Raw genomic sequence first — 138,399 nt, 5'->3', positions numbered from 1 at the left:
AGATTTGATTGTCACATAAACAGAATAGGAACCTTAGAACTGGATCACTTGTCCCTTTCTCTTTTTAACTCCTCCCAGTTCAAAATGCTTGCATCGCTTAATAGCCAGCAAAGAAGATCTCTTAGATCTTCTTTGTAAGTTTAGCCTTTTTACAGAAAGTTGGGTTATTCTGCCCACCCCAGCTACTCTGCCTCCTGTCCTAACTCGGCTTTCCCTGCACGTACCGGGACTCCTCGCCTTTCCTGAACTGCTGTTTGTGGGGCTGACGCTTGCCACACTTCTTACAGAACGCTGGCAGCTTCCAAGGGCACTAGCTGCACAGAAAGGAAGCGCCGTCCTGATTTTTAATTGCCACGTGAGGGTGTGGTACCTGCCCGCGCCCATCCGCCCTCCTACCAGTCTCCATGTGACTTTACATCTTTAGTTGTAGGAATTCTGTTCCGCTAGTCCTCAGGTGCCTCTCAATGGTGGTTGATCTAGAGTTGTAATTTTGATGTGGTTATGGGAGGAGGTGAGCACAGTATTTTTTTTCTTTATTGATTAAGGTATTACAAACGTGTCCATATCCCCCCCTACCCTAGTCCCAACCCCCGCTCATGCCCTCACCCCCTGGTGTCTGTGTCCATTGGTTAGGCTTATATGCATGCATACAAGTCCTTTGGTTGATCTCTCCCCCTTACCCCCACCCTCCCCTACCTTCCCTCTGAGGTTTGAAGGTCTGATTGATGCTTCTCTGTCTTTGGATCTGTTTTTGTTCATCAGTTTATGTTGTTCATTATATTCCACAAATGAGATAGATCATGTGATATTTATCTTTCTCTGACTGACTTATTTCACTTAGCATAATGCTCTCCAGCCCCATCCATGCTGTGGCAAATGGTAAGAGTTCCTTCTTTTTTATAGCAGCGTATTCCACTGTGTAGATGTACCACAGTTTTCTAATCTACTCATCTGCTGATGGGCACCTAGGCTGTTTCCAAATCTTAGCTATGGCAAATTGTGCCGCTATGAACATAGGGGTGCATATATCCTTTCTGATTGGTGTTTCTAGTTTCTTGGGATATATTCCTAGAAGTAGGATCACTGGGTCAGATGGGAGTTCCATTTTTAGTTTTTTGAGGAAATTCCATACTGTTCTCCACAGTGGCTGCACCAGTCTGCATTCCACCAGGAGTGCATGAGGGTTCCTTTTTCTCCGCATCCTCGCCAGCACTTGTCGTTTGTTGATTTGTTGATGATAGCCATTCTCACAGGTGTGAGGTGATACTGCATTGTCGTTTTGATTTGCATCTCTCAGATGATTAGTGACTTTGAGCATGTTTTCTTATGTCTCTTGGCCTTCCTTATGTCCTCTTTTGAAAAGTATCTATTTAGCTCCATTGCCCATTTTTTGATTGGGTTGTTTATCTTCCTTATGTTAAGTTGTATGAGTTCCCTGTAAATGTTGGAAATTAAACCCTTATCGGTGATAATATTGGCAAATATGTTCTCCCATGCAGTGGGCTTTCTTGTTGTTTTGTTGATTGTTTCTTTTGCTGTGCAAAAGCTTTTTATTTTGATGTAGTCCCATTTGTTTATTTTCTCTTTAGTTTTTATTGCCCTAGGAGCTGTATCTGTGAGAAATTGCTTTGGCATATGTCTGAGATTTTGCTGCCTGTGGATTCCTCTAGTATTTTTATGGTTTCCCGTCTTATGTTTAAGTCCTTTATCCATTTTGAGTTTATTTTTGTGTATGGTGTAAGTTGGTGGTCTAGTTTCATTTTTTTGCATGTATTTGTCCAATTTCCCTGCACCATTTATTGAAGAGACTGTCTTGACTCCATTGTATGTTCTTACCTCCTTTGTCAAATATTAATTGAGCATAGTGGTTTGGGTCGATTTCTGGGTTCTCTATTCTATTCCATTGATCTATATGTCTGTTCTTGTGCCAGTACCAGGCAGTTTTGAGACCAGTGGCTTTGTAATACAGCTTGATATCTGGTATTGAGATCCCTCCTATATTGTTGTTCTTTCTCAGGATTGCTGCAGCTATTCAGGGTCTTTTTTTTATTCCAGATGAATTTTTGGAGAGTTCTTTCTAGGTCTGTGAAATATGCCGTTGGTATTTTAATGGGCAGTGCATTGAATCTACAGATTGCTTTGGGTAGTATGGACATTTTAATGATGTTGATTCTACCAATCCATGAACATGGTATGTTCTTCCATCTGTTTATGTCTTCCTTTATCTCTTTTTACAGTGTTCTGTAGTTTCCTGAGTACAGGTCTTTTACCTCCTTAGTTAAGCTTATTCCTAGGTATCTTAATTTTCTTGGTGCAATGGTAAATGGGATTGGTTTTTTAGTCTCTCTTTCTGTAAGTTCACTATTGGTGCATAAAAATGCCATAGATTTCTTGGCATTAATTTTGTATCTTGCTACATTGCCGAATTCATTTATAAAGTCTAATAAATTTTTTTGGTGGAGTCTTTAGGGTTTTCTCTGTACAGTATCATATCATTTGTGAGTAATGACCGTTTTACGTCTTCTTTTCCAATTTGGACACCTTTTATTTCTTCTTCTTGTCTAATTGCTATGGCTAGCACTTCCAGAACTATGTTGAACGGGAGTGGTGAAAGTGGGCATCCCTGTCTCATTCCTATTCTTAGGTGAAATGGTTTTAGTTTTTGCCCATTGAGTATGATGTTGGCTGTAGGTTTGTCGTATAAGGTTATGTTGAGGTATGATTCCTCTATTCCCACGAGGGATTTTATAGAGAAAAAGTTTTGGATTTTGTCAAATGCTTTTTCTGCATCAATTGATATGACTATGTGATTTTTATCTCTCAATTTGTTTATGTGATGTATCACATTTATTGATTTGCAGATAGTGTACCAGCCTTGCATCCTTGGGATAAATCCTACTTGGTCATGGTGTATGATCTTTCTGATGTACTGCTGGATCTGATTTGCTAGAATTTTATTGAGGATTTTGGCATCTATGTTCATTAGGGATATTTGCAGGTAATTCTCTTTCATTGTGTTGTCTTTGACTGGTTTTGGTATTAGGGTGATGCTGGCTTCATAGAATGCGCTTGGAAGTGTTCCTTCCTCTTGAATTTTTTTGAAATCGTCTGAGGAGGATAGGTTTTAGTTCTTCCTTAAATGTTTGGTGAAACTCCCCTGTGAAGCTGGAACCTTTTTGATGACTGCTTTAATTTCTTCCATAGTTATCAGCCTATGGAGATTTTTAGATTCTTCCTGATTGAATTTTGGAAGGTATTTTTCTAGGAATATGTCCATTTCCTCCAGGTTGTCTAGTTTGTTGGAACAGAGTTATTCATAGTATTTTTTTAAAAAAACAATCCTTTGTATTTCTGTGGTGTCTGTTGTTATTTCGCCTCTATCATTTCTAATTTTGTTTATTTTGGTCCTCTCTCTTTGCTTCTTGGGGAGCCTGGCTAGAGATTCATCAATCTTGTTTATCCTTTCAGACAACCAGCTCTTGGCTTCATTGATCTTTTGTATTGTTTTTTTTTTTTTTTTTTTGGTCTCTGTGTCATTTATTTCTGCTCTGATTTTTATCTCCTTCCTTCTGCTCACTCTAGGCTTTTCTTGTTGCTCTCTTTCTAATTCTTTACATTGTAGAGTTAGATTATTTATTACAATTTTTACTTATTTTTTGAGGTAGGCATATAGAGCTATAAACTTCCTTCTCAGTACTGCTTTCACTGTGTCCCATAGATTTTGGATTGTTGTGTTTTCATTGTCATTCATTTCCAGGATGTTTTAAATTTCTTCTTTGATCTCTTTTGGTAATCCAGTCATTGTTTAATAGCATGCTATTCAGCTTCCAAGTGTTTGAATTTTTTGATTGTTTTTATTGTAGTTTATTTCTATTATTATGCCATTGTGATCTGAGAAGATGCTTGATATGATTTCAATCTTCTTGAATTTGGAGAGTCTTTGCCTGTGACCCAATATGTGGTCTATCTTTGAAAATATCCCATGTGCACTTGAGAAGAACGTATATTCCATGGCTTTGGGGTGAAATGTTCTGAAGATGTCAAGTGCATCTGATCTCGTGAGTCATTTAGGATTGCTGTTTCTTTGCTGATTTTTTTTAAATTAAATCTTTATTGTTCAGATTATTACATTTGTTCCTCTTTCCCCCCCCCATAACTCCCCTCCTCCCAGTTCCCGCCCCACCCTCCGCCCTCACTCCCCACCCACTGTCCTCATCCATAGGTGCACGATTTTTGTCCAGTCTCTTCCCGAATCTCCCACACCCCTTTCCCCCCCAAAAATAGTCCATTCCCTTTCTATGTCCCTGATTCTATTATGATCACCAGATTATTTGTTCACTTGATTCTTAGATTCACTTGTTGATAGATGCATGTTTGTTGTTCATAATTTGTATCTTTACCTTTTTCTTCTTCTTCCTCTTCTTAAAGGATACCTTTCAGCATTTCATATAATACTGGTTTGGTGGTGATGAACTCTTTTAGCTTTTCCTTATCTGTGAAGCTCTTTATCTGACCTTCAGTTCTGAATGATAGCTTTGCTGGATAAAGTAATCTTGGTTGTAGGTTCTTGGTATTCATCACTTTGAATATTTCTTTCCATTCCCTTCTGGCCTGCAAAGTTTCTGTTGAGAAATCAGCTGACAGTTGTATGGGTATTCCCTTGTAGGTAACTGGGTTTCTTTCTCTTGCTGCTTTTAAGATTCTCTGTCTTTTGCTCTTGGCATTTTAATTATGATGTGTCTTGGTGTGGTCCTCTTTGGGTTCCTTTTGTTTGGGGTTCTCTGCGCTTCCTGGACCTGTAAGTCTATTTCTTTCACCAGGTGGGGGAAGTTTTCTGTCATTATTTCTTCAAATAGGTTTTCAATATCTTGCTCTCTCTCATCTTCTGGCACCCCTATAATTCTGATGTTGGTACGCTTGAAGCTGTCCCAGAGGCTCCTTACACTATTTTCATATTCTTTTTCATTTTGCTTTTCCAGTTGGGTATTTTTTGCTTCTTCGCATTTCGAATCTTTGCCTTGATTCTTGCGCTCCTCTGGTCTGCTGTTGGGAGTCTGTATAATATTCTTTATTTCAGTCAGTGTATGCTTAATTTCTAGTTGGTTCTTTATCATAACATCAAGGGTCTCATTAGATTTATTGAGGGTCTCACTACATTTATCGGCAGTTTCTAGAAAATTATTGAAAGACCTTAAAATTGTGGTTTTTAGCTCTATATCCTCCATTTCTGTCATGTTTCTTTGTCTCCGCACTTTTTATGCTTTCTTGGTGCACCCCCTTGTGGTCTTTGTGCGCAGTCTTGTTGTAGTTAAGCCTTGATTGTTGTCGGCAATACTGGGGGTGATTTGACCTCCAGGCCAACTGGCTATGAGAGTCCGCTGTGTCTGCAGTGGGAGAACTTCTGTGCTGGATCTCTAGGGTGGTGCTAATCTAGCGTTTGCCTGAGGCTATCCGGCAAATGGCTCTGCGCAGGGCTTGGGCGGGGCGGGTCCCCGGGGATCTACAGGGCCGAGGAGCGAGCAGTTATGGCTGCTCTCAGTTCTGTCCCTAGGCGCTCTGCCTCACAGAGTCCCAGCAACCACTGCAAACCTCGGAAAGAAAGCTGCCTTCGAGTTCCGACCGAAGCCAGACAGTCCCGCGTCTCCCGTTTGAGTCTGGTCCCTAGAGACTCGCCCGGATCTGGAGCTCAGAGTCTGAAACTCCCTCCCGATTGAAAACAACAACCGCACCCTCCACCGCCAGCCCGCTCTGCGCGCACTCCGCACCTTAGTATTTCACTTCACCACTGCGCCTCCTCTGAGTCTGGGTATGATATTCTCTTTCCTCCTAGTTGTAGAATTTCCACTCAGCCAGCCTTCCTGTGGTTCTGGATGTCCGTTCCGTCTTTTAGTTATATTTTTGATTGGTTGTTCGAGGCAGCAATCTCCGGCGTTAACCTATGCCGCCATCTTGGTTTCTCCTCTTTGCTGATTTTTTTTTCTAGAGGATTTATCCAGTGATATTAGAGGGGTATTAAAGTCCCCTACTATGATTGTATTGTTGTCAATCTCTCCCAGGAAGTTTTTTTTATGTATTTGGGGGCTCCTGCATTGGGTGCATATATGTTTACCTGGGTTATATCCTCTTGTTGTATCAATCCCTTTAGTATTATGAAGTGGCCTTCCTTATCTCTTGTTATGGCCTTCACTTTGAGGTCCGTTTTGTCAGATGCAAGTATTGCTACCCCAGCTTTTTTTAAAATTTTCATTTGCCTGGAAGATATTTTTCCATCCCTTCACTTTCAGTCTGTGTGAGTCCCTTGTTCTGAGGTGGGTCTCTTATAGACAGCATATATATGGGTCATGTTTTCTTATTCATTCAGCCACTCGATGTCTTTTGATTGGAGCATTTAGTCTGTTTACATTTAAAGTTTTTATTGATAGATACTTGTTTGTAGCCATTTTTATTGCCTGTGTTCCTTCTTCCCTTTTTCTTTCTTCTTTTTACACCAGTCCCTTTAGCATTTCTTGCATTGCTGGCTTGGTGGTGATAAACTCCCTTAGCATTTTTTTTTTTTTTGGTCTGTGAAGTGAGCACAGCATTTACCTACTTTGCCATCTTGACTGGAAGTCATTTTCTAATTCCACTTTCAAATGACACTGTACTGTGCTTCCTGGGTAGTACAGATATCTTATAATAAAGGATTTCCAATTCTTTCCATCATTTCACTTATATATGTTATAATCACCAAATACATTGTGACTAGTATTTCAAAGACTTATCTATTAGATCAACTAAGAATAAAGAAAGTAAAAGGTTTTACTTTTACCTTGACTTATTCCTTTTCATAGTCTTCCTTTCTTTTTCTTTTTTAAAAAAATATATTTTATTGATTTTTCACAGAGAGAAAGGGAAAGAGATAGAGTTAGAAACATCGATGAGAGAGAAACATCAATCAGCTGCCTCCTGCACGCCCCCTACTGGGGATGTGCCTGCAACCAAGGTACATGCCCTTGACCAGAATCGAACCTGGAACCCGTCAGTCTGCAGGCCGACGCTCTATCCGCTGAGCCAAACCGGTTAGGGCTAGTCTTCCTTTCTTTATGTGGGTCTGAGTTTCTGACCTCTATCATTTTCCTCCTCTCTGATGAATTTCTTTTATCACTTCATGCCAGGCATGATAAATGCCTTCAGTTTTTAATCTGAGGAAGTCTCTTTCTTCTTCTTTTTTGAAACCTTATAGGTTGGTGGGCTCAATATTTCATTCCACTATTTTCTTCTTTTCATGTTTTGTGAAGAAAAGTCTGACACAGTTTTTATCTTTGTTCCATTATAGGTGTGTTTTTTCTCTGTCATCTTTCAAACTTTTTTGTCTCTGGTTTTCTGCAGTTTAAATATGATATGCCTGGGTGTCGTTTTGTTTGTTTGTTTGTTTGTTTTGTTTTTGTTTTTTGCTATTTATTCTTCTTGCTGTTCTGTGAACTTCCTGGATTAGTTAGTTTCTGTTAGTTTTACAGTATTTTCTCATTACTCTTTAAAATTCCTTTTTCTCCTTTCTCTCTCTTCTCCTTCTGATATTCCATTATGCATATGTCCTTGGATATTTTGTTTTTCAATCTTTTTCTCTCTGAATTTCAGTTTGGGGTTTCTATTGACAAATCTTCAAACTCACTGACTCAGGGTCAAGACTATTGGTGAGCCCATCAAAAACATTTTTCATTTCTGTTACAATGTTTTTTATTTTTAGCATTTCCTTTATATTCTTTCTTTTCTTTCTTCTTCTTTTTTTTAATCCTCACCCAAGGATATTTTTCCATTGATTTTTAGGGAGAGTGGAAGAGAGAGGGAAAGACATAGAGAAACATCAGATGTGAGAGAAATACATCAATTGGTTGCCTCCTGCATGAGCCTGGGCAACAAAGGTACGTGCCCTTGACCAGAATCAAACTCGGGACCCTTTGGTCCACAGGCTGGTGCTCTATCCACTGAGCCAATCAGGCTAGGGCTCCTTTTCATTCTTAGAGTTTCAATCTCTTGGTTTATATCACCCATATATTCATTTTTCTTTTTCTTTTTTTTCTTATCACCCATGTATTCTTGCATGTTGTTCATTTGTTCCATTAAAGCCTGTGGCACGTTAATCGTAGTTATTTTCAATTTTACAAAGTCTGCCATATGTAAGTCTGGTAGAGGTGCTTGCTTTGTCTCTGCAGATTGTCTTTTCCTGTCTTAGCTTGGTTTGTAATTTTGTTGTTGAAACCTAGACGTGATATATTGGGAAATTGTAACTGAGGTGGTAAATGGGCCTTTAATGTGAAATGTTATGTTTATCTGGCTATGAGTGAGGCTCTGCTTAATGTTTTCTGTATCTGTTAGATGTTGGGGCCTTCAGTTTCCTCTAGTTCTTGTTTTTTGACTCCACTCTTTGGGTTTGTCTAGAAACTCTTTTTAAAAAATATATATATATTTTATTGATTTTTTACAGAGAGGAAGGGAGAGGGATAGAGAGTGAGAAACATCGATGAGAAACATTGATCAGCTGCCTCCTGCACACCCCCTACTGGGGATGTGCCTGCAACTAGGTTCATGCCCTTGACCGGAATCGAACCTGAGACCTTTCAGTCCGCAGGCCGACGCTCTATCCACTGAGCCAGACCGGTCATGGCTGTCTAGAAACTCTTAACAAATTTATTGAGATACTAGCGCCCTGGTGCACAGATTCATGCACATTGAAAGGAAATTAATTAGAAGGTAGCTGGCGGGACGGGACTGGGCGAGATGGGCTGGACACACACCTGGGGTGGCGCCGCGGCTCGAAGGGCATCTGTGGAGTAGGGTCCTTCCAGCAGGTGGGGTCCCTCAGCCTGGCCTGCGGGGATTGGGCCGAAACCGGCTCTCCAACATCCTCTGAGGAGTCCTGGATTGCGACAGGGTGGTTCTTGGGTGATGCACCCTGGAATCGGGCTCCCTCCTCTCTGGTTCCAGGGTGCATCACCCGAGAACTGCCACTGCCAAGTCACCACAGCTAGGCAGCTCCTGAGCATCTGCCCCCTGGTGGTCAATGTGTGTCAAGTGACCCGTCGGATGGTCGCTTAGCCTTTTATATTTAGATAGATAATTCATATACCATACAATTCACCCATTTTAAGGGTACATACAAGTCATTCATTTTTAACATATTCAGAAATATATGCACCCATCACCAGTCAATTTCAGAACATTTTGATTACTTCACAAAGAAGTTTGTATCCTTTCCCTAAAGCAACCATGAATTTTCTGTCTCTATAGATTTCCCTATTCTGGATGTTTCATATGAATGGATTCATATACTATGTGGTCTTCTGTGACTGATTTCACTTAGCATAATATTTTCAAGGTCCATCATGTTGTAGCATGTTTCAGTACCTTATTCATTTTCATGGCCAAATATTATTCCACTGCATAGATATACAATCCTCATTTGTCCATGGGGATACATTCCACGACCTCCCATGGAAGCCTGAAACCATGGAGAGTATATATAGTATGTTTTTTTCTGTACAAACATACCTATGATAAAGTTTAATTTATAAATTAGGCATATTAATGAAGAGTAACAATAATAATAAAATAGGACAGTTACAAATCATATACTGTAACAAAAGTTATGTGAATGGCTTTGGGGCCATTATTAAGTAACATACGGGTTACTTGAACAGAAGCTCTGCAATAGCGACAGTCGATCTGATATCCAAGGCTGCCGTGAAGTGACTGATGGGTGGGTAGTGTATACAGCATGGATAGGATGGAAAAGGAATGATTCAGGTACCAGGTGGGACTGAGTGAGAGGGCGTGAGTGTTCATCACACCACCCAGAATGGTATACAACTTAAAACTGAGCAATTGTATTTCTAAAACTTTTCATTTAATATTTTTGGACTATGGGTCACTGAAACTGCAAGTTAGAGGTGACTATTGTGCCACATTTTGTTTAGCCATTTGTCAAGTAAATGGACATTTGAGTTGTTCGTATTCTTTGCCTATTATGAATAATGTTGCTGTAAACGTGTACAAATTTGTACGTGGACATGTTGGATTGGTAGATCATCTGGTAAGTTTATGTTTACCTTTATAGGAAAATGCCAAATTGTTTTCCAAAGTGGCTGTACCATTTTGAATTCCAAACAGCAGTGTATGAGAGTTCCAGTTGCTCTGCATCTCTGTCAGCAGTTTGTATTGTCAGTTTTTAAAATTTGGAGCCATTCTCGTGTGTAATGGTAGTGACACACCACTACACAACTACTAGAAAAGATGTTGAACATCTTTGCGTGTGCTCATTAGCCTTCTGTATATCCTCTTTAGTGATGTCTGTTTAAACCTTTAGCTTGTTTTTTAAATTGGGTTGTATACTGCGTTTTAGGAGTTCTTTATATGTTTAAGATAGAAGCCTTTTATCAGATTTGTGATTTGGAAATATTTTCTCTCACCTTTTGGCTCTTCATTCTTTCTAAAGTATCTTTCAAATAGTGAAAGCTCTTATTTTTTTTAAAATACAGTTTATCATTTTGTTAATGGATCATACATGCTTTTGGTATCATTATCTAAGAAATCTTTGCCCAACCCAATATCACAAAAATTTTCTCTGATGTTACTTATACAGGTTTAAGTTTACCATATATGTCTATGACTAATTTTGACTTAAACTTTGCATAAAGTATGAGGTAAGTTTGGAGGTTGTTTTTTTAAGCCTGTGGACACACCCATTTGAAAAGATTATCCTTTCTCCATTGAATCACCTTTGCATCTTTTGTAGGAAACCCATTGACTATGTAGGTGTCAGTACACTTGTAGGTAATCAGTTCTGTTCCATGGCCCTGTCTCTGTGCCAGTACTACACTCTCTCGATCACTGTATGCTTATAATGAGCTTTGAAACCTGGCAATGTAACTCTTCCAACTGCTCCTTTTTCATAGTTGATTTTTATTATTCCGGTTCCTTTGCCTTCCCACATAAATTTTAGAAAGTTTATTGATTTCTACAAAATATCCTTTTGGAATTTGATTGGAATTGCATCTTCAAATCTGTTTAGGGAAAACAAAAATCTTAATATTGAGTTTTCAATCCATGAACATGATGAATCTCTTCATTTTTAAAGGTCATTTTGGTTTCTTTCATAAGCATATTGTAGTTTTCAGCACACAGACCTTTTACATAACTTGTAAGATGTATACCTATGTATTTTCATAGGTTTTGTTGCTGTCATAAAAAGCATGTTTAAAAATTTTAATATCCATTTTTTTTATTGCTCTCATGGAGAGAAATACAGATTTTTAAAAAATATATTTTTATTGATTTCAGAGAGAAAGGGAGAGGGAGGGATAGAAACATTGATGAAAGAGAATCAATGATTGGCTGCCTCCTGCCCACCCCCTCCTGGGGACCAAGGCCACAACCTGGGCATGTGCCCTTGACCGGAATGGAACTCAGGACCCTTCATTCTGCAGGCTGATGCTCTATCTACTGAGCCAAACCATAGATACATAATAGGCGAAATACAATTTTTTTTTTTATATTGACCTTGTGTCCTGTGAAATTGCTCAATTCACTTCTAGTAAAAAAAATTTTTTAAAATATATTTCTTTATTGATTTCAGGGAGGAAGGGAAAAGGAGAGAGATAGAAACATCAAAAATGAGAATCATTGATCGGCGGCCTCCTGCACACCCCACACTGGAGATGGAGCCCGCAACCCAGGCATGTGCTCTTAGCCGGAATCGAACCTGGGACCCTTTAGTCTGGCGGCCAATGCTTTATCCACTGAGCCAAGCCAGCTAGGGCTAGTAGAGTTTTTTGTAGATTCTCTGGAATTTTCTACAATCATTATAAGTAAAAAGTTTTCTTATTTTCTATGCTATATGCTTTCCTATTGTTGCTTTATTGCACTGGAAGGACTGCACATACATTTTTTCTCTTTCTCTTGATGCCAACACTACATCTTGAATAGGAGTGGAGAACCAAGATATTATATATGTATTTTTAATTTATAAAATTTGCCAGGATTTGCATTATGGCTCAACATATGGTAAGTCTGGGTTAATGTTCCATGTAAGCCTCCAAAGACTGTATTCTGCAGTTGTTGGGTAGGTCTATATATACATGTCAATTATGTCTATATATACATGTCAATAACCAGACCAGAAAACACAACATGATGTATTAATTTTATTATTAAAATCACCTACATCATGTTGTGCTTTTTTTCTGGTCTGGTTATTCTAATGAAAAGAGGTGTGTTAAAATATCACTGTGATCTTGGACTTGTCCATGTTTTTGTAGTTTTGTCTGTTTTTGTTTTGAGGTCTATTTCAATTTGGAGTTGCTATACTTCCTGGTTAACTGAATTTCTTATAATTGAGATACCACTCTTTATTGCAAATAATGCTTTTTGTCTTGAAGGCTTTTCCCAAAATTAATGTAACTAAATCAGCTGTTGGCTTCAGTATCCTTCTCCCAGCTGGTTTATGAGCTTCTTTCATTGTGTCTGGCAGAGTAGGAAATGATCAATAAATGTTGTGCACATGACTGTCACTTAGTTTTCTACTTTCCAAATGTGAATAACCATGTATTTGTATATCCTTAAAGTGTTTTGGTTTTGTCTGTTTTTAATCTTTATAAATGGACACAAACTATACATTTTACTTTTTTGACTTACCCTTGTTTTTCAGATGTACCCATTTTTATTACTCACTTTTCACGGTTGTATAGTATTTTATTATATAAATAACCCCTCAGAAGATCTTATTCAGTCCCATACCTTCCAAATTTATATCCCTACTTGTGCCCTTTCATTTTGAGCTCTAGACTTCCACATCTACCTCTTTACTCAACATTTCTACTTTGATATGTAATAGGAATCTCAAATTTAATGGCCAAAATATATTCATTTTCTACCTTCCTCTCCCAAGTTTGCTCCCTCTTCAGGCTTTCGTATCTCCCCATGACACCATTCACCCAGCTATGCCAGAACCCAAATCAAGATGGAAACACATTTGGTTTTATGTTGAGGTATAAGCAGGAGAACAGACTGACTGAACTGGGGTAAATATGATGAGATATCACAAGAGAAAGTCACAGAAATGGACAGTGGCCAGAACGTGTAGGACTTGTAGACCATGGTAAAGAGTTCAGGGTCAGACTGAGCGTTACAGGAAGTCACTGAAGGATTTGGCAAGCAGGAGTTAAGATCGTGGTGGGAACTATAGCTATAGCAGTAGAGATGGAGAAAAGATCAGCTGGAGATGGCAGAACTTGCTGATAGATTAGATGCAGGAGTGTGCAAAAAAAAACAAACCCCACATTAACTCAAAGGTGTTATGTGATCTCTCTTCCCTTCTGGACCTATTAAGTGTATATGAGATGCTACCATTCCATCTCCCGTGATTTCTGCCTATTCTTTCCTATTTTCTATCAATACATCTCTGTATCTCATTGTAGGTTAATTTTGTAAAATTAATCTCCCAGTTCACAAATTCTCTTCAGCTGTGTCTAATCTGCATTGATAACTATCACATTTCCAATTCCAGTAATTTTTTCATTTTTAGATCTTTTCAAATTTGCCTAATTTTTTTTTTTAAATATATTTTATTGATTTTTTACAGAGAGGAAGGGAGAGAGATAGAGAGTTAGAAACATCGATGAGAGAGAAACATCGATCAGCTGCCTCCTGCACATCTCCTACTGGGGATATGCCCGCAACCCAGGTACATGCCCTTGACCGGAATCGAACCTGGGACCTTTCAGTCCGCAGGCCGACGCTCTATCCACTGAGCCAAACCGGTTTCGGCCAAATTTGCCTAATTTTTAATGTTGTATTTTTATATTGAATTATCTTAATCATTTTATGGTTTTTCAGATTATCCTAATTTGCAGTTAATGAACTAGCCCTCTTATTTGCATCTGCTGACTTTTCTTCCTCTAGGTAGTATGTATATGTACATTTAATCTTAGAACCTTTCCCCCTGTGGAATTCTACCAGAATCTATTATCTGTATTTACTTCTGCTAGAGTCCCAGAGTTGATTTTGTTGTTTTTTTGATTTGTGGTTTCACAGTATACACTCAGCCTAGACCCAGACCTTAAACTTAATGGTGCAGGCCTGGGATTCTAACTTCTCATGGAAAACTTTATTTCTGGGCTCCTGGATAGTTTTGCTAGTCGCGTTTGAATACATTAGCTCTTTGTGACTTTATGGAGGGGATTAAGTCATAGTTCCATTTTATCCTGTAAACCTGAAACCCAGTCTTTTGTCCCTACACAGATAATAGGATCTCAGCCCCTATATTCTTCAGTAGAACTTCATTGGCTTGAGGAAATTTACCAGACTAAGAACCTTTTTTTGAATTGGGGGCAGTTTCTGTCTCCTAAGCGATAATGACTGGTACTGATTTGTGTAAATAGTAAATAAACATTTTCTACTAATTGGCATAACTCAAGTTTTTGTTGTTGTTTTTTACACTGAGTGCTCTGGCACTTGATAATAGATTTTTCAGCAATCAGTTTCACTTTACAGCTCACTGACGCCAGCATAGATTCTGAAAAATTGAGGGTTTTTTTTTTAACGAGAAAGACGATTGTATTGGGATCTTTTGGAATGGATGTGGTAGAATGCTTACTACTTTTATATAATTTCCATTCTACTTCTAGAGGCAAAATTGGGGAAACTATTAAGTGGTCACATTCTCAAACAGCTTCACTGAAGTATTTATTTTTGAATAAGCTTATATAATCATCTAAAGGAATAAAATTATACTATTCTGGGGCAATCAGTCCAGCATCAGAGACTTTCACCCTTGTTACAATAAGCTCCTGTTGAAACACTAGAATCTTTTTTGACAAATATTTATGGATATGTTCATATAACAAAAATTATACACAGAACCCCAAATTTTAACATTTTTAGTTCTAAAAACTGCTTTTCCTATAGGAAACACATAACTGATAACCTCTGAATTATTTTTAACTGACATTTTCTATAATAAAAAAGGGGAGAGAAAAGTACAATGGATATCCATGAACCCAAACCCAGCTTAAAATACTAACATTCTTGCCCAGCTAGCATGGCTCAGTGGTTGAGCGTCAACCTATGAACCAAGAGGTTACGGTTCAACTCACAGTCAGGGAACATGCCCAAACTGCAGGCTTGACCACCAGTGTGGGGCGTGCAGGAGGCAGCCAATCAATGATTCTCTCTCATTACTGATGTTTCTATCTCTCTCTCTTTCTCCCTATCTCTAAAAATCAATAAAAATATATTTTTAAAAAAATTAACATTCTCCCATGCTTGTTTTGTTTCCCACATGAACACAGTTTAAGAAACATTACCATATCATTATCATAGCCACAAAATGAACAGCTGTAAATTTCTTTTACTATTATTCACTACTCAGTTCACTCGCTTCAATTCTCCTCCTGCAGCCATTATTCTTAGGCTGCACTACTGACTCCTAGTCGGTCAGTTAATTGAGAATACTTAATTCTTACCTGTATGTGTTTTTCTTTATTTAGAAAGCTGGAATGAGATTTAATTTTGTGTAACTCAAAAGGTTATTTAAAAATTTTGTTTAAAATATTTAATTGAGTTTAGAGAGAGGAAGTGAGATGGCGGGGGGGGGGGGGGGGGGGAGAGAGAGAAACTTAAATCAGCTGCCTCCCGCACAGGGTTCAAACCCACAACGTAGGTATGTGCCCTGACTGGAATAGAACCCGCCACTTTTTGGTATATATAGGACAATGCTCTAACCAACTGAGCCATACTGCCAGGGCAAGGGTATTATTATTTTTTAAAATATATTTTAATTTATTTCAGAGAGGAAGGGAGAGGGAGAGAGAGAGAAACATCAATGATGAGAATCATTGATTAGCTGCCTCTGCACGCCCCTTACTAGAGAATCAAGCCCGCAACCTGGGCATGTGCCCTTGACCATAATTGAACCCGGGACCCTTCAGTCTGCAGGCCAATGCTCTATCCACTGACCCAAATCAGCTAGGGTGGCTCTAATGTTGTAGTCACACTAAGTCTTCCTCTTACCTTTGACCCTTAGAGGCAATCACTATTATCATTATTCTGCCTGTGCTACTAGAAATATCCTACTCTTTTAAAATTTAAACTGCCTTGTCCAGCCGGAGTGGCTCAGTGGTAATGATCAACCTATGAACCAGGAGATTGCAGTTTGGTTCCCAGTTGGGGCACATGTCCGGGTTGCGGGCTTGATCCCCACTGTGGGGCGTGTCGGAGATTGCTGATTGCTGATTCTGTCATCAATGATGTTTTTATCTCCCTTCCTCTCTGAAATCAATAAAAAATAAATTTAAACTGCCTACACATCTGACTTCAGCTTTGCCCTTCCAATTTGGAAACAACTTCAACATTTATGTTGTGAATTCTCTTCCTATTTCTTTAATGATATATTACTTCTTACATAGTCTTAGAAAAATATCAATTACTCTGAGCTATGCTCTATAGTTGGCTTATGGAAATAGCATATAAATACTTAATTAAAAAAAATTCAACTCAGGTATATACTGGCTCAGTTACCCAGTGCTATGTAAAATGGGTGTCTTATATAGTTTCCTTTTGATTTTTTGCAATTTGAATGTAAATTCTAAACAATGAATCATTTAATTATTTGTATGTATGAACTAATTTTATTCTTTTGCTTTTTTTAAATAATCATTTTGTACAAATAATACACATAGTTGCATATATATTACAGTTTCAATCTTATTTATTACTCTTGTGGAATGCTAGGTTTAATGTTACAGTATGGTTGTCATAGCTACTGAAATGTGACAAATGTCCATGTGTAAAAGCTGCAGAACAATATAAGTAATGATTTTTAACAGAACGGTTATTTTACAGCTGAGGTCTGATGGTTTTTTAACCGATGCCTATGTGTATAACCAGCCACAAACCTTGGGGATGTTTATTACCTGTACATGTATATACAAATATGTCCCATACATATATATATATGCACATAGGCATTATTAATTTATGTGTGAAATTTATAAAATTATATACATACACATAAATGCACATCTATATACATATATCCACCCTCACCAGTGAGATCACTTTCCTAACACTAGTTAATCAACTTCAGGCCAGTTATTATTGCTGCCCAGTATAACTACATGATTTTAGTACCAATACCAAGCACCTTTTCAGATGCAGGACAGGTGTATGTCTGTGCATATAGGTATGTATGTATGTCTATGTATAGAAAGGAATTACTTCTTTTTATGCTTTAGTCATGCATTACTTCAATAAACAGTCTTATCACCATAGGTTTTAGAATTCTAAAGAGTGTAAAATTTACTTCTGGAAAACTGTATATGTTCATAGTTACAAAAAATATATTATATATATATATGATTGAAACCTATTGTGTACGTATGTTCTCTGAATTGGCTATATTCTAGCCATTAGATAAATTAAAAACAAACACCCTCTTAATAGGATGTTATTATGATAGCCTTAAATAGTTCATTACCTGTATTTAGAACAGTTGATATATTTTAAAAGGTGACAAAATGACGTTAAAGATTTGAAAAACACTATGCATTGGCATTAAATATACAAAGGTTTCACCAAGGGCATGGTTCAATTCATTGTCTAAGATTTTCATATTCTAAAAGTGACCAATAGCATAGTCATTATTTTTAAAATTATGGCTCATTGAGGCTTTTATGAAAAAAAAAGCCCTGTTTTTAAAAACAAGTTCTATTTAAACGAAAAAATGTACATGAACACTAAAGTACTTTTGGATATTTATTCTGTACAAAGTGTCTATGTAAAATAGGAGGCTCGTTCCCAGTAAGAACACCTCATGGTAGCACATGTAAACCTGGTTTGGTTCCTCTGCTCTGCAGCTATTCAGCATGTAAAATTTATACCATTTCACATTAACATTTAAATTTAATACAGTGCAAATATTTGAGAATAACTTGTTCCCCCCAGTGAAACAAGAGCCAGCATTATGCTGAATATTCTTCAGATCTATTTACACATGAGCTAAAAGTTCACCATAAACTTTGAAATTTGCTGAATATCAGCAGAAATGTAACCGAACTAGCAGCAATTGCATTAACAATATTTGATAGTTACTTGAGAGCATGCATAAAATTTTCCAGGCTGTACTCTGAGTCATATTGCTCTTGATCCCAAAGATCACTCAGGTTTTCGAGAATTGACTTCATACTTGCTTTTCCAGAAGTAGAGGTGTCAGCTTTTTCTGCTTTGCCATCCTTAAGAAAAATTGGCAGAAAGATCATTAATTCAAAAATTAGATTTTCCTTTAAAATACCATACTTGTTTCTAACATTGCTCTTATTCAACAGAGTTAAAAAATAGTTCAAGTGATGGTAAGTTCATCTCATTAGATAGCTTATTCTATTTTCCCACAGGCCTAATTTGTCATTTTAAGATTACAGAATTATAAGAACATTACACAGGACAGTTAATTGTGTCACAATGGCTTTGTCATTCTCTCTCCCAGACATATAGTTAAATAATCAGCTTTTTACCCAAACCATTCAAGAGGAAGTTGTAGATATTATGCCCCTTTATCCCTAGATAGAACAAGGACATACTCTTAACATAACTGAAATACAAAGATCAAATTAAGAAAATTTAATACAAAATGACTTAATATAGTCCTTCAAATCTTCCCAACTGTCCCAATAGGATCCTTTATAGCAATAGTTCTTGCTTCCCTGGAACATCCCCAAGTCCAGTTCTCCTTGCTAAAAGTCACACATAAAAGTTATTTGAAGGCAGCAATCCATATTTCTTTCAGCTTTCCTTTTTCTAGGTTACACATGTCTTGTTTTTAATTTTACCTTCTATGATATGATTAAAGAACCTTCTTCCATTCTGGTAATCTTTTGGGGACTTACTGTTTAAAATGCAGCACCCAGAACCAGACATAATATTTAAATATGGCTGAACCACACAGTACAGTGGAACTACTTTCTCTCAGATTTGGATATTACAATTCTGTTATTACAGCTAGCTTAATTACATTATCTAAGGCCAATTCTCACTATAATTTATACTGGTTGTACAGCTGACTTTCTAAACCTAGGCAGGACTATAACTCCAGCCATATTAGTTTTACATTAGATTGACCAGTATTTCCAGATGGTGCATCCTTTGATTATGGATATTAGTTCCATTACCCATAATAACAATAATGGCTACTATGTACTGAGAATCTATACTAGATACCCTTTCTAAGTGCTTACATATATTATCTTCATAACCATGTAATAATATAGGCATTGTTATTCTCCGAAGGGTGTGGAACCTCAAAGAAATTAACTTGCCTAAGATCACCAAGAGGCAGGGCAAGAAACACAGACCCAGGTTTAGCTGACTTCAGTGACAGATGTTCGTTAGCAGGAAAGGACTAAGGAAAGAAATCTTGGGGCAAGACACTGGAGACATTAATCAAAACTTCAAACATCCCCAAGAATCCTGGAGAGTTTTATCTGGACGTCAAAAATTTCCTCAAAAAATTGTCTAGTTGATACTATTGATACTAAAGTGAATGCCTTTTGCTAGTTCCTTCAATACTTTTACCAAGCAACCCTAGGAAGTCTGTGCATGCATTAAAGATAGGGGAAATTGGCCCTAACCGGTTTTCTCAGTGGTTAGAGCACTGGCTCGCGGACTAAAGGGTCACAGGTTCGATTCCAGTAAAGGGTAAGTATCTCGGTTGCAGACGGCAATCAATCAATGTGTCTCTCTCACATCGATGTTTCCCCCCCTCCTTTCCTCTCACTCTAAAAAAAAAAAAAAATCAATGGAAAAAATATCCTATTAACAACAACAAAAAGCAAATTGTGTTAAGTTCTTTACCTTATCAAGTGTGAATAGATCGAGAAGTTGATCTGTTCCCATACTCTGCAAACTAGAATTCTCTTGGCTAATAACTGTATTCGCTATGTTCATCTTGAATTTCTGCAAACCCATTATTTTCTCCTCCAATGTTCCTCTGGTTATCAATCGGTACACATTCACCACACGTTTCTGAGTAAGAAAAAGAAGTTAAGCACAAATAAACTGATTGGTTTGAGGTAAACCAAGTCAAGGGCTTGCATATTTAACTACTATCTAATTATGGTGGGGCTATCTGGCCCCAAGAGTTTAAAATGTTTGCACAGAATATTAGTGATGGATAGATAGAGTCCTTAGCCTAAGCTACCTCATTTAATGCATGAGGAAGTGGTGCCACAGAATTAAGCTACTTGCCTAAGGTCAAACATTTGTTAGTATCAGGTGTAGAAACTTAAACCAATTCCTGTCTTTTTTGAGAAGTGTTTTTCCCAGTTCACAAGTGAGTGATGACTCTTTACCTGCCCAATGCGATGGGCCCGGTCCATGGCTTGTAGATCGCGCATGGGATTCCAATCATGCTCCACAAATACCACTGTGTCAGCGCCTGTTAAGTTAAGCCCCAGGCCACCAACGTGAGTTGTAAGTAAGAGAACATCAATGGATGGATCATTGTTAAACCTAAAAGTATAGATATTTTAAAATAAAATTAGTACATTTCTAATGTACCCATATAACAATAATTAGACTATTTAATAAAAATTAAGAACACAAATGAGAACACTTCTTTGCAACTCCATAATATAGACACTTCTGTGACCACTTGAGATCAAACTATTCTCTTTTAGTATTTACGGTAGGGCAAAAGTAGGCTTACAGTTTGTATGAAAATAATACAAGAATAAATGGTTTCACATACTCTGACTATAAACCTACTTTTGCCCCACCCTGTACATAACATCTTTAGTAGTAGAAAGAATGGAAGTCAGAAACTTTACAAACAGAAATAAGTCCAACTGGATTATATTTTAGAGTATCAGATAAAGACTAAATTGAAAAAATGTAACTAAACACTAATTCTAATTAAGGCAAAACTCAACTATCAACCTTTAATGTAGAGAAACAGAAGATAATGGGGGAAAGGCTAGATCAGTCGGGGAAGGTAGAGGGTAAGGGTATTGAGGGTTGTTGCTATTGTACTGGTCCTAGAATCTATATATATAAAAGGCTAATATGCAAAGTGTCCCCTCAGGAGTTCAATCGCTTGCTATGATGTGTGCTGACCTCCAGGGGCGGCGCAGAACAAAGGAAGGCTCAGGTCGGCCCTGATTGCCCGCCAGGCCTAGGGACCCTATCCATGCACAAATTTCTTGCACTATTACTTCGAGGAAAAAGAAAAACTAACATTATTACCAAGCTCCCATTTATTAGATTTCACTACGATTCAAGCAATGGGGCTTGGTGCTTTATATGCATTATGTTACTTCAATGTTATTACAGCTCTATGAAGATATTATCATTTGTCCTTATTTTAGGGAAACTCAAGCTCTGTGGAAGATAATCATGCCCAAGAGAACACTGCCTAAATAGCAGCCAGGAGTCAAACCTGGGTCTGTCTCCAAAGCTTGATCATGGGTCTCTAACTGTATCATGCTTAACAATCTCTTGAGGGTGCTTGTTAAAAATGCTTACTCTTAAAGTTACAAGTCTGGGACAGAACCTAGGAATCTATGATTTCTAAAGCAGCGGGTGCAGGCCACACTTAGGAAACACTGCATTCATTGATTTTGCTTCCTAGCTCGGCCAGCGTCCAACTTGTTCTGAGCAGAGGCACAGAGATGAAGATACACATCTCAGCTAAGCCACATTTTTGCTTCTTCCCACCCCAACTCTCCCCAAAAAGGTGAGGTAAAATGTTATCTCTATTTTTTGTTGATGCCTTAATTTTCTTTCATACCCTTTAAAGTGCTATCCTAATAAAGCCACACTTTTTTAGCTAAACAAACTATTTATTCAATGGTATTTCTGTAGTTCTATTTTTTTGGTTTTTAGAAAAATATTTTTTTTCTCTAATTTGTTTTTTAGTTCTATACTTTTAAAGAAAATACTTCATGAGGCAAACTCCTATGTAAGAAATAATACACTGACTATGGCCACGATTTATAGGAGTTTTAGAAGCCACTTACCGTGAAACAATGGCATGCCTCTGACCAGGAGGTATGCTTCCATCTAATCTCAGGTAAGTGACAGAGGGTAAGTGAGGCTTGAGAAGATCATGTTCTACTATATCAAGCATGCTTTTCAGCTGACAGAAGATCAGGATCCTGTGCTGGGCCACAACAGACTCTGTGCCACTCTCTGAAGTGCTGCCATTTCCCAAACCGCAATCCAACAGCAACTAGAAAAATATCAGTTGTTACACAGGCATTCAATAAAAGTAGGCAACCAATAGTTTTTCAAGCTATACCTCATATAAAATGGTTCCTAGATTATTTATTACGGTTATAATAAATAATGGCCCCAAATTATAAATGATACTCAAAATTTGGTCTAACTGATATAAAATACAGTGAAACTATGATGCCCTCATTTTGGCCATTACACTGCTTTAACCACCAAGATCATATTAGCTTTATTTACTGGCAACTAATTCATACAGTAGGTTTGTAGTGAACTTACCATCAAATCAAATTCAACTTTGCCCTATGTTTGCCAAGTCTGACAGAATCTATATTTAAGTGTTTTTCTTTTAAAAATTGACTCTGCTTATCACCTTTAATTGTCACTTGGAGTTTCAGTTCATTCCATTCTACTGAAATTTTAAAATTCTGGCTCTAGCAATATGAGATATTTCTGGCACTATTATCTGCTGATAAACATATTTCTTTACTTCTATTGCCAGATTTTTAAAACGCAAATAAGATTCTTCCTCTACTTCAGAGAACAGACATATTTTAAAAGAAAGCAAGCTAGTTCTCTCCTGAGATAGAACCTTTACTCTGAATATCTAAAAAGAAGTGTTCTAGAACAGCCCTCCATAAGAATAGCCAGGAATAATCTGGGCCTAAGTTGCAGAGTTCCTAAATTTCTTAATTCCAGACACTTCAGTGTGACAAGAGGCACTCTAAAATGAGAGATTAGTTTAAGTAATAACTGCAGCTAAAAAAGTAATGTACAAAAATATAAACTAAAAATAATTTAAAGCCTGTAGTATAATTAAAATGTGGATGAAATTCAACTTTTATTTGAAAATAGGAACTTAAAAGCAGCAAGAGAAAAGTGACTTGTCATGCAAAAGGGATCCTCAATTAAGATTAACCCCTGATTTCTCATCAGAAACCATTATCAAGAAAGTAAAAAACAATGAAATAAAGAATGGAAGTATTTGCAAATCATATCTGGTAAGGGCTTAATACTTACAATAAAAAACAATCCCTAAAACTCAACCAAAAGATAAACAATCAAATTAAGAAATGGTCAAAGGATTTAAACAGCATTTCTCCAAAGTTATATAAATATCCAATAACCACATGAAAAGATGCTCAACATTATTACTCATTAGGGATAGCAAATCAACAATGACATGCCACTTCATGCCTACTGGGATGGCTATACTAAAAAAAAGTTGAAATTGTTGGGGAGGCTATGCAGAAATTATAACCTTGGCACATAGCTGGTGGAAATGCAAATGATGCTGCCACAATGGAAAACAATTTGGCAGCTATTGAAAAGTTAACCGTAGAATTGTTGTATGACCCAGCCAGCAATTCCACTCCTATGTCTATATCCAAAAAAAACTGAAAAGAGACAAATACTTATAAGTCAATGTTTACTGCACCATTATTCACAATAGCCAAAAGGCAGAAACAACTCAAATATCCCATCAACACATGACTGGATAAACAAAATCTGGTGTAAACATAACAGTAATAATGGAATATCATTCAACCATAAAGTTGAAGTACCAATACATGCTACAACATGACTGAATCTTGAAAATAAGTGAAATAAGTCAATGATTCTACTTACATGAAATATTTAGAACATGCAAATTCATGACACAAAGTATATTAGAGGTTACCCAGTGTTGGGGAAAAAGGAGAATGGGAAGTTATTGCTCAATGGGTACAGAAATATTTTGTAAATAGTGGTGACAATTGTACAATACTGTGAATGTAAGTAATGTCATTGAATTATATACCTAAAAATAGAATGGCATATTTAATGCTTTATGTATTTATACCAAAATTTAACCAAATTAAAAATAAAAATGGTAAATATATCAGTAAGCTATTGGAAATGCAAATTTACCTAGTGTTCTAGATCAGGAATGTTTAACACACATCTAACCCTTAAAAGACCTACTTACTTGTTTCAAAGCTGAGAGTTTAGGGGCATGTTGAATATCATGAAGTGAAGAATTCTGAACGGCCAGTTTTTCAGTAGTACTCTTGAACTCAGGGTGTTGAGGTGTTAAGACTAACGCTGGATGGTTGCACAGTTTACGTAAGTACTGTAACGCCTTTAAAAGAGGAAAAAGTATATCCTATATAAGAAAAGTGTAATATGCAAATCAACTGAACTGTGTAATGACTGGTCGGTGGGGGTGGGGGTGGGGGTGTTGCCGAACAGGCGGTGCCAGGCCAGCCAAGGCAACACCAGTCGGACATCCCCCGAGGGCTCCTGGACTACGAGAGGGCGCAGGCCAGGCTGAGGGACTTCCCTGAGTGCGCAAATTTCATGCACTGGGCCTCTAGTATATCTATAATAATAAAAGTGTAATCTGCTAATTAGGCCAGATGTTCTTCCAGACAACCTTCCAGATGACGCCGGGGCTGCAAGGAAAGCCCGGGTCCCAGGTGCCAGAGGGAAGCTGGTGCCAGCAGCCGGGAGAAGGAAGGCCTACTCTTGCATGAATTTTGTGCATTGGGCCGTGTGTGTGTGTGTGTGTGTGTGTGTGTGTGTGTGTGTGTGTGTCAAGATCACTTCACATGTCACAAATGTTTGCACTTCAGTATTTTTTCCTACTGTCTAGAATGCCCTTCTCTCTCTTTTAACTACCCTTACTCCTTCAAGAATCAGTTCAAATCTCATCTGTGATGCCTTCGTCTGTTTCTTGTGCAGTTTGTATTTATTTTTTAGAGCATTTATAGCTTGTATCAATCATACTGTTTGTATCCCCCACTAGACAATGAGCTTCTCATGGCAGAAAAAGGTTTATTCATTAGCTCCTATACCTAACCCTTTCCCACTCAAATGCTTCATAATGCTTTCAGATGCTTCTGGCACCAGGCATCACTTCCCAAAGAAGGGTTACTCAAACTTCAGTGTGTATAAAATGTCTTGAAGACCTGATAAATCTGCAGATCTTTCCCCTCTACATAGTATTCTGGTTCAGTAGGTCTGTGGTGGGGGTTGGGGAGCTAGGTGGTTATTTCAAGTGGTTGTGTTTAAGAATCAGAACCCTATAGGATCTCTTCTTTCTTTTCTCTAATTCAGCCATAACCTTTCTCTTTTGCCTTTTGCTTGGGCTATTATTTGTGTCTCACCCTTTGCCCTGGAGATTTGTATTAGCAAGCTTCACTGACAAGGCACAAGAGAAGACTGGGCACTATAATAGAAACTGTGAGAGAGTTATTAGCCTTTACAACTACCTTTTTCCTCTTCTATCTTTAAAAATGCTTGCAGCATTTAATTTATTGGTGGCAAAGGGGTTTGGAAGGTTTTCTATAGCATATTTCAAAAGGGAAAACAAGTGAGTTGGCTTTCCATGTCTTTTTCTTTTGCTATCCCCGTGAGCACAATAGGCAGGATGTCTCAGGACCTCTGTAGTTTTTGTATCCTCTGCCCAGAATTGCTTCCCCTTACATAACTGCCATGCCTCAGTCCTCCTTCAGATCTCTGCTAAAATGTCACTTTCTCAGTGAGGCCATACCTGATCCCTCAATTAAAAATCACAACCTATCCTGACTCCTATATTGCATAACCCCACACTCTGCTTTTTCTCTTACATGCATTTTATGTATTCATTTTTCATATTTACAAGGGAGGCAGTCTGTTTTGCTCACTGCTTTAATTAATCCCTGTGCCTAGAAAAATTACTGTCTTGTGGTAGGTGTCCCAGTATTTTTTAAATGGAAAGCAAAAGATTCTCTAAAAACCCCTTTAAATATATAATAAACAATGTAGATTGCATTTTACGTTTAATTTTAATATTAAACTACTTAATACAAAAATAGATTGGCACTTTTCCCTATTTCCAAGAATGTATGTACAGTATTTTAAAAATTTAAATAAACCCACATTTCAGTGCTCCATGTAAAATCTGCATTGAAGAACATACTTAGGCAACATTTAAAAAGTAGACTGTAATCTATACCTGGAATACATGGCCTGTGGCTTTAAGCTTTGGTTTTTCAGTTTCTTCAGAAAGTGCAGCTGAAGAAACTGTTTCATCAACATCACACTTGGCACGAGACTTAGCAAAGTCCTCATAGAGCTGCACCTGTAAGATTTCCCCCACAAACAAATATACTTATTTTCAATTGTTGAAAAAATAACTAAGCAAAGGCCAATAAGAGCAATAATTTAAATCAACTCTCATTAAATTATGATACCTGTACTTTGCTACTGATTAGATAATCCATCTTGGTAAATTCCTTTAAAATTACATTTAGAAAACAAGTATAACACATTAAGTTGGGCTGCTAAAATATTAAAACAGTAGTCAAATAGTCCTAGACTTAATTTTTCCACTCTGTTCAGAAGATAAATATAATACCACTAAAAAAGAATCTGAACTCTTACAAGTAAATTAGAAAATCTCCCTTAAGTGAAGTTATGTGATCAAGACTAAAGGTACATTCCAAGAGACCAACTTTTAAAAGAATATTGCTGCCTAAAAGGCAAGTCTAAATATTACCTTGGGGTTTGGGTTCTGCTTGTAAAGGCTAAAACAATGCAAAAGGGAAGAAAATCTAGAGGGCTAAATAAAGCCAAATGTCACTTCCTTCCCCAGCTCCCTGCCTCCAGTCTACTTAGTGTATTTTATGCTGATATTTTAATACCATCACTGGTATATCATTACAGCCTTTTTTCACATGGCACCTTTTCTTTATTGTATTTTACAAAATCGTCATTCCGTTACCCATACAATATTTAAGAAACATTAACCCTATTTTTACAAACAAGGAATGGAGGTCCAGAGAAATAGGGTAGATAATATAAATGATCACAGAATTATTAGCATCTAAACTCTAGCTGCATAAATATATACCAACAGGCTGTCTTACATACAGGGGAAAGAAGGTAAGTTTGTAGGGTCAGTCTATATATCTTATTCATTTGATCAACTCATACTACTGAAATAGATTAATGACTAGTAACCTAGAACATAAAGTACATATTCAAACAAAAAATTCTGATTATAGGCCATGTCTTATTAAGTGTCTTCATAAGACATGGCCTGTAAGGGGCAATTTACCCTTATAAAATACTACACAAGGAAAGGCATACAGTACATTCCTTTGTTAATGGTCTCTATGTACAAAATCAGACCTGCACAGAAGTCAAAATTTCAGAAATTTACTGGTAATGCAATAATACTTTAAAAGGGATGTGATCCCCACTTTCCAAAGTTTGAAACTCAATCCTGATATATGTTAGCTATACAACCTTTAGCAAGTTGCTTAACTTTCTGAGCTTCGGTTTCCTTATTTGTAAAAATGGGGACTGACATAAGGTACCTATAATGTTATATATGTGAGGATAAGACACTATAGGCAGATTTTTGGTCCTTATAAACATTTCTTCATCAGTTTAACCTTTTCAATTAACTAGACATATGAGAAAGCAACTATGATACTGAATTTTGCATGTTAATGCAAAATGCACTTATCCAAATATATCCACATATATTCACAGATTCACTTAGTGTCTTATCTACATCTATTTAAAACAGAATATTTTTCTTTTTCTTTTCTTTTTTTTAATATGTTTTATTGATTTTTTACAGAGAGGAAGGGAGAGAGAGAGAGAGAAACATCGATGAGAGAGAAACATCGATCAGCTGCCTCCTGCACATCTCCTACTGGGGATGTGCCCGCAACCAAGGTACATGCCCTTGACCGGAATCGAACCTGGGACCTTTCAGTCCGCAGGCCAATGCTCTATCCACTGAGCCAAACTGGTTTCGGCCACAATATTTTTCAAGTTTAGGAAAGTAGAAGCTAGATTAGAGTGATAAAGCCAAAGGCTATTCCCCTTTTGTGGCTTATTCAAAGCATTCCACTAATAAACATATCACCAACAACCACAATCACCAAATTCCTAACCTGGAGAAGACTGAGAGTACAGTAATAGTCTTGAATAATTTTGGGTGGAAGGTCTTGCAAAACATCTTCTTTCATTCTTCTCAAAAGAAATGGTAGGACTTGGCGGTGTAGTGCATCCATTGCAAGGACACCTGTTAATAAGAAGAGAAAATGGCTCAAAAAAAGAATAAATTATATTCACTTGCACAGAAAATATAATTATCTCTTTTTCATACCTGCTTCTTGTTCTCGACTAGAGCTTCGAGCATCCCTACTTGCTAATATAGGTTTACCATATCGAGCAGCAAACTGGCGTTCAGTCCCCAAAAATCCTGGCATGAGGAAATCAAATAATGACCACAGCTCCAAAACATTGTTCTGAATGTAAGAAAGGAATATATTTGAGTTTGTACTGAGATGATTTACTTACACTTAAAAATTGAAACATTAATTTAAAAAAGCCCATTATGATGATATAGATGAGATATTATCACATTTTTAGGTATATGGTATAAGTCTATATTTAAACGTGTAATATTCAAGTCAGCATCCTTGGAGAAAATACTCTTGTCTTATTTGGGGGGAGGAGGGGAGATTTTCAAGTCTCCTCCACCAGCTAAGTCTTGGTCTATAGTATTAAGTCCTACTGGTGGCATAAAGTAGTAAATAAAAGAGCAAAAGGATGAATGTGTTTCTGATTCTTTTAACTTTAACACTCATATTGACAGCAATATTTAAGGAATCTGGCCTACATCACCATTTCTTCAACAAAGGAAAAACCTGAAGAGTTTGGTTATAGGTCAAGTCTGCCCAGTATTTAAGGTTCACAAAGAACTGGCACGAGTTCTTTCCAATTCTGAAGTTTCATAAAAAAAAAAAAAAAAATCAACATATTTTCATTTTGGATTCTTTCCCAAAATGTGTGTATCCTAAGGTGCCATTTTACCCTTTAACTCTTCCAGATGTCTGTCTTTCCTCACCCTGCTCAAGCTCTGGCTCACCATGCTGGGCTACCCTCCCATATGATGGACACCCTTCAAATCCCACTTAAGTTTGACTTCCCATAGGGACCAATATCAAATGGGCTACCATGGCTCTTCAGTGCAGAAACCCACCTTACAGCTTCAGAGCTAAACTGTTCAGGTGGGTATGAGGGAAAAAAAGATTGCTTTTAAACAACAACTCTTATTGTGAAAGCAGTAACCTATTTAAAAATACTGTGACGTTTCTATGTAAGTTTAAATTGGAACAAAATAAATCTCAATAATGCAAGCCTAAAGGGTCTTTTTCCCCCTTTTAAAGGTACTTTTAAAATCCATAGTGTTCAAGTAATAGACAAAACCCTAACACTTATAATAATAATCAGTCCATCACCAAAAATAAGTAACAAGTACATTAAAAAAAATCAATTATTTCAAAGTCACCTGGTGTTTTTTCTCCCACTAACTGGAGAGTGATGAAGGGTATCTTCCCCATCCAAGTGGGCTATCCAAACTAGGTGTGAACATTTGCAACCTCTGGAAGTATTGTAACACAATCTCTCTTATCTGAACACATCTACATATTCAACTATCTTCTTCTTTTTCCAACATAAACTTCTACAACCTCCTGCTTTCAACTGTTTCCTAGTCTCAGGTATTCATGGTTTCAGTGTTAAATCCAATTATGGTGTAACACTACAAAAGGAGAACGGCCATTTTGGAATAGAGTCACACTAATGACTCCCAGACTTTGGACATAAGACTTCTATTTACATAGCCTAAAGTTGCATTTTAAATATGACTTTAAAAACCTAGTTTTCTCAGATACTGCTACGTACCAAATGAACAGTTATAAAAACAATTACTGGAAATTATCATTCCTATAAACTAACAAAACAAAACAAACAAAAACCCTCTTATTTAATTCAATGCCAATGCCAATCCTTCTCTTCACATGGCAAATATTTTTTTTTAAGTAAATAATTACCTGTATTGGTGTGCCAGAAAGAATAATCCTATAATTAGCAGTCAGTTGTTTTACTGCTTTTGATAACTTTGTTTTTCCATTTTTGATGACATGGCCTTCATCAAGAATACAGTAGTTAAATTTAATATTTCTAAGGGAGAATACACAAATAAATTTAGCATGAAGAGTCTCTGAGGCGGGAAAATACTAAGTTTCTCCAAATTTGATACTAAGTTTTTCTAAATAAATAAATAAATGATTCTTACCTAAAGAAATCTATGTCATTCCTCACAACATCATATGAAGCCACTATCAGATTATGCCTTTTTACTTGATGCTGTAACCTGTATTTAAAAATAAGAGTAGGACATGAGGAATCTGCAAAGTTTATAATACAATTTCAAAGGGGAAAGAAACTACATCTACCATCATATAAGGTGCTTTCAATCTGTCTAATAAGACTAACATTCCCTTCTGTTTGCATTTATGACCCTGCTACCACAAGGCCATTCTTATAAATGGGCCTTATTGCTCTAACTTAGTCTGATTAGAAAAGAGATGGATACCTGACTCAAATGTGGTGGGCATTTTAACTTCACTTGCCAATACCTCTTCCTTGGAGGCTCTATTCCTTCACTATTCCATGTTGTGCTGGGGGTTGAGGGGGAGCGATCAATCCTCGTATTCACCAAAGAGATGAAGCACTTGAATCAAGCTGAGACCCTCACAATATTCGCTGACCACAAAGGGCTGGTTTTGGGGCATGACCAATGGGCCTAAGACTGCCCATGATCATCATATCCACCAACTATAGACTGAAGTCCAGCACAGACCAAATATAAGTTACGTATTAGGAGAAAGAGCAAACAAGAGCAATCTAGATATGCCCGAAACAAGAATTACACCCATGAAATTATCAATTTAGTGAATTAATGAATTTCCTGTTTATGTAAGCTAGTCTGAGTTTCTATCACTTGTAAATAAATGAATTCTAACAGACACTACAGTAAATTTTTTAAGAGTACAAGCTGTTGAGATGCCTGTGTTCAAATCTCTTACTCAATTAGCTGAGTGACCTTGGACCTAGGCCCCATGCCTTAGACTCCTCATCTGCAAATTAGGAACAAGAGAACCCACACCTCATAAGGTGATTGTGAGGACATACAATTTTACATAAATGTGAAACTGTTTAGAACAGTGCCTGGCCAGTAAGTGCTCAATATGTTACCTATTATTGATACAGAAGGAGCAGGGTATCTATGGACTAATCAGCAACCTATGACTATCCAAGTTTTTTTTAAAGATGAACTGAAATCAATGAGATTCCCCTCTTTAAAATTTGTATTTAGGAACATTAGGGGATATACTAGTGAACACAGAGAAGGTAAAGCTAATAGAGCTCTAGTGTTGCTATGGTATCAGGACAGCTAAAGCAGTCATTGTGGACTAAAAGCACTTTTGGGGAGAAGGAACTCTTAGGGAAAGTGGGTAGCTTATGACACTTAAATACTATGATCACAAGGCTCCCAAGAAGGGCATAGAGAATGGCTTTGGTTCCTGATAGTTTTCTAGCTCCAATACTTAGAAGGCCCAATTGATTGTTAAGAACAGCCCAAGTCCTTGATATTTTTTTAAAGAACGTAAATTTTGCCCGGCCAGTGTAGCTCAGTGGTTGAGCATTGACCAGAGATGATAGTTCTAATCCAGGTCAGGGCACATGCCCTGGTTGCAGGCTCAACTCCCAGTAGGGGGCATGCAGGAGGCAGCCTATCAATTATCACTGATGTTTTTATCTCTCCCTCCCTCCTCCTTCCTCTCTGAAATCAATGTGTGTGTATATATCTGTATCTATAATAATAAAAGTGTAATATGCTAATTAGACTGACAGCCGAACGACCTTCCAGACAAAGCCGCGGCAGTGGGGGCTAAGGCAGAGGCAGTTAGGGGTGATGAGGCAGGCAGGCGAGCAGTTGGGGGTGATGAAGCAGGCAGGCAGGAGAGTGGTTAGGGGCGATCAGGCAGGCAGGCAGAGTGGTTAGGGGCGATCAGGCAGGCAGCCAAGCGAGCGGTTAGGAGCCAGCGGTCCCGGATTGCAAGAGGGATGCCTGACTGCCGGTTTAGGCCCGACCCCGCAACTGGCAGTCAGACATCCCCCAAGAGGTCCCAGATTGTGAGAGGGTGCAGGCCGGGCTGAGGGACAACCCCCCCCACCCCCCGCACAAATTTCGTGCACCGGGCCTCTAGTATATAAAACACACAAAGAAGAACATTCAATATTATTTTATGTTAGTATCAGGTGAAAGCATAGTGGTTAGATAATCATATACTTTACAAAGTGTTCCTGCAGTATTTCCAGTACCCACCTGGCACAATACATAGTTATTACAATATTATTAACTATACTCATAATGCTGTACTTTACATCCCTGTGACTATTTTGTACTACTCAATCCCTTCATCTTTTCACTCGTTCCCCCAACTGTCCTCTGGCAACCATCGGTCAGTCTGTTCTCTGTGTCTTTGAGTCTGTTTCAATTTTGTTTGTTCATTCATTTTGTTCTCTAGATTCCCCATATAAGTGAGTCATATGGTATTTGTCTTTCTCTGATTGACTTGTTTCACTCAGCATGATACCTTCTAGGTCTATCCATGCTGTTGCCGTGGTAAAGTTTCATTTGTTTTTATGGCTGAGTAATATTCCATGGTGTGTGTGCCACAGCTTTTTTACCTACTGTCTATTGATGGCCACTGGGCTATTGTAAATAACAATGAACATAGGGGTGGCATATATTCTTTTGAATTAGTGTTTTTGGCAAAGTTCTTGAATTTTGATGAGATTATCTTTAAAATGTATGTACACTTACTTTTCTTAAATAAATTTATATGTCTGATAACAAAAAAAAGCTAACTAAATTCACCTGCAATAAATTTTATTCTTCTAAACTACTTAGAGCAAAAGATTTAACAGTTCTTACCTTATTCTTTCAGTAGGAGGTCCAGTATAGTGCAATGGATTGAGATATTCTCTGGAGCAAAATTTACCTACTTCATCCACCCAGTGACCTGTTAATGTTGGTGGACAAACCACCAAGGAAGGAAGTGGCATACATTCTGCCAATTTTGATCTTGCATATTCCTGGGCCCTTTACAACAACAAAACAATAAATTAACCACCTTGTCTGTATTTCTCAGCATCTGGAAACCTTCTTTCAAAATAATATTTTAAATTACCTGTGACAATGATCTCCTGCTAGAATGCAGATGGACTGTAAAGTTTTTCCTAAGCCCATGTCATCGCATAGAATTCCATGAAGTTTATACTTATTAAGAAATGCTAACCAGTTCACACCATCCTGAAATGTTGAAAGAGAAAAATTATAACTATAAACAAATCATAAATAGCATTTTTACAGGCATAAAAGAAAGAAATGGATATAGGATACCAACCACAATTATTTTACTAAATGAATTTTAAAAACTCTTTGAGGTACATTTGAAAGGAATAGTCACTATTTATATTTATAAGATAACTATAAAACTTTACCTGCTGATATTTTCTGAGTTCAGCATTGATTGGTACTGGAATTTTGTAATTTTCCAATTTCTTCCCGTCTAACAATTGCTCCAAAAAGTGTCGTTCCTTGGCTTTCAATTGGATTAATTCTTCTGACATATTTGGAGGGTCTGGAATGCCTGCCTAAAATGATTTTTTAAGTGTATTAAAACTATTTACTCATGATTAATTTTTTATCCTTAGATCATAAAATACTAGTAATTTTAAGTTTTATTAAAATATAAATGCAGAGAAAAAAAATAATTCAAAAGTAGTATAATTTTAAAGACTGGAAAACAAACAGTTTAAAGAATTTGACAGGTATTAACCCTTTGCAGTCCAATTTTATTTTTGGAATTCAAACAGTCTGGTCCAAATTAATTGACGGGATTGAATGTTGAACCGGTTGCAGTGTCGACCTCAGCCTCAACGTTGGACCTGCTCCTAGCGCCTGGTCTGTCGAGTCAGCCTCCACGTTGGACCAAAAAGGGTTAAAATGCTACAATGAGACTACTAAACAAACACATTTGAGGTATTCTAAAAAACACACGTACAACTTAATTTTTCCCACACCATGCATTACTTAAAAAGGCAAAGTTGTATAGCTTATTTTAAGCAATACGCTGTTACTAGAGCTTCTCAATTTGGGTTATGATGTCCCAGGATATTGGTTCTTAAAATGTGGGCTGCCGACTCCTCAGGATCCTCAAGACCAGGGGTCCTCAAACTATGGCCCGCGGGCCACATGCAGCCCGCCGAAAACATTTATCCAGCCCGCCGGGTGTTTTTGCCACCGCTGCCTGTCCTGCTTAGCAGCCGACTCGTCCCAGGCCCGCAGTGCGCATGTGTGGAATGTCTGAGAGACAGTGAACTGGCCCCCTGTTTAAAAGGTTTGAGGACCTCTGCTCAAGACCTTTTCAAAGGGTCACTGAGGTCAAAACCATCCTGTGTAATAAAAGGCTAACATGCAAACAGACCGAACGGCGGAACAAGAACCGAACAACTGGTTGCTATGACGTGTGATGACCACCAGCGGGCGTGCGCAGACCATGGCGGGTGTCAGCCATGGTGGGATAGTGGAACAGGTGAGCAGGGGCACCAGACCAAGGCAGGCCACCAGTCGCTGTCGGGGCAAGCCTCTGGTGGTAACTGAAAATTCTTTGCTCCTGCATGCCACGGTCCCACCCAGTGTTTGCACCTGTTGCTGGTGCTGGCCCCGCTCACCCCCGCTGCTGGTGCCAGAGCCTCTGCTCGCACCCTCTGCCGGCATTTGGCGCCAGACCCGATCACTTGGTGCCGTCAGTGGGTGTGAGCGGTGGCTGCCGGCCCTGATCACCTCAAGGGCTTCTTCACCTCCCCCTGCTCCTAAGGGGCGATCAGGGCAGCAGCTGCCACTCACACTGCTGACAGCGCCAGCCCCAATCACTCCGTGCCTTCAACAGGTGAGAGCAGGACCAGTGCCGTCAGTGCATGAGAGCAGTGGTGGTGGGAGCAGGGCTGCCGGCAGACGGGACTAGGGGCTGTGGCAGGAGGGGCCAGGCGAGGGTGCAAAGGATTGGCCAAGACCCGCCACTGTGCTTACCATAGCCTCATGGCCCCACAGTTCCTTTCAAGGTGCATGTATTCATGCACTGGGCCCCTAGTTTCATAATGAAAGATGTTGTTTGCTTTTACCACTGTGTTAACATTTGCACTGATGATGCAAAAGTAATATGGGTAAAACTTCTTGTCGATCAGAAAGAATCATGGCAATTGCACCACATATACTAGCAGTCACTGTATTCCTCCCAGCCATGCACCAGCATTTTAAAAAAAAAAACTGGTTTCAACCCTAGGCGGCTTGGCTTGGCTCAGTGGATAAAGCATCAGCTTGCGGGCTGAAGGGTCCCAGGTTCGATTCCGGCAAGGGCATACGCTTGGGTTGCGGGCTCAATCCCCAGTAGGGGGCGTGCAGGAGACAGCCAATCAATGATTCTCTCTCATCATTGATGTTTCTATCTCTCTCTCCTTCTCCCTTCCTCTCTGAAACCAATAAAGGAATATATTAAAAAAAACAAACTGGTTTCATTTCAGAATGTCTTTTAAAGTAGTAAACATAATTTTATTAAACTCAACCATGAATACACATCTTTTTAACATTTTACGCAATGAGATGTAAAGTATACATAAAACATTGCACTAAATGTTGAGGAAAAGCACTTGTAAGATTGCTTAAATTATGATCTGACCTAGTGATTTTTCATAGAACATTTTACTTGACTGGACGGATAAACTAGTTATTCTGACTTGGGGATTTGGCTGACATTTTCTCAAAAATAAAATTTCACTTCCAAGAAAACAACTGACCTAACTTGTTGCCAATGACAGAATAAGCTTTCAGGAAAAACTTAGCACTGTGAACTTGGCAACTTGCCAATACTAAAAAGGAATTTTCTGTTGGTGATATTAATTAATTTGATTTTGCTACAGTATGGTGAAATATACCAACCGTTAAAAATTTTACTGGCCATGGCCAAATAATTCAATTTGTTGGAGCGTCGTCCCGTTACACCACGGTTGCAAGTTTGATGGTTGGTCAGGGCACATACAAGAAATGAATGCATAAGTAAGTGGAATAACAAATCGATGTTTCTCTCTCACACAACCTTTTTCTTTCCCTCTCTCTCTCTCTCATCAATTTTTAAAAGTATTTTTTTAATGCAACTCAGTGAACCAATATTTTCCCAATGATGTATGCATAATGTTACAAAACACATATGGGTAAAAAATCGACTCAAAAGTGTAAGATTAACCAATTACTTAAAAAAATATATATATATATATTTTTATTGATTTCAGAGAAAAAGGGAGAGAAATAGAAACATCAATGATGAGATAGATTCATTGATTGGCTCCATTCTGCACGCCCCCTACTGGGGTGAGGGGATCTAGGCCACAACCCACACATGTGCCCCTGGCCAGAATTGAACTTGGGACCCTTTAGTCTGCAGGCCGACGCTCTATCCACTGAACTGAACCGGCTAGGGCTAACCAATTACTTTTAAAGTAAGGTAATTTACACATTCATTGGTAGAACGTTAGAGTCTACATTGAAAACAAATTTAACAAGCTTTCTCTTTTTGAATTTTGATATGCTATCAGATAAAAGAATACCCACAATTATTTGAAAAGGCTGTCAAAATACTAACTTTTCCAACTACCTATCTCTGTGAGGCTAAACTTTCTTCAAATACCTCAACCCAAGGAACGTGTTGCAAGAGACTGAATGCCCAAGGAAATACAAGAATCCAGCTACCTACACCAAGTTCTAAAAGAGATTTGTTAAAATGTCAAACAACGTAATTTTTCTTACTAACTTTTTGTTTAGGAAATAGTTATTTTTCATTAAAAATGTTACATATGGAAACATCTAATGGATTTATTATTTAAATTAATAAATCCTTTCACATTACAGAAAATATGATAAACAAAAGCCCTTTGGAGATCTTCAATTTTTTAGAGTGTAGAGAGATCCTCAGACCAAAAAATGTGAAAACTACTGCCCTATGCTCTCTAAAGTTTAAAAAATTTAGAACTTTGGAAAAAGAATTATAAATAAATTCAATTAAAATATATATGTACACTGAGTATTAAAAATGACTGCATGGTACATTTACAAAAGGTTTCAGAATTAACTTTAGTAAGATAGAAACTAACATTTTAGCACATCTAATACCATAATGATATTAATAAAAATGAAGCCTTTCTGCACAGTACTTTACAAAGATGTAACAAAATCTGCATTTATCCTCATGGAATTTTTAATAAATGACATATAACGAGATCCTTTTCTTAACAATGAAACCCTAAGTCCAAGAGTCACAAATATTATTTAGTCCCAGGAACCCTTTCTGTGAATATCTTCTTCACTCCAATTCCTATAAAATCAACAAGTTACTAATAGTGCAGGGAATTAGAATTGGTAGTTGATATTCCCTGAATCTTTGATAGTACACATTTTAGAAAAGTACATGATTCTTCCTATTATGATGTAATAGAAATCAAGATCAAGTGGAACAGCATTGAATCTGCATGACATTCTTGTTTCTATTGCTATGCTTTCAAGCTCACAAATCTTTTCTTATGCAGCATCCAATCTGCTATCAATTGCATCCAGTGTGTTTTTATAGTCTTGCATGACTGTTAACAACAAGGATACATTCTGAGAAATGCATCCTTAGGCAATTTTGGTGCTGTGCAAACATCAAGTGCCCTTACACAAACCTAGCTGGTATAGCCTACTACACACATAGGCTATATAGTAGAGCCCATTGCTCTAGACTACAAATTTGTACATCATTTTATTGTAGGCAGTTGTATCACTATGGTATTTATGTACCTAAACATAGAAAGGGTACAGTAAAAATACAGTGTAAAAGATAAAAAATGGTACACCTGTATAGGACACCTATCATGAATTGGAAGTTGCTCTGAGTGAGTCAGTGAATGAGTGGTGAGTGCATATAAAGGCTTAGGGAATTACTATACACTGCTGCAGATTTTATGAGAACTGTCCCACAAGCCCTCCTCTGCCTGCTTCCTTCTGACAGGGTCAGAAATAAAACATTGAGGCTGTTGTTGCTGCTCCATGAAGAGAGATGTGGGCTGGATTGACTGGAAACATGAAGGAGAAACTGGCTGGATAAAGCTTAGATCACTATAATAGTGACTGTCAGGAGGGAGTAAAAGGATCAGTAGGAGTAAGAAATTAAAATGGAGAGGTAAAGGAACACAGAGGATTGTAATGGCAATGTGGTTTTGCCTACTGCATGTTGGAGCAGTGGGCAGATTAAGGAACTTGGTGGTATTCATTTAAAAAGAGAGTGTTTAACATGGAGTGGGTGTAGAACTGAAGAGTCAATATTTTGATTTGGAAATTTGTTTTTGAGTCCATGGACCTATTTGGCATAACGGGCTTTCTCTGACAATGAACTGATGGAACTATTTGTAATTATATTTTTCATCTCACAAAGTTCAATTTAGGTTGTTCTCATACCTTCCATTTTGCTCATTATATTCATACTGCCTTCTTGAACAAATGGAGTGCATTTTAATGTTCTTGTCTACTAATTATATTATATGGGCCATTTCAGAACCTGTTTCTATTGACTGACCTTTCTCCTGGTTACTGGAAATATTACATGCCTGGTAATTTTTTCATGGATGTTAAACATCATAATTATGTTGTCAGGTGCTAGATTTTCTTCCTTTAAATTTTATTCCCCTGGAATGTAGGTAAGTTGCTTGAAATCAATTTGATCCTTTTAAGGCTTGCTTTTAAACTTTGTTAAGGTGGATCCAATTTAGCCTTTTGTCAAGGGCTAATTTGATCCCACTACTCAGGCAATATATTTTTAAGGACCATACTTGGTGCTCAATATGGTAGAAGGCTTTTGACTCAGCTTTTTGGGCACACAAACTATTCCTGGCCCTGTGTAAGCTCTGGAAATTATTCCACATACTCCTTTCTATGACATTTCCCCCCACCCCGTCTCAAACATATATTCTTATATATGTTTGACTGTGAATGTGAATGCAGTATGCTAGAATGCATATGCCCAGATGAATGCTCAGTCCTTGTGGGGACCTCTGGAGCTTCCTATTTATGCAGCTACTTCCTGTTGGGTACGTTGCCTTGCAAAGTCTCACCATCTTGTCCTCCCTTCACTCTGAACTTTGACTCCTCAACTTGGCAAAGGCACTAGGCTCTTCGTTTCCCTTCTTTCATAAAACATTATTCTGTGCTGCCTGTTTTTCAACATCTGAAAACCGCTGTTTCATTTTGTGTGGTTTTCTGGTTCAAGTAGGAGGATAAATCTGGTCCCTGTTTTTCTATTATGGCTGGAAGCAAAATATGCATCACATTTTTGTAATTTTCACATCAAAGGGAACCTTTTCTCATTTCTAAAGTCAGTATCTCTTTTCCTTGCCAGTGTTTTATGTATTATTATTTTTTAAGTGTTTATATCCTTTATAACCTCATAGTGGATCTGGGGGCACTTCCATTCTAATTCACATTCAAACAGCTATTAAACTGATTTTCCCAAGACCCTGCTTTCAGCTGTTAAGACTACTTTTCCTAAAACATTGCTTTTATCTACTCCTTTGCTCAAAAAAGATATGATATTTTCTCATCACTCATGGATTCCAAAGCTAAAACAGGCCAAGGGGACTAAATATAACCAATTTAATTTATAAATAAAATGATGCAAAGCCCAAGAATCTAAGGATATGAATAAGACCTATGAAGTGGGTGATGAAAACAATTCTGGATATAAAAATATATAAACAAATGTACAGTTTAATCTATATATATAAAAGCCTAAGCAACCTGAACCAGAATGACTGAAATGACCATAACGACCAGTCACTATAATGCGCACTGACCACCAGGGGGCAGATGCTCAATGCAGAAGCTGCCCCCTGGTGGTCAGTGCACTCCCACAGCCAACCTCCCACAGCCAGCCAACCTCCCTGGTCCTTCCCCCCCTGGCTGGCAAACATCCCGTGGGCCCCACCCCCATCTGTTTCCCTGGCCAGCAGGTGGCAGGCAGCAGACTCCAGCTGGCAGGCAGCAGGTGGCAGGCCCCCGCTGGCCTGGCCCCAATTGGGAATAGGCGAGATGGCCCCAATAGGCCCTGATCACTGGCCAGGCCTAGGGACCCCACCTGTGCACGAATTTTGTGCACCAAGCCTCTAGTAAATTATAAAAAACACACTTTTATAACAATTACCCAATAAAAAAAAGAGCCCTGCCAATATCCTAGAAGATTCCATATGTTTCTTCCCAGTGATAATTACTTTCCTTTCCCTAAGAGGTAGTCACTTTATTAACTTTCATGGCAATTTTCTTACTTTTCCTTATACCTTTATCATCTAAAGTATGCATCTTTTGCCTATTTTTGAACTACATTAAAAAAGGGAATCTTAGCCGAAACCAGTTTGGCTCAGTGGATAGAGTGCCGGCCTGCGGACTGAAAGGTCCCAGGTTCGATTCCGGTCAAGGGCATGTACCTGGGTTGCGGGCATATCCCCAGTAGGAGATGTGCAGGAGGCAGCTGACCGATGTTTCTCTCTCATCGATGTTTCTAACTCTCTATCTCTCTCCCTTCCTCTCTGTAAAATATCAATAAAAAAAAAAAAAAGGGAATCTTATGTAAAAGGATTCATTAATATTGTACTATGCATCTGTACTGTTCATTCTTATTGTAGTATAATAATCTAGTTAACACTAGTCTACTGATAATGAACGTTGAGCGGTTAAAGACTACTATAAATAATGCTATAATACTACTAAATGTTCTTGAAGATGTGCCTTGGTATATGTCTATGAATTTTTCTAGGGTATATATCTAGGATGGTTTTGCTGGGTCACTGGGATGGGAATCTTCAATTTTACCAGATCTAGCCAAACTTTTTTTCAAAGAAAGAGGGTATCAAACTTATGCTCATACTTTGCTGGTAGACATGTAAAATGGTACAGTTACTTTGGAAAACGGTTTGGCAGTTTCTTAAAAAAAAATTGACCCAGTAATTCCATTCCTAGATAACAATCTGCTCAAAAGAAATGAAAGCACACATCCACAAAAGGACTTATAAGTGCAAGTTCATAGTATTACTTGTAACAGCCAAAAGCTGGTAACAATCCAGCTGTCTATCAACTGCGGAATGAATAAAGAAATGGTGGTATGTCCATACAATGGAGTACTATTCAACCATTAAAAAGGAAGCATTTATACATAGACAATATATGGAATAACGCGGACATCCAGTTGTTCCGTTACACCTGAGTAAGTTATTACGGAAATTTCTGAATGGTTCTGAGGTAGCTGTTTTCACAAACAAACTGAAGTATTAATACATATTATAACATGAATGAACTGCATATCTACTTATTTATAAAAATCCCACCAAAATATATTAAGGGGCTTGGTGGGCAGGGTTCTGGTACTTCCCTTGCTTCAAGCCATTATTTCCTGATTGGCCACATATATTATTTCTGTCCCATGACTATACTCCAAAATTCTCCAATTTCAGTCCTTCAAGTCTGTTTCTCCATACTCCCACAGAGACTTCAATTGCTTTACATTTTCAATTACCATCTCTCAAATTTACTTTTCATGTAAACTTCAGCATAGAATCTTTACATGGATGTTATAGGGATACTTATAAATAATACTATTTCTAGAACAGCATTAATGAATTAGTCTTTTAGGAACCATAGTTTTACTTAAAACTCTTGTTTAAAAAAGTTACGCATTAAAGTATAAATTTCTTAATGCTTATAACAAACATATTCAACATTATTTTTTAAAACTTGACATATCCTGTAAGTCCATAAACCAAGTGTCTTCTACTTACCTCAAGTGGCATGAGTCTAATTAGGGTTGCAAAGCACTGCGTAGCCATGAATCTTACACTGTCTGTCTGATCGCTCATTCTTCCCAACACAGGCACAACTAAAAGGACAATATATGGAACAATACCAACATCCAGTTGTTCCATTACACCTGAGTAAGTTATTAAGGAAATTTCCAAATGGTTCTTAGATGTTTTTGCAAACGGATACACCAAGATTGTAACTTCTAAGACAGTTCCTCATTTTCTCATCTGTGTTTTGAGGGACTAGACCAGTGATGGTGAACCTTTTGAGATCGGCATGTCAGCATTTTGAAAAACCCTAACTTAACTCTGGTGCCGTGTCACATATAGAAGTTTTTTGATATTTGCAACCATAGTAAAACAAAGACTTATATTTTTGATATTTATTTTATATATTTATGCCGGGAGCCGGTCCATCCTTGCTGTTTCAAGGGACCTGGCATATATGGCATACGGCTCTTAATATGTTTGCTCATCTTCTTGGTGCTGTGTTTTAACCAAGGTCACCTCTCCGAGAAAGGTTGAATCCCCAGGTAGGGATTTTCCCCTGAAGTTAGGGAGGGAATAAAACCCCTCAACTAAGTGCCAGGCGGGTAATTAATCCCTTTAACTATGAACAATCATGCTTAAACTACATAATCTTTTCTCCCTGGAATGGAGATAAGAAACGCCCTAACCTTTGTAATAGAGATTGATAGGATTGAATCAACTGGTATAAATACAGTTGTAACAAGACAGAAACACTCAGAACTCAGAACTTAGAACAGAATCAAGAAGACAGAATCTACACGGAGCCTAGAGACAGAAGAACTTTGCTGGAGAGAACATGCCGGAGGATCCTGGAGAGGGACTGGCCTCAGAGCCTAGAGACAGAGCCTAGCGGGAGAACATGGCAAGGGATCCTGGACTGAACCTGACTACAGAGATTGGCAGGAGAACCTGACTGGAACCTGGACACTGAACCTGACTGGAGAGCCTGGACAGAACCTGGCTGGAGAACCTAGCGAGGGAACATGGCTACAGAACCTCGCTGGAAATCCGAAGCAGAACCTCTCTGGAGATCCAGACCAGAACTTGGCTGGAGATCCTGGCTAGAGATCCTGGCTAGGCTGCTGATCAACTGAACGCTGTCTCCGTGTCATTCCTTCTTCGCCGACTCCGTCCACACCTTTGGGGGACCCCTGGACCCACTGGGGCAGGATCCCCGGCATATTTAAATGCCATTTAACAAAGAAAAATCAAAAAAATGAGTTCATGTGTCACCTCTGACACGCGTGTCATAGGTTCACCATCACTGGACTAGACTGTCCCTCAAGGTCTATGATTCACTTATAACAGCATTTGCACACTGTTGCTCTTTGTAAACATTATGTAATTTTCTCATGATTAAGAATATAAAATCATGTTTCCATCTGAGGTTGGCTGGAGGAAGTTTTACTAATAAGATTTTTTCATTCCTATACTATCAAGTTTCTAGACTTCCAATACCAAAATAAAGTGAGTTACATTTTAAGCAGGGAGCACAATGCTCAATGATTAATTCTAAACTTCCCATCAAGATCTTGACAATCATAAATTCGACGTAACAGGCCCCGTAAGTTTAGTTCCCCTGCAATATTCAGCATTTCTGAACCTGACTTCCTACTGATTTGATCTCCATTCATCTTTCTTGCTCTTAGAAATATCAGATACTTCAAATTAAATAATGTCAGTAGATGCCATATCCTTTTAGCAAAGAGCTTTGCCTGTATATTCCCAGTAATTTAGAACATGTAGTCATATTCTACCCAAGTAATGAACTAACTCTGGCAACAAAATGTTTTCTAATATAAGAAGTACCTTATTAATATCTGATTAATATTAATGAAGTATTAATTATAAACCAAATATATAGTTCATAAAGTACATACAATTATTTTTGCCTATTGAAAAGATTTCCTAAAATAGCAATTCTGCAAAACTTTGTGTAAAAATTTTCACAATAAAATGTAAATATATTTTTAATGTACTTATACTATAATAAAAAATTCTTCAAAATAGAATGTAAAAAGGTAGTTTTCTTTTTGGAACAAATTTACTTGAATAAATCAATTTCATTTTAGCCATCCTTAAATAAAATAAATATAATTGCTGAACATTTTGTAAAAATAAAAAAGGATACAGGCAAGTGCTTCAATTGCACCCTCTTGCTTGATATTGTCATCAATTGCTCCCAGCCATGGAAGAACTTTCTCCAAAAAAATATTCATTGTTTCCATGGTAGCGATTTTGCTCATGATTCCTACACAACGAGCAGCCATGTGTCTCACTGCAGTGCTGGGGTACTGAAGGCACATATAGAGATGAGGCAAATGCTGTACCAACTAAAAAAAAGTTTAAAACAATAAGAATACTCATTAGGAAATGTACTGTTTAAAATATAACTATAATAGTCCATATTCAAAGGTTCTCAAATGCCAAAGTGACTCTAAATCCAAGAATATCTCAAACCATTACTGTCAAAATATCCTCAATAAGAAACTAATGTAAATCCAAACTAAGGTATAACTCTTTTAGAAAGAAAAGGTGCAGAACTTCCCTGCTCAATATCTTCTTTTAGTTATCAGGGAGCAAGAAATTATTTCAAAAATTAACAGGGGAGTCCTGGCTCAGTTGGTTGGGTTTCATCCCGTGCACCAAAAAGTTGCTGGTTCAATTCCAGGTCAGGACACATGCCCAAGTTGCGGGCTCAATTCACAGTGGGAGTGGTTGTGCAGGAGGCAGCCGATTGATGTTCCACTATCACATCAATGTTTCTCTTTCTCCCTCTCCCTTCCTCTCTCTCAAAATATAAAGAAAAAATGTATATTTTTAAAAAATTTAATAGGGGAACACATCAAAAGGTATTGGCAAGATTCTCCTACTGAGGCTGGGAAAATGACACCACACATCACCAACCCCCTCCAAATCTTGTAGCATTAGCTTAGGTTTAAGCACATACTTTTTATCCACTGGGTTGAGTGATCCTGATTTTGTTCTAGGCACCATACTTTGATATGTGCATTTTCCACTTTAACTTCCTGGCATACCATAGTGTTATGATCACAACAGCAAGACATATGCCATTATTAAATGCATGCTGCACTGAATGCCAGGATTGATGTTGGTGAAAGCCAAATACCTGCTCAAAAGACTAGCCTTTAATTTCAGGTGAATGCATATTGTTGAACATGGAGGGTAACAACATATGGATGGATTCTTTACTAATGATAAATCAGTGAAATTTAACAAGTAAAAGAACACATACTTTACTACTGTATAAAAGGAAAAAATCCATTCTTTTATATATATATATATATATATATATATATATATATATATATATATCTTTATTGGTTTCAGAGAGGAAGGGAGGAGAGAGATAGAAATATCAATGATGAGAATCACTGATTGGCTGCCTCCAGCATGCCCCCCACTGGGGACCGAGCCTGCAACCCCGGCATGTGCCCTTGGCTGGAATCGAACCTGGGACCCTTCAGTCTGCAGGCCAACGCTCTATCCACTGAGCCAAGCCGGCCAGGGTGAAAAAGTTCATTCTTGTCTACTCTCTCCTAGATTCTCCCTTTTCCATCAGCTGTAAGTAAAGAATTGGAGTTAGCACCCTGTAAATTGCAGAGAGCTTCCTATTGCAGCTATGTGGAAAAAATAATACTTTCTTCAATGGAAAAGTCAGGTAATTAACTCTATTTTCTTCCTCCCTCTGTCCCAATATTTTATAAGAAATTTTTTAATAGTCAAAAAACTCAAATTAGTGTTCTGTCTTTGCCACTAATTTCATCTTGTCCAGGTAACTTCCTTCTACCTTTACACTTACCTTGAGAAAAAGTTTTATTACCTGTGCTCTTCCTTTCTTAAAGCTATATTATTATATTATTAAGGTTGTAAAAATGAATAGGCTGCAGTTTTCTTTCCTGTTTATATCCAACTTCTGTGTCATCAGAGATCTGTCCCTACTGCCCTGTATTCAAAGGTCCCTGAGTAGGTTTCCTATCATTCATGCACTCAACTCTGCCTCAAATCCCATAAGAATTGTACTGTCAATAAGGAATCTAGACACACCATATAAAAGAAAATGCAATTACTAGTGATGGCATCAAATTGCATTTTTCCAGTCATAAGACTTTTATATAAAGCCATTTGTTTTAATAGAAGAAAACTACACTTGCATTAGTTAATTACCAAAGGATGAAGCTCAGAATCCATTGATGCTGCTGCCGTTTCAAAAACTTGCAGAGAATTCACCAATTCTTGAGCAGGGCCATCTCCGTTTTCCAGGAGAGACTTTCCATCTATTAAAATACATTGATTTCAGTGCATATCACCTTGTAAATAATTTTTCAAAATCTAGCGCCCACATAAAATTTCAATACCTCCCCAGTTACCATGGGAAAGTGATTTTGCCTTTTTAGTGTGAAATTAAATGCCATGCCTTAATTTAAGTGCTAAGATACACTTAAAGCAACTAAAAAAAGTTTAACATAATGACTGACTCATTTCAAATATCTTTCTAAATATATAATAGAAAAAAAAGCAAAAAATATACAAAATGAAAATAAAATAAATGCTTCTACCAACCTTCCATCTGAAAACTTAACAGCAAGTCTGAGATAAACAGGTATAGGTGTTTTTATTTTATAAGAATATATGTAATAAATATACACTGACATTTGTCAAAATTCCAACTCAGATAAATATGTACACACCAAAATTATTTATGTCGATAGTATTCCTCAATGGACCAACCATAGCATCCCAGAGATGTGGCAATTTCACGGCCATTTCACCACCAAAATGCTTCACTATAGTTGTCAAGGCAAATTCAGCTCCTCTCCGTTGGACCAGGTAAGGTTTCTGGGCCTACAATTAAATGTTAGTTTTAAACAGAACTTCACAAAAAAGTATAATGCATTTGAAATTTCATTAAAAGAATATAAAAGTAACCACCTAAGAATTCAGTGTTACCATTATAAATATATATATTTTAAATATATTTCTTTATTCACTTCAGAGAGGAAGGAAGAGGAGAGATAGAAACATCAATGATGAGAGAGAATCACTGATCAGCTGCCTCCTGCACGCCTCCTAGTGGGGATCGAGACAGCAACCCAGGCATGTGCCCTTGGCCAGAATTGAACCTGGGACCCTTCAGTCCGCAGGCTGACACTCTATCCACTGAGCCAAGCTGGCTAGGGCTAAATATTTTTTAATAATTAAATTTACAGTGGCATAAAATCCAAACTAGATGTCTTCCATCCAAAGCAAAATACTTTTTTGGGGTTGGGAATAAGGAATAGAAGAACATGTGCTGTTTTCAGAGATAGTCCTCAAAGATCTACTTTTCTTCTCCCTACCCCAAAGAAACTTATCTGCTAAAGAGAAGATTAGAAGACAGAATGATCTGTCCTTATTAATATTTGTTTAAGGGATAGAATAAAAGCATCTATTTAATGTAACCACAGGTAACTTCTCATCTAGCAATAATTTTATTATAATACAAAAACTGTTGCCCCAGAAAGACGTTTTACAAGTTATTTTTTTATTTTTTTTAATATATTTTTATTGATTTTTTACAGAGAGGAAGGGAGAGAGATAGAGAGTCAGAAACATCGATGAGAGAGAAACATCGATCAGCCGCCTCCCGCACATCCCCCACTGGGGATGTGCCCGCAACCCAGGCACATGCCCCTGACCGGAATCGAACCCGGGACCCCTCAGTCCGCAAGCCGACGCTCTATCCACTGAGCCAAACCGGTCTCGGCTACAAGTTATTTTTTTAAATTGATATCAGAGAGGAAGGAAAAGGGACAGATGGAAACATCAATGATGTGAGAGAATCACTCATCAGCTGCCTCCTGCACACCCCCTACTAGGGATTGAGCTAGCAACTCAGGCATATGCCCTGACCAGAAATCGAACCCTGAACTCCTGGTTCATAGGTCAACACTCAACCACTGAGCCATGCAAGATGGGCACAAGTTATTATTTTTTAAAAAATATATTTTATTGATTTTTTACAGAGAAGAAGGGAGAGGGATAGGGAGCTAGAAACATCGATGAGAGAGAAACACCGATCAGCTGCCCCCTGCATGTCCCCCACTGGGGATGCACCCGCAACCAAGGTACACGCCCTTGACTGGAATCGAACCCGGGGCCCTTGAGTCCGCAGGCCGACGCTCTATCCACTGAGCCAAACCGGTTTGGCGGCACAAGTTATTTTTAAGTGGAAGAACTATACACACCATAGAGGTATAAGCATAAAAATCATAGTAAATTTTTTACTACAATTATTATTGGAAGAATATAATCAGCTTCGTTCATAATATATTTTATTTTAATCTTGAGGATATGTTTCTCATTAATGAGAGAGAGAAACATCAACATGACAGAGGAACATTGATTAGTTGCCTCCCATACACACCGTGACCAGGGATTGAACCCTCAACCTGGGTATGTGGCCTGACCGGGAATCGAACCCAAGACCCTTCAGTGCACGGGACAACACACTGGCCAAGACAGAATATTTCAAAAGAAACAGACAATAAGCTAAGATTTTTATTTTAAAACTTGAAATGCCTATATTTTATAGAAATATATTAAACACATGTCTTTTAGTATTTGGGTAATTAGATTGCTGAATTTGGGTAAGTTCCTGTTTTGCAACCAAAAGAGCTCTAGAGCATTCATTTCATTAATAATGTGACTGTAATATTTTCAATAACCACTTTTATCATCTTTAACCCGTTTGCAGTCCAATTTTATTTTTGGAATTCAAACAGTCTGGTCCAAATTAATTGACGGGATTGAATGTTGAACCAGTTTGCGGTGTCTCAGCCTCGATGTTGGACCTGCTCCTAGCACCTGGTCTGTCAAGTCAGCCTCTACATTGGACCGAAAAGGGTTAAAGAATTACCAAAACCGGTTTGGCTCAGTGGATAGAGCGTCAGCCTGTGGACTGAGGGGTCCCAGGTTCGATTCTGGTCAGGGGCATGTGCCTGGGTTGTGGGCACATCCCCAGTGGGAGGGGATGTGCAGGAGGCAGCTGATCGATGTTTCTAACTCTCTATCTCTCTCCCTTCCTCTCTGTAAAAAAATCAATAAAATAAAATAAAATAAAAGAATATTATACTGCAGAACAAGTAGACCAATGAAGAAGAATAGAAAACCCAAACAAATCTTCATATAGTGTATATGAAGCATGATATATAACAGAGGGTACCATTCTGAATCAGGGAGGAAAGGATTCAAGAGTGGTATAACTGGCTATTCATTCGGGAGAATAAATTTAGATCCCTCCCTCACTTCACACATATAATAAATTCCAGGGTGACTAAAAGTCAGATAGGTGACAATTATTTGACACTTACCAATTTATCCTCTGAGTATCAACAATAATTCCTGTCACTGATAGGATTGAGAAAAGTTAGCTTTCACTGTTATTTAACAACTCTACAGTCACTGCTATAGGAGCTGAATTAATTTACATTTGTGAAGACGTATGAACCAAGAAAGTATCTCGCTTAGGGAGATAAAGTTAGGCAGATAAAATTTGATGCATGAGAATTTGAAGAAATTTGCAGTTTTTCTGAATCATGTTGCTGGCGTATTCCAAAGGGTTATTAATCCCAGTTCTTTTGCTTAAAAATATAAAAATACAATCCTGGAAGGTGAGATGACAATTGACAATTTCGCTATCAATCTGAAAGATATTCATTTAGAAACCAGAGTATTGAAAGAAAAAAGAATTTACCTCATCAAGTTCAATAAGGATATTTCCACTATTTCCTGGAGGAAGATCTGCTATTTGAGCTTTTACTGCTTTGGGGGTAGGACCTCGTCTACTTGTGATTGCAAAAGCAGCTTTCTGATGCCTATAGAGTGTAATTATACCTCTGTGCTTGGTGACAGTATGGTGCATTCCATCTTTTTCGGAGCTGGATACTAATAAGAAAAAAAAAGTTACATAATCCTTTAAGCATAATATAGGTGACCAAATGCATTCTGCTAAAAAAAATAAAACATATTTTAAAACTATGTCTTTAAAGCCTCCAATCTTTATAGGCCAAGTACATTTTCTTAAGACAATGAAGTGGTAACAAAATTCTCAGTAATTTAGAACATTAATTTAAATGTTTTGATATCTGTATAGGTCCATACTTAATAAAATCAAGGTTGTAGGATCATGTTAATAACTACCTTATGCAAGAATAACTGGCCTTCAAGGTAAAGAATATTAATTTTTTAAAATGATTCTTTCTAGGCATAAAAACAAACTTTAAAAACATATTGCAAGCAAGTTCTCTCTATAAGAAATATCCAGATTTAGGTCAGAAACATTGACCCTGCAAAATACTGTGCCTCACATAACACTGGGGTTGGGATGGCGATTGGAATTATCCTATCACATTTTTATAATGTTGACATTCAAAATGTCCACCACATTCCTCTTCCAGTTCAGATTTCTTTTCAAGACCTATATTGTGCCAAAGTTATAAATTTATTACCTTTACTTTCCCAAAATCTTATCAAAAGGAATAAGTAAATCACACAAGACTAAGGCATGTGAAAAAACGCTGGTCCTTGAGACTAGCCTAGAGAGAGCAGTTCTTGTTTTCCATATAGATTCTCCAGATGAAAACAGAAAAGTTGGCTAGTAATTATTTGCTAAAGGTAATAAAGTTCATTTATTTCATAAGATGTACAAAATTAGAGAAATTAGACTTTAATAGGAAGAACTTTCAGTTAACATTTGATATCATAAAAGTTCACAATAAATTCTAACCCCAGTTCACAATAAATTCTATATTAATGATGTTGAAAGAGAAGGGTTAACACCTCAGATTTCAGTCATCTTATATTAAATATCAGACCTTTTATGAATAGCTGATTTGATTTTAAAGGGTTGTGATTTTATTAGCAGTATGTGCAAATTCTCTCAAAATGGAAAAAAGCACTAACATAAAATGGAATTTGTGCTTATATTATAAGTAAATGAAAACACATTTAAATGGTTAATTATTTCTCTATCCCAAAAGACAATTTAGATATATACCTTTAGAATTTTCCTGGCCACTTTGTGTTGGCACTGGACATGTGACACAAGGAGTTAGATAGGGGTCCACACAAAGTGAACTACAAAGGTTTTTTATAATTTTTGAATTGGGACAGGGTGTCCTCGTTGTGCACTGTTGAAGTAGTTTAGCTATAGACTGAGCCGCATAGTTTTGCACTAGTGTATTCTCTTCCTTTTTAATTGTCTCCATTAAAGGTTTTATGATAGGATTTAATTTCTCTGGAAGCTGCTGCAAGCTCACAACTGCACATGCAGCAAAAGTATGCACTCTCAACTGCAACACTTGCCACTCTTGGTTGGTCTCTGTAATTGTCATTTGGACCTGCTGTCGTTTACTATCTAACTGCTGTGACACTTGAAGATTTAATTCAAAAGATGACGTGACTTCATTAAAAACAGTAGTAACCTATTGAAAAAGAGAAATTAAAATAATTAATGATATCAACCCCAAAACAGTCCATAAAATCCTAAAGGGCTGACAGCAAGCTGTCTGTTTCAATTTGAAGTTTCACATTATCTAGTATTATTTTAGTATTCAATAGATTAAATAAATGTCTAAAAAGTTCCAATTACATTTTATTTTAACATTAGCATTATATTCTTTAAGAAAGACACAGTATCTTGAAAAGAATCGAACAGTGACTATCTGGTTTATATGTTGATGGTCTCCCTTCTGGTGAAAATAACCAAATAATGGGGGTGTAGACAATAGACTAATTCTTTAATTACCAAGAACTGCCTAAAGCTATATAGCTGTGGCATCAGACCCCATTAAAAGACTGCTCAGTACATCTTTTTTAACAACATCATCCTATCTAATAAAGAGGGAATATGCTAATTGACCCTCACGCCATCACAAAGATGGCAGCGCCCACAACTAATGAGGAAATAAGCTAATTGACTGCCCTGCCCTTAAAGATGTCAGCACCCACAGCCAATAAGGAGGGAATATGCTAATTGACTGTGATGCCCTCAAAGATGGCGGTGCCCACAGCCAATAAGGAGGGAATATTCTAATTGACTGCCACGCCCTCAAAGATGGCGGTGCCCATAGCCACAAGATGGCCAGCAGGGGAGGGCAGTTGTGGGCAATCAGGCTAGCGGGGAAGGGCAGTTAGGGGGGACCAGGCCAGCAGAAGAGGGCAGTGAGGGGCGACCAAGCCAGCAGGGGAGGGCAGTTAGGGGTGACTGGGCTGGCAGGGGAGGGCAGTTGGGGGTGATGGGGCCAGAAGGGAAGGGCAGTTGGGGGGGACAGGGCCGGCAGGGGAGGGCAGTTGGGGGCTACTGGGCCAGCAGGGGAGCAGTCAGGTGTCAATCAGGCTGGCAGGGGAGTGGTTAGGGGGTGATCAGGCTGGCAGGCAGAAGCAGTTAGGGGCAATCAGGCAGGCAGGCAGGCTAGCAGTTGGGAGCCAGCAGTCCCGGATCGTGAGAGGGATGTCTGACTGCTGGTTTAGGCCCAATCTCACAGGGATCAGGCCTAAACCAGCAGTCGGATATTCCGAGGGGTCCCAGGTTAAAGAGGGTGCAGGCTGGGCTGAGGGACACCCCCCGCTCCGGTGCACGAATTTTGTGCATCAGGCCTCTACTTGAAATATAATTCACATGTCCAGCTGGCACGTGGCTCAGTGGTTGAGCATCGACCTATGAACCAGGAGGTCACAGTTTGATTCCCGGTCAGAGCACATGCCCGGGTTGCAGGCTTGGTCCCCTGTGTGGGGCAAGAGAATCAATGATTCTCTCTCATCATTGATGTTTTTATCTCTCTCTCCTTCTCCCTTCCTCTCTGAAATCAATAAAAATATATTTTAAAAAATATATATAAAATTCACAAAAATACACCCATTTAAAGTATACAATCCAATGGTTTTGATTATAGTCACAGAGTTGTGTAATCATTGCCACAATTTTAGAACATTTTCATCATCCCCAAAATAAAACTCATACCTATTAGCAATCATTCCTCTTTTCCTCCCAGCCCTATGCAACCACTTATCCACTTTCTATCTTTACAGACTTACCCATTCTGGACATTTCATATGAATGGACTAATACAATATGTAACCTATAGTGACTAGTTTCTTTCATTTAGAATAACACTTTCACAATTCATCAATGTAGTAGCATGTATGAGTACTTCATTCCCTTTTTTTGTGTCAAATAATATCCCACTAAATGGATATACCACCTTGTATTTATCCATTCATTAGTTTATGAACATTTGGGTTGTTTCCACCTATTAGCTATTATGAACAATTTTGCTGTGAACATTTATATACATGTTTTTGTGTGAGCATTTTTAATTACCATCTAAAGACTGAGTGATGGCTTACATAAAAAGAAATGAGTCTTCTTGTTTGATAGGTAACTGCAATCATAAAGAGATTCCATAAATAGATCCAGCCTGATTAATATTGGTCAGAAAAGCCTGCAACACTAAAGAACCTAACTTATTTTTAATGGAGAACCTAATTTTTCAGACTTAGAAATGATCAATTCCACTAAGGACAAAACTGATAATGCTGGCTTCTTATTATGAAAAACAAAGTAGGCACACATATAGATCTTCTTTTATCATTATAAAATACCAAAAACTTTAAATTGAGCTATATCTGCTTGACCTTGTCAGTCTGCTCACTACAAAGGAACATGATCACATAACCACTGTCTGTTTTATTTATTCAAGTTCTGCATAAAATTTATTTGAAACAGGATTTCACTGCTAAAAGTTTTAAAACACTGTCTTAAATAACTAGGTTTCTGTCTAGGCAACTAAGGGAAAGCTTTCCAATTACCCCAAATTCACTCATTCATTCATTTAACAAATATTTATTAATACTAAAAGATGTTTTCATACATCCAAAAAAATGCAAACTCTAATGTGGTAGATATGTAAGTAAACAACTAAGGCAATCCTATATAATAAAAGCGCAATATGCAAATTGACCCTAACAATGGAACAACTGAGAACTACCAGTTGCTATGACGCACACTGAACACCAGGGGGCAGACGCTCAATGCAGGAGCTGCCCTCTGGTGGTCAGTGCGCTCCCACAGGGGGAGCTCTCCTCAGCCACAAGCCAGGCTGACGGCTTGAGCGCAGTGGCGGTGGCAGGAGCCTCTCCCGGCTCCTTGGCAGTGCTAAGCATGTCCAACTGACAGCTTAGGCCTGCTCCCCACTGGCAGGTGGACATCCCCCGAGGGCTCCTGGGCTGCCAGAGGGTTCAGGCCAGGCTTAGCCCCCTCCCCCCACCCAAGTGCACGAATTATCGTGCACCGGGCCTCTAGTGTAACATATAACCAAGGTAAATTCAAGTTGCTGTGGGAGCACATGGGTTTGCTTGACTTTTCTTAGGTGACAGGATAGTGGAGGCTTGCCAGGAGGTTAATACCTGTGCTGAATTTCTTAAGAATGGGTACGTCAGGAGTTGTAGGGACATCTTTGAAAATAGTGTGTTAGGGAGTGAAAAGCTAGATGTTGTTTAAGGAACTGAAAACAGTTTATCATGGCCCGAGCACAGGGTACAGACGGAGGAATATCAAGAAATGAAATTGGGATAAGCATAGAGGATTGAGAGTAGAAAATTCCTGGCAAAAGAAACAGGAGCTCAGGCAGAGTGAGAATGAGGACACACAGAAAGTGAGTATGGTGTATTTTTCTGCAAGAGGAAAACTGAGTTAAAGTGGAAGGCTCTGGCTAAGTAGCTCAATTGGTTAGAGCGTAGCCTGATATGCCAAGATTTCGGGTTCGATCCTCAGTCAGGGCATGTACAAAAATCAAACAATGAATGCATAAATAAGTGGAACAACAAATCAATGTTTCTCTTTCTCTCTCATCAATAAATTAAAAAATAAATTGTTTAAGTGGAGGAAGTCTGAGAAATAAGGAGGAAAGAGATGAGCAATTTAAAGAAGGTACTGAAAGTAAGAAAACTCAAATTTAGAAGGAGACAATAATGTTTCAGGGGAGGGATGCATTCAGAGTGGCACTTAGGGGATTTTACTAGTCTGGCATAGCATACAGAATGAAATAGAGACTTGCCTGGAGACTTAGAGGTGAATCAGGTTCTAGTAATAAAGGCCTTTGACTAAGTTGAGGCAATGGAAACAAAGGATAAGCATATGAAATTTTTTGAAAGGAAATGTTAACAAAATTTGTGAGTGTGAATAAAAATGGCACTTTTTTGCTTAAAAAATTTCGTTTTAGTTGTGTTAATTTGAAGTGACAGTGAGACATCCAAGTAAGAATGCTTTCTAGAAGAATATATAAAACATCAAAGGAGATAGCATAGCACATAGATAAGAACTAAATTGCCCTGACCGGTTTGGCTCAGTGGATAGAGCGTCGGCCTGGGGACTCAAGGGTCCCAGGTTCGATTCCGGTCAAGGGCATGTACTTTGGTTGCAGGCACATACCCAGTAGGGGGTGTGCAGGAGGCAGCTGATTGATGTTTCTAACTCTCTATCCCTCTCCCTTTCTCTCTGTAAAAAAATCAATAAAATATATTAAAAAAAAAAAAAGAACTAAATTGTGTTAGCCAGTGTTTACTTCTCACCAAGAAGTAAACAGAGAGGGCCCAAATAAACAAAATCAGAAATGAAAGAGGCGAAATACCAACAGACCCCACAGAAATACAAAGGATTGTTTAAAAATACTATGAACAACTCTATTCCAACAAACTAGACAACCTAGAGGAAATAGACATATTCCTAGAAAAATACTTTCCAAAACTCATTCAGGAAGAACCAAACAATCCCAATAGGCCGATAACTATGGAGGAAATTGAATCAGTCAACAAAAAGCTTCCAGCAACCAAAAGCCTGGGTGGGGCCAGGCGGATTCATAGGGGAGTTTTGCCAAACATTCAAACAACTAAAACCTATCCTCCTCAGACTATTCCAAAAAATTCAAGAGGAAGCAACACTTCCAAGCTCATTCTATGAAGTCAACATTACCCTAATACCAAAACCAGGTAAAGGCAACACAATGAAAGAGAATTAGAGGCCAATATCCCTCATTTACATAGATGCCAAAATCCTCAACAAAATTCTAGCAAATCAGATACAGCATTACATCAAAAAGATCATACACCATGACCTAGTAGGATTTATCCCAGGGATGCAAGAAGGATGGTACAATATCCGCAAATCAATAAATATAATACATCACATAAACAAATTGAGAGATAAAAATCACATAGTCATATCAATTGATGCAGAAAAAACATTTGACAAAATCCAATATCCTTTCTTGATAAAAACCCTCAGCAAAGTGGGAATAGTGGGAATACCTCAACATAATAAAAGCCTTATACGACAAACCTACAGCCAACATCATACTCAATAGGCAAAAAACTAAAACCATTTCACCAAAGAACAGAAACAAGACAGGGATGCTCACTTTCAGTACTGCTGTTCGACACAGTTCTGGAAGTGCTAGCTATAGCAATTAGACAAGAAGAAGAAATAAAAAGGTTTCCAAATTGGAAAAGAAGAAGTAAAATTGTCATTATTCGCAGATGACATGTTACTGTGTACATAAAAAACCCTAAAGACTCCATAAAAAATTATTAGATTTAATAAATGAATTTGGCAATGTAGCATGATACAAAATTAACACCAAGAAATCTATGGCATTTTTATACAGCAACAGTGAACTTACAGAAAGAGATTAAAAAAACAATCTCATTTACCATTGTAACAAAAAAATTAAGATACCTAGGAATAAAGTTAACTAAGGAGGTAAAAGACCTGTACTTGGACAACTACAGAACACTGAAAAATGAGAAAGAGGAAGACATAAACAGATGGAAGAACATACCATGTTCATAGATTGGTAGAATCAACATCATTAAAATGTCCATACTACCCAAAGCAATCTATAGATTCAATGCACTCCCCATTAAAATACCAATGGCATATTTCATAGACCTAGAAAGAACTCCCAAAAATTCATCTGGAATAAAAAGAGACCCCGAATAGCTGCAGCAATCCTGAGAAAGAAGAACAAAGTAGGAGGGATCTCAATACCTGATATCAAGCTGTATTACAAAGCCACTGTTCTCAAAACTGCCTGGTACTGGAACAAGAACAGACATACAGACCAATGGAATAGAATAGAGAACCCAGAAACTGACCCAAACCACTATGCTCAATTAGTATTTGACAAAGGAGGCAAGAGCATACAATGGAGTCAAGACAGTCTCTTCAATAAATGGTGCTGGGAAAATTGGACAAATACTGCAAAAAAATGAAACTAGACCACCAACTTACACCATACACAAAAATAAACTCAAAGTGGATAAAAGACTTAAACATAAGATGGAAAAAAATAAAAATCCACAGGCAGCAAAATCTCAGACATATGCCGAAGCAATTTCTTCACAGATACAGCTCCTAGGGCAGTGGAAACTAAAGAGAAAATAAACAAATGGGACTATATCAAAATAAAAAGCTTTTGCACAGCAAAAGAAACAATCAACAAAACAACAAGAAAGCCCACTGCATGGGAGAACATATTTGCCAATGTTATCACTGATAAGGGTTTAATTTCCAACATTTACAGGGAACTCATACAACCTAACAAAAGGAAGATAAACAATCCAATCAAAAAATGGGCAACGGACCTAAATAGATACTTTCTGAAAGAAGACATAAGGAAGGCCAAGAGACATATGAAAACATGCTCAAAGTCATTAATCATCTGAGAGATGCAAATCAAAACGACAATGAGGTACCATCTCACACCTGTCAGAATGTCTGTCATCAACAAATCAATAAATGACAAGTGCTGGTGAGGATGCAGAGAAAAAGGAACCCTCGTACACTGCTGGTGGAATGCAGATTGGTGCAGCCACTGTGGAGGACAGTATGGAGTTTCCTCAAAACTAAAAATGGAACTCCCATTTGACCCAGTGATCCCACTTCTAGGAATATATCCCAAGAAATTAGAAACACCAATCAGAAGGGATATATGCATCCCTATGTTCATAGCAGCACAATTCACCATAGCTAAGATTTGGAAACAGCCTAAGTGCCCATCAGCAGATAAGTAGATTAGAAAACTGTGGTACTATCTACACAATGGAATACTATGCTGCTGTACAAAGGAAGGAACTCCTACCATTTGCAACAACATGGATGGAACTGGAGAGCATTATGCTAAGCGAAATAAGTCAGTCCAAAAAAAGATAAATATCACATGATCTAACTCATTTGTGGAATGTAATGAACAACATAAACTGATGAACAAAAACAGATCCAGAGACAGACAAGCATCGATCAGACCGTCAAATCTCAGAGGGAAGGTAGGGAAAGGTGGGGGAAGGGGCTAGAGATCAACCAAAGGACTTGTATGCATGCATATAAGCCTAACCAATGGACACAGACACCAGGGGGGTGAGGGCATGAGTGAGGGTGAGGTTGGGGGGGCAAAGAGGGGGTAAAGACACATGTAACACCTTAATCAATAAAGAAAAAGAAATATTGCTACCAAAAAAAAAAAAAAAGAACCAAATTATGAGACTCGTGAGAAACAAAGAAGTGCCTGTATTTGGCAGGTAAGAGAAACATAGGGATTCAATGAAAGATACATAGACTACTTTTAAAAACTGCCCTTCCCTCAATACTCTTCCAGAGATTCCGATATCTCAGGTCAAAACAATTGGATTAACAAAGTTCATGAAACAGAACAGTAATTTCATTGGTGAAATAACAAAAGCTTGAAGAAGAGGACCTTTGATGGCTTTAAAAAGAAAAATTAACTGAAATAATAGAAATGGAATCCAGAATAAATATACACAAAAATTTGACATTTCATTCAAGGCAGGCAAAAAAAAAAGGGGGGGGGGCATGGTATGTGAAAGGAGAAATTATAGAACAATAATTAAAAACAAACAACTTTATAAAAGAACAACATAGAAAAAATAGCAAATTTAGATTTGTCTCACTTTTTAACTAGGAAAAGGAATAAGAAATGAAGACTACTATTTCACAGGTACCAAGACAAGTGAAGTGGCTTAGTTTCTAATATGCTAAGTAAACAAACAAACAACCCAACTCATTTACAACATCTAACTCAAGGACTTACTAAGTACAAAAAGCTACAGTAACCAAGACATTGGTGAAATAGCATAAGGAGAAACAAGTAAACTGAACAAACAGAGCCTAGATAGAGACTAACACTTTTAACAAATTTTTGACAAAGGTGCCAAAACAATCCAATTGGGGGGGGGGGGGGGAACCTTTTCAAAGATTAAAAAACAGGAAAAAATGGTATCTTTGGGAAAAACAAACAAAACTCAATCTCTACTTCACACTATACATAAACATTAATTCAATATGGATGATAAACCTAAACATAAAAGCTAAAATTATGGAGCTTTAGAAGAAAATGTATGTGCATACATTTGCCACTTGCAGATAAGAAAAGATACCTTAACAGGTCACAAAACACAATAACCATAAAAGAAAACAATTGATAAATAAGACTTCAGCAAAATTTAAAATGTCTGCTCATCTAAAGACACCAAAAATTAAGAAAATGAAAAAGCAAACCACACACTGGAAGAAAATATTCAGAAAGCATTTATCTGACAAAGGATGAGTATCTAGAATATACAAAAATTCCTACAACTCAGTAATAGACAACCTAATTAAAAACAGACAAAAGATTTGAACAGACATTTTAGAAAGAAGACCTACAAATGGCCAATAAAACATAATAAAGTGTTGAACATATTAGTCATCAAGGAAACACAAATTGAAACCAAAATGACACTATCACACAACCACCAGAATGACAAAAATTAAAAGGAGTGAACACACCAAATTTTGGTGATGATGTGGAGCCAGAACTCTCACATATTCTGGTTAGAAGGTAAAAATGAATAGCTACTTTAGGCAAAGGTCTACAATTTTTTATAAAACTAAGCACCTACCCTATGATCCAGCAATTCTATAATATATGTGCTATGCATCTGTAATTAGTTGCATATGCGTGTGATAAAGCAAAATTAGCAATTCTATAATGTACTCAAGAGATATGAAAATATACTACTACAAAGACTTATATAAGAATGTTTATAGCAGCTCTGTACCTAATAGCAAAAAACTTGGAATAGCCCAAGTGTTCAACTGGAGAGGGGCTTAAATTGATTGAAATATCTATATTATAAAAGGCCTGTGGCCCTAACGCTGTAACGACCAAAGACTGGCACAGGTGGGCGGGGCTGCGGGCATGGCAAGGCCACGCAGGTAGGCGGGGCTGCAACTGGGCTTCTAGTATTTATAATAAAACTTGGTAATAAAAAAATGAAATACTGATACATATGAGTGAATGTTTAAAACATCATGCTGAAAAAAAATATTTATATCAATCAGTACCGAGTCTATGATTCCAATTATATGAAATTCTAGAATGGGCGAAAGTAATCTATGGTGGCAAAAAAATCAAAACAATGGTTACATGAAGGCAGGAAAAGGAAGGGATTGACTCAGAACTGGTGATAGGGAACTGGGTTTCCTAGGTATAGACATCTGTTAAAATTCATCAAATGGTCCATTTAGATTTGTGTATTTCACAGTATATAAATTTTAACTCAAAAAAGCAAACAATCAAATATTGAATTTTAGTTAATGACATACATGCTGAAATGTATTTATATCTGCAACTTAAAAATGCATAATAAGATGGACTGATGACTAGATAAAGGGATAGTTAGTTGCATACGCATGTGATAAAGAAAAATTACTAAAATGCTAACTTTAGAACCTAGTTGGTGTGTATATGAAATGTTCATTGTGTAATTTTCTCAAGTTTTATGTTGGAATATTTTCATTATAAGTTGGGAGGGGGAAGGAAAAATACTCATGAACTTATAGAAGCAGTTTTTTCCTATACTCTGCCAGTCTTAAGCAAGACACAGAAACAACAAAAAATGTAATAGCTTTTCTAATAATGGTGCATTGGTTTGCCAGAATCTGAACTTTAAAAAAAAAAAAAATCCTTCCCCATCCCCTTATTTTAAGAAAAGTCAATACAATATACAATGAAATAACCTTTCCAAAGGATAGAAATGACAGGATATCGAGCCACAGAAAGATTCAACAAATCATTGTTTTATTTCATGCTCAATCTAAAATTAAGAAAGTTACTTCTTTACTCACCAGGTCATTAGCTTGATCTATTGTAAAAACATTGTTGTTTACTCTATTACCAACTTCAATATGTGCATCAGCTAAAGATGAAATAAGCTGTTTACACTCATTCTGCATTCGTGTGAATGGGACGGCAATTTCATCATAATATAAGTGTTCTGAAAGGATATCAAGTAAACGTGGCTGCACAGTTAGCGTAACAGCTTTACACTCCTAAAATATAACAGACAACAAATATTCAGAGCAAATAAACATAATTCTAAAGATGCATAAATTTTCACTTGCAAACTGCCAAGTTCTAAATTCCTCATTTTCAATTTATGTTATCTCCTAAACAACAGTTAGTTGCACAGAGAAAAGGTATCACACCCAAACTACTCTAAATTTTTAATATGAATGAATAAAGAACATGCACATGGAACTATTAAAGTTCCATTACATTTGCCAACTAATTACTGTTACTTTACTCTGAATTTATTCTAAGTTTACATCTATATAGCACAGATTTAAAAATACATAACTGTAAAAAGAAATCAGTCAGATAAGAACACTTAGCATGCACAAAAAATGTTATTTAAAAACTCATTATTAGATATCTTAACAGTCGAACCCATAGCTTCACATGCCATACTGTAGAAATGGGTATATAATTTAAAAGCTACTTACCTGCCCCCAAATTTAACTAACCCTTCCCACTCTGTCTGGTTGTTGCCTGCCCCAACCAGAAGGGGAATGGCCTCAGTGGTGAGACATGAGGGGTTCTGTGGGATCTGGGTGATCAGCCTGGGCTTCACAGAGTAAATCCAGAGAAGCTCTGTGAGGGTCCAGAAACCGAACTGTCAACACTTGCTGCTGAGTCTGAGAGGCACAAAAACACAGCATCACTGCCTCTCCAGCACAATGAGTCGTCCCTAAAAACAGATGAGCCTTGCTTTTTCCAGAAGCAAAACTGGGGTCTCAGTTGCAATAAAGCATGGCTCAATTACTTTTGGGCACAGATCTGACAAAATGCTAAAAGGCAGTAATAAGCAACTCTCACAGCAAGTGCAGACAGTTAAATTTCCAGAATTCCAGTCAATGGAATAAACAAAGCCAGCAGGAAGTTTCTTTAATTTACAGAAACAATTCTTATACAAAGTCATACATCTTACTAGAAGTTAAAGGGGATACATGGTATGGATTATTTGGAAACAAAGATTTTTGGCTTAAATGTGGAGATAATTCTTTGTGTGACCAAAAATTCTGCCCTTGCTAGACTACTCATACAAATGGATCTCTAGTACTCAAAGCCTCTTATCTTTGGTAGTTTTCAGTGATATCTGAGAGAGATATAGAGGAATAAATGACCAATAATTTCTAAACTGCTTCCATACATACACATGTTTTATTAGGAGGGACATTTCTTTTTTAAAATATATTTTATTGATTTTTTACAGAGAGGCAGAGAGAGGGATAGAGAGTTAGAAACATTGATCAGCTGCCTCTTGCACATTCCCCACTGGGGATGTGCCCGCAACCAAGGTACATGCCCTTGACCGGAATCTAATCTGTGACCCTTGAGTCCGCAGGCCAATGCTCTACCCACTGAGCCAAAACGGTTAGGGCTAAAATATATTTTTAATGATTTCAGAAAGGAAGGAGAGGGAGAGAGAGATAGAAACATCAGTGATGAGAGAGAATCACATTGCCCCACACCACAGGGATCAAGCCCACAACCCAGGAATGTGTCCTGACCTGGAATCGAACCCTGACCTCCTGGTTCACAGGTTGATGCTCAACCACTGAGCCATGCCAGCTGAGAGGAGGGATATTTCTTAACAGAGAGTAGATCAAGAGTAAATGTTAAGTACAGGCATAACTAGCAGTCTCAGGTATAAGACTAGGAATTCTAAGAAAAAAAGTCCAGGGTTAAAGGCAAATGAGAGACCAACAATATTTCAATATAACCTGGAATACTTTTCTGTTTATAAAATATAATGAAAATAATCCTAACAGATACTGAAAATTTACTTAATGTAACTTAATTTCTTTTTGAGCAAAATCTTACCTTTTGTAAAGCAGCCCATTCACAGATTACCAAAGCAACACTAATTCTCTGTAAGGCAGATTTGGAGTTCAAATGGAAGAGTAGTAACTGGCCAAGGGATTCAGCTGGTTTAATTTCTTGGGTTACTACATTTACACCTGGATCACAAATACAGCAACAAAGTGCTCCTAACAACCTAAAAGGGAGAAAAAAGAAGTTACTATACAAGTTACTTGAGGTAAAGTTTCCCCTATTGAAGCTAACTTTTACCAAGAAGACATAACTCCAATCTTACCTTCACAAAAATATATAAATCCTATTTAAAACTTCAAAAAATTAAGTTTCCTTACATGTTAATTTTTTTTCCTTTGTAAACAGTGTGATGGAGGAAGGATTAACAGACACATTAGAGGAATCTCTGGGTTAAATGACTTTTGAATTTATGTATACTCACTTGGCTGCCATCATTCTGGCCCGCATAACCACAAAATCCCTGGTTGCAGGGTCTTCCATAATGGTGTCTGCACCTGCAATGTACTCCTGAAGTACTTCTTTACTCTGGCTTTGGCCTTGGCGTATCTTACCACCTGTTTTTTCCTAGAGGGAATGAAAAAAACAAACAACCAAAAACCATAAAACAATAAAGAGTAATCATTAAAGTTTAATAGCAACATCAAAAATATTTTTATTTGTTATAATCTCAGTAAAATACAGTTCTTTTCACAAAATTTTAATGGATAAAAATTACTATGTACTTTGTTAAGATCCTAATAAAATAATTTCCCATTAAGCTAAATTAATAAAATCACACTTATAATAAAATACAGATTTCCTATGTGGTTACCATATTAATTATTATGAGCTAAACATGCAAATATAGTATGTCCCTTTCACTTACCTTGGCTCTAGCTTTTACTTCCAGCAACATATTTAAATCAATAGGTAAATGTGAAGGTTGCATCATTAAGCAAAGCCAAGCACCCATCCATGGACAAGCAGCTGCTACCACATACTGAACTGAAGCCTTGCTCAACAATTCCATCCAAACCTACAGAGTGAAGGGGGAACATGAAAGTGAAAATTTTCTAGTAAGGGCTAATAAATCCTAATACTTATTGTTAGGGAAAGCGAATTGGGAAAAAAAATTTTCAGAAACAGTATAGATTAATTTTAAAATTCAATATAGAGGCCTATTTTTAAAATACTGGGATGTTTGGGTTTTTTTGGTAGGTTTGTACATTTAAAATGTAATAAAAAAGAAAGTTAAAAAAATTTTCATTATTTTATGAAAGTCATTTAAAATAAAGTATACCCTAAAAATGATAAGTGTTGTCAAAATCTCAATAAGTCAATGCAATCCTTTGCATATATCATAAAGTTCAATACTAATACAGTCCCACATTCAACTCACTTCGAGATATAAGAATTCATGATAAATATCCTCTAACTTTTGAGATCATAATATCCTAGTATAAATTAAGAACAGTATAAGTCTTGATTCATGAGCTTACTTATTCATAAGATACCTTACTTGATGACTAACATTACATGGGAACTACCAGGATGAAATAACAGTGGTAGAAATAACACCACTGTTAACAATGAGCCAATAATTCAAGATTAATTTAATGGGCTTTAAAGGTACAATAGTGCAATTCCCCTCTCCCATAAATGTTATTAAATATATCACATGGTCCTTCTTTAAACATTCCAACACATATAACCAATCTTGCTAAGTAAGGGAGGAAAGTACTAAACTATGACAGACTCTACAGATCACCAATAAATCCCAAAAGATACTTTGCAGATCAATAAGCATTCTGATAAACAGCAAAATGAGTGATAGAGAAAAGCAGTCTTTCCTTCATTTTATTTTCTATATTGAGGCTATCCGAAAAATACTTAACTTAAAATAATTGCACAGAAGGTCACATAAGAAAGAGAAGCATGGCCAGTCAGACTTAACTATTATATTGCATAAGAAGCCTATTTCCTTGTCTCACCTTGCAGATCTCCAGACTTTACAAATCTCTTAGGTGATTTCTAATTTCTTAAAAACCTCTAACCAACAGCAGTATAGCAATTATGAAAGAATTTTAAAACTACCAAGTTATTAGGAAAAGGAGTACAGATATATTCACTGGGTACCTTGTGAATGAGGTCCAGAATTTCCTGGCTGCTTTCTAAAACACAAAATTGAAAAATGTGTCGCAGCATATCAGGCAGAATAGGTATAAGCCAAGATGAAGAGTTCTGAAAACAAAAACAGAATCAAAGCTTTAGCACATAACTCATGGGTATTAGCTTATCTGAAGAGTTATAAATAAGTCAAATAATCTTAAGTATTACCATAAAAAGACTATTTAGCTTTATCAAAAAGGTTCAACTAGTGATAAATTCTGACAATATTTTAGAACACCACCACCAGTAGTCTGGAGAAACTGAATAGCATATAATTGCTAGGAAACTGGAGAGGTCTGACTATGATTAACAACACTAAATTTTGCTTCAAAATGTTGAAATCATCCTCCATATGGAAGGAAGCTCTAACCAGCAACATATCCTTGGTTACATTATTTATCACTGCTTTGTCAGGGAAATTTGAAAGATGATCAGATTTCTGCTGCTGTGCTGGATGATCAGAATTCAAATTCTGATGCTGTGCTCACCAATAATCCAAGTAAAGAATTATAAGATGATACCAATCTTCAAAACTCTACTTTGAGTTTGCTATAAAATTAAGGCAGAGGTTCCTAATCTATTTTGGTTCAGGGGCCCTTTGAAAATCTGAAGAAAACTATGCACACTCCTTTCTTTGAAAAATCAGTTACATACATATTTAGGTGTAACATTTTGCTCCCAATTTCAGAGGGTTCAGGGATTCCCTTATGCCCAGATTTAGCACCTCAACATAAGGAATTTTTCAACAATTCAAAAGTTCACCCAAAGTAAGCAATCAAATAGTGCTCAACCAAACACCTATTGTGTGCCCAGGATTCTCAGAAAGGAATCTCACATGTCTATTGTTGTTCAAATAATTACAAGCTCAATGAATAAGACTGACCAACCGAAAAATTCTAATAACTAATTCACAGTATTTATCACCACACTCCACCATAATTTTATTTATTTATTTATTTATTTATTTATTTATTTATTTATTTATTTATTTATTTTTATTTCAGAGAGGAAGGGAGAGGGAGAGAGAGACGGAAACATCAATGATGACAGAGAATCATTGATTGGCTGCCTCCTGCACGCCCCCTACTGGGTATCGAGCCTGCAATCCAGGCATATGCCGTTGACTGGAATCGAACCTGCGACCCTTCAGTCTGCAGGTTGACGCTCTATCCATTGAGCCAAGCCAGCTAGGGCCCACCATAATTTTTTAAAGCAAACATACGTTGTTTGGAAGAGTATGAAGAGAAATTTGAAAATTTAAACTGAAATTTCAGGAAGCTAGAAGTTCTAGGGATAATGCATAACTTAGCTATGTGTAATTTTCTAGCCAATGGAAAACTAATTAATAACAAAGATAGGACCAGGATTATATGTTCTCAAAGTAGTTTGAAAGATGTTTAAAACAGACAACAAAATCATCAGCTAGGGTAGCCTACTTACTGATATGCTATGCCTTAACTACTTTTCATTGAAAGGGAAAGAGAAACTGAGAAGCTCTTTTTCTCATCAGACAGAATTAGGGACAATCTCAACAGAATTAGGAAAGCTATAACAGCAGCAAGCAAATATTTTAATGTTACTCTTCTATAATCTCTTCTCTCTTATGATTTCTTCCCCATCATATTTACCACCCTCAACCCCACTGGAAATCCAAACAGATGCTTGTAGATCCCAAAGCTGTATCTATAGAGGAATACTGTTTCTCCTATATTTATAAACAATAAATGTGATATAAACTGTAGTAGTCTTCTCAGGCTACAAGCTTAATTACTATAGTAAATTCTACTTTATACTTATTAAAAACAACAAGGGGGAGGAAAGGATAAATAGGTAGAGAAGGGGGAGTGGGGGTGGAGAGTGGCAGAATTTAGAGAAACTATTCTGTTTGATACAATAATGACAATATGTCATTATACATTTGTTAAAACCTATAAAATGAATGTATAATATCAAGACTGAAACCTAATGTAAACTATAGACTTTGATAATGATGTGTTAATGTTGTCTCACTGATTATAATAAATGTACCGCTCTGGTGTGGGATGTTGATGGTGGGGAGGAGGTATATGCTGTGAACATAAAACTGCTCTAAAAAGTAAACTTAATAAATAAAATAAAGAGAAAAATAAAATTTAAAGAATACAGAGAAAACAAAAACAAAAAATCCAACCAAATAAAAAAATCCGTCCCAGAATACATAGATCAATATCATCACAGGAATTAGCATTTAAAAAAATGTAGATTCTCCTAAGTGAAATAAGCCAGTCGGAGAAAGATAAATATCACATGATCTCACTCATGTGGTATGTAATGAACAACATAAATGGGGGGGGGGGCGCGCATTTAAGAGATCAACCAAAGGACTTGTATGCATGCATATTAGCATAACCAATGGACACAGACACTGGGGCGGTGGGGGCTTGTCCTGAGGGGTGGGAGTGTTGGTGGTGGTGAGGTCAATCAGGGGAAAAAGGAGACATATGTAATACTATAAACAATTTAAAAAAATGCAGTTTCTCTAGTCGAATAGTATAAAGTCTGCTTAGCATAAAATAAGGCAAGGCTGGGAAAACATCTATAGACCAAATTTAGTCCACCTGAACAATTGTACAAATATCTCCTTTATATATACATATTTTTATTGATTTTAGAGAGGAAGGGAGAGAGAGATAAAAACACCAATGAGAGACGATCACTGATTGGCTGTCTCCTGCACACCCCAACTGCACAAGCCCACAACCCAGACATGTGCCCTGACCAGGAATCCAACGGTAACCTCCTGGTTCATAGATTGATGCTCAAACACTGAGCCACACCGGCCGGGCCAAGTATCTCCTTTTAGATATAGTTCCAAAAAGTAACATGCCTTTAGCTCACTATTAGTACTATCTTAAAAGATCACAAGGTAGCCGTAACCAGTTTGGCTCAGTGGATAGAGTGTTGGCCTGCGGACTGAAAGGTCCCAGGTTTGATTCCGGTCAAGGGCATGTACCTTGGTTGCGGGCACATCCCCAGTAGGGGTTGTGCAGGAGGCAGCTGATCGATGTTTCTAACTCTCTATCCGCTTCCCTTCCTCTCCGTAAAAAATCAATAAAATATATTTTTTTAAAAATCACAAGGTATAGTTTGCCAATCCAGGGTCAATCCATCTCTTATAAAACTGAAAGTTGGCCCACCGATTTTCATTTATTTTACACCTGCCTTCTAGTAGGCATTGATTTAGACAGGTAACTTACTGCTGTTGCTTTGTATTTATAGGTTTATTTAACTGGATTATAGTGAGGGAGCCGGGCACAGCAGGGACTTTACTATTTTTAGTCCTTGCACAGAATTGTAGTTGGCAATAAATCCCTAACTGGCAAAATTGGTATCCTAGGAGGGCTTAAGATCTTGCCAGCACCCTTTGCTATGTCCCTACCCCCACCCCCTTTATCTTCCTGCAAGTAAGTATTCCTGCAAAATGGGTAGGTGTGGAAAAAAGCAGCAATCTGGTCGTCATTACCATGAACATCTGATTCTTGCTTATAGGCAAATTAATCATTTTTTCTATCTCCACAGCAAATGAGTTTGGGTGGCAGGGAAGATCTGGAAAGAAGCTATAAAAAAGTGATAAGCCCTAGCTGGTGTTATTCAGTGGTTACAGCACTGCCCAAACACTAAAAAAGGGCTGCAGGTTTGATCCCAGCCTGGTAGGGGTACATGCGGGAAGCAACCAATCGATGTATTTCTGTCACACCGATCTTTCCCTCCCCTCCCCTCCCCCCCTCCCCTCCCCTCTCTCTCTCTCTCCCCCCTCCCTTCCATTCTCTCTAAAAAAATCAATGGATTAAAACACATTCATGCACTGGAGAGGGGGGTTCCTCAGCCCAGTCCAGGAGCCCTCAGGGGCAGGTGACCCGGTGATCAGGGGAAGGCAACACCCCATCACACCTCTGCTGCTGCCACTGCTGGCAGCGCAAGCCTCGGCTGGCCCTGGTTACCTGAGCCTCGGGCAGCCATGGGCGGCTGGGCAGCCGCCATCTGAGGTTTGTCTGCACCTCGGGGTGGCCCTGGGCATGTGGGGGACTGGGGGGCTCCGGAGGCAGGCGTGTGGAGCTGCTAGTCCCGCCTGGGGGTGGCCCAGGCCTTGCTGCGCCTGCCGCCCCGGTAGGGTTGAGGGGACTGAGTGCCACCATCTTTGAGGGCGTGACAGTCAATTAGAATATTCCCTCCTTATTTATTGTGGATGCTGCCATCTTTGAGGGTGTGGCAGTCAATTAGCATATGCCCTCCTTATTGGCTATGGACACCATCTTTCCGATAGTGTGATGGTCAATTAGCATATTCCCTCTTTATTAGATAGGATGGTTCTATTTAAAGACCTTTTAGAGAATGGCATGCCTGCATATATATTTATGATCAAATAAATTTTAAGATTAAGAACATCTTTCTCATAAAGTCTTCTGGTTTTATAAAGCAAAACAAAACAAAATTATTAAAGATAATCAGAACTTTCAAGAGAACAGAGGCATCAGTTTTATGAGGTATCTGATGCACTGAGCTACAGCCAGGTTTAGCCTCACCAAATTACCCTGGAGGAATAGGTTGAAAAGTTAGACATTAAAACCAGAATAAAGTTACTAGTAATTTAGAAATGAGGTTAATTTTTTCACTTTGTACTTAAGATGATTTCATATTCAGGAGTGGGAAAGCAATTCAATAGACAATTCATTTGGTCTCCATGTAAATTAAGAACTGAAAGATCAAAATTACAACTAAACTACAGAACAAACATCATTCAGAACCACCTGAAATCTAGCCAAACAGTAGTCCTACAACTAAGAATATAAAGAAGCTACATCGAGACTGGTAGGAAGGATAGAGACCGCACAGGCTGGTCCCATATCTATGTGTGGTGTATAAATATCTTGGAGTGTTATCTCAACTGCAGGGGTCCCCCAAGGAGAAAGTGGTCAGGGTTCCAGTGCCAGGAAGAGAAGTCTCCATAATTTCTGGCTGTAAAAACCAATGAGAATTGTGGCTGAGACAGAAGGCTGCTGGAGTCCCAGGCATTCCTCTTAAAGGGCCTGTGGACAGACTTAATTGGACACAGTCCTTCAGAGTTCCAGCACTGGGACAACAGCTCAAAAGGCTCCAGGGACACACGAAAGGCATTTTTCAAGGCACTGAACTATTCTATATGATATTATAATTATTTATATCTATCATTGTACACTTCTCAACAATCACAGAATTTATAAGACAAAGAGTTAACTTTATTTTTTTAATATATATTTTATTGATTTTTTTATAGAGAGGAAGGGAGAGGGATAGAAAGTTAGAAACACTGATGAGAGAGAAACATCAATTCAGCTGCCTCCTGCACACTCCCTACTGGGGATGTGCCCGCAACCAAGGTATATGCCCTTGACCAGAATCGAACCTGGGATCCTTCAGTCCACAGGCCGACACTCTATCCACTAAGCCAAACCAGTTAGGGCAGAGTTAACTTTAATGCAAACTATGGCCCAGCTGGTGTGACTCAGTGGTTGAGCACTGACCTATGTACCAGGTCACAGTTCAATTCCACATCGATCCCGGCATGCGGGAGGCAGCCGATCAATGATTCTCTCTCATCATTGATGTTTCTATCTCTCTCCCTCTCTCTTCCTCTCTGAAATCAATAAAAATCTAATCTAATAAAAGACAAATAGGGTCTTTTATTAACCATACCTCCGACACGCTTCCCATTGGCTAATCAGGGCGATATGCAAATTAACTGCCAACAAAGATAGCAGTTAATTTGCATAGGTAGGCTCCAAGCAGTGGACCGAAGCCAAACGGCCCGAAGCCGGCTGAGCAGCGAGGCCTCCCAGCCCGGGATCGGCGGAGCCCCCAGGCCTCACAGCCCCGGGATCAGCGGAGCCGCGAGGCCTCACAGCCCTGGGATGGGCGGAGCCGCGAGGCCTGACAGCTGGAGCGGGGGAGGCTCTGGCAGGAGCCCAGCCAGAGCGAAGGCCGGGTCCCGGGTGCCAGAGGAAAACTGGTGCCAGCAGCCAAGGGAAGGGAAGGTCTATTGCATGAATCTCTTCGTGCAACAGGTATCTAGTCCTATATAATAAAAGGCTAACATGCAAATAAACCAAATGGTGGAACAACTGAACAACCAGTCACTATGACGTGTGCTGACCACCGGGGGGTGGGGGGTGTGCAGAACATGACGGGCATTGGCCACGGCAGGATGGTAGAGCAGGTGAATGGGGGCACCAGACCAAGGCAGGGCGCCGGTCGTTGTCATCGGGGCGAATCTCTGATGGTTACTGAAAATTCTTTACTCCTGAGCATGGTGGTCTCACCCAGCACTCGCACCGCTCGCACCCGCTGCTGATACCTGACGCCAGTCTCAATCACTCGGTGCCATCAGTGGGTGCAAGTGGTGGATGCTGGCCCTGACTGCCCCTGAGGGCTTCTCCACCTCCCCCTGCTCCTGAGGGGCTATCAGGGCAGCAGCCACTACTTGCACCTGCTGCTGGCACCGGTCCCAAACACTCTGTGCTGTCAGCAGCGGCAGCGGGAGCGGGGCTGCCGACAGACAAAACTGGGGGCCACAATGGGAGGGGCCGGGCGAGGGCTAGGAGGTTGGGCCAAGACCCGCCCCTGTGCCTACCACAGCCTCGCAGCCCATAGTTCCTTTCAGGGTGCACAAATTTGTGTGCTGGGCCCCCAGTCTCTGTGTGTGTGTGTGTGTGTGTGTGTGTGTGTGTGTGTGTATTTTTTAAGTCCTATGGATTTATTTTTAAAAAAAGAACAACACGAAGGCAAGAAATTTGGTAACTTTAAGAGGCCTATCCAAGTGAATTTAAGACTACAGTTCGTACATCAAAAACATTTAGATAAAAACCACAAAACTAAAACAAAAATAAAGTAAAAATTCAGAATAACCCATGCCAGTTTTGTCATATCAACCCATGCCTGATCAACTGAGGATTACAAAGCAGACCTGATAGTTTCTCCTCAGAAGAGTCTGAGTAGACAAAATAAAAAAGATAATGCAAAACAAAATTTAAAGATGCTGATTCATAGAAGTGCAACACAGTAGCATGCTGTAGATTAAAGCAAGTCTATATGGAATATCCCTAATTCACATAGAAATGCATGGTTAGTGAACACAAAGGAGACATTTATCTGTACTATAATCTATTGTCTAAAAAAAAAAAAATCAATGAATGCTTTTTAAAGGTCACTGGCTCAAACGGTAGTACCTATAAATAAGAGCATGAAAGATGAATGGATTCCTTATCATAGTTTTCTAAATTCTAGTATTTTGTTTGACCCATAGGGTTATTTAAAAAAATAGGAATGTGAATATTACCTGAATGATTGCTATACACATTTCAGTGTGTGACTTCTGAAGTATTCTATCCTTGGAAATATCATGCTCTTAAAATTGAGTTATCCTTAAGAAGAAGCAAGTGCCTAGCAATTTCATTGTTAATCTTTAGAAGTACTACAGAGCTTCAAATGTAACCTTCTAATCTGAGATGGGTTCTGCCAACCATCAAATTCATCAGCAAAGACAGAATAAAGGTCTTTGACAGGAAGGGACTATTCAATCTTTCATAATATTTACTGAGGGCCTTCTATGTGTTAAACATTATTTCAAGTGCTAGTAATATAACCTAGATGAAAATATTACTATTAAAACATTCCTGCCTTCATCGTGATTATATCCTTTTGTGTCTATATGGTCACCATACTATTTCTACTAGGCCCAGCATTCTCCTGATCCTTGGATATGTAGTAACGGTAACCTGATGATCCAATTTACTTTAAAAAATTAATTTACATAAATTTCAAGATTGCTATACATAGTTATTCCTTCTTACCTGGTCCTGTGTTGATAATAACGTAAACAGAGTTTCCAATGCTGCTCTTCGAACTGATGATATAGTGTGATGCAAAAATGGCCAGACACGTGGAACTAAAACTGTGAGTGACTGCTGAATACTAATAAAGAAGACACAAGTTAATCTAATTATTCTCAGTTGAAACTCCATTGATACATTACCTAAATATCATTTCCTTGTGGACCTGTTATCTTTTTAGAGGAGTAAATTCTAAAAAATATAATACAATTTTCATTTGAACCTTCATTTAATATCTTCAATCAAAACTGTTATTACAGCACCAGTATAGCCAAAGTAAATAGTCATAAAGAAGAACAGAAATATTAACATTAGGTTCTTCTATGGTGCTAATGTCATAAATTACCTTTATCAACTTAGAACTTTCCAATATAATGCTTTTATTCCCAATCTGTTCTTACTCAAAAAAAAGGGGGGGGGGCATGTATCTTAGCTGGTAGTAGCCTACACAAAATCAGGATTGCTAATCCTTACTCCTCTCCTGTGGGCAACCATAACATACACATCATTTACATCCACTCTGGGGCCATCTCTGCCACATGTCAAATGAGCAAAAGGTGGTATGGTAGTAGCTTTGAAATGTATCCTGATTTAGTATTACTTAGTTAAGAAAACTCAAATATCTTCCTTCTTACAGGTTAGATTGTAAATAGGAAAGCAAGCAAAGCCACATCTAGGCTGACAACTTGAGCCATAAGATTCCTGTCACAACCATGAGTGATTTATAAAAGTTACCTGGAATGAGGAAATGATTTGTAAATAGCATTTGGAATACATACCTCTGTAGAAAAAAGCATGAATAAAAAAAGAATATGTCAGTGTAACTATTTATCTGTTGTTTTGTAGTTCCTCTCAGGTGGCCTATCTTTTAATATTTCCATACTTGAAGGTTTGTATAAAAAATGACTTCTTACATTAATTTACACATTTAGTACACATGCAACACAGACTCAAAATATGTAAAAGCATAGTAACAACGTCTTGTTAATAGTGTAACTCCTCATGCTCCAAATGACATGCTGCATTTCTTCTGACATAAACTAGAAAGTTTCTGCCAAATAGCACAATATATGAACAAATGTTCCAATAAAGCAATTTTGAAAAAAGAAAATTTAAAAGTACATTATTTCACATTGTGGCAACAGAACTTTCACTACATTTTTTCATTTTCTTACATTATGTTGCTTTCCTAACACTATCTAGTTGGTGATTTTTTTTAAAGTCCTAAGTCCTTTATTTAGAGCAGATGTCAATAAATCTAAGGCCCACAGACTAAATCCACTCTACCTGGTTTTAAAATAAAAGTTTCATTGGAAACAGACATATTTACTCTTTCATGTATTGTCTATGGCTGCTTTTGTGTTACATTAGCAGAACTGAGTAGTTCTGACAGAGATCACATGGCCCACAAGGCCAAAATAATCATTATCTGAAGAGTTGAGTAATTTTGAGAGATCGCATGGCCTACAAAGCCAAAAAGATAATTATTTGACTTCACAAAAAGGTTGCCAATTCCTAACTAAGGGTAATTAAAAGCTCTTACATTTTGCAGCTTGAGAAGAGCTTTCACACAGATTAACTCATTTACTCCCTATAGCTTTTATTACTAATGAAAGCATCTGAAATATATGCACTATCACCTCAATTTTTCTATTCATTTACTTGTACAGGTACTTATTTAGCTCTTCCAATTTGTGGGCTATCCTGCTAACCTAAATTTAACATTGAAGTATTACCAGTTGGTCGGCACTATTTGAAACATTCTCTACACATTTTCATGCATCTATGATTATTTCTTGGAAATATTCATTCAGAGTCAAAAATAATTTATGATCATAATCATATGAACAGTCACCGAACACCCTCACTAGGCTAAGAACAGCAATGAATTTCCTCATCTGTGATTTTTTTTAAATATATTTTTATTGATTTCAGAGAGGAAGGGAGAGAGCTAGAGAGATAGAAGAATCAATGGCAAGAATCATTAATTGGCTGCCTCCTGCACGTCCCCAACTGGGGGAGATCGAGCCCACAACCAGGTCATGTGCCCTTGGCCAAAATCGAACCCGGGACCCTTCAGTCCGCAGGCTGACGCTCTATCCACTGAGCAAAACTGGCCAGGGCTCATCTGTGATTTTTTTAAAGTTGCATAAAAATTTTTACTTATTTATCTTCAAGGATACTATTAATAGAAACAATAACATTCAGGAGCCAGTCTAAAAAGCAGGAAAAACATTAATTAGCTGAATTTCATTTCAAATATCAGGAAAGGAAAGTACATGACACTAAATTCTTTTATTTGTTTTTTGGCTTCACTCAATCTCTCTGCCTTTGGACATTATATTTGTGCTGAGTGGGGTCCCTCAGCCTGGCCTACGCCCTCTCACAATCCAGGACCCCTTGTGGAATGTCAGACTGCCAGCAAAGCGGCAGGCGGCCGGGGAGGTACCCGAGCCCAGGCCAAGTGCTGCACCACTCCTGCTCTCCCGTTCCCGCTGCACTAGCTGCCACTTGGTAAGCTTGCTGAGCGTCGCTCCTGCTGTGGAAGCACACTGACCAAAGGGGGACAGCTCCTGCGCTGAGTGTCTGTCCCCTGGTGGTCAGTGCGTATCATAGTGACCAGTCAGACGGTCGACTGGCCAAACAATTGACTGGTCACTTAGGGTGTTATATATATAGATTACTATGTATCTTCTTCCTGGTGAGTAATTCTTGAAGTCAAGAACAAGAGTTAAAGTAAACATTACAAGGGAAAAGTGCCTAGAGAAGCAAATTTTGGAAAATGCAATGCTGGTATTCAATGATAATTCTGCTAACTAAATATCATTAAATTAGGCAAAAATTCTACATTTTGGGGCTAGAGGTGAAAATAAAATGCAATAATTATATTTCTGAAGTCAACTATTATAAGATGAATAAGATGAAGACTTCTATAACCAAAGTAACCCAAGCATAAAAGAATATGACCTTTTTAAGCTCCAGTCCCAAATGTGCTAGTGGCTAGATAGTTTTTTTGGGGGGGGGGGGGGCAGAGGGGGGGGCAGGTGGAGGCTTCCTGAAAATTGTAGTTTTGGGCATCACCAACTTCAGTACTATTCCTAAAAGCTAGACTATTATATTTTTAGGCTTAAGTATTGGAAATTTATGTAAATACTTTTTACTTTATTCCACTAAATAGAAATAATTACCTGCATTGTTGGACCTGAGGGTAAGTTAACAGGGATGAAAGAAGAGTCATAATACTATTGGTTGAAGCTGTTAGATCATCTAGTTCCAGAAGAGCATCCCATAATGTATTTATAATGAAGGGTACCTATAAGATCAGTTATCAAGGAAACAGTTACTAATTTTACACAATATATTCACAAGCCATGCCAGGTCGTTTGTATCCCAGGAGTCACTACTAATTCAATAACATATACAATCCCAATGATCTTGAATAGAGTCGGTTTTGAGCAAAGTTAAAAAGGGGATATTATTTGCCTTTAACAATTCCCTACCCGTTTTTAATGCCACTCACATCTATTTTGAAATTTCTCTTCCTAACCGGATTCGCAATGGGAGGGAGAATTCAGGAAATAAAATAGCCAATACTTTATGTAAAAAACTAAACTGTGAAAACAATACAGTGTTGACATATAGACATGACCCTCTTTGTAATTTTATTTAAAACAGTACTAAAGACAAATTTCATTTGTAAAATACTGCTTGCTGCACTTCCAAATACACATGTTCTGGTTTTGATAATAGAAGGGAAACAGAGAGACCTTGAGAGAGTCACTTCAAAAAATGAGACCAGATTAAAAAACCAAAAGCCAAAAACCAAAATCAAAACAATCTCGTATGTCTGAAAACCAAGAGTAAACTAAAGAAGAAATGTTTGCATTTTTCTCAAGGAAGTTCCCTGCATAGTATGTGTATGTGAATGGGTAGAAGGTTAATAGTCACAATTCACTCTTCCTAAGGATAATGTATAATTGAATTGTATATACCAGAGGACTGTCATAAGAAAAATGAAGGGTAAGGGAAAAAAAGTAGTCAATGTTTTTCTTAATACTTTATACCCCAAATGTAAATAAGCTATACAGGAAGAATATTGAAAAAAAATTAAATTTACCTTTTGTGTCTGAAGATACACAAGGCTTTCTACCACAGGTACTAATGATGCTGCAGCAACAGCTCTGACATCATCATCAAGGTCCTGGAGTCCTTCAATTATTTTAGTTAAAACTTTAGGCAATAAAGTATTAATTACATCCTGTAAAACAGTACATCAAAATAAATTAACTTTCTGTAGTACAAATATTGTGCTTCAACATTTTTTATTAAATTTGCCATATGAAAACATAAATCCAAATCTTTATTTATTAAAAAGGAATCACAGCCCTAACGCTCAGCAGATAGAGCGTTGGCCTGCGGACTGAAGGGTCCCAGGTTCGATTCCGGTCAAGGGCATGTACCTTGGTTGCGGGCACATCCCCAGTGGGGAGTATGCAGGAGGCAGCTGATTGATGTTTCTCTCTCATTGATGTTTCTAACTCTCTATCCCTCTCCCTTCCTCTCTATAAAAAAATCAATAATATATATATATTTTTAAAAAGGAATCACAAACAGAAAAGAAAAATAACATCAATAGAAGCCTATATAGCTAATCCTATTTACAGAAGACTACAATATCAAGTACTTTATTATTATTCAGTGTGATTTAAAACATCAGAACATGTTCTCAAGGTAAGACTATGAATTCCATGTGACCACAGATACATAGATAACCCTGCTATTAGAACCTTAATGCCTATTTCTCATTCAACCCCACTGATAGCCAAAAAGGGTATGAGAAGAGGGAAAGAAAAGTAACCCCTTCCTACTTCTCTTTATTCCAATCTACTCTTTTTTCAAGTTCCTCATAGAGCCAGCCTTCAGAGGCCATTCCTGTGATCACATACAATGGAATCTCACCTAGAATTGGTCTTGCTATGAAACAATAACAGGTTTCTAAACCTAATTCATCATCTTTTGATTTGTACTTAAATTGTTATTTGTACCTATCTCTATGACACTATCTCAGAAAAGCAAATCTTGAAGGACTGACTTACCTAAGAATAGCTTGTTTACATTTGGGGTAACACTAAGAATCTAGGGCCATTTCATATCATTAATGAAAAGAAACTGAGGGGAAAAACTCTCCCATATATGCTTCAAAAACTGAATGTTTACCTGACGAACTGCCAAAGCATATTTTATTCCTAGCAGACCACCATGTCTAACTTCCCATTGTTCTTGTGTAAGTAACTTAAGCAGCACATCCACAGTCTTATGAACTCCTGTTTCATTCATGTGTTTTAACACCACACCTAATGTTTGAGCACAAGTTTCACGAACTGGTGCCACAACCTACAAATGAGAAAGGAAGAAAACTCATATTTCAAAAGCCTTATTTTGCCGAATTTGAAATTTAATTGGGCAAAGCCTCCCTTAGGTGATACTTACTTCATCAGAAACAAAGTCTCCAAATCTGTCTAATGCAAAAACACAAAGGAGTCTAATAACCAAGTCTTCCAACCACTCTTGATGCTGCTGAATCATCTGTTAAACAATCATTTTTTAGTAACAAAGATCACACTTTGTATTGAGGGTTGGGGAAATATTAGGTCCAAAACAAAAAACTAAAATATTGGAATGGATTATTTTAGCTGTAGGAATATAACCAAAATATATTACAGTTCCAATTGCTATCTTTAATATTAATCACATCCTCTTATTAGATTCAGATATACTATACCAAAATCTTTAAAATTCATGAATTCTATTATACTATTTGCACTCCAAGAGAAATGAAGAAACTACATAAGGCTGCTCCAATATCAACTGTATCTATCATTTACTTACTATCTATCCTATTACCAGTGTCTCCATGCTACACCAATCATATTGCTCACTGGCCTCTGAACTATCCTCCTATTCATTTTACTCTACTTTCTAATCCATTATGTCCTGCTCAAATATTGCTTCTACATATTTTTTCCACTCAATGTTTCTGAACATCTTTCCTGTGAACTTGTTCTTCCTGTCTATAAATAAACTTCATCCTAAGCTTTTTACTTTTACTCTTCCCCTCAAAATCACCTTTCCATATTTCTTATTATTTACCTTTCATTTTTACCTTATGGTACATGCTCTGTTACTTCTCTAACTTGGAAGAAGAGCCAACTACTGAAACTCGATAATAATTGTTTCTTTACTAGACTTACCTCTTCTAAAGTACTGTCTCCCATTTTACCACCACTTTTCCCATGAGCTTTAAGTATTTCCCTAAGTCCAGTGCCTGCACCATGTCGAACCTAGAAATAACCAGAAAGCAAATGTCAGAGGTTAAATGCTTAAGAAACCAAGTTTAACTTCTTTAATTTGGAAAAGGAATATTAGACTTTTAAGATATTAGAATAAACTAAGTGATATTTCACAAGAATTTTTTTTCTTCTACTATTCAAGGAGAAATACATATATAAATGTTATAATCTTGGTTATGTAAAATGTTTTTTAAATCAAGCTAAGATAATAGCTATTCTAATATCCTCCCGAGGTATATGTAATCCACTTGGCTGTCCCTCCTGTACCCTCTATTTGCATTCAGCATTATCCACATTAAAGAAAGTATCATATATTGTTCTTCAAAGTCCCAATATCAATATCTTAGAATATATGCATCAAAACTAAGTTCTAAAGCTACCAGTGTTAAGTGGCAAAAGAAGACAATTCAAATAAAATATCTCATGACTAATGCTTCATTATAGCCCTATACCCGTCTGAAGGAACATATGGAAGGGAGAAAACAGGCCACTGACACTGTACCCACTTATTCTAAGATCTCTTTTGAGTTAAAACATGAATAGCTTTAAACAGAAATATTATCAAAGAGCAGAAAGACTGCTTAAAGGTACTCCAAACCAGTGTCTTTGAAATTACCCAGAGGCCAATATAAGAGGAAGAGAATGGTTTGAGACCAACAACCCTCAACTTCAACCAGAGGAACTTTACTTTCATATCTATTACATATTGGGACCTGCTGAAGATTTTCTTTGAAGAAATATATTTGCCCAAAACAAACAGCTATGAAAAAGAAAAAGAAGAAAAGAAATATATTTGAGGTTTAAAAGCTGTTGTGGAAATTTCTACTTTTAATCAAAATTGTCCAAAGGAAATTTTTACTGTCTGGGAGAGATATACAAGCCTTTGTATTATAGAGAGAGAACTATAATACAAAGAAATAAACAAGTCACTAAAGAAATACAACAAAAATGATATGAAAGGTGAAAATCAGTCCAAAGTTTTCTACTTGGTAATAGAAAATGCCTTAAGCAGTGGTCCTGAGAAGGACACGAGGAAAGAATACAAACCATGATAAAACAGATTGTGCTTGACACAGTTCCCTTCATTGGCAAAGAAAATAAAGTTAGAAAAATTATAATAAAGAAACCGTAGACAGCGAGACTGATTGGAAACGTGGAGAGGTGACAAGGGCTGGCCATGCTCCCACAAGTGGCGGCTGAGATTCAGGAGAGATATCTCAGCTGCCGGGGTTCCTCCTGACATCATTCCTGGAGCACTCAGCTCAGGTGGTCAAGGAGACTGCACCACTGGGTCCCACAGGACATCTACTCCATAAGGCTATATACTACCTAATACACAGAAACACACACATAGAGGCAGCCAAAATTGGGAGACAAAGAAACAGACCCCAAATGAAAAAACAGGTGATATCTCAAGAAAAATTAAAAAGCTAAATGAAATGGATGCAAGCAATTTATCAGATATAGAGTAAAAAAAACGGGGGGTGTTATAAGGATGCTCAAGAAACTTACTAAGAACTACAAAAGCATGAAAAGGACGCAGAAACCATAAAAAATAAACAGCAGCCTTAAATGACACACTAAATCAGATGGATATAATTGATATCTTCAAAGCATTTCACCCCCAAACAACAGAATATACATTCTTTTTAAATGCACATGGAACATTTTCTAGGACAGACCACAAATTAGGACACAAAACAAGTCTCAGTAAATTTAAGATGAGTGAGGAGAGAAACCAAGATGGCAGCATAGGTAAACACGGAAAATTGCTGCCTCCCACAACAACTTCAAAAATACAACTAAAAGACAGAACGGACATCATCCAGAACCACAAAAAGGCTGACTGAGTGGAAATTCTACAACTAGAAGGAAAGAGAAAAGCATACCGAGACTCAGAGGAGGTGTGGAACGGGAGTAAAATACAGAGGTAAAGAGGCGCATGCAGAGAGGGCTGGCGGCTGAGGACACGGTTGTCTTTTTCAATAGGGAGGGAGTCTCAAGCTCTGAGCTCCAGTTCTTGGCAAGTCTCTTGGGACCCAGACTCATATGGGAGAAACTGGACTGTCTGGCATCGGTCGGAACTCAAGGGCAGCTTTCTCTCGGATGTGCTTGCAGAGATTGCCAGGACACTGAGAAGCAGGGCCTCAAAGGGCAGGACTGAGAGCAGCCATAACTGCTCGCTCCGCTCTGTTGATCCCCTGTGACCCCGCCCCGCCCAAGCCATGCTCGGAGGCTTTTGCATATGAAAGGCCTGGCCCTTTGCAATCTGATAATTACCTAACAAACTGCAGTTGGTCCAAGGCCCCAGGGCAACTTGCATTGTGTCAAAGCTGGCTCCTGCTGGGTAGCCTCAGGCAAAGGCTAGATTACCACCTCCTTAGAGATCCAGGAGCCAGTGTGCAGAGTGGGACCATCCAGATTGCAGCTCCTCGGATCCATAAAGGACACACTCAGGGGGCAGATTCAGTGAGCACCAAAGCCCCATTGAAGCAAGTCTTGCCCCAGAGGGGTGTCTCCAGCACAGAAGTTCTCCCATTGCAGACACAGCTGATTCTCACAGCCAATTGGCCTGGAGGTCAATCCCTCCCAGTGTTACCTACAACAATTAAGGCTTAACTACAACAAGACTGTGCACAAAGCCCACAAGGGTGTGCACCAAGAGTGTCTACCTCAGGTAATTGGGGAGGCTGAGCCACTGGGCCCTATAGGACACCTAGCACAGAAAGCCACTCTATCGATACAGCAAAGCATAAAAAAATGCGGAGACAAAGAAACAGGACACAAATGACAGAAATGGAGGAAAGCAAACTACTGGATATAGAGTTCAAAACCACACTTTTAAGGTTTTTCAAGAATTTTCTAGAAACCGCCGATAAACTTAATGAGACCCTCAAGAAATCTAATGAGACCCTCAAGGTTGTGATAAAGGATCAACTAGAAATTAAGCATACACTGACTAAAATAAAGAATATTATAGAGACTCCCAACAGCAGACCAGAGGATCGCAAGAATCAAGTCAAAGATTTGAAATATGAAGAGGCAAAAAACACCAACCGGAAAAGCAAAATGAAAAAAGAATCCAAAAATACGAAGATAGTGTAAGGAGCCCCTGGGACAGATTCAAGTGTACCAACATCCAAATTATAGGGGTGCCAGAAGAAGAGAGCAAGATATTGAAAACCTATTTGAAGAAATAATGACAGAAAACTTCCCCCACCTGGTGAAAGAAATAGACTTACAAGTCCAGGAAGTGCAGAGAACCCCAAACAAAAGGAATCCAAAGAGGACCACACCAAGACACATCATAATTAAAATGCCAAGAGCAAAAGACAAAGAGAGAATCTTAAAAGCAGCAAGAGAAAGAAACTCAGTTACCTACAAGGGAGTACCCATATGACTGTCAGCTGATTTCTCAACAGAAACTTTGCAGGCCAGAAGGGAATGGCAAGAAACATTCAAAGTGATGAATACCAAGAACCTACAACCAAGATTACTTTATCCAGCAAAGCTATCATTCATAATTGAAGATCAGATAAAGAGCTTCACAGATAAGGAAAAGATAAAGGAGTTCATCACCACTAAACCAGTATTATATGAAATGCTGAAAGGTATCCTTTAAGAAGAGGAAGAAGAAGAAAAAGGTAAAGATACAAACTATGAACAACAAATACACATCTATCAACAAATAAATCTAAAAATCAAGTGAATAAATAATCTGATGAACAGAATAAACTGGTGATTATAATAGAATCAGGGGCATGGAAAGGGAATGGACTGACTATTCTTGGGGGGGAAAGGGGTGTGGGGGATGCGGGAAGAGACTGAACAAAAATCGTGCACCTATGGATGAGGACAGTGGGGGGGGGGTGAGGGCGGAGGGGGAGGGAAATGGGTGGAGGGGAGCTATGGGGGGGAAAAGAGGAACAACTGTAATAATCTGAACAATAAAGATTTAACTGAAAAAAAATTTAAGATGAGTGAAATCGTATCAAGCATCTTCTGACCGTAATGGTGTAAAACTAGAAATCAATCACAAGAAAAAAAATGAAAAACAGACAAAGACATGGATGCTAAATAACAGGTTACTAAACAATGAGAACAAGGAAAAAATCAAAAGATACCTTAAAATAAATGAAAATGAGAACACAACAACCCAAAATCTATGGGACACAGTGAAAGCAGTCCTAAAACAGAAATTCATAGCATTACAGGCCTACCTCAGGAAATAAGAAAAAACTCAAATAAATAATCTAACTTTAAATTTAAAGGAACTAGAAAAATAACAACAAAGCCCAAAGTATGTAGAAGGAAAGAATAAAGATCAGAGCAGAAGTAAATAAAATAATCTAAAAAAGTACAAAAGAGCAATGAAACCAAGAGCTGGGTGTGTTTTTTGTGGGTTTTTTTTAAAGACAAACAAGACTGACAAACCTTTAACCAGAATAAATCAAGAATAAGAGAGAAGCCGAAACCGGTTTGGCTCAGTGGATAGAGCGTCGGCCTGCGGACTGAAAGGTCCCAGGTTCGATTCCGGTCAAGGGCATGTACCTGGGTTGCGGGCATATCCCCAGTGGGAGATGTGCAGGAGGCAGCTGATCGATGTTTCTCTCTCATCGATGTTTCTAACTCTCTATCTCTCTCCCTTCCTCTTTGTAAAAAATCAATAAAATATATTAAAAAAAAAAAACAAAGAATAAGAGAGAACACAGATAAATAAAATAGGAAGAAAAGAGAAGTAATGACTGACACCAAAGAAATACAACTGGACAATCTAGAAGAAATGGATAAATTTCTAGAAACATACATTCTTCCAAAACTGAATCAGGAAGAATCACAAAATCTAAATAATCAGATTACAACTAATGAAATAGAAGCAGTAATAAAAAATTCCCGACAAACAAAAGTCCTAGACTGGATGGCTTCACAGGTGAATTTTACCAAACACTCAAAGAAGAACTAACAACTATCCCTCTCAAACTATTCCAAAAAGTTCAAGAGGAGGGAAGACTCCCAAGCTCATCTTACAAAGCCAATGTTTTCAAAAACTAGGTATAGACACTACAAAGAAAAAAAATTATAGGCCAATATCCCTAATGAACATAGATGCTAAAATCTTTAACAAAACATTAGCAGACCAGGTCCAGCAATACATTAAAAAGTTCATGCACCATGATCAAATGGGATTTATTACGGAGATGCAAAGTTGGTACAATATCCACACATCAATAAATGTGATATATATACCACATAAACAAATTGAAGGACAAAAAACCATATGATCATATCAATAGATGCAGAGAGAGCATTTGATAAAAGCCAGCACCCATTTATGATAAAAACTCTCAGCAAAATGGGAACAGAGGAAGCATACCTCAACATAATAAAAGCCATATATGACAAACCCACAGCAACATCATACTCAATGGGCAAAAACTATAAGCATTTTCCTTAAGATTGGGAACAAGGCAGGTATGTCTGTTTTCATCACTCTTATTCAATAGTTAGTACTGGAAGTCCTAGCCACAGCAATCAGACAAGAAGAAATAACAAGCATGCAAATTGGAAAGGAAGAAGTAAAATTGTTAGTATTTGCAGGTGACATGATATTATATAGAGAGAACCTAAAGATTCCACCAAAAACTACTGGAACTGATAAATGAATTCAGTCAAGTAGAGGATATAAAATAAATCTACAGAAATCAGGTGCATTTTTATACACAAATAATGAACTACCAGAAAGGGAAACTAAGAAAACAATCCCATTTACAACTGCATAAAAAGTTTTAAAAATACCTAGGAATAAATTTTACCAAGGATGTAAAAGACATGTATTCGGAAAATTAGCAGACATTAAAGAAAGAAATTGAAGCTATATATGTGGAAGCATATACCATGTCCATGGATAGCAAGAATTAACATCATTAAAATGTCCATACTAACCAAAGCAATCTATAGATTCAAAGCAATTCCTATCAAGATACCAGTGGCATATTTTATAGAACTAGAAAAATATTCCAAAAGTTTACATGGAATCACAAAAGACCCCAAATAGCCACAGCAATCTTGAGAAAGAACAAAGTTGGAGGAATCATGCTACCTGATATCAAACTATACTACAAGGCCATAGTAATCAAAACAGTATGGTATGGGTGGATGGGAGGTGATCAACCAAAGAACTTACATGCATATATTCATAACCCATGGACACAGACAATAGCTGACTGGGGCAAGAGGGCGGGCTGGAGGTGGTGAAGGGGGGTGGGGTGAAGGAGGGGCATATGTAATACTTAGAACAATACAGATTAAAAACCAAACAGTATGGAAAAAAAAAAGTATGGTACTGGCATAAAAACAGACATATAGATCAATGGGACAGAATAGAGAGCCCAGAAATAAACCCAAACCTTTATGGTTAATTAATATTTGACACAGGAGGCAAGAACATACAATGGGGTAAAGGTAGTCTATTCAGTAAATGGTGTTGGGAAAATTAGACAGATAATGTGAAAAAAAAAAAGGAAAGAAACGATACCACCTTTTTACACCATACGCAAGAATAAACTAAAAATGAATTAGAGACTTAAATGTTAGACTCAAAACCATAAAAATCCTAGAAGGAAATATGGGTGGTAAAATCTCAGTTGTTTCATGCAGCAATATATTTCTTGATATACTGCCTTGGGTAAGGGAAACAAACAAAAAACACAAATGGGATTACATAAACTTAAAAAGTTTTTGCACAGCAAAGGAAACCATCAACAAAACAAAAAGACAACCCACTGAATGGGAGAACATATTCACCAATGATAAATCTGGTAAGGGGTTAATATCTAAAATTTATAAATAACTTAAAAAAACCTCAACACCAAAAAAGAACTAATCCAATATAAAATGGGCAAAGAACCTAAACACACACTTCTCCAAAGAGGACATACAGATGGTGAATAGACATATGAAAAGATGCTCAACATCACTAATCATCAGAGAAATGCAAATTAAAACCATAATGAGATATCACCTAACACCTGTTAGAATGGCTATCATCAATAAATCAACAAACAAGTGCTGGCTAGGATGTGAAGAAAAAGGGAACCCTCGTGCACTGCTGATAGAAATGCAGACTGGTGCAGCTACTGTGAAAGCAGTATGGAGGTAACTCAAATAATTAAAAATGGGACTGCCTTATGACCCAGCAATTCCACTTCTGGGACTATATTCCAAGAAACCCAAATCACTAATTATAAAGACTGTATGCATCTCTATGTTCACCACAGTGTTGTTTTACAATAGCCAAGATTTGGAAGCAGCCCAAGTGCCCATTAGCAGATGAGTGAATAAAAAAGCTGTGATACACAATGGAATACTACTCAGCCATAAAAAAAGAAGAAAATCTTACCTTTTACAACAGTATGGATGGAACTGGAGAATATTATGCTAAGTGAAATAAGCTAGTCAGAGAAAGACAAGTACCATATGATTTCACTTACATATATGCAGAATCTAATGAATAAAATAAACTAATAAATAAAATAGAAATAGGCTCAGATACAGAGAACAGACTGACGACTATCAGAGAAGAGGTGGTTTGCGGGGCTGGGTGGACAAGTAGAAGGGATTTTTTTTTTTTTAATTTGTTAATACTCACCCGAGGATATTTTTCCATTGATTTTTAGAGAGTGAAAGGGAGGGGGAGCAACACAGAGAGAAACATCGATGTCAGAGAAATATATCAATAGATTGCCTCCAGCACAAATCCCAACCGGGGCCGGGATCGAGCCTGCAACTGAGGTACATGCCCTTGACTGGAATCAAACCCAAGACCCTTCATTCCGCAGGCCAATGCTCTACCCACTGAGCCAAACTGTCCAGGACAAGTTGAAGGGATTAAGCAAACAACAACTCTGAGACACAGACAACAGTATGGTAAGAGGGTAAAATTTATAAAGAACTTAAAAAACTCAACACCAAAAAGAAAAAAAAACTAATCCAATATAAAATGGGCAAAGAACCTAAATAAACACTTGACTTGGGGTGATGAATACACAATACAATATACGATGATGTATTATAGAACTGTATACCTGAAACCTATATAATTTTATTAACCAATGTCACCCCAATAAATTCAATTAAAAAAGTAATACCTAAAAAAAATAAAATAAAATAGGTTAAAAAAAAAAAAAAAAAAGAAAGAGATCATACCTCCCAGGAAGGATTAAAAAGGTCATTGCAAAGTTCTTCACAAAAGCTTTCCAAAGGCCATTCATTTGTCTAAATAAAAACACACACAATATTACTACTAATTCAAAAGGTCTATTTTATGCTAATAATTTAAGTAATTTAATAAAGTGTATTTATGTAGCAGTATTATAATAATAGTCAGGTCTTAACATGTTTAAATAATTAAAATTGCTATTAATGAAGTAAAGGAATAAGATTTTTAATATAATTTATTTCATTTGACAGATTATTAAATACTATCTACTGACACATTAGTATGAAAAAATTATAAATAATTTCAAAGGACACTTTAGGGCATTTCAATAGTACCTCTTCAATTAAGGAAGAACTGTCTGGAACATTATCAATCAAGACTTTGGAATCATTTGCAGACTGATTAATAACAACATTTGGTATTTTTCGTTTCTTTTCTTCTGGTTCTCCGTCAGTGCTATCATTGCTAAAAAAAATAAAATCACTGTTTGAAACGTGAATAAGGATAATGTGAACCACAATAAATGTAAGAAAACCCATCATTTGAACAAATGTTTTGTCATATTCTTATGATTTATTTATAATTTCATATATCAAATAACAAAAATTAACCACTTAACCACTGAATCGGTATGGCTCAGTGGTTGAGAATTGACCTATGATTTAGAACAGCCCTGGGCAAACTATGGCCAGCGGGCTGAATCCGGCCCGTTTGAAATGAATAAAACTTAAAAAAAAAAAAAGACCGTACCCTTTTATGTAATGATGTTTACTCTGAATTTATATTAGTTCACACAAACACTCCATCCATGCTTTTGTTCCGGCCCTCCGGTCCAGTTTAAGAACCCACTGTGGCCCTCGAATCAAAAAGTTTGCCCACCCCTGAATTAGAAGGTCACAGTTTGATTCCCGGTCAGGGCACATGCCCGGGTTGCGGGTTCGATCCCCGATGGGGGGCAAGCAGAAGGCAGCCGATCAGTGATTCTCTGTCATCATTAAAGTTTCTATCTCTCTCTCCCTCTCCCTTCCTCTCTGAAATAAATAAAAAAAAAATTTTAAATTAAGTACTTAAAATTTTTGAGCAAAAATATATCCTTATTGATGAATATAAAATAGCCAATTAATTTTTACTTTCAAATTTAACAAGTCTTTGTTTTTTGCCTTTCTAGAACCAGCTCCTCTCAAACTCCCTTGGTCTAACAACCTAAATCTGGCCAAGCATAACTTTTTTAGGCTTCTGTACTCAGGAGAAAATATACTGAGTGACACACTATAATTTTATTAGTTCTTGAAAAACATAGAGATAAGACAACTGATCAATAAAAATGTTTCCAAAAAATATGAGGAATGTTATTTTATGACTAAAGGACCAAAAATATTGAGGCTGGCTTCATAACAAAATATTACAAAGGAGAAGACAAGTAAAACTATTCTGAATTAACGGAAAGGAACAAATTAGCACCGTCAAGGTATATACAGCATCATTTTCTGTAAATACTGCCCCCATCTTAATAGTGTAATTTCTTTGGCCAACTATATTTTTCTATAAGGTGATGAATGAAATCTGAGCCTTTCTAATCTCACTCCTTATTGTTTTTACTCTAATTCTCTCCAATCTAGCCACATTGGTCACCTTACAGTCCTTGAATTAGTTGGGCACATTTCTACTTCCAGGCATTTGCCCTTGCTATTCCCTCTATGTGGAAAGAAGTGAGGATTCTTTCAGATCCCGAAAAGTCAACTCTGTGAATCCCTCCTTGATCTGTCTATTTAAATTTTAAACTCTCTACCCCAAAACATTTTACTTTTTTCCTTCTTAATCCTTATTAACATGTGATTTATTTATTTCACATCTGTCCCTCTAGCACAAGGGTGGGGAACCTTTTTTTTTTTTGGCCAAGGGCCATTCAGATAGTTATGACATAATTCACTTAATATAAATTTATGTTGCTATGAAAAAAGTTCCTAGATTTATTGAATTTCGAGTCCCACCTGTGGTTGCCATGGCAAGGCCAGACCCCTGCTCTAGAATGTAAGCTCCAAAAAACAGAAATCTTTTAACTATTTTATTCACTACTGTATGTTGAGTGCCAAGTACAGTATCTGGCACATAGAAGATATTTAGTAAGTATTCGTGGAATGAATGAATCACAAATCTGAAAAATAAGATCTAATATTTCCAATATTCAAATATTTGGGTAAAAGTGCTTATATAAATAAAAGCCAGTCGAAACAATTACTAGTTACCATACAATCCTAATGAACTGTTAACTTAAAAAATCTTGTTAACTACAAGCAATAAAGATTCTATACTTAAAAAATAAAATAATCCCATATAAAAATTTATACCAACTAGATGTTTATTATTTGTCCTTTACTGTGCCTAGCTTTTAACCCTTTGAGTGCCAACCAATATCCTAGGAACTATGCTAAAATTGCCAAGGCACTTTGAGTTAAGGTTTTTAAATTTTTTTTCCCACATAAAGAGTGAACTACTGGCATCTAATAGTGACACTGCAGGAGGAGCGCAATAGCGCTCCCGGCACTTTTGGCAAAAGACAGGAGGTGTGCGATCGCACTCCCGGCACTCTAGGGGTTAAATAAACACTGTAAACACTTATTTTTTAGCTTTATATAGATGGGGAAAATGTCAAAAGGTTGCCATCTGCAACAAACATTTTTATAGGCTCTTGTGTTTAATTCATTATTTACTCAAGCACTTCTTGAATACCACTAAAAATTCTGATATAATACAGCTGAATGGGGCCCAAGATCCTGCATTTTAACAAGTCCCTCAAGTGCTTCTGAAGGGGGTTGTTTTAAACCACCCTTTGAGAAATGCTGCTCCAACCCATGCACAGATACCACTTTTACTGACTCATTAAGAACATGAGAGAAAAAAGAAAAAACAAAAATGTGAGGATCATGAGTTCAATCATAGAGTTCTTTCCTACAACAAGTTAGGTAGACAAGACATAATTATTACCTGTTATTTGGTTTAGCCTCCAGCCTAAGAAACAGGCAATGTAATACTATAATAGTTCTCATTTTACTAATGCATTCTTCTTAACTTGTAGCCCTTATACCCGTGGTCGGCAAACAGTGGCTCGCGAGCCACATGCGGCTCTTTGGCCCCTTGAGTATGGCTCTTCCTAAGCCTTAGGAGTGCCCTAATTAAGTTAATAACAATGTACCTACCTATATAGTTTAAGTTTAAAAAATTTGGCTCTCAAATTTCAATCGTTGTACTGTTGATATTTGGCTCTGTTGGCTAATGAGTTTGCCGACCACTGCCTTACATCATCATCTTTCTGACTTCACTCTTTACTACTCCCATTTCCATCCACTCATCCTGGCTATACGGCCCTTCTTTCTATTTCTTGGATACTCCATGATTAAGGCATTTATACTGTTGCCTCTGCCTGAAATGTGCTCCCCTTGGAAGACCTTCAGCCCTCGTTCAGAGTTCATAATTAGTAAGGAAAACATCTGCATGCAGATTTTTCTGGGAAGTTGTCCTAGTCCCTATAATAGTAAATACTCTGACAGTTGAGCAAGACAATTCAAATGGTACTCCACAGCTAGAGACAATGTCAGCAAAATGTTTTAGAGATCAAGCAGACACAGATTTAAGCTATATAGCAGTACTATTTTAAATGAATAGCAGAAAAAGATTTCTACCTCTTCTCATTGGTTTCCACTGCATCCCTGGATCTCTGTTTTGCAAATAACTTGGCCATTCTTTTAGCTTTATTCTTTTGTCTATTGCTCATTCCTGCTCGAAATTCTGAGTCAATAAGTTCAGCTGCCTGGAGAGTCTAAAAGAATAAAAGAACAGAGTTTGAACTAAAGAAGTCAAAATAAATATCCATAGTCTCAGCCTCAAAAGAGGAGTATGTCTATAAATTTCACTATATACAAATTGACCACATTTTTTTTTGAGAGCTTCGTGCTATTCCACTGTATGGCTATACCATAATTTCACTCTCTTCCTTTTTCCCTGTTCTTCCAAATCCTAACAGATGCTCATGTTTCTTAATTTTTCTTATGTCATGGATGTGACACAAATGTATGATCCTAACCCACAAAAAAGACATAAGATTTCAAAATAACCATAATACAAATCAAAAATTGTAAGAATAAAGAATGTCAATGCAAGAAACTGATAATTATCATCTGCTGAAAAATATTTTAAAAATTATAGCCAGAAGTGATTGGTCCAGCATCCTACAGTCAACTTACCCCAATAATCACTCTTCTTCTAAAGCACTCACTGCCTACTGTTTTTTGAATCTCTTCTCCATTCATGGGAGACATTATAAAGACTGTGAAGTTAGAAATGCTTTCAGCCCAAGCCTAAAGATCCTTTCTGCCACTAACTGATTAAGATTCAAATGAAATTTACCATTCTACAACCAATTAAGGCCACTGGTATGGATCCCATGCTACAGTCTTGATCCTGGGACCATTGGTGCACATATAAGGCAATGGAGCAGTAATGAGCTAATGCAGCAGTAACTCCTCCCAAACGTCCACGACAACCAAATTTGGATCTTTCAAACCATAAACTGGCTGTTACCCATCCCATGTCCAACTATTCTGTATATTGACCATTTTCTCTAATATACCTGCCCATTCATTTTCTTACGCCATGCCCAATTACCACACTGTGATCACAGTACTATATTTTTGTTCTCCTTTAATTCTATTTTTTTTTTATTTACCCCTTTTTCTACTTCATTTCTTTCCACTCTTTATTGGTTGTCACTATATTTTCTGTCTCTTTATACTCTTTTCCTTTTCCCTTCCGGTATGTGCAATATTGTTCTTTGTCTGCAAAGGTAATTCATCATCACACACCCCCTAACCCTAAAAATATAAAGTTGACAAATTCTAATGGTTAAGAGAACAATTATTATAAAGGCAAATAGACCATTCTCAAGTAAAGGGCAAGGCCAAGGGAATGAGAAGATGGTTTTATGATTGCAAAGCAGGAAATCCTAACAGGGCTCACAGAACCCTGAAAGAATATTGCAAGGGCAAGAAGAAAGGGTATTGAACCCCTGAAAGGTAGTATTTCACTTGTATGTTAATGTTCCTGAGGAGAAAGCCACAGCTTATAATGAGTCTGGGGCATTAAAAAAAAGAAGTGCACAGGCACCTATTGGAAATTGGAAGAACAGAGAGAAAAGGGGCAATACAGAACAGAAGTATGGTAAAGCCACTAACAAAATAGCCTGAGGCTATTACAAAAGAATGTGATCAATCTATATATATTGATATTTCAGTTACATGAAGTCAGTAAAGGTAAACATGGCTTAAAAGGGCACACATACTTGTCTACACAGAGAACATTTCAGAAGGATGCATAAATAACTACAACAGGATTGCCTATGCAGCATGGGGACATGGCTATCATTTATTGGAAAGAAACTTCTTTTACTTCATATTGTATATCCTTTTTAAATGTTTAAATCCTTTTTATCATGTTTGTTACTTTCTCAAATTAAAAAATGAATCACAGTTCTAAAGATTTTAGATTCATATCTGACTATGATAGCCCTTAGTATCCCACTCTCTCAAACATTTACTTTTTTTTCCCCTTTGCTAAAGAACAAAGGAAAGAGCAACTGGTGCAACTAGGAGTTCTCAACATAAGAGGCTTCAAAAGGTCCACCACAGCTCTTATCTAACAGTCCAGTCTCTACAAGGTAGGTTGAACTTCTATCTCTTTAAAATCTGTCACCAGAAACCCAATTTATAAAGACATTAGCAATGAACAGAATTAAGGACAGTATTTTTTAAAAACTTCAGTTGCATAGCAAAATGAAACAAGCCCTTTGTATTATTATTTAAAATCAAACAAATAAAGGTTTTACCTACAGGTTGTTTGTTTACAAAGGTTGCTGAAGTTGGGGTATAATCTAAATCTTCATCATTAAAGAGTTCTTCAGTACTCATTCCAATGGCTTCTCCCATATTAAGGCCAAGTTTCTTCTGTAATAGTTTTCGTTGGCGTGCTATCCTCTCTTTAGGATCCACTTCACCTTTAAGCAGAAAAGAAATACATTTCCTCCAAATCAGCTAAGAAGTATTCTAATACATGAAGATCAAACTCTATTAAAATACTCCCTCCCCCCCCCAAAAAAAGCCCAGCTGGTTTGGCTCAGTGGATAGATCATCAGCCTGTGGACTGAAGGGTCCCGGGTTCAATTCTGGTCAAGGGTACATGCCTGAGTTGCAGGCTTGGTTCCTAGTAGGGGGCATGCAGGAGGCAGCCAATCAATGATTCTCTCACCGATGATGTTTCTATGTCTCTCCCTCTTCCTTCCTCTCTGAAATTAATAACTATATTTAAAATTTTTTAAAAATATAAGAGAAGCCGAGGCCGGTTTGGCTCAGTGGATAGAGCGTCGGCCTGCGGACTGAAGGGTCCCAGGTTCGATTCCGGTCGGGGGCATGTGCCTGGGTTGCGGGCATATCCCCAGTGGGAGATGTGCAGGAGGCGGCTGATCGATGTTTCTCTCTCATTGATGTTTCTGACTCTCTATCTCTCTCCCTTCCTCTCTGTAAAAAATCAATAAAATATATTTTAAAAAAAATAAAAAAAGAAAGAAAAAAAAACAAGAGAAAAAAAAAATAAGAGAAGCTCAAATAAAACTAACTTAAAAAAAATAAAATACAAAAAAATTTTTTAACTGTTAAAACACCCCTCCTGCCCTGGCTGCTTTGGCTCAGTGAATAGAGTGTTGGCCTGGGTTCTGAAGGGTCCTGGGTTGATTCCGGCTAAGGGTACATGCATGGGTTGTGGGCTTGGTTCCCAAATCCTTTTTATCATGTTTGTTACTTTCTCAAATTAAAAAATGAAGGGGGCATGCAGGAGGCATCTGATCAATGATTGTCATCACTGGTGTTTCAATCTTTCTCTCCTTCTTCCTTCCTTTCTGAATCAATAAAAATATATTTTAAAAAATTAAAATTAAAACACCCCTCCTAACAATAAGCAAGCCATACTCAGTCTTTAATAGTGGATAATTTAATGTCATAAATTCCATTACCTAACCATTAGAAAATATTTTTCATTGAGACTTCCCCATTGCCCTATTGTCAAAAATGAGATCTATTCCTATGGAAAAATATAATCTTACTAGGGGCCCGGTGCACGAAATTCGTGCACTGGGTGTGTGTGTGTGGGGGCGGAGTGTCCCTCAGCCCAGCCTGCCCCCTCTCACATACTGGGAGCCCTCAGGTGTTGACCCCCATCACCCTCCAATCGCAGGATCGGCCCCTTGCCCAGGCCTGACGCCTCTGGCCTAGGCATCCGGCCCGGGGAAGCGGGGACCCGCAGCTGCAGCGGCCCTGCGATCGTGGGCTCCGCTTTAGGCCCAGGCAAGGGACCCTTAGCTCCTGGGACTGCCAGCTTTAACCGTGCTCAGCTCCCATCACTGGCTCCACCCCTACTTCCTGCTATCACTGGCCAGGGCGGAAAAGGCACCTGATTCTCCGATCATGGCTGGGCCGCCTTTGCCCTGCCCCCCAGCTCTTAGCTCCCCCCTGGGTTTCCGATCACTGTCAGTGGCAGGGGGCTTCTTCCTGCTTTCCCTTTTGCCTCCCTGCATTGTGCCTACATATGCAAATTAACCGCCATCTTGTTGGCAGTTAACTGCCAATCTTAGTTGGCAGTTAATTTGCATATAGCCCTGATTAGCCAATGAAAAGGGTATCGTCGTACGCCAATTACCATTTTTCTCTTTTATTAGTGTAGATTTTAGTGTAACTATACCTTGTACATTCTCTGAAAGATCTAACCATGCTAAGAAACAAAACAAAAACCTAGGTTTTATTTGACAGAAAAGATCTCAACAAATACATGCTTATTCCAAGTGAGGCTTTTATGTATTCTGAGATGATATACCCCTAATAACAAAGATAAGGCATAAAAGTAGACAGATTTTAAATGTCCCAAGTAAAACCTGTACTACTTCACTGGAAAACAGATCAAAAGGTATTATTTTAAAAACTAGAGGCCTGATGCCTGTCCCTCAGCCCACCTGCACCCTCTCACAATCCAGGAGCCATGAGGTTATATCCAATAGACAGCTTAGGCCCGCTCCCCATGGGTCAGCAATCGGACATCCTTAGCGCTGCTGCAGAGGTGGGAGAGGCTCCCACCACCACCCCTGTGCTCACCAGCTGTGAGCCAGCTTCTGGCTGAGCAGCACTCCCCCTGTGGGAGCATACTGACCACCAGGGGGCAGCTCCCGTGTTGAGCATCTGCCCCTGGTGGTCATAGCAACCAGTCATTCCGCAGTTCGGTCGATTTGCAGATTACCCTTTTATTAGATAGGATATAATTTTGTGCTTAAAAATAGCTAAATTGCAAGATATGGCTCCCCAAAATTAGAAATTTTTTTTAAACATTTTAAAAACTATAATGATTTGCTTTTAATAAGTTCTTATTGGACTAACTCTCCACAGATTATAAGCTCTAGACAAAATATGAAAAAAACAAATACCTGAAGACAATGACTGGAAAGAGTACAAAAGTAGGCATATACCTTTAGAGAATTGTCAATACCTGGAAGAAGGGCATGGCACTGGGTGAGTCTCCCAATTTTGCAGTTTTTAACCTGAGGGTAAACCCAGTCCATGGTGTATGGGCAGCTAAAAGCTAGATAAAAAAAACCCAGTCTCTCTGGCTTGAAGAATTAGAGAAGAGTCAGGGGTCAATACAGCTACTGGAAGATAGAGAAAATGCAGAAAGTAGAAAGCCAGAGAGAAACAGCAAATTCTGTATAAACTCAGCCAAATCTCTGGCTGAATTCTGAACTTTGCACACACAGGGCAGATACCACATAGTCCAGTTAAAGCTAAAATTTGATCTGAAATTTTAGCTGTTGGAATCTGTAATTTGAGTTTCACCAAATTAAATGCATGCTAAAACAAACAAGCAACAAAAGCCAAATCAACCAAAACACTCTGGAAGAATATAACAGATTCCAGCATGTGAGGGATACAATCCAAAATTAACTGACATACAAAGAATCAAGAAAATGTAACCCATTCTCCAAAGAAAAGACAAACTCTGAGATAACCCAGATGTTGAAATTAAAGGGCAAGATTTTTTATTAATTTTAGAGAGAGAAATGTGGGGGGGGGGGGAGAGAGAGAGAGAGAAAAGGAGAGAAAGAAAGGGAGGGAGGGAGAGGAAAGCATCAATGTGAGAAAGAAACTTTGACCAGTTGCCTCCTATACGTGTCCCGACCAGAGATCCAACCTGCAACCTAAGTATGTGCCCTGCCTGAACTCAAATCAAACCCTCCACCTCTCAGTGTATGGGACGACACTCACTAACTGAGCCACATCAACCAGGGCAATGACAATATTTTAAAGCTGCGAGTTTAACAATGCTCAATGTAAAGGAAGATACTATCACAATAATGAAAATATAGGATACCTCAATAGAGACACAGAAACTATAAAAAAAGATCACCTTCAAGTGCATCAAGGACCTGCCTGAAGACTTGGAATGAAAAATTATCTATATGGGTTCTGCAGAAAGTGAAAAATACGGTCAAGTTGTAGACTCTGTCTTAGTGGGCCCTGTTCATAGGAGAAGGCATATGTTTGTATTTCAGGCTGATGCACCTAATCCAAGACTAATTCCAGATGCAGAAGCAATAGGTCCAACAGTTGTGCTAATTACACGCACCGATTGAGGTCAGAATTTATTAGATTTGGCTATTATGTAAGTAATGAATATTATCGAGACAGAATTAAGGGAAAATCCACCAGTAAAACTAGACTTTTCTAAGCTTCAAAGGAACATTTTGGCATTGAATCCCAGAGTCACACGATTCCACATTAATTCAGAAGATAACACAGAAAAACTGGAAGATGCAGAAAACAGCAATCCAAATCTACAATCACTTCTTTCAATGGCTGCATTACACCTTCAGCAGCAAAGGGATGGTCCACGTCAGAAACTCACTAAATGTCATGTTAGAATCCCACATGGACTGCCATGTGACCACCTGCCATGTCTTTAGTACAAAGTAAGCTATAAAAACACCCAGAACTATTTCCCTAAAATTTCATAAGTCATAGACACTAAGATACAATATGAAAAATTTGTTTAAAAACATCCTGTAGAATGTTTATAAGAAAACCAGTATTTGAGCAAATCGTAGACTATAAATACAACTATTTTAAAGTAATTTGTTCTCTGTTATTTTACTTGTTCTGAAACTAATCTGATTAAAACATATATATACTTTTAAAAAAATAAAGAAAAGAGGCGGGGGGGAGAGATTGAAAGAACCAAACAACTCAAAAATGAAATTAAGAGAACAATTCTAGCCCAGCCAATATGGCTCCATAGTTGAGCTTCTGACCTATGAACCAGGAGGTCACCATTCAATTCCCAGTCAGGGCATATGCCCAGGTTGAGGGATCGATTCCCGGTGTGGGGCATGCATGGGGCAGTTGGTCAATTATTCACTTTCATCATTGATGTTTCTTTCTCTCCCTCTCTTTTCCTATCAAAAATCAATAAAAATATATTTTCTAAAATTCTACTTACAACATCAAAAGCAAAAATTACAACTTATATTCTGAAAACTACAAAATATTGGTGAAAGAAATTAAGGAACATTCCGTGTTCATGGATCATTGTCAAGACAGTAATAATTCCAAAACTTATATACAGAATCAACACAATTCCTATTAGTTAGCTATTTTGCAAAGATTGAAAAACTGATCCTAAATTTCACATAGAAAATCAAAAGATTCAGAAAATCCACAATACTAAAAAAGAACGAAGTTTAATTTTTTTTTAAAATATGTGTTATTGCTTTTTTACAGAGAGGAAGGGAGAGGGATAGAGAGTGAGAAACATCGATGAGAGAGAAGCATTGATCAGCTGCCTCCCGCACACCCCCCACTGGGGATGTGCCCGCAACCAAGGCACATGCCCCTGACCAGAATCGAACCTGGGACCCTTCAGTCTCCAGGCCAACGCTCTATCCAGTGAGCCAAACCGGCCAGGGCTAATTTTTTTCTTTATTAAAGTATTACATATGTGTCCTTATCTCCTCACTCATGCCCTCAACCCCTGGTGATTGTGTCCATTGGTTAGGCTTATATGCATGCATACAAGTCTTTTGGTTGAACTCTCCCCCATACCCCCACCCTCCTCTATCTTCCCTCTGAGGTTTGATGGTCTGATCGATGCTTCTCTGTCTCTGGATCTGTTTTTGTTCATTAGTTTATGTTGTTCATTATATTCCACAAATGAGTTAGATCATGTGATATTTATCTTTCTCTGACTGACTTATTTCACTTAGCAAAATGCCCTCCAGGTCCATTCGTGCTGTTGCAATGGTAAGAATTCCTTCTTTTTTACTGCAGCGTACTATTCCATTGTGTAGATGTACCACAGTTTTCTAAACCACTCATCTGCTGATGGGCACTTAGGCTGTTTCCAAATCTTAGCTATTGTAAATTGTGCTGCTATGAACATAGGGGTGCATATATCCTTTCTGACTGGTGTTTCTAGTTTCTTGGGATATATTCCTAGAAGTGGGATCGCTGGGTCAAATGGGAGTTCCATTTGTAGTTTTTTGAGGAAATTCCATACTGTTCCCCACAGTGGCTGCACCAGCCTGCATTTCTACCAGCAGTGCACGGGGGTTCCTTTTTCTCCGCATCCTCTCCAGCACTTGTCGTTTGTTGATTTGTTGATGATAGCCATTCTGACAGGTGTGAGATGGTACCTCATTGTCGTTTTGATTTGCATCTCTCAGAAGATTAGTGACTTGGAGTATGTTTTCTTATGTCTCTTGGCCTTCCTTATGTTCTCTTTCATAAATTATCTATCTAGGTCGGAAACCAAGATGGCGGCATAGGTTAACACCGGAGATTGATGCCTCGAACAACCACTTCAAAAAACAACTAAAAGACGGAACGGACATCATCCAGAACCACAGGAAGGCTGGCTGAGTGGAAATTCTACAACTAGGAGGAAAGAGAATATCATACCCAGACTCAGAGGAGGCACAGTGCTGAAGTGAAATACTAAGGTGTGGAGTACACGCGGAGCAGGCTGGAGGCGGAGGGAGCAGTTGTTGTTTTCAATCGGGAGGGAGTTTCAGACTTTGAGCTCCAGATCCGGGCGAGTCTCTAGGGACCCAGACTCAAACGGGAGAAGCGGGACTGTCTGGCTTCGGTCGGAACTCGAAGGCAGCTTTCTCTCCGAGGTTTGCAGCGGTTGCTGGAACTCTGTGAGGCCGAGCCCCTAGGGACGGAACTGAGAGCAGCCATAACTGCTCGCTCCACCGCCCTGTAGGTCCCCAGGGACCCGCCCTGCCCAAGCCCTGCGCAGAGCCATTTGCCGGATAGCCTCAGGCAAATGCTAGATTAGCACCGCCCTAGAGATCCAGCACAGAAGCTCTCCCACTGCAGACACAGCAGACTCTCATTGCCAGTTAGCCTGGAGGTCAAATCACCACCGGTATTGCCGACAACAATCAAGGCTTCACTACAAGACTGCGCACAAAGACCACTAGGGGGTGCACCAAGAAAGCATAAAAAATGCGGAGACAAAGAAACAGGACAAAACTGTCAATGGAGGATATTGAGTTCAGAACCACACTTTTAAGGTCTCTTAAGAACTGTCTAGAAGCCGCTGATAAATGTAGTGAGATCCTCAAGAAATCTAATGAGAACCTCGATGTTATGATAAAGAACCAACTAGAAATTAAGCATACACGACTGAAATAATGAATACTATACAGACTCCCAACAGCAGACCAGAGGAGCGCAAGAATCAAGGCAAAGATTTGAAATGCGAAGAAGCAAAAAACACCCAACCGGAAAAGCAAAATGAAAAAAGAATCCGAAAATACGAAGATAGTGTAAGGAGCCTCTGGGACAGCTTCAAGCGTACCAACATCCGAATTATAGAGGTGCCAGAAGATGAGAGAGAGCAAGATATTGAAAACCTATTTGAAGAAATAATGACAGAAAACTTCCCCCACCTGGTGAAAGAAATAGACTTACAGGTCCAGGAAGCGCAGAGAACCCCAAACAAAAGGAATCCAAAGAGGACCACACCAAGACACATCATAATTAAAATGCCAAGAGCAAAAGACAGAGAGAATCTTAAAAGCAGCAAGAGAAAGAAACTCAGTTACCTACAAGGGAATACCCATACGACTGTCAGCTGATTTCTCAACAGAAACTTTGCAAGCCAGAAGGGAATGGCAAGAAATATTCAAAGTGATGAATACCAAGAACCTACAACCAAGATTACTTTATCCAGCAAAGCTATCATTCAGAACTGAAGGTCAGATAAAGAGCTTCACAGATAAGGAAAAGCTAAAGGAGTTCATCACCACCAAACCAGTATTATATGAAATGCTGAAAGGTATCCTTTAAGAAGAGGAAGAAGAAGAAAAAGGTAAAGATACAAATTATGAACAACAAACATGCATCTATCAAGAAGTGAATCTAAGAATCAAGTGAATAAATAATCTGGTGATCATAATAGAATCAGGGACATAGAAAGGGAATGGAATGACTATTCTTGCGGGGGAAAGGGGTGTGGGAGATTCGGGAAGAGACTGGACAAATATCATGCACCTATGGATGAGGACAGTGGGTGGGGAGTGAGGGCGGAGGGTGGGGCGGGAACTGGGAGGAGGGGAGTTATGGGGGGAAAAAGAGGAACAAATGTAATAATCCGAACAATAAAGATTTAATTAAAAAAAAATAAAAATAAAATAAAATAAATTATCTATTTAGGTCCGTTGCCCATTTTTTGATTGGGCTGTTTATCTTCCTTATGTTAAGTTGTATGAGTTCCCTGTAAATGTTGGAGATTAAATCCTTAGCAGTAATAACATTGGCAAATATATTCTCTCATGCAGTGGGCTTTTTTGTTGTTTTGTTGATGGTTTCTTTTGCTATGCAAAAGCTTTTTATTTTGATGTAGTCCCATTTGTTTATTTTCTCTTTAGTTTCCACTGCCCTAGGAGCTGTATTGGTGAAGAAATTGCTTTGGCATGTCTGAGATTTTGCTGCCTGTGGATTCCTCTAATTATTTTTATGGTTTCCCATCTTATATTTAAGTCCTTTATCCATTTTGAGTTTATTTTTGTGTATGGTGTAAGTTGGTGGTCTGGTTTCATTTTTTTTGCATGTATCTGTCCAATTTTCCCAACATCATTTACTGAAGAGACTATCTTGACTCCATTGTATATTCTTGCCTCCTTTGTCAAATATTAATTGAGCATAGTGGTTTGGGTCGATTTCTGGGTTCTCTGTTCTATTCCATTGATCTATATGTCTGTTCTTGTGCCAGTACCAGGCAGTTTTGAGAGCAGTGGAGGCCCATGCTTCTTGGTTTTAAAACTTACCACAAAGCAAGAGTAACCAAGACTATGAGGTAGAGTTGAGAATCCAACGAAACTGTCTATGACCAACTGATTTTCAACAAGGGTGCCAGACAATTCAGTGGGGGAAAGAATAGTTCTTCTCAACAATGGCATTGAGACAACAGGAGAGCCACATGCAAAAGAATTAAATTGGACCCATAACCCCACAACACATACAAAAATTAATTCAAAATGGATCAAATGCGTAATAGTAAGGGCTAAACCTATAAAACTCTTAGAAGAAAATGTAGGGGTAAGTGAGCTCAGATTTGGCAATAGTGTCTTATATATACCATCAAAAGCTTAAGAGGAAAAAAGATAACTAAAATTGTTCAAAATTAGTAACTTTTGTGCTTCAAAGGATACTATCATAAAAGTGAAAACACTACCCACAAAATAAAAGATGTTAGTAAATCATATATCAAACAAAAGGTTTATATCTAGAATATATATCTTACAACTCAGTAATAAAGAACAATATTCCACTTAAAAATGGGCAAAGGAGGTACATTTATACAATGGAATACTACGCTGTGGTAAAAAAGAAAGAACTCTTACCTCTTGCAATAGCATGAATGGAACTGGAGAGCATTATGCTAAGTGAAATAAGCCAGTCAGAGAAAGATAAATATCACATGATCTCACTCATTTGTGGAATATAATGAACAACATAAACTGATGAACAAAAACAGATCCAGAGACAGAGAAGCATCGATCAGACCATCAAACCTCAGAGGGAAAGTAGGGGAGGGTGGGGGTAAGGGGGAGAGTTCAACCAAAAGACTTGTATGCATGCATATAAGCCTAACCAATGGACACAGACACCAGAGGAGTGAGGGCATGAGTGGGGGTGGGTGGGGGTGGGGGCAAAAGGGGAATAAGGACATATATGTAATACCTTAATCAATAAAGAATAAATAAAATAAAAATGGGCAAAGGAGAGATGCAAATTAAAAGGACAAAGAGGTATCACCTCATACCTGTCAGAATGGCTACCATCAACATATCAACAAATGACAAGTGATGGCGAGGATGTGGAGAAAAGGGTACCCTAGTACACTGCTGGGGAATGCAGACTGGTGCAGCCATTATGGAAAACAGTATGGAGTTTCCTCAAAAAATTAAACATGAAACTGCCATTTCACCCATTGATCCCACTTCCAGTATATCCTAAGAGACCTGAAACACCAATCAGAAAGAATGTATGCATCCCTATGTTCATAGCAGCACAATTTACAATAACTAAGATCTGGAAGCAGTCCAAGTGCCCATCAGTAGATGAGTGGATAAAAAAGCTGTGGCACATTTATACCATGTAATACTATGCAGCAGTAAAAAAGAAGGATCTCTTACCCTTTGAGATAGCATGGAGGGACCTGGAGAGTATTATGCTAAGCGAAATAAGGCAATCAGAGAAAGATAAGTATCACATGATCTTATTCATATGTGGAATCTAATGAACAAAATAAACTGTTGAACAAAATAGATCCAGAAACACAGAAGCATGGAACAGACCGTCAAATGTCAGAGGGATGACAAACATGGGTGGGTGGGTGGGAAAAGATCAACCAAGGAACTTGCATACATATATATAACCCATGGACACTGACAATAGTGCGGCGAAGGCGTGGGGTCGGGGGTGGGGATGGACTAGGAGGAGTCAATGGGGAGAAAAAAAGGGGACATATGTAATACTTACCACAATAAAGATTTTAAAATAAATAAAAATCCTATATAAAAAAGGCTAATATGGCCCTAACCAGTTTGGCTCTGGGGATAGAGTGTCGGCCTGCGGACTAAAGGGTCCCAGGTTCGATTCTGGTCAAGGGCATGTGGCCGGGTTGCGGGCATGTCCCCAGTGGGGGGCGTGCAGGAGGCGGCTGAATCTATGTTTCTCTCTCATCGATGTTTCTAACTCTGTATCCCTCTCCCTCTCCCTTCCTCTCTGTTAAAAAATCAATAAAATATTATTTTTTAAAAAAAAGGCTAATATGCAAATAGACCGAACAAAGGAACCACCAAGCAACCAATCGCTACAAGGTGCGCTGACCACCAGGGGGCATATGCAGAACATGTCGGGGGTTAGTCGAGGCGAGATAGTGGAGCAGGTGAGTGGGGGCACCAGACCAAGGCTGGGCGCCAGTCGCTCTTTGAGGCGAGACTCTGGTGGTTACTGAAAATTCTTTGCTTCCGTGCACCACGTTCCCGCTCAGTGTTCACACCCGCTGCCAGCGCCCGCAGCCGGCACCACAGCCGTCACTCATACCCATTGCCGGTGCCCGGCGCCAGTTCCGATCACTCAGCGCCATCAGCGGGTGCGAGTGGCAGCTGCTGGTCCTGATCACCCCTGGGGGATTTTCCACCTCCCCCTGCTCCTGAGGGGCTATCGGGGCAGCAGCCGCCACTTGCATCTACTGACGGCGCCAACACCGCTCACATCCATTGCTGGCGCCGGCCCCAATTGCTCCGCACCGTCAGTGGGTATGAGCAAGACTGGTGCTGTCAGTGCATATGGGAGCGGCGGGAGCAGGGCTGCCAGGAGACGGGGGGGCGGGGGGGGGGGGGGCGGGGGGCAGTGGGAGGGGCCGGGCAGGGGCGTGGAGGATGGGCCAAGACCCGCCCCTGTGCCTACCGCAGCCTCGCAGCCCACAGTTCCTTTCAAGATGCATGAATTTGTGCACTGGGCCCCTAGTGTAAAATAAAAACATGGGCAAAGGATCGGAATAGGCAGTTCTCCAACAATATACAAATGGTCAATAAACACATGAAAGATGTCCAATATGATTATCAGTCATCAGGAAAATGCAAATCAAAACTACAAGATAGCACTTCACTCACTAGTATGGATATTAATCAAAGTCAGTTAATAACAAGTTTTGTCAAGAACATGGAGAAATGCCCTAGCCAGTTTGGCTCAGTGGACAGAGCATTGGCCTGCAGGCTGAAGGATCCCAGGTTTGATTCCATTCAAGGGTTCAAGCCCGAATTATGGACTCGATCCCCAGTGGGGGTGTGCAGGAGGCAGCCGATCAATGTTCTCTCTCATCACTGATGTTTCTATCTCTCTCTCCCTCTTTCTTCCTCTCTGAAATCAATAAAAATATCTAAAAATATATATATAGAAAAATATAAAACAGAATTATTAAAAAGGACAAATACTGTATGATTCCACTTACATGAAATACCTAGAGTATTCAAATTCATAAAGACAAAAAATAGAATAGTGGTTGCCAGGGGCTGGGGAAGGGGGAGTAATGGAAATTGTTTAATGGGTATAAAGTTTCAGTGTTTTAAGATGAATGTCTGGAGACTGGCCGCATGACAATATGAATGGACTTAATATTACTGAACAGTATGTACAGTTAAAAATGGGTAAGATGATAAATTTTACGTTATCTACCACAATTAAAAAATGAATACATCCTATAACAGTAATAAAAACTATTTTAAAACAAAGCCCCAGCCCAGCTGGCATGGCTCAGTGGTTGAGCGTCAACCTATGAACCAAGAGGTCACGGTTTGATTCCCGGTCAGAGCACATGCCCAGGTTGTGGGCTAGATCACCAGTATGGGCATGCAGGAGGCAGCCAATCAACAGTTCTCACTCATCACTGATGTTTCTCTCTTCTCCCTCTCCCTTCCTATCTGAAATCAATAAAAACGTATTTTTTTAAAAAAAGCAGCAGCCCTGGCTGATGTTGCTTAGTGATTAGAGTGTCCGCCTGTGCACCAAAGGATTTTGGGTTCCATTCCCAGTAAAGAGCACATAGCTGGGTTGCAGGTTCGATCCCCAGCAGAGTGCATGTAGGAGGCACCCAACAGATGTGTCTCTTTCACATTGATGTTTCTCTCTTCCTGTCTATTTTTCTTCCCCCACTCTGTCCCTCCCTATCCCTTCTTCTGTCCCAGTCTAAAAAAAAAAAAAAATTCAATGGAAAAATAATAGTATACTTGGGTGAGGATTAACAAACAAACAAAAAAGAAGTGCTGATATATGCTACAATATGGATAAACCTTGGAAACATGCTACTAAGTAAACGAAGCCAGTCATAAAGACCATATATTTATGATTCAATTTAAAATAAATGTCCAGAATAGACAAACCTGTAGAGACAAAAAGTCACTCAGGGTTAGAAAGGTGAGGAAACAAAGTAGGGGGTAAAACGGTGTTAGCTAAAGGATATGGAGTTTCTTCCCGAGGTAATGAAAATATTCTAAAATTGACTGCACCTATCTGTGAATATACCAAAAACCACTCACTTATATAGTTTTTAAATGAGTAAATTGTATAAAATGTGAATTATGTCTCAATAAAGCTACTTTTTAAAAATTTTAAGGCTGCTCTATCCAGAAGGAAAAATAGTAGGCTCCAAATTAGTCCTCTTGTTCCAAGGAAAGTTACTGGGAAAAATACCCTACATACCTGCAAAGGAAACTAAGACCAGCACCTAAACTAATCATGGATGTGTTCATCACATACATCAGACAAATAAAGATGAACAGACATTAAAGAAAACCCAATTTTAGGGTTTTAAATAAGCATGCTGTGACATACCAGCATTTAAAACTGAGTTCCCGGGTTTCCAATCCTGGTTACATATCAGAGTCACAAGTGAAGTTTTTTCTTTTAAATACAATTTCCTAGAGCTCTCCAGAGATCTATTAAATCGGAATCATCTCTGGGGTAAGACCCAAACACATTGTTTTTTTTTTTAGTGTACTTTTATTCCTGGATTAGGGACAAAGATCTCTGATAATATTCATGGGTACCTTAGTAAGATTAGCATACTTTGTTTAGAGAATTTTTTCAAGTTGAAAAGTTTCTACCTCCCTTATTAGAAAAACTATTGCTTTTCTGGAACTTGAGCAAATTTTCCTAATTTTCTCTAAAAATAATTAAACTATATTTCCAAAAGAAATCATATAAGGAAAAGGGAATGGGTACTTAAAATTTTTTTAGCCGAAACCGGTTTGGCTCAGTGAATAGAGCGTCGGCTTGCAGACTGAAAGGTTCCAGGTTCGATTCCGGTTAAGGGCATGTACCTGGGTTGCAGGCACATCCCTAGTAGGAGATGTGCAGGAGGCAGCTGATCGATGTCTCTCTCATCGATGTTTCTAGCTCTCTATCTCTCTCCCTTCCTCTCTGTAAAAAATCAATAAAATATATTTTAAAAAAATTTTTTTTAATATGTACAAATTAAAGAGAATTTCATTAACTTAGCTGGATAGATATACTTTGACTAACGATTACTTTATTTGGCAACAAAACACAGTTCTATTTTGGTTTTAGTCCAAAAAAATAATTTATTTACTTACGAATCCATTAAAAATATCAAGGTTTTTTCCACTCAAGGCATCAATCTTGAATGGCCAAAACATTTATTTTATATCCAGATAGATTCTGTAAGTTTAAAGATAATGGGATAATTACCTAGCCACAATTTATTTTTCATTTTTAGTTTTTGCTTGGTCACCAGCAAGAATAGATCCAATTGTTTAAATACTTAAAACATAATAAAAACTATCATATAGCCTCTCAGATTTCCAGAATTGTGAGAATATTACCACAACCTGGCTTTTAAAATCGTTTCAATTGAGGCTCTTGGGTAACAATTTAAAATTTCTATATTAGATAAAATGGCTACTGAATATTAGTATGTACCATTAATAATGCATAGAGGGTGGGGCAAAAGTAGGTCTACAGTTGTGAGTACACAAAACACAGATTATTGTAATACTTATTAATTATTGTATTATTTTTCCATATGAACAATTGTAAACCTACTTTTGCCTCACTCTGTACATATAGTACATATTCAGTTAAGGGAAGAAAAATATTCATATGGTAGCTTTAGACCAAGTACTTCTGGTTATCTTCCCACTCGTAGCACCTTCAAATCCTACCTGCAAACTTTCGTTAATTTGTATTTCATGACATGTTATATTCTGCATGACTAGTACATAGCATATCAAGTGATAAATTAGTTTGAACACACGTGTTTCAGACTTTCTTCTGTAGAACTACTACATACCTGATTTTTCATCTTGTACTTCAAATTCTGCACCAGCAGATCCCAATAGTGACGCCCCATGTTGTAACAATCTACATATATCAAATCTGTCAAAATTCAATCGATCTGTAGTAGATGAATCTTCCATAGCACTTTCTGAAGTAGGTTCTAGATAAAGTTTAAAAATATTTAATTTGATCACACAGCCAAAATGTAAAATGAAAGAAAACAGCATTACTTGTGGTGGATGGGTAATATTTTAAGAAAAGTAAAAGGGGAAGTAGAAAAGCTACTGTGGATTTACTTATGATCAGCTCTTATTTATGAATAAACAAACTATTTAGTCGGTGGCTCCCCTCCTACAAACTATCAGAATGTTAGTGGATAGCTGTATGTATAGCTGTTTTTTGCTACAAAAGCACAATGTTACATGAAAAAATGCATCCCCCTTCATGTTGAAATACGTATAATAAATATCATGCTGTCTCCACTTACTATTAAATTAAAAAAAAAATACCAAGGTAGGGGAGAGAGCAACCAAAGGATTTGTATGCATGCATATAAGCATAACCAATGGATACAGACACCAGGGGTGAGGGCGTGAGTGGGGGGGGCAGGGGGGTAGGGGGCCAACGGGGGGATAAGGACACATTTATAATATCTTAATCAATAAAGGGAAAAAAATTTTTTTAAATACCAAGGTGGCCCAGCCATTGTGGCTCAGTGGTTGAGGGTCAACCTATGAACCAGAAGGTCACGGTTTGATTCCCGGTCAGGGCATATGCCCAGGTTGTGGGCTCGATCCCCAGTATGGAGCATGCAGGAGGTAGCCAATCAATGATTGTCTCTCATCATTTATGTCTCTCTCTCTTTCCCTCTCCCTTCCTCTCTGAAATCAATAAAAATATATATTTTTTAAAAAAGCTAAAATAAAAATACCAAGGTAACGATGAGTTTATTAGCTAAATTGAAAGATAAACATATTCATATAACTAAAACTAGTAAGCAGCATTCTTCCCTATAACTGAGGAATATCTGGAACACAAAGCAACTACTTATTCAATAGCACTCACTTCTCAAAATATGAAGCTACCAGAGACATAGAAGCATCGAACAGACTGTCAAACCTCAGAGGGAAGGCAGGGAAGGTTGGGGGCAGGGAATGATCAACCAAAGCACTTGTATGCATGCATATAAGCATAACCAATGGACACAGACAGTAGGGGGGTGAGGGCATGTGCTATGGGGCAGGAGCGGCCGGGGAGAGGTCAGTAGGGGGAAAAGGAGACATGTAATACTTTCAACAATAAAGAATTTAAATTTAAAAAAAAAAGAAACTAATTATAATCCACTGTTAAATTGCTAAAATTATACCAAGGCCTAAAAATAACTTCAAAATGTTCTGTATCCTTTCCAAAAAGGTATGCCATTATAAATTTTTAAATATACTGTTAATTGTCCATTGGTTTGTTGAGCTGGCATTTGTATATAATTCATCCATAAACAAAGCATAATTGCTTCACTTAAAGAGAACTGCTATTATATTTTAAGTTTTCTAGTGATGATAAGCAACCTTACTATAAATATTAATGCCAGTATAACTAATAAGTTTTGTAAAAAAGAATCTGAATTCTACCATCTCTATATACCAAATAATCAGGGATAATAACCTGAAAAAGAAAAAGCTCTTTTCTAAAAAAAAAAAGTTATAACTTCTTTTGGTTATATATTTCATTTGACTACAGAAAAGACAAATTAACATAATCACTGAAAATAACATGTGCCAGCAAATTAAAGCAAAAATTTTAGATAATTGAAACTTATAATAAAAGTGATATTATCAAAGTGACTTGAAAATGAAACCCACTTGCACCATATTAAATTTTCACTCAATTAAAATTTGCATCTTTACACATTTTTAAAAGCATACAATCATTTTTAAATATTATTTCAGGAAGTCAGAAAATAATTTACACTATAAGGCATCTAAAGGACACATTAAAAAACTAAGCATCCCAGTCAGGGCACATACAAAAATCAACCAATAAATGTATAAATAAGTGGAACAACAAATCGAAGTTTCTTTCTCTCTCCTCCCCTTCCTCTCTCTCTCTCAAATCAATAAATAAAAATTAAAACAACAAAAAACTAGGCATAACCATCCAAATAGCCACACATAATTGTGATTAAATTTAGAAAATAATTACACTATTCTTCCACCAACAAAATAGACTACTGCTTCAAAGATTTACTTTGTATTGACTTAATTTTATTTTTTAGGACATAAATTCCTTCAGGGAAGTAATAATCTCTATAAGTCAAGCATACTGTAGAATAATTTATTTTCTTAAGAATATTTTTATTGACTTCCGAGTGGAAGGGAGAGGGAGAGAGATAGAAACATCAATGATGAGAGAGAATCACTGATCAGCTGCCTCCTGCATGCCCATGCTGGGGATCAAGCCTGCAACCCGGGTATGTGCCCTGACCATGAATCGAATCATGACCTCCTGGTTCAGAGGTTGACGCTCAACCACTGAACCACACCTGCCAGCCTAGAATTAATAATTTAAAAAAATAAATATGAAAACATTTGTTTAGTAGTCTTTTTTTAAAGCATATGAAAATCACCTTATTCAATGTCATTTTTTGATAAGGCTACATCTAAAAGCATAAAAATTAAGACTTAAAATTATTAAAGTATAAAGTGTATAGTTTAGTTAATTCTACAGTTAGGTGTTTTACTGCAAATAGGTTTTCCACTTAAAAGCACCTTGTTTGGTTCTTGGCACTGGATTCCACTCAGGTACATTTTTCACTATAGCTTCAACAGCTTGTCCTGCTGCTATCCGAGTATCCCAATTTGTACTTCTTAAGTATATCAGCACCTTAAAAAATGATAAAACAAAAACAGTTATATACCAGAAAATGTTGTTTGTTCAAGGTAGCCAGAACAGAGAAATACAAATTTACATGTTATTAATGTATTTTAATTTAGCAGCCATCAAATTTATATACGTCTTGAAATTACTAAAATCTTTTGTAAGATTATATTACTCACATGAATCACACCTTAAAAAGAATTTTTAATACATGAAGACTTAAGTACATTTGAAAAATAACATAGCTTTTAACCTGCTAAAAAGCAAAGTGTATATTAAGTCTTATTTAATGCAAAAAGTTAGAAAAATCTAGCAGAAAGAATAAATGAGGTAAGATTGCAAGAGATAAAATCAGTATGTAAAAATCAATGGAAAGTGTTCCTATAAACTTTCAATAAACAACCTGAAAATAAAATTAAGAAAATAATTCCATTTAAATAACATCAGAAATTATAAAATACTTAATAAATTTAAGAAGTGCAATACTTGAATACTGAAAATCACAAAAATTCAAAATATTGTTGATAGAAATTAAATAAGATCTAAATAAACAGAAAAATACTTCATGATCATGGATTGAAAGAATCAATATTGTTAAGATAGTTAATACTCCCTAAATTTATCTAGATTCAACAAAATTCTTCAAAATCTCAGTTGATTTTTTACAGAAATAAACAAGTTGGTCCTAAAATTTATATGGAAATGCAAGGAACTCAGAATAACCAAACAATTTTGAAAAGAATAAAATTGATAGATTCACACTTCTTGATTTCAAAACTTTCTATAAAGCAACAATTACCAAGACAGTGTGATACTGGTGAAAGAACAGTTATCTAGATTAATGGAATAGAATTAAGAGTCCAGGCCCTGGCCCAGAAGCTCAGTTGGTTAGAGCAGTGGTCGCCACCCTTTCAGACCTCACGGACCACCAGTGGTCCGCGGACCACCGGTTGGTGACCGCTAGGTTAGAGCATTGTTTCTGATATGCCAAGGTTGCAGGTTTGATCTCCAGTTAGGGCACATACAAGAAGCAACCAATGAATGCATAAATAAGTGGAACAACAAACTGATGTTTCTCTTTCTCTCCCTTCCTCTCTCTAAAATCAATTAAAAGTAATAATAATAATTAAGAGTCCAGAAACAATACTATGTGTCTATGATCAACTGATTTTCAACAAGAGTGCCAAGACAATTCAATGGATAAAGAGTTTTTATTAACAAATGGTGCTGGGGCAACAAAATAATGATTTTGAACCCTACCTCACACCATACACAAAAATTAACTCAAATGGGCCATAAATCTAAAAGTAAAAGCTAAAAACTATTAAATTCTTAAAACATAAGGGTAAATCTTTGTGACACTGGGTTAGGCAAGGGTTACTTAGATATGACCCCAAAAGCACAAGTGTTGTGTGTTTTTTTTGCACGTGATGTTTAAAAAAAATTGGACTTCATCAAAAGTAATAACTTTTGTGCTTCAAGGACACCATCAAGTAAGTGAAAAAACATCCAACAGACTGGAAGAACGTATCAAATACCTGATAAGGGGCTTGTATACAAAGTATATAAAAAAGTCTTACAACTCAATAATAAAATAACAAATATCTCACTTTAAAAACAGGCAAAGGATCTGACTGTTCTCCATAAAAGATAAACAAATAGCCAATAAACACATGAAAAGATGTTCAACATCACTAGTCATCAGAAAACCCATCAAAAGTACAATGAGATATTACTTTACACTCACTAGTATGTATATAATCAAAGTCAGTTAATAAGTTCTGGCAAGGATGTTGAAAAATCAGATCTCTCATACACTGTTGTTGGGAATGTAAAACGGTGGAGCCAGTTTGGAAAACAGTCTGGCAGTTCCTCAGGATCCAGCAATTTTACTCCAGGCATATATCCAAGGGAAAGGAAAACATGCAACCACACAAAAACCTGTACGTGGATTTTCATAGCAGCATTTTCATCATAGGCCAAAAAGTAGAAATAACCCAAATGTCCATCAACTGACGAATAGATAATAAGGTATATCCATATATATATACAATGGAATATTATTCAGCAATAAAAAGGAAGGAGGTAATGAGACATGCTACAATATGAAAGAACCATGAAAATATAAAATATTATTTTAAGTACAAGAAACCACTCACAAAATGTCACACAACTATATAAAATGTTCAGAATATGCAAATCTATAGACAGAAACTAAATCAGTGGTTGCCTAGGACTGAGAATGAGAGGGGAAGTAATGAAGAATGACTGCTAATGGGAATGAGGTTTCTTTTGGGGGAGATAAAAATGTTTTAAAATTAGATTTCGGTGATGGTTGCATATATCTGTGAATATAATTTTAAACATCATTGAACTGCATACTTTACATGGGTGAACTGTATTATATGTAAATTCTACTTCAATAAAGCTGTTTTAAAAACAAAACTGAAAGGCAACAAGAAAACACTGAAGGGAGAGGAGAGAGAGTAGGAGGTAAGAAGGTGCTAAAAACAAACTTTGCCTCTTTTGGAATTATTTGATGGCAGCCAGTATGCTGGGGTCTCATTTATGAAGACCAGAACTCACTTGGAAGGCTGGAAACTTTTTCTCAGTTCAGCATAGATTAGTCTTGTTCATTGTTTCCAGTTTCAGCTCATTCAGTCCTCTCTTCCCTTGGGATGAGAGGAAGTGGGTATGCTTCCCTATCCCTCCACCTTACACATGAGTACAATATTGCCTAATATGCATCCTTCTCCATTGTGAGAACATGGGACCTGTAGATGTCAAATCACTGTCTCTCCGTCTACATCTTGGTCAGAAATGGTAGTATCTAAGCAGGGAATACATTGGAAAGAGAGTCACTGAGTCACTGTTAACCCTTATGGTAGGAACCACATAGTACAGGTTTATATATATCAACAAGGGGCTTATAACTCCTACTCCTAAGAATCAGGGAGGAACAAACGAAAATGAAAAAAGGGATAAGATCAGTGGGAAGAGAGGTATCATGGAGCTTTGAATGTCTGGGCTTATCATATTGCCCCTCCCCCAACCTATTCCGTATTCTTCCTTCCCCCAAAGCACTCTTGTTTTTACTCTGCATGCCAGAGAATTAAACATATGGAATTTGCTGCTTACTATCATACAAACATACTTCCACAAGCCCAGAGTTCAGTGAAAGTACAGTCATTGCTTGAGGAAAGAACTTAGGTTAGCATTATGAAAACAGTGATCCAACAAAGCAGAAAGCCTCCACTTACTAAGAATATAATGACAGCTAGGTTCTCATATATTTTAATCATGCCCATGAGTACTCGTCCATTTTAAGACTGCCAACTGTGATATAATTATTAGCCATTAAAAACAAGTTAGACCACCAACAAACTAGATTAACAACTTAGTTCATTACCAAATTGGGTCAGATTCAAATTTGTGCCAAAGGTAAAAAATGTTATGTTGTCACATCCCTTAAACAATTAAACTTGATGCAAAAACAAAACAAAAATACTTTAAATCTTGCAACAAACAAAATACATTATAAATAGCAAAAATCTAAAAATATTTGAAAAACGTTACGATTTTAATGGAATTTGAAGACCACAAGCTGTCACTAAAATAAAATAAGACAATTTTTGTCTTTACTTTTGTTATCTATGGACAAATTTTCACAATTGTATTATAATTTTTTAAAAAAAGCATTCTTACTTTAGATAAGAGATTATGTAGTTCATGGGGATGAAGCTTTACCACTTCTCCAAGTTGCTGTGCAGCAGCTTTTCTTGTAACTGGAGTAGTGCCAGTATCCAGTAAGATAAAAAGACGGTCAAGCCTAAAATGCCAAAAATACAATGGTTATTCTGAAATGTGTTTTCTCATATGTATGAGTTAATAAATGTACTGAGCATCTGTGAACAAAGACCTATGCTAAAGCTGCAGGGGAATCTCTACTCTCAAGCAACTTGCTATGGCAAGGCAAATATACAAATAAGTAGAATATAGAATACAGTAAGATACATGTCAGAAGAAACATACAAAGTATTTTAAAGAGTAGGGACAGAGAAAACAAATACTATATCCCCAACTGTGTAATACTGAAAAGGCTTTGTAAAAGCAATGGTGTATGAGAAGGACCATAATGGTAGAAAATAAGATTTCAATACTGGTGGAGATGAGGTGGTGAAAGGGAAGGGGGAGAGACACCTGGAAGAAATAATACCACCAAGGCAATAAGAAAAGGAAGACTACATTTAGAGAAGTGACTAGTAGCTTAACTGTAAGATAACAGTGGGAGACAAACCGGCTAGGGCAAGACAAATATTCATTTAAATCTTCTATATTATATGGCAGGCAAAATTATCAAAAATTAAAATGTTTTACTATAAAAAATGTATTAGTCTTAGATCAAATTTATGCTACAATGGACGTATAATTGTACTAGAAGGCCCAGCGCACGGATTCATGCACCAGTGGGGTCCCTTGGCCTAGCCTGCTCCCTCTCACAATCCAGGACACCTCGGGGGATGTGGGACTGCCAGTTTTGGCCCGATCCCCACAGGCCAGGCAGAGGGACCCCACCGGTGCACAAATCTGTGCACTGGGCCGGTTTCAGCCCGATCTCCACAAGCCAGGCAGAGGGTCCCCACCAGTGCATGCCTCTAGTATGCATATAAGATCTTTGGTTAATCTCCTCCTGCCTCCTCCCTGAGATTCATCCATCTGTTCCATGTTTCCATGCCCCTGCATTGAGCATCTGCCCCCCGGAGGCTGTGCACATCATAGCTACTCGTCGAACGGTCGCTTAGGCTTTTATATATAGAGATTGCTGCATGTACTCATGTATTCTTTATAACAATACTAGAGGCCCAGTGCACGAATTCATGCACCAGTGGTGTCCCTCAGCCTGGCCTGCAGGATCAGGCCAAAACGGCTCTCCGACAACCCCAGAGGGGTCCTGGATTGCGAGAGGGCACAGGCCAGGCCAAGGGACCCCACCAGTGCACAATCGGGGCCGGGGCGGGACGCGGGAGGTTGGCCAGCCCATGAGGGACCGCAGGAGGGCTCCAGGGCATGTCCGGCCCATCTTGCTCAGTCCCAATTAGCTGGACCCTAGCAGCAAGCTAACCTACCAGTCAGAGCATCTGCCCCCTGGTGGTCAATGCACATCATAGCAACTGGTCGACCGGTCAACTGTCTGCCCCCTGGTGGTTAGTGCACATCTTAGCGAGCGGATGAGCAGCCTTAGCATATCATTAGCATATTACACTTTGACTGGTTGAATGGATGACCAGACACTAAGCATAGTAGGCTTTTATTATATAGGATGTTTCTTCAATATATGAATAGTTCACAAAGATTCAGCACTTTCCTATAGGAAACAGTGATAAAATGAAAAACAAGACTGGAAATTAGAGAAGCTTTAAAGGTCCTACTTCTGTCACTTATTAGAGGACTTAGGGAAGCTCACTTTGCTTAACCTCTTATTTTGGAGGTAAAACTAGATATTTGGGCTGTATTTTACAGCATCACATCATTGCAACATTTTTGTATTTTTTCTTATATAATGTTTTTCATATCTTTGACACCTGATGTCAAATTCCTTAGACATCTGCAAAGATTTTAACTACTTCATAATTCCTTTTCCATATGGAGTTTCTGCTTTTTTGTGACCAAAAGCAAAGCTGGCCACAAAATGAACACTCTAAGGAAGTGGCAATACTAACCTGTTTCATTAATCATCTGAGAGATGCAAATCAAAACGACAATGAGGTACCATCTCACACCTGTCAGACTGGCTATCATCAACAAATCAACAAAGGACAAGTGCTGGAGAGGATGTGGAGAAAAAGGAACACTTGTGCACTGCTGGTGGGAATGCAGACTGGTGCAGCCACTATGGAAGACAGTATGGAGTTTCCTTAAAAAACTAAAAATGGAACTCCCATTTGACCCTGTGATCCCACTTCTAGGAATATATCCCAAGAAACCAGAAACACCAATCAGAAAGGATATATGCACCCCTATGTTCATAGCAGCACAATTCACCATAGCTAAGATCTGGAAACAGCCTAAGTGCCCATCAGTAGATGAATGGATCAGAAAACTGTGGTACATCTACACGATGGAATACTATGCTGCTGTAAAAAGGAAGGAACTCTTACCATTTGCAACGTCATGGATGGAACTAGAGAGCATTATGCTAAGTGAAATAAGCCAGTCAATGAAGGAAAAATACCACATGATCTCACTCATTCATGGATAAAAGAGACCATTATAAACTTTTGAACAATAATAGATACAGAGGCAGAGCTGCCTCAAACAGATTGTCAAACTGCAGCGGGAAGGCCGGGGAGGGTTGGGGGGCAGGAGGTAGGGGGGTAAGAGATCAACTAAAGGACTTGTATGCATGCATATAAGCATAACCAATGGACATAAGACACTGGGGGATAGGGGAGGCTAGGGGACTGTCTAGGGCGGGGGGATAAAATGGACACATATGTAATACCCTTTGTAATACTTTAAGCATTAAAAAAAAAAAAGAATTCTAAAAGAGAAAAAAAAGAAAATTCACAGTTTTCAAAATTTTCCCCAATCATTTCCACATTCTTCAAACCCCAATTACCATTCCCTATTCCTTAAAAAGGAGCAGACACCCTGCCAGTGATGCTCATTGGTTGAAGATCAACCTATGAACCAGGAGATCATGCCTGGGTTATGGGCTCGATCCCCAATAGGGGACGTGCAGAAGGCAGCCAATCAATGATTCTCTCTCATCACTGATGTTTCTATCTCTCTCCCCTTCTTCCTTCCTCTCTGAAATCAATTTTTTTAAAAAAAGGGTTACTTCACTGCATAGACAGATCTCTAGGATATGGAACACAAATGATCTCAAGTTCTTTCTTAACTATCTCTAAAGATTGGTCTTTATACTTATCCTCTCTATTAGTATCTTGAACCAGTGCTTAAAAACACCTCTTTTAGCGTCGGCCTGCGGACTGAAAGGTCGCAGGTTCGATTCCGGTCAAGGGCATGTACCTTGGTTGCGGGCACATCCCCTGTGGGGAGTGTGCAGGAGGCAGCTGGTCGATGTTTCTCTTTCATCAATGTTTCTAACTCTCTATCTCTCTCCTTTCCTCTCTGTAAAAACTCAATAAAATAAATTTTTTAAAAAAAGTAAAACACCTCTTTTATTTCCTCCTCATACAATTTAATTTTTTTAAATATATTTTATTGATTTTATTTATTTTATTGCGGATGTGCCCGCAACCCAGGTACATGCCCTTGACCGGAATCGAACCTGGGACCTTTCAGTCCGCAGGCCGACGCTCTATCCACTGAGCCAAACCGGTTTCGGCACAATTTAATTTTTATCAGTCACATTTCTAATCCTTCTCTACTACTGAAATAGCATACCTGAAAGTCACCAATGAACTTGTAAGATCCAAATCCAATTTTTTTAAAATCCAATTTTCTTGACTCTTCTATGACATCTGACATCAGCAAAAATACTCCTTAAAATACTTTCTTTTCTAAATTTTCATATTTTATTACCCTGTTCTTCTTTGAACTCAATTCTTTCCTTGGTTTCCCTATTCTTAACACATTTAATATGAACATTCTCCCAGATTCCATCCTTGGCTGCTCATCTCTCACCAGTTTCTCCCTTAGGAAACTGTATTATTTGTTAAAACTATAACACAGTACAAATAGTCCCTAACTCTGGCCTATCTAGAAGCTCTAGTGCCACACTTTCAACTGCCTGGTAAGCATAATCTCATACTGATGTGATATTATTTGCCAGATTTACTTCCTTAAGCACCCTTTGGTCAAATGACTACCTTATTCTAAACTTTTTAATGGCTCACCCTTGCCTATCAGATAGCAATCAAAAACAAAAAAGTCTCTCCCAAACATGAACCTTTTTGGTGCTCATAACTTTGTCTATACTGTTTCTTCCACTTAGAATGCCTTTTCTGGGCTCAATTCTTCAGCTAGCTCCCATCCATCAAGATTTAAAGTTATGCCCTAGTTGGTTTGCCTCAGTGGATAGAGCATCGGCCTGCAGACTGAAGGGTCCCAGGTTCGATTCCAGTCAAGGGCACATGACCAGGTTGCGGGCTCGATCCTCAGTAGGAGATGTGCAGAAGGCAGCCGCCAATCAATGATTCTCTCTCATCATTGATGTTTCTCTCTCTCTCCCCCTCTCCCTTCCTCTCTGAAATCACTAAAAAATATATTTTTTAAAAAAAGATTTAGGAGGGGTGGGGGGCAGGAGGGAGGAGGGTAAGAGATCAACCAAAGGACTTGTATGCATGCATATAAGCATAACCAATGGACATAAGACACTGGGGGGTAGGGGAGGCCAGGGGATTGTCAAGGGTGGGGGGGGGAAAAGGGACACATATGTAATACCCTTAGTAATACTGTAAGCAATAAAAAAAAAATTAAAATAAATAAATAAAAACATTTGAGGTCAAAAAAGAAGATTTAAAGTTGTTTACCCTTTGAAACCATTTCAAACTACTAAACCATAGAGATTATTTCCTCTTCGGAAATCCACATGAATTCTCATCTTAAATGGCCATTTTGGTATTTATTATGCTTTGCTTTGTGGCATCTCTTACACTGAGTTGTCACATGATGTCTTATGCTCATTAGGCTTCACCTCCTTTGATGATTCTTTTTGCCCCGCTCCCCCACAATACTTTGCACAGTGTCTCTGCACAGTATTTAAATGTAGTTGAGTAGTTGGTGCTTACTGTGATTAAAATTATAAAGAAAAGTTCAAATTTCTTGGGAACAAATTTAGGCACCATTTTTAAGCAAAAAAAAAGTGTGCTGTATTAAATTTTTTTTTGCTTCCTTTGAGAAACAACCTTAATTTACAACAGACGTATTACATAAAAACAAGTTATTAAAATAACAGAACTGATGGTAAGATAATATTTCAATTAATGAAGAGATTAGCATAACAGTACTTCAGCATTCTGAACATCAAGGCACTTATGTCTGCTCCCAACAGCAAGCTGAAAGAGACCATGCAGTAGGCACTGTATTCCTTCAAAAATTTCCACCCTTCCTAAACTTTCCTTTAGTCCCCTGCTACCTAGCTTCATCAGAACCACAAGCTGCCCAAAGACCAACTCCTAACTTAATGCTGATCTGTCTCAGCCACACAGTTACTCCTGCCTCTCCTTTCTGCAAAGCCTTTTATCCCAATGCCATGTCATGTCACCTGTGCTCCTCCAATAGCCAACTGCCCTAAGAGTAGCAGATCAGCTCACTCTCTCATCCAGTTCTAGGTCCGTTTATTCTCACATCTTCTACCTGGTGGTAATAAACATGTCTCCCTGAAAAGAGGAATGGAGACACAAGATGCTTCCTTGGTCCTCTTGACTCACAGTCTCTTTTGGAGTTCTCCATTCCTCTCTCCAGGACAGCAGATTAGACACCACATAAAAGGCAGAACACAAAGAGATGCAGACCAGGATCTGACAAGAGGGCAGCCTGATCTGTTACCCCATGGTAGACAGCTATAAGGCAAGCAGGGTAAGCATCAGGGCCAGGCCACAATGGAAAAGGCTGGTATAGTGAACTGATGGGAGAGGGGCAAGGGCTTGAGATAGGGTCAGTATTATGTTGGAGGGCAGACAGGGCCCCTGGTGAGGGAGAGGTCCTGAATGAAGCTAGGTGGTCAGAAGAAAAAGGAAGTTAAAAGAAGGGCTGATTGAGGAACACAGTACTTACCACAATACTACTTTCAGCTAAACCTTCTCTTGCAGAAAAGCTAGTAGAAAAAAATGCCATTCTTCATTCTCTAAAGATATACAGATGGAGAAGAAGAAAGAGGTAACAGATGTCAACTGTATAAAAGGTACCAAAGAAGATAGAAGAATAATTTAAATAAAACCTAAGGTAATTATATTTGACAATATCCACTACTTAGGAATCTACTGATAAGAAATCTGGCCCATTTTCAATTTGGGTTTTAATTCAGAGAGATAACTACTCATGACATGATTCATGTTTTGTTTACCTACTTGTGATTTCAGGCAACTGTTCTAAAGACTACCTAGGAAAAGGAAAGAGTACAAGAAGTTTGTAGAGTTTATACTGGCAGCTGCAATCTAATCCCTCTTCTTTTCAGCTCTCTGCATTATGATACCTCATAAAGACATAAAAAGAAACTGAAAGAAGTCATACAGGGTGGGCTAAAGTAGGCTTACAGTTGCAATACAAATAAATATTAATTAATTAATAATACAAGAATAAACTGTGTTTTGCATACTCACAACTATACACCACTTTTGTCCACTCCTATATATTATTACTATGCCCTAGATTACTACTCCATCACTAATAAACAGGTATATGTTGCATTTCCACTCCTAAGCCAGTTGAAGATGAAAGAAAAAAGGTATAAAATATAACTTCCTTAATCTACTTCCAATCTCAATATTCTCAGAATAAACTTAATCTCTGAAAAATTGTGGAAGGTCAACCAACAGAATACCTCACAAGAATGGCTTTGTAACCTTAACTAAAAGAGAATGATCAGTCAATTCTGTCCATTTTATTAGGTATTTTTTATATTTAGCAAAAAATTACATAAAAATTTAAAACAGAAATTAAATTTTCACTTTTCTTTATTATATAGGGAATAAGGTAAGAAAATAAATATCTAACATGAACACTGTCCTAAGTCCCACATATTATCATTAAGAAAGTTACAGTCTGCCGAAACCGGTTTGGCTCAATGGATAGAGCGTCAGCTTGCGGACTGAGGGGCCCCGGGTTCGATTCCGGTCAAGGGCATGTACCTGGGTTGCGGGCGCATCCCCAGTGGGGAGTGTGCAGGAGGCAGCTGATCGATGTTTCTCTCTCATCAATGTTTCTAACTCTCTCTCTCTCTCTCTCTCCCTTCCTCTCTGTAAAAAATCAATAAAATATATTTAAAAAAAAAAAAAAAAAAGAAAGTTACAGTCAAAAGAAAAAAATTTCCAAGAAATTCTCTAGCCTGGTGTTTTAAAGAACAAATCTTCTAATTCAAACTATGGGTAATTTGAAACTATGCTAATGTTATGCTCTTTAAACAAGGATGTAGATTAATTTAAGATAACACGTAGAACACAAGGGTGAATATGAAGATGTGAAACCACACCAAAGCCAGGGGCACAGCCAGGTGCATGCTAGATAAATTGTATTTCCCCCACAACCACACTAGAACATAAACTCCCTGGGAATGGGGACTCCATTTTTGTTCTCTGTTGTCTCTCCAGTGCCTAGAATATAGAAAGCATTCTGCAAATACTTGTTAAATGAATGCTTAGGTATATATACATACACCGGTGTGACTCAGTTGGTGTCATCCTGGGCACCAAGAGGCCTCCGGTTGGATCTGGGTCAGGGCATGTGCATTAAGTTTCAGACTCAATCCAGGGTAGGGGGTGTGCAGGAGGTAGTCGATTGATTTTTTGCCCTCGTATCGATGTTTCTCTATCTCCTCTCCCTTCGCCTCTCTTTTCTAAAAATCAATAGCGATATATATATTTTTAAATACAACAAAGTTATGTTTTCTCCTTCAGGACATTTTTTCCTAATCTCTATCCCTACCTAATAGCCTATTGCCTTTTGTATGATTTTTTTTGTTTGTTTTTTTAATAAACTTTAAAAAAATATTTTTATTGATTTCAGAGAGAAAGGTAAAAGAGTGATAGAAACATCAATAATGAAAGAGCATCACTGATTGGCTGCTTCCTGCATGCCCCCCACTGGAGTCCGAGCCTGCAACCCGGGCATGTGCCCTTGACCAGAATCGAACCTGGGACCCTTTAGTCTGCAGGACAACACTCTATCCACTGAACCAAACTGGTTAGGGCTGTATGATTTTATCTTAAAGATAAAATATAGGTTCTTTAGAAGAACTATCTGTGGTTTTAAAACAATACAAAATTATACACTTTCCCTATGTATATCAAAATCTCTGGATGCTCAAGTCCCTTATATAAAAGAGGCCCAGTGCACGAAATTCGTGCACAGGTAGGGTCCCTAGGCCTGGCCAGCGATCAGGGCCAGTTGGGGCCTTCCTTTCCCGGCTGCCTTCCTTCATTCCACGCCACCCCCTGATGGTCAGCACATGTCATAGTGAGCGATCGAACTCCCAGTCTCCTGGTCGAACTCCCGAGGGGACACTTTGCATATTAGCCTTTTATATATATAGAAGATAAAAGATGGCATAGTATTTGCATATAACCTACATATATCATCCCATATATAGCAGGTCCTCAAATAACATCATTTTGTTTAAGGTTGTTTTATTATAATGTTGATGAGATGATGAGATGCCACAGGAAATTAACTCTTGTTTATACCAGTTAGCATATGGTAAAATGGTTTCATTATAAGTTGTTTCCCTTAAAGTCTTAGGATCCACCAACAATGTTAAGTGAGGACTTGCTGTAGTTTAAATCATTTCTAGATTACGTATAATACCAAATACAATGCAAATGCTATGTAAATAGTTGTTACACTGTATTGTTTAGGGCAGGGGTGGGGCCGTATAAAGCCCACAAAATCATTTGGTCTGCCCCTGCCAAGGCAACCACAGGCGACACTAGAAATTCAATAAATCCAGGCGCTTTTTTCATAGCAACATAAATTTATATTCAATAAATTATATTAAGCAAATGATATAAATATCCAAATGGCCCATGGCAGAAAAAAGGTTCCTCACCTCTGGTTTAGGGGGATGACAAGAGTCTATACATGTTCAGCACAGATGCAACCATTGTAGGCCTAACTACATAGTACACATCAACAACAATGTAACTTCTTTCCCCCAAATATTTTTAATCCATGATTGCTTGAATCCACAGATATAGAACCTGCAGATATGGAGCGCCCACTGTATGTAATTCATAATAGTCCCTTCTGTCAATCCTATAATGAATTAAAATTTGTAGTAAAAGAGGAATAGGCTTAGCAAATACAAGAAACATATGCTGTCCTATAGATAATTAAGATCATTTTAGCATTTCCCCTGTCACTAGGAAGAATCCACTGAACTTCCCCCACAAAAAGAAACTTCCTTTTACTTGGCAGAGCAGACCTGTTGAAACAATGTTTCTCTGAAGTATCAGCAGTGCACAGAGAATTAACAAAACTAAGCAAAGTTCTGTTCATAATGTAGCAATTTGTTTCTTCCATAACAGGATATGTTCCGATTTTTTCCTGAATCCTTTCTGAACACTGCATCATTTTCAAATACAAAGATATATGTCACATATGTAAGATGTAGCTTCTAATGTAGTCAAATCATAATTACTGTCTAGACATTTTAGACATGAACCTCATTTTGTTTAGCTTATAACACTGAGGAAAAATTCTCTATATTTAAAATTTTCCTCTATATGATCAAGGAAAAACTGTTCATATTAACTAGTCAATGTAAAACAACAGTCAACTGATTCAATTGTGGCATAAACAGGCAAAGGCATCAAAAACAATCTTTAAAAAACAAATCTCTGCCCTGACCAGTTTGGCTTAGTGGATAGAGCGTCAGCCTGCAGACTGAAGGGTCCCAGGTTCGATTCTGGTCAAGGGCATGTACCTAGGGTTGCGGGCATATCCCCAGTAGGGGTTGTGCAGGAGGCAGCTGATCAATGTTTCTAACTCTCTATCCCTTTCCCTTCCTCTCTGTAAAAAAATCAATAAAATATATATTTTTTAAAAATTTATATTAAGCCATCGAGCCCAAAAGTTACAGATTCACCATCTTCTGTAATGAGCATAATACTCTTTAACAATTCTTCTAAAACTACCCCAACTAGGTAGTGACAGGTGATACTAGAGCAGCGGTTCTCAACCTGTGGGTTGCGACCCCTTTGGCGGTCGAACAACCCTTTCACAGGGGTCGCCTAAGACCATCCTGCATATCAGATATTTACATTACGATTCATAACAGTAGCAACATTACAGTTATGAAGTAGCAACGAAAATAATTTTATAGTTGGGTCACAACATGAGGAACTGCATTTAAAGGGCCAGAAGGTTGAGAACCACTGTACTAGAGAAAGGATCACAAAATAAAACAGCAGAATTCAAAGATTTAACAACTGTAATATAAATTATCTGAAAGCAATACGAAAAGCAGTAATATATACTAATTTGTCTTTTTGCTGAGGCTGGTTTTGTAGGAGCAAGTCAAGTAGCTAGTGAGTGAGCTTTGCTTATTTTCCAGCATTCACATGTAAAGGGTAACTTTGTTCTCTACTCCTACATTTATATACTCCTTAACAATTGTTTATTAAGGGTCGAAAGGAATTATAATTTTTCAGTAATATTTCACTGCATTTTATGGAGAACTTCAAATGCTACCATAGTGTATGTGCTGCTGAAGGGAGAACAAAATGCTATAATTGTACTTGCAATTTTAGAGGGTCCCAAAGTTTGTGGTGGGTGTTGTTTTTGTGAAATTTAACCCACCCATGTGCATTTTGTCACAGTCTTACAATTCAAAGTATAATAAATCTATAGGCCTTTATAAAACTATAACCAAGGTCTAAAAAATTTGATCATTCAAAATGCAGTAATAGCCAATTTGCATTCTAAAATGCCACATTATCACAGAATTGTGCCAATTATAAACTTTTAAAAATAACTCTAGCCCAGCTAGTGTGGCTCAGCAGTTGAGCATCAAACCAGGAACCAAAAGGTTTCCAGTTCGATTTCCAGTCAGGGCACATGCCCTGGTTACAACTCAATCCCCAGTGGGGGGGCCATGCAAGAGGCAGCCAATTGATGATGTTCCTCTCTCATCAATATTTTTCTCTCTCTATCCCTTTCCCTTCCTCTCTCTCTCTCTCTAAAATTCAATTTAAAAATATATAAAAAATAATTCTAATAATATTTATTATGTTAAGTTATAAGCCCAGCCAATATTCCAGAAGAAAAAAACAGTGTAGCTAAACTCAGAAGCACTCACTGGAAAACACTGAAAATACTTTACTATATATAAATTACAGTAAATCATAACAAGTATTAAAACAAGAAACAAACAAAAAAAAACATTTAAAAAAATGTACTGAGCACCTAGTAGGAGCCAGGACCTCCTGCAAGGGATAGAAAGATCAAACATATTCCCTTCTCTCACAAAGTATCCTATATAATAAAAGGCTAATATGCAAATCAACCAAACTGCGGAATGATTGGTTGCTATGATGTGCACTGACCACCGGGGGGCAGGTACTCAACGCAGGAGCTGCCGAGCTGCAGTGACTTGGCAGTGGCAGTTCTTGGGTGATGCACCCTGAAACCAGAGAGGAGGGAGCCCGATTCCTTGCAGGGCCACACAATTCCACCTTGGGCCGTGAGTTATGTTGTTGCTGGGGCACCGTCGGCCCCGAATCTGGTTTACTGCAGATTGCATTCCACACTCTGTACAACAGCAACTTTGCAGAGTGCCCTCTCACACTCCAGGACCTCTAGGGGGATGTCGGAGAGCCTGTTTACGCTCGATCTCTGCAGGCCAGGCCCAGGGACCCTACCTGCTGGAGGGACCATGAGAGGTTGGCTCCAGGCCTTGTCTGGCCCTGCCCTGTAAGCTACCTTCTAATTAATTTCCTTTCAATGTGCACGAATCCGTGCACTGGGTCACTAGTGATAAATATTATGATTGACAGAACACATTGGTGCAAAAAGCTCAGATGAAGTAAAGGCCAGAGAAGGCTTCCTGAACAAACTGACATATTGCCTTAGACCCAGAATATAAGGTTGGAATTAGTCAGACTTAGGGGTGGGACACAAGAAAGAAATGTTCCAGAAATAAAGATTAGGAGGTGAGAACACAAATTTGGAAAAGGGGAGAAAGGAAGTGAGAGAGACACAGAACTTGACACAAGATGAAGCTAAAAACGTGAAGCAGTAATCAGATCACAAAAGACCTGGAAAGATGTGTTTGTTGAGAAATTTGGACTTTATCCCATGTCATTAGAAAACTATTGGGGTTTAAGCAGAAAAATGACAATATTAAAATGTGTACATTAGCAAATGACATGGCTGAAGTAAAGAATACGTTAGAAAGAGCTGCCATGGGAGGCAAGAAAATCAACTGGTTGCTGTTCCAAGTGTCTTGGATTAGCGATGACGGTGGTATGAAGCAGGATTGTGGTAACTGGTATGGAAAGAAAAACTGACCAGAAAAAGATTAGAAAGGTAGAACTGATGACATTGGGTTTGGTAACCTGCTAGATAAGGGGAAAAGAGAGAGGGAGAAGTCAAATATTATCCCAAATTTCTGAATCTGGCAACTGAGGGAATGATGATGGCACCAACTTACTGTTACCTTTCTGTTGGAAATATTTACAGGTCCTAAAAACATTATTACAGTTACTTTTCAGTTATGTGCATTGATATAAACAGCAAAAAACATTTCTGATTTAATTCTGGCAAATAGGCTTTTTATCTCTTGAACTATCTTCCACCTACTCCGTATGAAATAAGATTAAAATGAGTCCGTATTTCACATGCATACAGTAACAGGAGAAAAAAGATAATTAGTTAATAGAGAAACTTTGCTTAGTGCATGGAGAAGGCCAGCTTGAAATTAAAGTTTGCAATTTAGAGTGACTCCGCAGATGAAAAAGGCAAGAACTGACAGTATCCCCAAAACACAAGAGTCTCAAAAGTGTTTTCTTTTAACCTATTATATTACAAAAATAAGCATAGGAGTAGCTCTTTCATAAAACCATGACAGGCTTTTTAAAAAGTAGAATTTAATAGAATTTTGACAAGATGAATAAGAAAGAATCTCCTGGGGTGGGGGAGTGAGGCACTACCCGCTGAAACGTCAGGAACAAAAGGCAGTCTCTCTTGAAACCCACTCATTCCTTTAGAAATGTAGGTGCCCTAACCTTCTGGTCAAGCAGATTAGTCTCTTTTTTAATCACTTTCATTTTGACTCTATAAAACCAGACCCAATACTGTGAAAATACACTTAGCTCTAAGAAAGGAACTTCAAGAACAACTCATTCCCTTACATACTGTTATCACCTGGTAGACAAATATCATACTAAGCTTATGTATCAATGTATTTATAATGCACATATGTATGTATTTATATGGAAGGTAACACATTAAAAAGGTGAGAACTTGCACAGTCTTGTAACATTCTGCATTTGCAAAAATCGAAAGTACCGCTTGTGTTCTCTCAAGGCAGTTTTATGTATCACAAAATAAGAATTTCCTCACACTGAATGGGTTCAGTTAATCGATGAAATACAAAGTAGATGCCCCATAACTCCAGGTACCTAGCAACCCCCTTCACCCAACTCCCCTCGGGCTTCTCCCACACACGATTTCATCAGTTACCTGGGGAGTCTGTGAGGGATGGGTGATCCTTTCTCTTGGAAAACAGATACAGCTGGAGCACAGTGTGTGTTCAAGGACCATGTTCAATTAATTATGCAAAAGAATAAGGAAAACGATTCGTTTTCTCAACTATCATTTTTCCTTCCGTTTATGTCAGTGGTTCTCAACCTTCCCAATGCCGCGACCCTTTAATACAGTTCCTCATGTTGTGGTGACCCCCAATTTCATTGTTACAAATTGAACATAATCAAAGCATCGTGATTAATCACAAAAACAATATGTAATTATATATGTGTTTTCCGATGGTCTTAGGCGACCCCTGTGAAAGGGTCGTTCGACCCCCAAAGGGGTCGCGACCCACAGGTTGAGAACCGCTGGTCTACGTGGTAGAAGGACCCAATTCTCATGAAAACGGGCTTCATGAACTGTAAGAAACTGGCTAACTCCTTCTAGTTGTCGTCCCAGGGGCTGTCCCCTACTCACATGTACACAGACCCACTACAATCAAACATCCGACGGAAAGTTTCCCCACCATCCTGCCGTGCTGCAGGAAAGGCATGCAAATATGCTGGCTTCCCCTAGGCGGTCCTGTTGACAGGCAACACACATTTTTAAATAATTTCAGATCTGTGATATGCCTTTCGCGCTTTAGTTAAGGAAAACGGTACTAATACGATCATTTGCCCAAGATTACCACGCTGACGACTGAATGTGTACTACTACACAGAAGGTAAATTCTACTGTAATGTTAAAAAAAAAAAGTCCTCAGGAAAAAAAACACAAAAACTTATCTCTAAAGCCGTAACTATAAAATGTTCACGTAACTAGCAGCTCGCTTAGATCCTGGTACTCTAACTGCCCCATCCCGGAGCGTTCCTACCAAGTTTTCCCGTGAAATGGAGGTTAGGGAGCAGCCTTAAAACACGGAGATAAAAGGCTCTCCTCAAACTGAAAGAGGGAAGAGAAACCAGACATGAGAAATGCGGCGAGGAACGAGAAAAGCAAGCTCTATCGTGGCAATAAGTCAATTACATACACACACACACACACACACACACACACACAACATGTTTTGAACCATTCACCATTCACGAGGAGGAACCCGCGCCCAAAGCCCCGCAGGCTGAGGGGCGAACTCCGTGGTCCGTGGAAGAAGGCGCCCGAGCCCAGTGACAACGGGAACCGCTCCCTTCTAGGAGGCGGCCGCGGACTGGAGACGGGGGCTGGCCGGGGCCGCCTCCCCGCCGGCTGGTCCGGGGCGAGACCCACCTGGAGACGGCCATGGCCGTGCGCCGGCGGTTCGAGGTTCCCCGCGAGCTGGGCGCCGCGCCGCCGAGGCGCTAGTTTCCCGAGAGCAGCGCGGCACAGGCCCAGACCGCGGAGCAGAGGGGAGCGGCTGGCGCGGCGCGGGGCGTCCGGGCGCGGGCTCTCGGGCATCTGCCCCCCGCCTACCGACGCTCGTCCCCGCAGCGGCCCGGGAGCAGGGGTCTGACACAGCGGAGGCGGCAGTCCTCCAACCCGCACGACTTCAAACCCGGTGCCCCCAGCCCCGCTCTCTGCTGACGCAGGCGTCCGCACGCCGGACTGAGCGTCAGCGCGCCGGAAGTGACGTCACTCCCCGCGAGGGGCTCCGCTCCTGGGTGAGGGCGAGGAGTGTCAGCAGCCTGGCCCTGGCAGCGAGCGTTTAAAAAGGGCGGAGGCCAGCTCTTCGTGCTCACCTGGAGAGGGTCGTTTAATTTTAAAACGAGGCGGGGCGAAGGAATGTGGGGCCTCTCATTTATTTTTCAGAGAAGGAAAAAAAGGCGATTTAACCGTAGTTCCGGAAGTTCAAAAACTTAGTTTCTACTTCCTTACCGCCCCATCCTCATCCCACCGAACTGCTTCTAGCGAAAGCAATCGCGCAGGACCTCAGGGCTCTGGTCCAGGTGGGGAAGCCAGTGGGAGGGGAAAAATGAAGACAGATTTGCGGTGGCACTTAAGACACGGCGCGCACATGTTTGCCCTATTTGCCAGAAGTTCTGCATAGGTATTCGAGGGGAGGTCTTTTAAAAAGGCAACTATTTTGCCAAGTTTGACTTCCCAATTGTTTAATGGTGATGGTGCCATCATTTTCTCAACCAGATGTGAAAACTCCCAGACTTTTCTTTTTTTGGGGTGGGGGGGCGGCGGGGAGTGGGAAGGGTCAGGTTTATCTGGTTATTCAGTCGCTTAATTCATTGGGTTTTTAAATGGTATCCTGTCACCTGGTGCAGGCCCTTATCAGCATAAACTTGATTTTTATGAAAGTAGTCAACGTAATATTTCTCCATCTTCTTCAGCCGAGCTCATCTTCCAGGCCACTAAGATTAATCTTCAAAAAAAACCCCACTGTTTTTATTGTGTCACTGCTCTGCTTGTAAAACTTGTACATTGGCGTCTCATTACCCGAAGAGGCTATGTCTCAAGCCCTGAGTCTGTTTTTCAACTATAAAATGAGGCTAATGAGAAGTACTATAGAAGGTATGGAAGTAAAATGAGGTCATGTATCTGGAAGAGCTTCCAAGAGCTTCGTAAACAATAAAGTAGTAGATACGTAAATGTAAGGGGACAGAAACTAGCTTAAGTACCTGCTATATGGTAGGCACGTGGTACGCATTCTCTCATATAATTCGTAGGCTTGCCCTGTAAAGTAAGTTTTAATCTTCACTTAATGGGCGAGGAAACTAAGCCCAGAATGTTTTAAGTAATTTACTAAAGATCCAAGCTAGTAATAATATTTACTGTTCATTCATCAATTATTTATTCATTCATCAAGTATTTATTTGGCACCTATTCAGTGTCAGACCTCTGCTAGGCACTTCTATGCTATTAAATCTGATTAAGCTGATGTTCAAATATCTTCACATTTCACAGTCTCCTCCCACCTGCATTCACAAATTTATCTCCTGCGACAAACCAGCAGATGCTAGTTACTGGTTGTACTATGCACATTCATTTATTCAATCAAAATTAAGTACGTACCCCCATGCTAAACTCTGTATTGGAAATTGTGACTTCAAAAGAAACCAGAACAGACAAGGTGCCCACTCTGGTTGAAGTTATATTCTAGGAAAAAGAGAAAACAGATAAATAAGAAAACACCATGTTTATATGTTATGTAAAACAGAATGATGAGCTAGAGAGGGTGGTTAGAGACTCTAAACTGGGTAATCTACACTAATAAAAGAGAAACATGGTAATTGGCGTATGACTGCTACCCTTTTCATTGGCTAATCAGCGAGATATGCAAATTAACTGTCAGCCAAGATGGCCACCGGCAGCCAGGCAGCTTGAAACTAATATGAGGCTTGCTTGCCTCAGTAACGGAGGATAGTTGGAGGAAACCAACATTCCCCGCCTGCAGGCCTCTGAGCTGAGAGTTTAAGAAACATTGTAACAAATACCGCTGGACTTTAGCCAGCAGATTCGCAACATTGTAAGCAAAGGCCAGAAACCTACTTTCAGCCGCTGAGGCCTAAGAGCTGGAGCCAAGCCTCAAGGTAAAGCTGGCCCAGAATAAAAAAAGAAAAAAAAAGGAACAGTTGGGAACTTCAGTCACTCCCAGCCTGAAAACAGCCCTCAGCCCCTCACCCAGACTGGCCAGGCACCCCAGTGGGGACCCCCACCCTGATCCAGGACACCCTTCAGGGCAAACCAGCCGGCCCCACCCATGCACCAGGCCTCTACCCTATATAGTAAAAGGGTAATATGCCCCCTGGCACCGGGATCAGCGTGACAGGAGGCAGCGCCCAAACCCCCTGATCGCCCTGCGGCTCTGTGTGTGACAGGGGGCGGGGCCCCAACCCCCTGAGCAGCCCTGCTCTGTGCCTGATAGGGGGGAGCTCCCCAACCCCCCCCCCCCACGGGCCCTGCTCTGTGTGTGATGGGGTAGAGCCATAACCTCCCCATCGGCCCTGCCCTGAGTGTGAGAGTGGCGGCGCCCCAACCCCCTGATCGGCCCTGCTCTGTGGGTGATAGAGGGCGGTGCCCCAACCCCCTGATGGGCCCTGCTCTGTGTGTGACAAGGGCAGCGCCCCAACCCCCTGATTGGCCCTGCTCTGTGCGTGACAGGGGGTGGCGCCGCAACCTCCCCATCGACCCTGCCTTGAGTGTGACAGGACGGTGCCCCAACCCCCCAATTGGCCCTACCCTGAGCGAGACTCAGGGTGGCATCACAACCTCCCAATCTGCCCTGCTCTGTGCATGACGGGGCAGCGCCCCAACTCCCCAATCGGCCCTGCTCTGAGCCTGACCAGGGGCTGCACCTAGGGATTGGGCCTGCCCTCTGCCACCTAGGAGCAGGCCTAAGCCAGCAGGTCGTTATCTCCCGAGGGGTCCCAGACTGCGAGAGGGCACAGGCCAGGCTGAGGGACCTCCCCCTTCCCCCCCGAGTGCACAAATTTTTGTGCACTGGGCCTCTAGTTAGAAATAATTGAGGAGTCACTTGAGGTGAGGCCCAAATGACAAAAGGGAGCCAGCTGTGTGAGAACCTGGGGAGCCTTCCAGGTGGAGGATACACTAAGTGCAAAAGCCTAAGAGAAGTCTGCTGTGTTGGGAGATGAGCTGGGAGAGGTAGAAAAGGGCCAGTGTAAGGAATTGGGATTCCACTCTAAATGCAGTAAAAAGTTATAAGAGGGTTTTAAGCATGCGAGTAAAATGATCTGGTATACAGTTTAAAAATCTTACTCTAATATCCAAGAGGTAATTAGACATGTAGTTATAAAGGACATTTAGAAGAGAGGAAAGGGCTAATATGATAGGTTTGTAAGGGATAGCATGATAACCAAATATATTGATGTCAGACTAAGTTGTTTTTAAGTCATTCCTCACCACACTTATCAGCTGTGTGCCCAGGAGAGTTATATAACCTTTCTAAGCTTCACTTTCTTCATCTGAGAAATAAAAATAATAGTACTTCAGAGGGTTGTGATCAAGAGTAACTGAGATAATGAACATGATGTTTATTGTAATAAAAACTAAAGATATTATTCATTACATTGGTTATTCTTTGTGTTAACTATGCGACCTTGAACAAGTGACTTAACTATGTCTCAGTTTTCTCAGCTGTGAAATGGGGATAATAATAGCACTGGTCCACCACACTTACCTGAAACCCCTGCCAGATGGTTTCTTAAATTTAGAATTCTTTCAGTTTTGAGAAGTTATCCAATATACATGCCTTTTTATGTCACACCCCAACAGCTTCTAGGGCAGCACCTTATAATCAAATACATTTCTAGTTCTGCAGCAAAATGTATTAATAGGCATACTAAGAGGAATAAATAAAAGACTGTAAACAGCTACATGCCAGTTCAGATGAGGTTTTGCTTCCAAATGAATTTTTTAAAAGTATGGTTTTCAGACCTTTTTCAATTTCAGAATTGTAAATAATGAACCATGTACCGTACTTTTAAGGTACATGTAAAGTTGTAAGGATTAAATGAGTGTATACATGAAACACTTACAAATACTAAATGCTAAATAAGTAGCTATTATTATTTTACTATTATTAATCCTCATCCAAGGATATTTTTCCAGTGATTTTTAGAGAGAATGGAAGGGAGGAATGGAGGGAGAGAAACATTGATGTGAGAGAGACACATCTATTGGTTGCCTACTGCATGCACCCCAACAGAGGCCAGGGATTGAACCTGCAACCCAGCTACATGCCCTTAACGGGGAATCGAACCCAAGACCCTTTGGTGCACAGGCTGATACTAACCACTTAGCAACCAAGTGTATAGAGTTGGGTCACACACAGATAACTAAACCAACCATTGGTAACGGGGATGGAATTTTCCTTAGACCAACCATGAGATAGATTCAGCTAACCCTGAGATAAGCTCTACTGTGAGAGTTGGAAAGAAGGTTGCTCCACCTCCAGGCATCATCCATCCAGGAGAAAGAAGGAAAAGGAAGGAATAAGAGGCAGTGCTTGTCTCAAGAAAGCAAAAATCTTCCCAGACTTAATATCTCATTGGCCAGAACAGTGTCATTTGGCCACTAAAACTGCAGGGAATTCTGGGAAGATAGTGGAATGATACATCCACTAACTTCAGCCTTTTCTCATATGCTCAAAAGACCTTTGATATGAATATATAAAAGTATAAATTATCCAGTTAAATTATTTAGAGGTTTACATCAAAGTTATTACATCTACAGATATATTGTTGTCTCATGCTAGCCCCAAAATAAATTTTAGATGGATTAACTGAAATTTTAAAAATAAAAACAACATAAAAAGTATGTATATTAAATTTTATATATAAAATCCCAAATGAGATTTTATATGGATACAAACTCTGCCTTCCTGTAGTCAAATGAGAGGTTAGTTGTGAAAGGAGGGGGAAAAGAGAACCAGCCTAATTTCCTAACCCCAGGCCCATGGTTGAAATAAACATAGGCACATCCAGGCTGAGGATCTTGAAATTGAGTGTTTAAAAGTCTACTCAGGCCTACACACTTCTTGAAAAGTTTTTGGGTATCCCCAGGGATACATATACTCCAGTGTAAAGACCACTGCTCTAGGGGAAACTCTGTACACAAAATCTCTACACGAGTGTTCACTGCAGCACTGTTTATCAGCTAGCAACCTAGAAATGGCCTAAATGTCCATCTCGAGAATGATGGAGAAATTAAATGTAATACAGCATACGATGGGACACCAACAGCAGTAGTTAAACTAAATTAACTAGATCTATATATGCCAATATGGATGAACCTCAAAACTGTAAGTTGCGTAAAATAAGCAAGATACAGAAAAATATATACAATATCATACAATTTCTATAAGTTCAAAAACTATATTTACAAAGCAATACTATTTGTATTTTTGAATTATGAATTATATTAAACATACAGAAAAATATAGAGAATAAAATCTATGCATGTACTTACCCACCAGATTTAACAAATGCTAATATTTTACCATATACGGATACATTTACAAGAAATTGAATGTGTAATTGGGGTCTTATATTTCTCTCTAATCCCTTACTCCTCCTTACCTTCCCAGAAATAATTTATTAAGAAGTTTGTGCCCTGGCCAGTTTGGCTCAGTGGATGGAGTGTCGGCCTGTGGACTGAAAGGTCACAGGTTTGATTCTGGTCAGGGGCACATGCCCGGGTTGTGGGCTTGATCCCCAGTAGAAGCTGTGCAGGAGGCAGCCAATTGATAATCCTCTCTCATCATTGATGTTTCTGTCTCTCTCTCCCTCTCCCTTCCTCTCTGAAATCAATAAAATGTTTTAGAAAGGAGTTTGTGTGTAAACTACCTGTCCATGTTACCATTTTGCTACATAGATGTGTATCTATATCCAGAATACATAAAGAACTCCTACAACTCAACAACAACAAAACAACCTAATTTTAAAATGGGCAAAGGACTTGAATAGACATTTCTACAAGGAAGATATAAGATGGCCAATAAATACTTGTAAAGATGCTCAACAACACTAATTACAGCATTGCAAATCAAAACTACAATGATGCCACTTGACACCCATTAGGATGGTTATTATAAAAACAAAAATAAGCAATTAATCAAACAAACAGTAAATAGCAAGTATTGATAAGGATATGGAGAAATTGGAATCCTTGTGCACTATTGGTGGGAACGTAAAAAGGTGAGCCACTCTGGGAAAGCCAGTATGTAGGTTCCTCAAAAAGTCAGAAACAGAAGTACCACATGATCCAGTAATTCCACTTCTGGGTACCACTATATACCCCAAAACAATTGAAATCAATAACTCAAAGATATTTATATACCCATGTTCATAGGACCATTACTCACATTAGCCAAAATGGGGAAGCAACCCAGGAATCCATTGACAAGTGAATGGATAAGCAAAATGTGTACATATATACAGTGGAATATTATTGTTTTAAAAAGGAAGGAAATTCCAACACATGCTACACCATGGATGAGCCTTAAAGGCATTATGTTAAGTGAAATAAACCAGTCACAAAAGGACAAATTCTGTATGATTCCACTTATGTGAGCTACCTAGAGCAGTCAAATTCATAGAGACAGGAGTAGAATGGTGATTGCCAGGAGGTGGAGGGAGGGAGGAATGCATTATTATTTAATGAGTATAATTTCCATTTTGGAAGATGAAAAACATTCTGGAGATGAATGATGGTGATGGTTGCACAACAGTGTGCATGTACTTCATGCCACTGAACAGTACACCTAAAAATATAGTTTAAATGGTTAATTTTGTGTGATGTATATTTTACAGAATTTATAAAAAGTAACTTCAGATAAGAAGTCCCCCCTTCTGACATGGCACAGCACATCGCTGTGTCCTTGCATTGGGAACGGTGTCTCTGACAGAAAGCATGGTCTCTGGAATGTGTAATATGACTCTTCAGATAATAAACGTTTTCATTGTAATTAGAGCAGAATTTCACAAGATGTCACTCTTTAGCTGAGAAACTATTCCAGTTGGCTCAGTAGCTGATAGCAGTAATGCCAGAGCAACTAACAGAAGCTTGTAACTACTCCTCAGTACTTTACTCATACAAACATGGTTTTCTGGGAAAGGTTTTCATCTCCCAGGTGTTAAGAAGCTATTCTTGTTTATGAAACTTATGTGAATATTTTAAACTTCATTGGTACTAATTGCTTTTCATAATAAATCAAATTGGTGTAATTAAGACACAACTAACTTTGATATTGATTGTAGTAATACGAAGCTGAAATGTAAAAATTATTGGTCATTGAAAGTCAGGTGGCTTTTGGCTTTAACACTCAATGATGTGTGACCTTAGGTAAGTGATTTCATCTCTCTGGTATCACCAGAGTGGTAAAAAAATAACACACACACACACAAAAAAAAAACCAAAACACAACAACTTCCTTTCTTAGGTCAATATACACTATTGTATATTTAATATATGCTAACACATATTTAAGTACATTCTTCTAATTTAAAATATTTTGCTTTTTATAGTAGTACTCAAATTATAACTGTTCAAATACACCACCAATAGGAGTTCAGTAATAGAAAAATACTGTCTGGCCCTAACTGGTTTGGCTCAGTGGATAGAGCGCCGGCCTGCAGACTGAAGGGTCCCAGGTTCGATTCCAGTCAAGGGCATGTACCTTGGTTGCGGGAACATCCCCAGTGGGGAGTGTGCAGGAGGCAGCTGAATCGATGTTTCTAACTCTCTCTCCGCCTCCCTTCCTCTCTAAAAAATCAATAAAATATATTTTTAAAAAAAGAAAAGAAAAGAAAATACTGTCTGCAAGATGGATTTCTTGACATCTTGGGGAAGTATTTAGAAAAATACATGTGTAAAACAATTATAGTAAAAAGTATAAACTCTTAAAATTTAAAAAATCACATTTATTACTGAAATCGTTTTTTTTAAAAAATATATTTTATTGATTTTTTACAGAGAGAAAGGGAGAGAGATAGAGAGTTAGAAACATCGATGAGAGAAAAACATCGATCAGCTGCCTCCTGCACATCTCCTACTGGGGATGTGCCCGCAACCCAGGTACATGCCCTTGACTGGAATCGAACCTGGGACCTCTCAGTCCGCAGGCCGACGCTCTATCCACTGAGCCAAACCGGTTTCGGCGAGATCATTTTTTAAATGATGATATCCTGATGTATATTTTAGCTTTGTTTAAATATAAAAATTTCAAGATTC

General features: G+C 38.4%; 1 protein-coding gene and 1 pseudogene across 5 annotated transcripts; one reads left to right on the top strand and one right to left on the bottom strand.

Moving 5' to 3' along the window:
* Nucleotides 1-16,723: 16,723 nt before the first annotated feature.
* On the bottom strand, nucleotides 16,724-130,308 carry BTAF1 (B-TFIID TATA-box binding protein associated factor 1). 5 transcript variants are annotated; one of them, XM_059662829.1, is made up of 38 exons: nucleotides 129,991-130,147; nucleotides 115,063-115,186; nucleotides 111,249-111,363; nucleotides 108,497-108,643; nucleotides 93,913-94,076; nucleotides 91,711-91,847; nucleotides 88,366-88,495; nucleotides 88,018-88,086; nucleotides 79,714-79,803; nucleotides 78,953-79,048; nucleotides 78,680-78,856; nucleotides 77,580-77,720; nucleotides 76,651-76,775; nucleotides 73,424-73,544; nucleotides 65,526-65,630; nucleotides 64,276-64,425; nucleotides 63,832-63,974; nucleotides 63,399-63,573; nucleotides 61,361-61,564; nucleotides 51,176-51,602; nucleotides 49,874-50,064; nucleotides 46,830-46,983; nucleotides 46,306-46,415; nucleotides 44,249-44,450; nucleotides 42,067-42,215; nucleotides 33,658-33,810; nucleotides 33,345-33,466; nucleotides 33,089-33,256; nucleotides 30,380-30,457; nucleotides 30,135-30,264; nucleotides 28,403-28,544; nucleotides 28,188-28,318; nucleotides 26,234-26,359; nucleotides 24,224-24,376; nucleotides 22,041-22,252; nucleotides 20,376-20,535; nucleotides 19,879-20,049; nucleotides 16,724-18,263 (listed from the first exon to the last, which is right to left on the bottom strand). In XM_059662829.1, exons 1-38 carry the CDS (start codon nucleotides 130,002-130,004, stop codon nucleotides 18,120-18,122), a joined length of 5,550 nt encoding a protein of 1,849 aa, XP_059518812.1. In that variant the 5' UTR covers nucleotides 130,005-130,147; the 3' UTR covers nucleotides 16,724-18,119. The 5 variants fall into 5 exon arrangements, with proteins under 5 accessions (XP_059518812.1, XP_059518814.1, XP_059518811.1 ...); XM_059662831.1 differs by lacking the exon at nucleotides 129,991-130,147 and adding an exon at nucleotides 113,944-114,187; XM_059662828.1 differs by lacking the exon at nucleotides 115,063-115,186 and having other exon boundaries at nucleotides 129,991-130,308.
* Nucleotides 96,555-98,088, top strand: LOC132214612 (histone chaperone ASF1-like; annotated as a pseudogene).
* Nucleotides 130,309-138,399: the final 8,091 nt, after the last annotated feature.

Source organism: Myotis daubentonii, chromosome 13 (assembly GCF_963259705.1).
Source record: "Myotis daubentonii chromosome 13, mMyoDau2.1, whole genome shotgun sequence".
Classification (NCBI taxonomy): domain Eukaryota; kingdom Metazoa; phylum Chordata; class Mammalia; order Chiroptera; family Vespertilionidae; genus Myotis; species Myotis daubentonii.
Note: the sequence above shows the minus strand (reverse complement) of the source record. Positions and strands in the feature narration are given on the sequence as shown.

Coding starts and splice junctions, on each gene's coding strand:
- BTAF1 (XM_059662828.1), bottom strand. CDS start 130,158: ATGCCCGAGAGCCCGCGCCCGGACGCCCCGCGCCGCGCCAGCCGCTCC. Junction 51,603..61,360: donor TAGATCAAGCTAATGACCTG/GTGAGTAAAGAA, acceptor CTTTTTCAATAG/GTTACTACTGTTTTTAATGA. Junction 20,050..20,375: donor GGGCCCATCGCATTGGGCAG/GTAAAGAGTCAT, acceptor TTTCTTACTCAG/AAACGTGTGGTGAATGTGTA.